This window comes from Schistocerca gregaria, chromosome 5 (assembly GCF_023897955.1).
Source record: "Schistocerca gregaria isolate iqSchGreg1 chromosome 5, iqSchGreg1.2, whole genome shotgun sequence".
Taxonomy (NCBI): Eukaryota; Metazoa; Arthropoda; class Insecta; order Orthoptera; family Acrididae; genus Schistocerca; species Schistocerca gregaria.
This window is the reverse complement of record NC_064924.1, coordinates 179198431-179342609: the sequence shown is the minus strand read 5'-3', so window position 1 is coordinate 179342609 and position 144179 is coordinate 179198431.

Here is a 144179-nt window from a genome sequence, read left to right as displayed (position 1 = left end):
AATTGCCTGGAGCGATTTAGGGGAATCACGGAAAATTTAAATCTGGATGGCCAGACGCGGGTTTCAACTGTCGTCCTCCAGAATGCAAGTCCAGTGTGCTAGCCACTACGCCACCTCGCTCGGTGAAGCTATTCATATCATGGCATACAAGTCAAAAGTGAATCCCAGCTAATCTCTCATTGCTCTCCTGCTTTCCGTCAGCTGCTGGTCGGATATCCCGTGCTAGGGGTTCTGCAACTGAGTACGAATGCTCGAACAAATATTGGAAGGCGCCAGCTTTAATTGCTGACAATAATTGAGCATGAACTCTCCAGTTAACAAGCTTGATTATCTGTATTGACTTTATGCTATTCCGATTTCAGTGCTCACAAATTCATGGAACATAAAGCAAAGTGGAACAGAACGTGTTTGCTAAAGGTATGAAGGACCCAATGAACTTCTCCCTTATGTAAATGTGGGCATTGATTAGTTCTTCTCAGATAAATTGTATGAAGCCGTAACGATGTGAAAAAGTTTTCTGCTGCACTCGTCCTAAAGCTCTTGCTGATTTCTTCACGTTTTTCGTGTTACATGTGCTACAACCAAAATGAGTTGTGTCGTCAAGTTGAAACGTTCCTGGGGCCTTCTAGGACCCACTTTTCTGTCATATCTCCTGCACGATGTCGATTTGTAACCAACTTGCAACATATGTACTTGTACATATTTCCATCGAAACCATTTTAGGATTCATATTACATTGTCTTAGCCAGCGCGCCTGTGATAAGCTGATTTGTGGTTCTACAGCCATAACCGCCATGCCCACTTAATGTGCGACTGAGCATCGGAAAGAACCTTTCATATACGACAAATAAGACTGCCAAGAAATTATCTATTTTGTTCAAATTGTTCAAATGGCTCTGAGCACTATGTGACTTAACATCTGAGGTCATCAGTCCCCTAGAACTTAGAACTACTTAAACCTAACTAACCTAGTGACATCACACACATCCATGCGAAAGACAGGATTCGAACCAGCGACTGTAGCGGTCGCGCGATTCCAGACTGAAGCGCCTAGAACCGCTCGGCCACACCGGCCGGCCATCTATTTTGTAGAAATAGTGATGGCAATTGATATGTTTGGTATGGTATCAGTTTGTTAGTGATTACTTTCATCTTCACCATAAATTATCACCACACACTTCCCATTTTTGAGCAGTGGCGCAAAACGTATTTGATGCATTTGTGGTGTTATGGCAGCAGCTTGTGTGATGTGGTTTCTGAGCTCCAGCAATGTAGTAATGCATCGGGTGAACACATGTCCTTTGGTAACTCAGGGGCCTGCGCGTCCAACCCATTTCCCAGGGAACTGTGAATTCAGGAAAGTGCGAACATCTGCGACATAATGACATGAGATCGCATCTTGCTGAAAGGAAACAGTATCGCGACGTCCATCCTGGATAAAATGTGGCAACAGAAAATTTGTGAGAATGTCTAGGTACACTGCTCCATTTAGGTTTCTTCAGCAAAGAAAAACGGCCTGTAAACCTTTCCACTCGCGATACCCATCCAAACATTAACTTTGAGAGAGTCTCGCTTGACTTCAACATGTTCCACTGGTGGTGTGTTAGCCCAGATAACGCAGTTATGCCTATTAGCCTCTCCACGATTGTGGAGGATCGGTTCCTCGCTGAATAAGACGTGACTCAGGATGCTGCGCTCTTAACGTGCAACAAGCAGGTCGATATGCATGATTAGACACTCTGCAAAACTTTTTAATGTAGATGGTGGTGTAAATCGCTACACCTTGCATACCGTCGAACCCAGAATGTTCAGTTCCACAGACAGACTCCGCGCCGACTTCGGAGTCCTTTCAATGGCTGTCCTGATGACTTCAGTCCTTTCATTGGACGTCAACGGTCGTCCTCGCCCGGGCCTCCTTGTCATCGGTCCAGTGCGCCTGAACTTGTTCATCAGTGTGCGGATTGTTTTATCAGTGGGACCATTGTGACGGAATTTGTGGTGAAATCTCATTTGAATGTCATCGTACGACAACCTCTGTAGCCTCCACGTCACAATAGCCACCTTCTCTTCTACGGTAAACATCAGGCACATTCACCGTGAAACGGGGAGCCACATGTTCATTTGTTAGCATGAGATCGATGCATGGTATCAGGCAAGAAAGTACACACAAAACGTCTCGAATGTACCAGCAATGATCTACCATATACAACCTGCTCACAAAGTATGTATTTTACAAAATATATACTTAATTTCTAGACACCCTGTATATTAACAACCGATAAATGTGTCTCAGTATATCTTCATTGGACCAATGGAAACCGTTATAAGTTGTAAGCTCTCATTTTCTTCTGGTGGATTCGTGGTCCCATATAATTTTAACTTCTTTCAGATAAGGACAAGGTTCAAATGGCTCTGAGCACTATGGGACTGAACTTCTGAGGTCATCAGTCCCCTAGAACTTAGAACTACTTAAACCTAACTAACCTAAGGACATCACACACATCCATGCCCGAGGCAGGATTCGAACGTGCAACCGAAGCGGTCGCGCGGTTCCAGACTGTAGCGCCTAGAACCGCTCGGCCACCCCAGGCGGCTAAGGACAAGGAGAAAAGGTGATACCTTATGCGAGTTTGAATCCATTGGTGCCTACACAATGTCTGTCCCTATTTTTTCCGCCTATCTGCGAAAATCGCGTCAGTTTCACTCTCATACATTTTCAGAAACAAAAACGAGTGAGTGTTGCGGTAGATGCTACCGACAATTACCACTGGATAGCGCTGTCGTCCCAGTATGAAACGTCCCATTAGAAAAAATTATAAATGACAGTGCTGGAGAACTTCCACGTTATTTGATACAAAGACAGCTGCGTAAAACTGAACGTACTCAGAGATTTCTCTCTTTACTTATTCTGATCATCACTAAACTGACACCCAATACTTTTTTTAGCGCAACGCAATCTGACTTTCAATAATCCCTGCAAAAGAATCGCCCTGACTAACAATAACCTATAACTTTCATGAATCACTTACCTCACAAAAATCTTCGTTACTCGAACTACTGCAACACAGCTAGCGCCAATACTGCCAGCTAAATAAAAGATTCTAACTAGTGAAGGCACTAACTACTGACAGGCATAGTTAGCAAATGAAAGATTTTGACAGAGAACAAACAATGTATTTACCTTAATAGCTTTCAAAAGTCATAATATATATAAAATTTTGTGACATCCAATTAAACAAATTTCCTTTTTCTGACGGACTCACGTCCAGATTGTCCGCTCATAACTCGGGCATCTCTCTCCCTACCAACCACCACTGCTGGCGGCTCACCTCCAACTGCACAACGCTACGCGCTGTTCACATCCAACTGCCCAACACTACACAAGCGAATATTCCAACAATGAGTCCAAGCAGCCACAGACTGCACACAGCGCAGCCAGCGATTTTAATACAGAGCTCTACGTGGCGTCACCAACATAAAAACCTAAACAGCCTACTTACCCCAGATCACGCTGCATTCGCCAACTGTGCTGGGAACGACGCTCACGCCCACATCCACGACCGCGTTCACGTCCACTTGTGTGTGAGGACGCCATCAGTCCAGTGGCGTAGCGGACACGGACTCATACAGTAGAAGCTCTACCGGCACTGTGCCCGTCTGACTTCTGAGATGGCTGAAGATAATTATAGACTTGTAACATTATGATATGTGGTTCAAATGGTTCAAATGGCTCTGACCACTATGGGCCTTAACATCTATGGCCATCAGTCCCCTAGAACTTAGAACTATTTAAACCTAACTAACCTAAGGACATCACACAACACCCAGCCATCACGAGGCAGAGAAAATCCCTGACACCGCCGGGAATCGAACCCGGGAACTTGATGTCTGTTTAGTGTTATTATTTGTGTAATATGTAAATGTGTATGAGTGCCTAGAAGGGTTCTTTGAGGGTCTCCTTCGAGCTTTTAAAAAGCGAATTTGGGATTCTTCGTCTAATGAATGTATAAACTTTAAATGACTTTCGCTGAATGATGTGACAGAGTGACTGTTGCCTTAAGTGTTGCCCAATGTGAGTGTTGAGAGTACAGCGGGAAGCGTTGGTGATAACCCGAAGTACTTAATTTTGTTGGCTTCTCACACTTTTCAACCGAGTGTCGGCTGTCTTGGACGATATGGCCGGAAGTATAACGGTATACCAGATAATTCTGCGTCCTCTGATAGTCAGTCGCTCTTAAGCAGCAGGTGCAGTTGATAAAATAGGCCCCAACCTTTGTCTGCCCTGGTTAAGCGCGATTTTCAAGTCGATCTGTCCGTGACTCAATATTTGACTGAGAGGGCCGTGTACGAGGTCTATAGAACCATAGGCTCAACATGCCGTGCAAGCTGTGCCAGGAGAAAATTTTTTGGTAACTTGCAAAAATAGCAGTTTAGTGGAGTTTTCAAATTAACAACCTATAACGCAGTATTTAATTTGTGCTATTTAACTGTATTAAATTTTACTATACAATTTACAAGTTAGTGAACTGATAAGATTTAAAAAAATGAAAAGAATTGTGAGCATTAAGGTATTTATAGCGACTTATTAACATAACTATAAACACCTATTTCTTTTTTAAAAAAAGGGGAACTAAAACTGGAAAATCACGCCCATGCAAAAATAGTGCTTCAATTTTCTGATTGCTGTAACTATAAGCAAATTTGTTTGTTAGGCAAACGCAAGTTAGCAAAAGAAATGTATCAAGCAAGAAAAATTTACTTACATATAATTTAAATTCATGAAGCTAATTAGTTAATTACATGTTTCATAAATCATTTGAACGATTCTCTGATGGAAATGATGAAGAACGATCAGTTTACATGACAGGCATATATGTAGTTGTCTTGAAATATTGTCTTCAAATTTTAACTTAAATGATCAATTTAAAATTCTGGAAGGTCTTTTAAATCATTTATAATCATTTTTCAAGCAGTCCTTCATGATAACGCAACAGACTGAAAACTCCTCCCTCGGACATGGGTGTGTGTGTTTGTCCTTAGGATAAGTTAGGTTAAGTAATGTGTAAGCTTAGGGACTGATGACCTTAGCAGTTAAGTCCCTTAAGATTTCACACACATTTGAACATTTTTGAACAGAGTCAACAACACGAATACTCATGGATTGATGAAAGGAATTAAAGTCCCGTCAACAAAAACGTCATTAGAGCGGAACACGGGTCGGATTGTTGCAAGAATGGTGAAGGAAATCAGCCGTGGTCTATCGAAGGAACCACCCCGGAATTTGCCTGGAGCGATTGTGGATATTGCTATCCATGTTGACACGCGATCCGAAACAGATCGCAAAGAAAACTAAGTTCCATTTCAGTTTGAATACACAGCAAGTACGAGAATTACGCCGCATTACCATGACATCGAAAAAGAAACCCGTCCCGCAGGAATGTAACGAAATAAGTGTGCAAAGCATTGATTAAGCCACTCAACAAGTATGAAGCAGAATGGCGAAAAAATCTACAATTATCTACATTTGAACAGAACAAGATTCACCCCCAGAGTGCCTACCGCTTCGCATCGCACCACGAACCAACAGAAAATTCGCTACATGCATCGTGCCAATATGTGAGAGCCTGCCAGAGAATGGCAACGTATTTAAGACTATGGGCCTCTTTGAAGAAGATAAAGGAGTAACAAGTTGCGATTCAACGCGATCAGCAGACACGTTTCGATATGACATTCAGTGCAGGACGAAGTCAAAATGCTGTCTTGTAACATGGACGTTAGAGATTTTTCTTTTTTTTTTTTTTTTTTTGAGCAACTTCAGTTCCGAAAATGACATTTTTCATTTCTGATGGTAAATGTAAGAGACAGCGACCTCGATATCAGAAAAGCAAGTTGCGACGTTTTGCGAGTCCTGGTTCGTTTCAAACTGTGAAATTTTCATGAGCAATATTTTTAAAAGTCTTAGCTATTTTACCAACTGAAGTACGAAAGGTTTGAGCAGGTGCCGCTGCGAACTTGACGGGAGGGGCCGCGAGGTCTGAGAGGGGAATGTTGAGGTGCTGAACATCAGCTGCCCACTGAAAAATATAGCCGAATAAGACGAAACAAAACAACTACTTTTACGTTCTTCACGGTTACATGCATTAAAACTAAGGATTTTTTTTTAAATTTCGAATTTTTGTGATGCGTTATCCAGAAAGTGAGTTTCCCTTTAGTATGGCAGACAAGTAACTTTTATGGAACGCTTTATTACGCTGGAAAGCGACACAGATACGTGACAGTATCTTTAACATTGTCACGACGTCTCTGCAAACAACAGTCGGAATGTTCCACCAGTTTTTCAGTTTCTCGACGATAGAAAACCTCTCCAGAGTAGCGGAGGGATTCGAGAACCACTGTGAGAACGTCGTCAGCATCAGTTCCTCAGTCGCCTCGAAAATGTCGTCTGTGGTCGACATCGATGGTCTTCTTTGTCCAAATAGCATCACTCACGCCTCTGCGGCCTTGTCCAAATTGTTGGCATCATTTCACTACGGCTGATGCGACACTGCGTTTGTTCCACATACCGCCAGAATTTCACGGCGACTTCAAATTTGGTGGACGTTCCCAGGGCCACTCCATTCCATTCGCAAAGTCTGATCCACCTGTTAGGCTGCTTTCTCAGTGCCACCGGCAACAGTCGATCGATGACGTCGGCGGACAGCGTGCTCATAGTGCGTCTGATCTCTCCTTGGGAGGGTCGAAGAAGGTTACTTTAGGTTACAGTCTATTTTGTGTATGAAGTAGGTTACATTTTAATCTCTTAGGGTGGGGTGGATACCACGATGCCTCTGTGTTCCGATACGAGTGCTGCATAGCTGCTTCTGCTATTAATAAGATTTCGTATGCATGTGAATGAGGTTTCCTGTCTCGTAAAGAACATGGCGATTACTGTACACCCTGTCCTCGGTTATTGGAATAGCCAACCAAGTTTTATACGAATATATGAGATCACGGGAGAAACGTTCTGTTTCTCGAGATAATTCGTGGTGACCTTGAAAAGCAAGTTATAAACACTCTGTTCCGCTTTATTTGTTTAAAGTTGTGCAGATGTACATCAGTTAACATCCAGTGACTGTGATTTAGCACACGAGTGAAAGCCAACCATAAAGTGTAGCATAAGATATTCTGAAAACCTACAGCACTTAAAAGTGTATATACATACCGTACACCACATTTGTAAACCACTTTATATTAACAGAATCATTACGCCACTGGCATAAAACGCCTGTAAGCGGTAATAATAATTATAGAAAACTAATGATAACCTACCACAAAAAAAGATCCAGTACAGTAGCTATAAGCAAATAAGATACGCCACTATTTTCAATTGAACACTTTATTTTTTGATTTAAAATCTATGCTTAAAATTTCCAGGAAAGATTTTGTCTATTTATATACATAACAGAGGTGTAGTGGCGTATTTGTAACAAAAAATGGTACATATATCACCACACGGGAAAGCAGGATCTCCTCCCGAACAGGCCATGAAAGCCCAACGGTACCGACCAGCCGCCGTGTCATCCTCAGCACGTAGGCGCCACTGGGTGCGGATATAGAGAGGCATGTGGTCAGCACACCGCTCTCCCGGCCGTATGTCAGTTGGCGAGACCGGAGCCGGTAGTTCTCAATCAGGTAGCTCCTCGGTTTGCCTGACAAGGACTGAGTACACCCCGCTTGCCAACAGCGCTCGGCAGACCGGAAGGTCACCCTTAGAAATGCTAAGCCATCCCAACAGCGCTTAACTTCGGTGATCTGACGGGAACCGGTGTTATTACTGCGGCAAGGCCGTTGGCGGAAAGCAGGATAATAAACATATATAACGATCATGTTTGACACAGGTCAGATTTCCAACAAGAATGTCGATATCGGACTCTCAGTAAGGAATGTGCCCTCCTCGGGCACTAACGCACATTTTGCACGTGTTATTCATGTTACCTGCCAAACTGTTCATGAGTCCTTGGGGGATATCGTTCCATTCCTCTCTCAAGGCTGTTTTCAATTTTTCAGCAGTTCGGCAAGGACATGCTCGAGAAGCTCGTCTGCCGAGAGAACCCCAGGCATATTCTATACCATTTACGTCCGGGGAGTACGCAAGCCATTCCATACGTTCAATAAATTCTATTTCCAGTGTGTCTGAGGCCTAAGCAGGCCTTCGCGGGCAGGCATTGCCGTCCGTGAACAGAAATTCTGGAGTTACCGGACTCCTAAACAGACGGACACGATCCAGAATAATCTCTCTGCAATACCGTTGTGGTGCAGCGGTAACTCACGCAAAGATACGCAGCAGTGTTCGGTCATTATGCACAATGCCTGCCCACACCATAACGCCTAAACCATACCTATGATGTTGATGAATATTTTGTGGTGTGTAACGTGTTCCCTTCTCTATACACACCAACTGGTGGCTAGAACCACTTTCACAGTGAAGTGGGATTCGTCGGAGAACATCACTCTGGACCACTGTTGCTGACCGTAACCAGCTTGCTCCCTACAGCAAAGAATTCTTTCTGGCGATGGCGTAGTTCAAGTAGGATCCATTCCACAGGCTTCCGAGCATACAAATCAGCCTGATTTAATCGTCGCGAAATGGTCTGACAGAGACACATGTACCGCTAGCCGGTGCAAAGTTTGCAGTGATAAGTCTGGGAGTGAGACGTCTGTTCCTTTTCGCCACTAGGGCTACGTATCGATCTTCTTGCAGTGTGGCGGTCCGTCTACGACCACGACATTTTTCGTATAGACTTTCACCTTCAGTGGCCCTTTTTAATCGCTAGATGATACTTTTGGGCACACGGGTTAATGTGCCACACGAGTGACCCTTTGACTCGCTTCGAGCTGCCCAACTGCTCGTACACGATCGTGAGCAATCAAATGATGCCTGGCAGACATGTCGCCTTACCACACGGAATGTCACACTAATCGGTTCCACAACAACCGTCAACACACACCTTACTCCGTGAACTGTAGACCTCAAGCAGAGCATTCGTGCAAAGGTTCGGCGTAGTGAACACGTCCCGCCCTGTACCTTTCCTTTTACTACCAATCGTTGCGCGTTCCGTAGCAATTGTCGGTTGTTCCGTAGAAAGTGGCAGACGTTCCTTAGCAAGTGTCAGTTGTTCATTAGCAATTGTGAAGTAACGTGAAACATATTTGGTTTACACCTCGAAGGAAAAAAATGACCTCTTAAAACATATAACGGAGTAATACGGTCCACGGTAGGCAGGTCCAGTGGGGCCTAAAGACCGGCTCACGTTCTTCTTTTTTTCATTTCTCTCGCTGTTTCTTTCTGGGGTCATCTCAATGTGAAGTACACAGCGTTCCTGTTTATACGCTTGAAGAACTGGAGCAGTAAATTGTAGAGCCCTATCAAGGTTTAAGAGATGATCCTGGGGTGTTTGAAAGAATTCGTAACTTATGGCATGGAGTATAGCATGTAAATGCGAGGACCACACGTGGAACACCTACTTTAACAGGTACCAATGTTCAGCAAACCGTAACGTGTAACATGCTGAAAAAATATCGTATTTCTTTCTACGGTAGGCGATGGGCGCAATTTGAACCCAATTAAATGGGAAGTAATTGAAAAGGTTACATTCTAAATACATTTGTAGTTACAAGGGTAATACACTGTAGTGCGGGATTTAGGTGTCCGGCTGGGAGTTGTGCACAAATAAGGCTCAGTTTAACAATAATTTAACGCAACGAAAAATTTTAAGTAACAAAATGGAAACCATTTAATGTAAAACAATGTTATTCTTTGTAGCCCAAAAGACTTAAGTAGGGCAGAGCATAAAAAGATGAAATATTTGTAATAAAAACAGTCAGGTTAAAGTACACAGCGGTCAGAACCAGTCTGAAAAGCTTGTAAGGGTGTTTCAGGTTACGTTGGCTCAGCTATAATTCTTTAAAAAAATGGATTAATTCCTCCTCTTGCGAGTTAATTAGAATTGAGGTTAGACAGTTACACACATGACAATCCATTCATATAAAGCAAAAAAAAAATCTTGGTACCCATGAGTGAATCGTTAGTATACACACAAGAAATGAATACAGTATCCACTGACAATATTTGACTCGCTATTGCAGTAAAAAACAAATTTTTGAGAAATCAATTCAAAATACATCCGTAGAATCACTTACAACAACAGATTGACAGTCGTTGCAAAATTCAGTAAATGTGCATGTATTTGCTTCATCGCAACTGCAGTTTGCACTGACCAATCACACCTGCTCTCTCACACAACGCACACTTTCCCAAGCTACGCGTCTCACAAACAAAGACAAGGCATTACTCAGCACTCGTGAGCTTCCGTTCAGAAAGTAATCTAGTAATCTACAAGTGCCCACTCTTAGTGGCCACTCACCCATAACACTGTGCGTCGCCTCAAACACAAGGCCAGCAGGATGCCAGCACTATCTATAAAAGCACTGGAGTTGTACTCCTTAGGATCCGCTGAAGCCATTCCCTAGCCTCTACTGCAATGTTGTGCGGCCTACAAGGAAAGACAGCAGCCGTTGAGCCACCTTGTCGTCCGCACGGCAAACCCGCCCGTGTTGACCATCGTCTCGTCCGGTACCGTCCCGTACACCAGCTGCTTGAGGCTCTACGTCTAGGCAACATCCACAACTTTCTTCAGGGACTAACCGCCGCTCTGTCCATCCACCCCTCCAGCCGCGCAGCGGTCTTACGTGTCTGCTACGGTCGCCCTCAGGCGGCGCCACTGCCACACACACCAATGACTACGATCTCTGACGCCTTGGAAAATGGCTGTACTGTTCGATACGGCATAACTACACTCCTGGAAATTGAAATAAGAACACCGTGAATTCATTGTCCCAGGAAGGGGAAACTTTATTGACACATTCCTGGGGTCAGATACACCACATGATCACACTGACAGAACCACAGGCACATAGACACAGGCAACAGAGCATGCACAATGTCGGCACTAGTACAGTGTATATCCACGTTTCGCAGCAATGCAGGCTGCTATTCTCCCATGGAGACGATCGTAGAGATGCTGGATGTAGTCCTGTGGAACGGCTTGCCATGCCATTTCCACCTGGCGCCTCAGTTGGACCAGCGTTCGTGATGGACGTGCAGACCGCGTGAGACGACGCTTCATACAGTCCCAAACATGCTCAATGGGGGACAGATCCGGAGATCTTGCTGGCCAGGGTAGTTGACTTACACCTTCTAGACCACGTTGGGTGGGACGGGATACATGCGGACGTGCATTGTCCTGTTGGAACAGCAAGTTCCCTTGCCGGTCTAGGAATGGTAGAACGATGGGTTCGATGACGGTTTGGATGTACCGTGCACTATTCAGTGTCCCCTCGACGATCACCAGAGGTGTACGGCCAGTGTAGGAGATCGCTCCCCACACCATGATGCCGGGTGTTGGCCCTGTGTGCCTCGGTCGTATGCAGTCCTGGTTGTGGCGCTCACCTGCACGGCGCCAAACACGCATACGACCATCATTGGCACCAAAGCAGAAGCGACTCTCATCGCTGAAGACGACACGTCTCCATTCGTCCCTCCATTCACGCCTGTCGCGACACCACTGGAGGCGGGCTGCACGATGTTGGGGCGTGAGCGGAAGACGGCCTAACGGTGTGCGGGACCGTAGCCCAGCTTCATGGAGACGGTTGCGAATGGTCCTCGCCGATAACCCAGGATCAACAGTGTCCCTAATTTGCTGGGAAGTGGCGGTGCGGTCCCCTACGGCACTGCGTAGGATCCTACGGTCTTGTCGTGCATCCGTGCGTCGCTGCGGTCCGGTCCCAGGTCGACGGGCACGTGCACCTTCCGCCGACCACTGGCGACAACATCGATGTACTGTGGAGACCTCACGCCCCACGTGTTGAGCAATTCGGCGGTACGTCCACCCGGCCTCCCGCATGCCCACTATACGCCCTCGCTCAAAGTCCGTCAACTGCACATACGGTTCACGTCCACGCTGTCGCGGCATGCTACCAGTGTTAAAGACTGCAATGGAGCTCCGTATGCCACGGAAAACTGGCTGACACTGACGGCGGCGGTGCACAAATGCTGCGCAGCTAGCGCCATTCGACGGCCAACACCTCGGTTCCTGGTGTGTCCGCTGTGCCGTGCGTGTGATCATTGCTTGTACAGCCCTCTCGCAGTGTCCGGAGCAAGTATGGTGGGTCTGACACACCGGTGTCAATGTGTTCTTTTTTCCATTTCCAGGAGTGTACATACTGAAGTAGATGGCTGCCCGTAACCACACATCTGCAATTATCTCGCAAACTGCTCGGCTGTGTACACGTGTTTACTGGAACATTTTTGCGTGTCTTACCACATACATCCATGTTAGCTTTCGCTGTTAATTAGGGTGCACCGTATACATCGCGAACGCTAACGGCGCTAGCATTTTCTGAGTTATGTCCGTCGTTACCGCTAGGACTGACTATTTCGTCCGTTAAGAACTACCAATAGTTACCGTGATTACACTTGTGGTAGGCCTGTTAACCCTCTATGAGCATACAGAAAAGACTGAGAAACAAAAACAAATCTTCCTGTCCTTGCATATCGCCACAGCATGTGCGAGAAGTGACGCAGGGGCGCTACATAAAATCTTAAACTGTACAGCTGGATGTGAAGTTAAAATCTGAAATAAGCAGCTGTAGCAGCTCCTTGGTGATAGGTGCAGGTTCAGAATTCGCTTCTTGTGGTGGGGTTCGCGTTATAGTTTGCTACTGATTGACCATTCCCCACCCACATAAAACTTGCCGTCAACCCACATTTAACAATCGACGTATGCCTATGATGGTTAAAGAATAATGAAGCGTATAAAGCATTTCAATACGAATAGTAATTTTGTACACCAGTGCTTATTACACTGATTTGATGTAACTTCCAAATTTTGCAGTTCAGCGAAATAGTGTAAGAAAATAATTCCTCCGAAAATTTGAGGGTTACATGTGTCTTCCAGGTGATCTGAAGATTGTAATAGCAACGAACTCCCACACATCTAACAGCGTTTTAACTTACATAACATATAATCCAAGGGTGCATTCATGTTTATCAGTACTTCCCTTGGCACTATGAACGCCAACACAGGCCTACAGACTACGGCTGTAGGAGAATTGTAATTTTTTCAGTCGTTTCCGCCTTCGTCAGAGAAGTCAGTTTCTCTGTTACTTTTTATTAGTGGGTTAGTCTTTCTCCCTTGCTTGCTCAATTTCCTGTCCTTCGCCGGGTGGAGCTTCAAACTGCGGTGGGTTTGCTATGAGAAGCAGGTACGATTAGCTTTGTAAGTGTCTTTACATGGCAGGAATGTTTCCGATGGGCGGACGCAAGCCCGTCCGCGTGAGGAGGGAACTAAAAAGTATCCTGTGCTAAACATAGCTTGTAATTCTCTAGGTATGCCTTGCCACTTTCGAGACGCTTGTTTTAAAGCGATTCTACGAAATTTATAAACTGATACTGTAAGTAGGCTGTTTAGGTTTTTTTATTGGTAACGCCGCCGCCACGTAGCGCTCTGTATGAAAATCACTGGCTGTGCCGTGTGCAGTCTGTGGCTGGTTGGCATTTTTGTAATACTCGCCATTGTAGTGTTGGGCAGCGGCAGCTGGATGCTAACAGCGCGTAGCGTTGCGCAGTTGGAGGTGAGCCGCCAGCAGTGGTGGACGTGGGGAGAGAGATGGCGGAGTTTTGTAATTTGTAAGACTGGATGTCATGAACTACCATATATATTTTGACTATTAAGGTAAATACACTGTTTGTTCTCTATTAAAATCTTTCATTTGCTAAACTATGCCTATCAGTAGTTAGTGACTTCCGTAGTTTGAATCTTTTATTTAGCTGGCAGTAGTGGCGCTCGCTGTATTGCAGTAGTTCGAGTAACGAAGATTTTTGTGAGGTAAGTGATTTGTGAAACGTATAGGTTAATGATAGTCAGGGCCATTCTTTTGTAGGGATTTTTGAATGTCAGATTGCGTTGCGCTAAAAAATATTGTGTGTCAGCTTAAGCACAGTCGTGTATAATTTTTCTAAGGGGACGTTTCAATACAACTAAAAATATAAAGACTTTCACTAATTCTTATTGGGCGTTGTGGTGTGGGGGAGGTAGTAACGATGCTCTTCCCCCACCTGGGATCCGCGACTGCGTCACATCGTTTTGTGGTGACTACAGTACACGAAAAATTCCGTAGCGGAAGATAAGTGTTTGCAATCTCTTGAGCAGAAAACCGCGCAGTTCTGGCGACAAATGCATTAGTATTTGGGCACTTCGCCGTCGTTAGATGAGAAGAGGAGACGCACATGGGCAGCGTGTTGGTGCGGCCACTTTTCCCAGGATTACGCAATCAATAGCGCAGGCCGCGGCGGGTTGCAGGGGCGGCCACCCTTCCCTGCCAGAGCAGCCCGCGTTAAACGGCCCCGAGGCCTCCCTCAGTGCAGTACAACGCAGAACAGCCCACAGCGGTGAGCCACGGACGCTGGAAAATCAGGAGGCGGGCCTGTTTGTGCTGACCGTCCACCGACAAGTCACTGCGGCCATCTTCTGTGGTTTGTTATACTGACAGCCCCGTACCATTGTCCCCAATGTTGTGCAATATCGACTGCGGCAACCCCATCACGTGCTCTTCATTTCCGGCGCCATTTCCCCTTGGGGTTGTACAGAGGCCTCCGCCCACACGTCGCAGTTCTCTCAGCAGCGCCGCATTTACGTACAGGCTATCTACGAGCAGCTTTTAAGATGTAATTCGCGCATGTCGTCCCTCGCTAAGACCGTTCCGCAAAAAGGGGGGCTCGGTGTCAGGCGAGCTTTGATGTTCTGGGTCTCGCGTAGACGCAGTACTGCTGCGGTAGCCTGAAGGCTGTGATCGCAGTGGGGCTCCGATATCGGTGGATTCTGCCGACGGCCGACATCGGTCGGAGACGACTGATCTTTTCAAATCAGTACGCCATTACTTGCGCGTTCACACTACAGCCGACCTCATCTCTCCAACGCACAGGCTTAGACGACAATCGGCGAAATTCAAATCTGATTTCTTCGGTCAAATCGACCGACGTTCTCGCACACGAATATGGAGCTTGAGAAACTGGTAAGTTCAGCCCAAGAAAGAGTGAGTTTGTGGCATCATGAGGATGCAAATATCATAATCGGGTTATAGTTAGGAATCTATGGACTGAAATCGCTGGTTTATTTTTTATTTAGCATCATGAGAATTGCAGTAACAATTGTACTACAATTCTCATGATGCTAAATGTAAATAAACAATGTACTGTCTTACCTACACAGTACTAAAAAAATGGAACAACTTTATAATTAATGTAACAGTATTCGCTCTAGACCTCACAAACTCAATGTCGCTCTGTAATAGTGTAAAAGGCGTTTCAGTTGCATAAGTGATTATATGATCTTTTTCCAAACATGTGACATCTTTATAATGTTACGATACATCATAGCATCTTTGGCACTCATATGTTTGTAAGCACTTTGCATGTATCAAAGCATGTGGTGCGTGTCAGAAATCCATTATGTGACAAATCTAAAGTGTTCAGTGAGAAAAATTTACGTGCGCAACGATAAGAATGCAGTGGGAATGTATTCACATCTGTTGGACGAAAACTGTGAAAACAAACACTCCAAACCGACATTTTACGACAATTAATCTGAAAAAAAGGCATCACATGTTATAACGAAAGCATGAAAACCGTCTGAAGGTGAATGGTAATGATTCGAAACAGGTAACGGTATCTTTTGAATAAAGGAAATGAAAGTAAATTTGTGGCTGGTTGCTGTCTCAACACCATCAACATTTGTCTTCAAATAACAGCCACTATCTCCAACCATGTAATCATATTACAGCATTCCTCTTCGCTGTTCACTTTGTAGACGATTTTCTCGAAGCGCCTGATCCACTCGCTGAAAAAGATCGTCGGCTACCACTTGCTTCCTTCCTTCTCTGGCCGCCTCCATCATAAACATCTGTACATCCTGCTTCGGAGTTCCTGCACCGTTACCGCATTTTCCCGGCACGCATGGCAGTTACGTTATGTGGTGTGCATGAAATCGGGCGGAACCATGAAGAAATCTAATGAAAGCACGCACTTCACACTTGGCAGGAAACTTTTGTTCTAGGAATCCTTACGTGCTCACTTTGCACTCAGAATTGCAGAGTGTGACGTTACTCGATCGACGGGCATAATAGAAACACTGTATTACATATCTGCGCAAAGCTTCATCGGATTTTCATTGTGGTTTTAATTTCGCGACCGATCGGATCTTTAAAAAAAATAGTCGTACATCAGCAGCAAAATGAGCCTACGCCCCATCGTTCAAGTACCACATTCGCAAACCAACAGCCATATGTGAAATTTGCGCCCAGTTAGTTGGGTTCTTAATCGAGAATATTACATTTCAAATAATTTTGTACTAACACTTCATGCGGGGAACGACTGAAAAAATCTTTTTGGCAAGTGTTACATTACCCTTTCTTTTACATATTGGCAATAAAGGTAGAGGGCACTGGATATCTAGTATGACGTAGTGTAACGCTTATCATTATAATTTTTTGAATTTGATGCCTCTAGACAAAATTGTATTTTATTATAATTACTATATGAATTTTATGTACAGATTTCTTACCTTAACCCAATATTTTACATATGACAATAAATAGAGGGCGTTGGATATCTAGTGTGACGTAAGCCGAGGTTATCTGTGTGGATCTGTAAACAGCGGCCTCAATTGGATTTATGCTTGTACATGCCTGAGTCACATTAGAATTTGTGTCGTTATAATTACGTGCAGTGCATATCACTACTTATAACGATATGCAGATGTGAAATTGTAATTGTGTACATCTGTGACATGGCGTTTGATCAGCGTGCTGGTTTCTTGTATTATTTGTATATAAAGCACTGTTGATAGCTGCACGGTCCGGTGGACTCTAGATGTGCAATGCAGTAAAAAAAAGGCTGATGACATTACCATAGATGCTGACCTTCTTTCTGTCCCGGATTACATCTCTGTATTGGGACACAATCATTCCCATGCAATCTAACATGATGAAAAACTAAGTAAATATACAAATGTTCGCGGATGACACTATTGTAGAAAGGCAAGTTGTAACATCATAAATATGTTATCAAAACGAAGTAAGACAGGCAGATGACCAATGCTCGCTTGCTGTAGCGACTGGCGGTTGACTCACAGCGTAACTAAAAGCAAAGCATACGGCGTTAATGGGTGGCAAGGCCCATTACAGTATTGATCACTGGAAATACTAACAATCGTAAAATATCAAGTACAAAATGTCTAGAGGATCAAAAGTGAACGATCGCTAGAAGATAGTAACAGGAAAATTGAATATCAGACAGAAATTCGTGGAAGAGTTGTTAGAGAATTGTTTTCCACCGACGATGTGGTTGCTTATGAAACCGTAGCTCGGCCGATTGCAACTCCAGTGGCTGTAGAGAGGTGGTGTGTATCGCGGAGTTGCTTCAGTGTTGAAATCCCGGGAGCGCACGTTCCAGGAAGAGTCGGTCAACATATTACTTCCTCCCACGTGCAGTGGTGGAATTACCACTACTGTAAAAATCAGAGGAATTCCAGTTGATACGGGAAATATCGGAGTCATTATTCCTGCGCACCATTGGCGAACTGAATGGGAATGTGGGGAGCGGAGAGAGATGAGTGATAGTCTCCTCCGCCACTCACTGGAGAGCCACTTGTAAAATGTACGTATAAATGGAGATGGGAACTGGCCGAACTTGCTTCCCGTCATCAGTCTCTTCCACGAAGTATCTTTACAAATGAGTTAATAACTACTGTTACAATTCCACGGCTTCCTGGAATTGAATGCGTGTTTCGAGTAAATAATATCCACCCACTCACTATATTGTCGGAAGGTATATTTTGCGGAACTCTGTTGGTAGCCTACGTATGTCACCTCTATTTCAGCGACAGGCTCCGGAAGTAGAGATAACAACAGGAATACATGATTCCTGAATACGTAACAGCTAAAGACAATTCGTCATACACAGTAACACCAGAATTGTGTCAAGATCAATTACTGGAACAGGGAAACCTTCAATTCTGAAATAGGCATTCTGTAATAAAATTTCACAATCTTTGTTGGTGCTCTTTTTCCCGTATGCGTAGTGTTCGTTCCGGTTGCAGTCAGCATTTTCTATTTAAATATCTATAATGGAGCGAAACACGAGAATCTAAAATACGTTTATGTTTATTTATATTATATTATCTAATGTTAAAGTAGTATGCACATAAAACAAAAATTTCGTATGTGCCACTTTCTTTATAATCTGTGAAAATGATAGTACCTTTAGTTTGTTGACTTTTTGTTAAGTTTATTCGTCACACAGCGCATCAGTTTCTATTGATGAACAAAGTTATTCCTTGACAGTGGTTGAGACTGTGGCGTCGGTGGCAGTGAAACACCCCGACACAGAAGAAACGACACTGCTCGCATGACTACGTAACTGTTTGTTGTGCCACGTTTATGCGCGACTGCCTTTAACATGGAACCATGGGTGGACTCTTCTTTAGATCATGAACGTCGACAAAAGTTTGCTAAAATCGATGTTATACTGGAACTGATTTCGCCAGTTTATGACGTAACCTGGCAGACCAGGACATCATACAAAATAAGAAGATACACTTTTGTGTGCTCCTATTATGTATTATGCCTAGGATTGCTAAATCTAGCATGCTTGTTGTAGCTTTATAAAGATTGTAGCAGTTTATTGTTCGTTTATCTAAAATTCTCCTTAGAATTGTGGCTGTAAGCAATATAAGTTTAAATAATAGGCAACCAATGTTGTACAATCGCAATCAAGTCATGAGATGTTCAATTGACTCTTTTATTAGAACATGTTACGAGTTTCGGGAAGACACCAATCTTCAGACATCACAAACTTCAGCTCCTTTCTAACCAACCAGGTGTACAGCCTTGACAACTCAAAGAAAGTGTCCAATAACATATGACCATAACTGGTTGCCAATTATTAACATAAAAATGATGGCAGGCCTCAGAAGAGATTTAATGTCCTGTATATCATATGAGTTTAATCAGAAACGAACAGCCCAGTGATGGTGGAAGAACAGTTAAGTGTAAGCTCTACGCCAGAAAATTTCCTGTACCACGTCAGACACCAAAGAATCAAAGCTTTTACTACAAATACCTTCAATAAGTGGGTTGTTGAGTTGTTTGTGGGAAGAGACCAAACTGCGAGGTCATCGGTCCCTTCAATAAGTGGTGGAGTCTTTAAAGTAGGCTTCGTTCTTTCAACAGCTCAATAAATTTTTGGGTTTCGTAATAGGGGAGACTGCGCTACTAACGAGCAGATCGATTTTGATGAAATTCCACAAAGCGTGTAGACACAATTCAGGGTTGGAAGAAAAAATCCACGGCCAAATATTGAGACGAGAAACTGGGGAGCGACGATCTGGTCTGTTATTCGCCTACTGCTGCAACAAGGATCTATGAAAAGTGGTTGAAGGACTTTGAAGTCACAAATAGACGACAGAAGGTGTTGGACACCTACACGTCATCATAGAACCAGGAGGTCGGAGGCTTGCGCTCTCTGTAAAGCAGGATAGGCGACGATCTGTGGCCGATCTGGTGACTGAGTGCAATGCTGGTGCGGGCGCAAGTGCTTCGGAACACATCGTTCAGAGCATATCGTAGATAACAATGGAGATACTATCGAAGACAGTGCCGCCAAAGCAGAGTTATTAAACACAGTCTTCCGAAATGCCTTCACAAAAGAATACGAAGCAAACATTCCAGAATTCGAATCGGGAACAGCTGCCAACATGAGTAACGTAGAAGTAAATATCCTCGGAGTAGTGAAACTGCTTAAATCACTTAATAAAAGCAAGTCTTCTGGACCTGACTGTATACCAGTTAGGTCCCTTTCAGAGTATGCTGATGCATTAGCTTCATACGTAACAATCATTTACAACCGTTCGCTCGACGAAAGACCCGTACCCAAAGACTGGAAAGTTGCACAGGTCACACCAATACTCAAGAAAGGTAGAAGGAGTAATCCACTAAATTACAGTCTAATATCGTTAATGTCGATAAGCAGCAGGATTTTAGAACATACGAGGGTCAGTCAAAAAGTAATGCCTCCTATTTTTTTTTTTCTACATTTAATTGTCAGGAAATTTAAATGCAATTACATAGGTTGAAAACCACAACATTGAGGATCATTTTGTCAGTTTTCAATGTAATCTCCGCCCATCTCTACAGTTTTGGTCCATCTTTGAACAAGGGCATGTATCCCAGCACGGTAAAAATCACAGCTCTGCTTCCTAAGCCATTGACGCACGGATGTTTTGACGGCCTCCTCATCTTCAAAATGAATCCCACGATGAGCTTCTTTTAGTGGCCCGAACAGATGGAAGTCTGATGGTGCCAGGTCAGGGCTGTATGGGGGATGAGGCAAAACTTCCCATCCAATTTTGACAATCTCGTCAGAGGTGTGACGACTGGTGTGCAAAAGAAGAACATCTGCCATTGATTTTGTTGGGCGAACTCGCTGAAGACGTGCTTTAAGTTTTTTGAGGGTTGTGACGTATTGAACAGAATTTATTGTGCATCCCTGCTCCAAAAAATCAACCAGAATCACACCCTCTGTATCCCAGAAAACTGTTGCCATAACTTTCCCTGCCGATCGCACAGTTTTGAATTTTTTCTTCCTCGGCGAGCTTGTGTGACGCCACTCCATTGACTGCCTCTTTGATTCGGGTTCAAAAAAATGCACCCATGTTTCGTCCCCGGTCACAATTTTTTTCAGAAACTCATCTCCCTCCAAACGGAAGCGCTGCGAGTGTTGGGAGGCTATTGTTTTCCTTGCCTCTTTATTCTGATCGGTTAACATTCTTGGAACCCACCGTGCACAAACTTTTGAGTACCCCAATTGTTTAATAATCGTGATCACACTGCCTTTACTAAGAGAAATAATGCGACACACTTCATCTGCAGTCACCCGACGGTCACCACGAATGATGTCATCAACTTGCTGAATGTTGTGTGGAGTCACTGCACTCACCGGCCTGCCGCTCCGCTTTTCGTCAGTCAACGGTGTTTGCCCTTCATCTTCCTTACAACGACGAACCCATCGTCTAACAGTGCTGACATCCACTGTCACAACACCATACACCTTCTTCAGTCTTTCATGAATGCGTATGGGCGTTTCACCTTCTGCATTCAAGAATTCAATCACACAACACTGTCTCAAACGAACATCGATGTCGGCCATCTTACAAACTTCTGCTGTGCTGCCACCTGTTGAGACAGAAAGTTACTACTGCAGCGGATTGCAGAAGAAGGTTTGAGGAATGGTTCCAAATTCAAATTTTTCACTTAACTTAATTTTTTTAAGTAGAAAAAAAAATGGGAGGCATTACTTTTTGACCGACCCTCGTATATTGTGTTCCAACATTGTGAATTACCTCAAAGAAAACGGTCTAGTGACACACAGTCAACATGAGTTTAGAAAACATCATTCCTCTGAAACACAACTAGCTCTTTATTCACATGAAGTGTTGAGTGCTATTGACAAGGGATTTCAGATCGATTCGGTATTTCTGGATTTCCAGAAGGCTTTTGACACTGTACCACACAAGAGGCTCGTAGTGAAATTGCGTGCTTATGGAATATCGTCTCAGTTATGTGACTGGATTTGTGATTTCCTGTCAGAGAGGTCACAGTTCGTAGTAATTGACGGAAAGTCATCGAGTAAAACAGAAGTGATTTCTGGCGTTCCCCAAGGTAGTGTTACAGGCCCTTTGCTGTTCCTTATATAAACGATTTGGGAGACAATCTGAGCAGCCGTCTTATGTTGTTTGCAGATAACGCTGTCGTTTATCGACTAATAAAGTCATCAGAAGATCAAAACAAACCGCAAAACGATTTAGAAGAAATATCGGAATGATGCGAAAAGTGGCAGTTGAACTTAAATAACGAAAAGTGTGAGGTCATCCACATGAGTGCTAAATGGAAATCGTTAAACGTCGGTTACACGATAAATCAGTCTAATCTAAAAGCTATAAATTCAACTAAATACCTAGGTATTACAATTACGAACAACTTAGATTAGAAGGAACACACAGAAAATGTTGTGGGGAAGGCTAACCAAAGACTGCGTTTTATTGGCAGGACACTTAGAAAATGTAGCAAACCTACTAAGGAGACTGCCTACATTACGCTTGTCCGTCCTCTTTTAGAATACTGCTGCGCGGTGTGGGATCCTTACCACTTAGTATTGACGGAGTACATCGAAAAAGCTGAAAGAGAGTCAGCACGTTTTGTATTATCGCGAAATATGGGAGAAATGATACAGAATTTGGGCTGGAAATCATTAAAAGAAAGGCGTTTTTCGTTGCGACGGAACCTTCTCACGAAATTCAAATTACCAACTTTTTCCTCCGAATGCGAAAATATTTTGTTGACACCGACCTACATAGGGGGGAACGATTAGCACGATAAAATGAGGGAAATCACAGCTCGTATGGAAAGTTATAGGTATTCATTCTGTCTGCGAGCTATATGAGTTGGAATAATAGAGAATTGTGAAGGTGGTCTGATGAACCCTCTGCCAGGCACTTAAATGTGATTTGCAGAGTATCTACATGATGTAGATGTAGAACATGGCGCACAGCAACACACGATACATATATTGACCCTATGACATGGGCACAGGATCATCGATATCGGAACCGGAAGCAATAGAAACGTGTGGCATGCGCGGATGAATCGCGTTTCTTGTTACACACGATATATGGTATTGCCTGGATACGCCGTCATCCAGAGAACGGCTGTTCTAAACAGGCATCGCGCCACGGGTGCAATCCGGTGTGAGTACTATTATTCTATAGGTCATACTCTCTTGGGCATCCTCGGGACCTGTGGTAGTAATCGAAGGCAACGTGACACCTGTGTACTATGTGAATTATTGCGGACTTCCCGCATCCCTTCGCGGTCGATGTCTTCTACGAAACTGATGGCGTATCCTGCAACAAGACCGCAGCTGGAACGCTAAGGGACGCCAGCTCCGCGCTCACAGCCCATCGGACCATAACTTACGGGAAATCTGTGACATCTGCTGTCACAAATCTCCAGAAACCTACCAAGGACTTGTCGAATCCGGCCACGCCTAACCGCTGTTGTGTCGCTTTCCAAAGGTGGACCATGCTAAACAGAAGATCATAATGTTTTGGTTCATCAGTGTATATACTTTTAGTAATTGGAGCACTTTCGTATGTTTTGTGTTGAGTAATATACTGGAGAGCCAAAGAAACTGGTTCACCTCCCTAATATCGTGTAGGGCCCCCTCTAGCACCTAGAAGTACTGCAACACGACGTAGCACGGACTCGACTAATATCTGAAGTAGTGCTGGAGGAAACTGACACTATGAATCCTGCAGGGCCGTTCATAAAACCGTAACTGTACGAGGAGGTGGAGGTCTCTTCTGAACAGGATCCCATGTCTACGGAGTTTGGTGGCCAGCGCAAGTGTTTAAACTCAGAAGAGTGTTCCTGGAGCCACTCTGTAGCAATTCTGGACGTGTGGGATATCCCATTGTCCTTTTGGATTTGCCCAAGTCCGTCTGAAGGCACAATGGTCATGAATGACAGGATGGTTACGTATGTTTCATCTGTCAGAGTCGTTTCTAGACGTACTAGGGGTTCCATATCACACCAGCTGCACACGCCCAACACCATTACAGATCCTCCACCAGCTTGAACAGTCCCCTGCCGACATGCAGGTTCTTGAATTCATGATGTTGTCTCCATACCCGTACACGTCCATCCACTCGATACAACTTGAAACGAGACTCGTCCGACCAGACATCATGTTTCCAGTGATCAACAGCCCAATGTCGGTGTTGATGGGTCCAGGCGAGGCGTAAAACTTTGTGTCATGCTGTCATCAAGGGTACACGAGCAGGCATTCGGCTCCGAAAGTCCATATCGATGATGTTTCGTTGAATTGTACGCAGGTTAACAGTTGCTGATGGCCCAGCACTGAAATCTGCAGCAATATGCGGAAGGGTTGCACTGCCCTGTCACGTTGAACGATTCTCTACAGTCGTCGTTGGTCACGTTCCTGAAGGATCTTTTTCCGGACGCAGCGATGTCGGAGATTTGATGTTTTACCGGATTTCTGATATTCACGGTACACTCGTGAAATGGTCATACGGGAATATTCCCACTTCATTGCCACTGTGTCCCATCGTTCGTGGGCCGACTACAACACCACGTTCAAACTCACTTAAATCGTGATTTGCTGCCATTGTAGGAACTGTAACCGATTTAGCAACTGCGTTAGACACTTGCTGTCCTAGATAGGCGTTGCTGAGCGCAGCGCCATACTCTGCCTGTTGACATATCTTTGTATTTGAGTACGAATGCCTACACCAATTTCTTTGGCGCTTCAGTGTATGTTTCGCATTAGCCGTAAAACCTGACTCATATTTCTTGTACGCTCTAGATACAGAAACGACTAATATTACTAGTTGACTAACGGGACTTCTCATCAGCATCTGGCGAAGGATTAGTAATAGATGTAGATGTAATTCAGTTTATATTTTAAATTGAGGCTTGTACCATCTGCCTTTCTGTTACTGGCTTGCTAAAGCTTCTCTCTGGTTCGTAGTTCAACAGAGTCGTAAAAGATACAGTCTTCTCCGTGTTATCTTATCATTTGGAGACTTTATATCATTGGCGTTCGCTCTTTTAGTGTCTGTAACATGGTAGTAACAATAGGAAATGGGCTTGTTACGAGCGCTGCATTAGAATGATGCACGAAGGCTGAAAAGGATACATTACAGCAAATGGCTTCGGTATCTTACATTGAGACCCATTTTGGAGTGTAAGTAGGTATACAGTTGTATTTTGATTGAGCTGTGATGACTTGACCTTCCTTTTTCTCTCCGGAACTTGTTATTGTGATAGTGATCGTTACCTTCAGGCGCAGAAGTAAAAGGGTTGCACTTCCGTGTGTCTGGTATTTTAGACATGTGCACATGTGATTCTCTAGATAGGCTTGGCCCCACTTTGAATTTATCTATCCGTTTATTTTAAATTGGTAACGAGTGGATGGGCAAAGTATCTATTAGGAACATTAAGTATGTCGATTGTGAGCAGTTGGGAATGTGGGTCTCACGGGAAGCGTGCAAGGGATACGTCCCTGCAGTCGCGCTATTCATCTGTGTCCTCGGTGGCTCAGCTGGTCTGCCATCTAAGCAGGAGATCCCGGGTTCGAGTCCCGGTCGGGGCACGCATTTTCGTCTGTCCCCTTCAAGGTATGTCAACAACACCTGGCGGCAGCTGAAGGTTTCAATCAATTATCATTTATCCAACTAATATATTCCTCTCGTTGAAATTAAAACTGTCGTAAACCCGGAGACTGGTTTTAAGACCACGGTACTTTACTCAGCTCCATCACTTTGGATATGGAATATCTTTGTCTTCCTCCGACGTGTGAACTGACTTATTCTCACAGTTAAATGGTAGATGCTGTACAACGTGAAATTTAAACCAGGGCGAAATTTTGTATTTCACGTATAGAAAGCTTTAACAGAAGAGGTAGATATGATACGTGTCAGAATGAAATTCTAGCGTTTTGTGATCGAAATACAAGCCTCTGAATTTACAGTCTCATTGTCACCCAATATTTCTCTCCTTTTCTAGCTGTAAAGTGATGTACCGATTACAAAATTAAATTTTCTTTAAAATAAGAGTTGTGGCATATGGAACCTTTCGAAACTTATCTCTATGCATGCTCACTAGTCATCTACATCTAACAGTTACATTTAAGACATAACAATCACCCTGTCCAAATAGTGAACCGTAACAAAGGAGCTCGAACTGAGACAGTTAAAATTGCCTCGATATCTGCCAGCCTACAATACTTGACAACTTCGCGTGTGTTGCTGACTTTGACTGCAGAACTGACTGGTTTTTCGTATCAACTACTAGGAGAAGGTCTTTCATTTTTGTCCTTTTGTACAGGACGTAGTGAGAATGAGGAACATTTATTATTATATAGCACTTAAAATGGACAGAGTATATTTCAGGGCTACATTATAATTACAAGGATGCATGCACATGAAGGATATCATTTACAAGCAGTAGATCAGTTGCAGGGCCTTTGAATCGGATCCTTCTCTGAGAAAAAATTGCTAGTATGTGGCATGTATGAAACAGATGTACATCACTACACGCCCTTGAGGGGAAGAATAAAAATTCTGTCTGTTAGTGTTCAGTTTGGTACGGAGAGCAGCATTTTCCCCCCACGTACCAGGGAAAATTTCGAGGAGAATTAGCAGCGAACCTGTGTGGGACGATGTACAAAACTCCTACTCGCAGTCTCATGAAAATTCATGAAACAAAACGGAACTGTTGTGAAGCGTTTAAATATAAAATTTAAGAAAAATCGCGACCGTGTTTTTCCCTCCCCAAAAAGGATGCAGGGAGCGACCAGCAGTGTTTCGTGAAACATGTAACAGCTGGAATAAATTGACGGCGAGCTGTGTAATATTCAGCGACAGGAGCAGATCATTAATAAAGTACTTGCAGCAGAGGGACGTGTAGTATAACGCGATGAATGGGAAAGTTAACACGAGCGGCGGACCGCCGTGACACCGCCGTCCGGAGCATAAAACTCGGCGCGCGGTGTGAAGGATCGCTCTGTGTGAATTATTGACCGCAAGTATTTACTGATCAGCAGCTGTATTTGTGCCCAGATGATCGGGCTCCTGCTGCCGTATTCAGGGTGTTACACAAGTCCCATACCGGACTGTAAGGGGACACACTACTGGCCATTAAAATTGCTACAGCACTAAGACGACGTGCAACAGACGCGAAATTTAACCGGCAGGAAGAAGGTGCTATGATATGCAAATGATTAGCTTTTCAGAACATTCACACAAGGTTGGCGCCGGTGGCGACACCTACAACGTGCTGACATGAGGAAAGTTTCAAACCGATTTCTCATACGCAAACAGCAGTTTACGGGCGTTGCCTGGTGAAACGTTGTTGTGATGCCTCGTGTAAGGGGGAGAAATGCGTACCATCACGTTTCCGACTTTGATAAAGGTGGGTTTGTAGCCTATCGCGATTGCGGTTTATCGTATCGCGACATTGCTGTTCGCGTTTGTCAAGATCGAATGACTGTTAGCAGAATACGGAATCGGTGGGTTCAGGAGGGTAATATGGAACGCCGTGCTGGATCCCAACGGCCTCGTGTCACTAGCATACGAGATGACAGGGATCTTATCTGCATGACTGTAACGGATCGTGCAGCCACGTCTCGATCCCTGAGTCAACAGATGGGGACGTTTGCAAGACAACAACCATCTGCAGGAACAGTTCGACGACATTTTCAGCAGCATGGACTATCAGCTCGGAGACCATGGCTGCGGTTACCCTTGACGCTACGTCACAGACAGGAGCACCTGCGATGGTCTACTCAACGACGAATCTGGGTGCACGAATGGCAAAACGTCATTTTTTTGGATGAATCCAGGTTCTATTTACAGCATCATGATGGTCGCATCTGTGTTTGGCGACATCGCGATGAACGCACATTGGAAGCGTGTATTCGTCATGGGCATACTGGCGTATCACCCGGCGTGATGGTATGGGGTGCCATTGGTTACACGTCTCGGTCACCACTTGTTTGCATTGACGGAACTTTGAACAGTGGACGTTACATTTCAGATGTGTTACGACTAATGACTCTACCCTTCATTCGATCCCTGCGAAACCCTACATTTGAGCAGGATAATGCACGACCGCATGTTGCAGGTCCCGTACGGGCCTTTTTGGATAGAGAAAATGTTCGACTGTTGCCCTGGCCAGCACATTCTCCAGATCTCTCACCAACTGAAAACGTCTGGTCAATGGTGGTCGAGCAACTGGCTCGTCACAATACGCCAGTCACTACTCTTGATGAACTGTGGTATCGTGTTGAAGCTGCATGGGCTGTTGTACCTGTACACGCTATCCAAGCTCTGTTTGACTCTATGCCCAGGCGTATCAAGGCCGTTAATACGGGCAGAGGTGGTTGTTCTGGGTATAGATTCCTCAGCATCTATGCACCCAAATTGCACGAAAATGTAATCACATGTCAGTTCCAGTATAATATATTTGTCCAATGAATACCCGTTTATCATCTGAATTTCTTCTTGGTGTAGCAATTTTAATGGCCAGTAGTGTAGTATATAAAGGAACCCATGTCCGTAAATGTACTATTTGAGCGGATCAATTCCAGATCTCTCGCTTCACAGGACGCACACAAGCTGAGAAGAATTTGCCATCGTCAGACCTTATTCAAACATGAAACCACTTCCATTTTCGTCCGCCTGCGAGAAACGGTTAGGTTTATTGAAAATTAAACGAGCTAGAGGCTGTGAAATGAAAATCGATGAAGGGGTCACACTGCTATCACCTACGGAAGGTGATGTCGTCCCGATAAGAAAGCTGAGGCCCCAAACTCCTCGCTAGAAGAACATGGACGCACATCCATGTCACAACTGAACGAGAACGTGCACGCGTTGACTATCTACCGTACACCGTCGTGCTGAAAACAGAGAACTGAAGGCTTCCAAAAAAGCAAAGGGGTGTAGTGCATTTCTTGTCAGCGGAAGGAATGCAGGAAACAGAAATTCATCAAAGAATGGCACATATGGGTCCATTGCAAGGGTCAAGGCATGGCACAAGATTTTCAAGGAAGGACGAGTATCGTTGGCAGATGATCCACTGTCTGGAAAGCCAAACCACATTACCAGTACCATTGTCCAGCAGGTGGATGTCCTCATTATTAAAGACCGGTGATTTACGTTATTGCTCCAGAGATCGGATTGAACGTCGGAATATGAACGGACATTCAGTGCACACCGTGTAAGTTACACTTCAATTTTTTTTTGATTTCTTTGCTTTTTGTTGGCACTAAAATAGCGGAAAATGGTTTTTCATACCTGGTAGTCATGCTGATTGGAACCGATACTGCTAAAAATTCTTCGATAAATGCTAGCTTTCGACTTGTCGTCAAAAGAATGCCAGTTTTGTTTAACCTAAATCTGCTTTTAGGGTACTGTCTTCGCAGAGTCAAGGAATTTTACATTGGCTCGAATTTCGCTACCTGAAAACATTCCTTCAATCGCTGAAAAACTTCTTCCAGATCTAAAAAACTGTCACCAAAAGAATTTACAGGGTGGGGCAAATAAAAGTGGCCCAGAGAACAGAGCTCCAGGGTTTAAAAAAACACAGCAGAGGAAAGAATATATAGTATTAAATTGACGATGGCATCTGTTGAAAATGCCCACCATTCGGCTCTTGGCTCTTTTGGGCGCTGGTCAGCGGATCGAAGCTGGACTTCTGGAATTGCTGCAGCCTCATCTGATATGTTCTGCGGCAGTTCTTGAAGACTCTGAGGGTTGTTACGGTACACCTAGCTTGAGGGCCCCGCACCCAAAGTAATAGCACACTGACTGATCAGGTGACGTGGTTGGTTAGCTAGGGCCGTGACCAGACTGACCTCTGCTAACAACTGTGTTAAGCGTGAAGATTGTGTAAATGTGCTCAAAGGTTCGGGTGACTGTATGGATAGTTGCTTTATCCTGTTGGAATTAATTGTAGTCTCTTCTTTCTCCGCCAATGCTACCACAAATGATATCCACTCGTACGGGCCACTTTTATTTGATCTACCCTATATTATTGACGACAATGACGATTGCTAATACTGGATGGACTAAAAATACTAAAATAAAAGAGCAAATAACGCGGAGTCTTCTTAGTCAAAACTTTTACAAAGCGAAGTTTTACACGTGTCTCGAACTGGAAGTTTAAAATCAGTGAGCATTACCAGTTTTGATTTACGGCAGTGAGACACTGATTTTTAACGTTAAAACCATTGAAATATTTAGAATTTTTTGTTTTTGAGGGGATCCACAGCCTCCAAATGCTTAATAAAAGAAAACATGGTCCTTATCAGCCTGTAATGTAGACAATCTTTAATCAAAACATGCGATTAGCTAATTTCCACTTTTCATTTTCAAGCACATGTTAAATATTACGTATTACGTCAAATTACTTTTCATCACACGTAAAAAAAAATAGGCGTTATATTTCATCCTTGCCTTTCGAATGGAGTCACATTAATGTGATAACTTCAAACACCATATTTAGAACTTGGATGGAATATAACGTCTATTTTTTACGAGCAGTGAAAAATAATTTGACAATTACGACACGTAATACGTAATATTAGAAGTGTGCTTGAGTCGTCGAAATTAGCTAATCGCACTATCCATACAAAGACTGTCTACATTACTGCCTACTACTGACCATGTTTCGTTTTATCGAAAAATTTAGGGTAACTAAGTGATTAATGGAGAGAAGCATGTTGCGTATTGCCAGAAGATATAGGAAAACAAGCAAAAGATAAGGGGCAGACTGGAGAAGTAGATATAATTATGGCTGCAATGAAAGTAAAGTAGAGGTGAGGAGTGATATGTGGGCAGGCGGATGTATGATAAATACCTAAAGAAGTTTGTGGCGTGCACGAAACTGATGAGGTCGTAGGTAAGAATTACACAGAATTAGCTGTCCTGTCTGCCTTATCAGTAATTAAAAGTAATATTAGGTGCAAATCTTCTGCCCGCTAATCGCGGCAGCATCGGAAGGCGACCCTATAGCAGGTGTTCCCTCCAGACGATGTTACATAATATGAAACAGGGGCAAGGTAACAAACACATAGATAATCAGCAAATCGATGGAATGCTTATACATCGACTGTTTAATAACACGTTTGAACGCGAGGTAACCTTGTCACAGCAAGGGACGAGAGCAATCGGTAATTCCAGATTACTCGTCGGATAGCCACTGCTCCTCAGGAATTGAAAGTTACAGTAGAAAAACAACCAAGCAGGGGGTAAATGACCGTCGAGTTCCTAGACAGTTCTAATCAGCGAAATGAGGGAAGCCATTTTAAGTAACATGTAGGAGATACTGTTGCTGACCACTGACAGAGGGCAGTAAGCTTGGCAACTCTTCCTCTGTCAGCATTGATGGGTGGTGTACAGCAAACTCCCAAAGCAAACTGCACGCGCAAGTACTTACGCCAATCTAGGTAAGCGTGTGCATATTTTCGCTACTCGAGCGGATTTCTACTGATGTGATTTTGGACATGAGTGATTCCAAAGTAATGGAAGCCAGTTAATGTTAACTAAAGATGGCGACGACTTCTTGCACTAACGATTTAACAACACCGTCCCTAACCTGCGTCCGCATGGGCTCCATTTGAAACCAGCAACCTAGTGGCCTGGGCTCGGAGAGAAGGTGGCCATGGCTTCATTGTCTCGAAGCAAACGCGGTGGAGTAGCTACTCTGGGGGAAAATGTTCCTGTAACCAACTTTACTAGAAGGCTGACCAGTCCAGTGGCTTTTTACATGAGAGATGGGGGAAAACTCGGTGGTGGTAAGGTTACTCATTCTGCAATGATGTCAAGAGGGTGATTTCTGCGAGAAAACAGTCTCATTCGGTGGTGATTGGTCTGCGTCGCCTATTTGAGCGCAACAGCTGTCTTGTGACTTTCTAAAACTATTTGTTCGGCTGATATTAAAATTAATTCGCACCCATCATCAGATGGTTCTGCGTCTAGGCGACACGTTGGTGGGTCCAGAAGGTAGAGAAAAACGATATTATAATAGAAATTTGCCTTTATATTTTTCCTACTCTTGTGGCTGTGCCCTCTTGTAATGTTCGAATGTTCAAATGTGTGTGAAATCTTATGGGACTTAACTGCTAAGGTCATCAGTCCCTAAGCTAACACACTACTTAACCTAAATTATCCTAAGGACAAACACACACACCCATGACCGAGGGAGGACTCGAACCTCCGCCGGGACCAGCCGCACAGTCCATGACTGCATCGCCTTTGACCGCTCGGATAATCCCACTCGGCTCTTGTAATGTTTTGCAGTTCCTGGCTGGATGGTTCAAATGGCTCTGAGCACTATGGGACTTAATATCTGTGGTCATCAGTCCCCTAGAACTTAGAACTACTTAAACCTAATTAGGACATCACACATCCATGCCTGAGGCAGGATTCGAATCTGCGAGCGTAGCTGTCACGCGGTTCCAGACTGAAGCGCCTAGAACCGCACGGCCACACAGGCCGGCCTGGCTGGATGAGAAGAGGGTGGTATGACATGTGGGTGGCCGATTTCCTCTCACTACGACACAAAACACACACGTAGATAAAATACACTTTATTACAGGAACCACTTGAATACTTCAGTGATGTCCAGTCTGAAGTTCTGTGGTTAAAAGCAATCAAATAACGTGTATAACTCCTGAATCTTGCCCGTGTGGATGTTGCTGTTGTCTTCAGGCCAGAGACCTACCGGTAACAAATCTAGCAGCTCTCCCCTGGATTGCTTTGATGTTTACCTTTAATCCGATCTGGTGGGGATCCCAAACACTCGAGCAGACCGAAGAAGGGGTCGCGCAAGTGTTCTACGAGTGGATATCGTTTGCAGATGAGCTACAATTTCCTAAAACACCCCCAGTAAACCGACGTCCACTATCACCTTCCCTACTGCCGTAATTGCGTGCTCTCTCTATTTCATATAGTTTTGCAAAGTCACGCTTATATATTTAAAAGACGTGGCTGTCTTAAGCAGCACACCACTAATGCTGTATTCGGACATTACGGAATTGTTTTCCATACTCGCCCGCATTAGCTTACATTTTCCGATGTTTAGAGCAAGCTGCCATCACACCAAACAGAAATTCTGTTATCCGCTAAACTTCCACAGTTACTCAACGACGATACTTTCCGTACTCTATAGTGTTATTTCTGACCCTACCCGACAAATAATTTGTGTACATAGTAAACAAAAGTAGTCCTGTCACACTTTCCAGGGGCACTGCTAATGGTATTGCCGGCCGAGGTGGCCGAGCTGTTCTAGGCGCTACAGTCTGGAACCGCGTAACCGCTCCGGTCGCCGTTTCGAATCCTGCCTCGGGCATGGTTGTGTGTGATGTCCTTAGGTTAGTTAGGTTTAACTAGTTCTAAGTTCTAGGGGACTAATGACCTCACAAGTTGAGTCCCATAGTGCTCAGAGCCATTTGAACCATTTGAATCCTAATGATATCCTTGTTTCTGATAAACACTCGCCGTCTAGGGCGACGTAGTACGTGCCATTGCTTATTTCATTGCTTATGCATGATGGTAAAGATGTGATTTCTATGCCTGTCGATGACAGTTTAAGGCTGAAACTGGAAGCAAAACAGTGTTTCATCCTAGTAACTATCGTTGATTTCAACGTGGGTTTCTTCAGTTTCCTAATACATTTTATCGCCAAACAATTGTTATACTTCTTTAAGACTTAAGAGCTATTTTTCGCACCTGTTTACACGACCAACCAGATTAAAAGAACTAGCATGAGCAACACATTTAACTCAAAGCTGTAGCCTTTCTGAAATACTGAGGTGAAAACAGGTAAGGGAAATCAGGAAAAAACACTGTAAATGCTGTCATACCAATACATATTTCGTCTAATTTTGTTTTCACTCTGCAACGTGGGAATATACCAACTGTATACTTCAAAAGCGTGCTATGAAACTCGTGTTAATATTTTTTCCAGAGATTAGCTATACAATTTGCTTCCTCTTAAGAAGCGCTGTACAGTTTCTGCAAAAGCATTACTGTGTTATTGGAAAATATACGATGATGAAGCGTAGAAGGATTTGTTTATTTATTACTAGATTTTCTGATTTCTTTATTATTAAGATTCTATCAGACTTAATCTACCATAGAAACCAATTAACGTAAAATTGTACATGATCTTATTTGTATTATATCTTCTATGTTTATTTGGCACGACACTACGTATTATACAACAGATTTAATTTATTTCACTTATTATTTGTTTTCAGGTGAGTACCGAGTGCCTTTTTTATTCCTTTTCATCACTGATTGGGTGAGTAAAGTTCTGCACTTCACTGATGATAATTACTGCGTAGTTTATTGATGATTGTATTTTGGTATGTCAGCGAAATGTCTTTCCATTACGCTTTCAATGTTTTGCACGAAATGTAAAAAATATTGTTGCAGGTATGCTCCTAGACTTCAAATATAGTTCCATATGGTTTCTGAAATACACTCAAAGACAAACAATGACGTACCCTAAAGGAATTATCTGACTGTAACGTGAATCGGTAGACGTGATGTATATGTACAGAAAAACAAATGATTACAATTTCAGAAAAAAATGAATGGCTTAATCACAGGAGAGGGTTTGGTTTATTTCGGACCAGTGGCCATTTGTACAGCCATCTGAACGTCTGCCTCATTGTAGCTATGTTACAGTATATTAACCGAAGTTTGAACGACGAACCAGAGCTGATGCCCAGGTAAATTGTGCGAATCAATTAATACCTTTTGCAAAATATGTTAACTGGACAGAAATTACTGTTCAGCTAATGGCATCATTTGTATGTGCACCAATGAGATTTCAGATGCAAATACATGCAAAAAAACGTGGTTTTTTGGAGGTTTCTGAAGAGCGCTATTACTATACTTCAAACTTGTACGTATCGATTCAAACTTTGCGCTACGGTAGATAAAAGGATAGACTTAAAGTGCTTTTTTTATCCGGTAATCCGTATCCGTAGTCGAGATACTATGGTTTAAGGATGAGCTACGCGTAGCACGTAAAATTCATTCTTAGGTGAATTCAAAACGCGAAAATGCTTTAAAGTGGTTGGAATACATAAAAAATTCGTTCTTCCGATAAAATTAAAAACTCGCTTTCAAAAATCTAACTCCATTCGGATTTGCGTGCAAAAAAAAAACGTTTTCTGTGAGTTTTTTACGCGGAGATAGACAAAAGTATGTAATTAATGGTCGTCCTGTTGTTCTGTGACAGCTTTATCCGTTGCTACGATATAAACAACATTGTTCGAAAGACGATAAAAAAAACATCTAACGTGTCTGTCGTCTCAAAAATCTATATTGGTGGCGAAGCTATGACGGCATAATGTAAAAATTATGATAGGGTAAAAGTTAGGGTCCAGAATGGAGAATGGTACTGCACAGCAGGAAAAAAGGCGAACATGCATTGGGAAAAGTTAGGGATGTAAAAGAAGCGTTCCACATTTTCGACTTATCTGCCAGCTTAGAGACATTGAAATCAAAACGTCTAGAGATACTACCTGTCTTTTACCAATTAACCCCCCCCCCCCCCCATTCCCCACTTCCCCAGCGCAGTGAGCTCCTTTTCCTCCTAACCTTTGGCACACCGGCATCTTTCAGTGCATAGGATGAAGTTCCTAATCCTGTGCCCAAAATCCAGAAGATCAGCCAGTCATAGTAATTAGCGTATAATACACTACTGGCCATTAAAATTGCTACACCAAGAAGAAATGCAGATGATAAACGGGTATTCATTGGACAAATATATTATACTAGAACCGAAATGTGATTACATTTCACGCAATTTTGGTGCATATATCCAGAGACATCAGTACCCAGAACAACCACTTCTGGCCGTAAAAACGGCCTTGATACGCCTGGGCATTGAGTCAAACAGAGCTTGGATGGCGTGTACAGGTACAGCTGCCCATGCAGCTTCAACGCGATACCACAGTTCATCAAGAGTAGTGACTGGCGTATTGCGACGAGCCAGCTGCTCGGCCACCATTGACCAGACGTTTTCAGTTGGTGAGAGATCTGCAGAATGTGCTGGCCAGGGCAGCAGTCGAACATTTTCTGTATCGAGAAAAACCTGTACAGGCCCTGCAACATGCGGTCGTGCATTATCCTGCTGAAATGTAGGGTTTCGCAGGGATTGAAGGAAGGTTAGAGCCACGGGTCGTAACACACCTCAAATGTAACGTGTACTGTTCAAAGTGCAGTCAATGCGAACAAGAGGTGACCGAGACGTGTAACCAATAGCACCCCATACCATCACGCCGGGTGATTCGCCTTTATGGCGGTGACGAATACACGCTTCCAATGTGCACTAAGCGTGATGTCGCCAAACACGAATGCGACCATCATGATGCTGTAAACGGAACCTGGATTCATACGAGAAAGCGACGTTTTGCCATTCGTACACGCAGATCCGTCGTTGAGTACACCATCGCAGGCGCTCCTGTCTGTGATGCAGCATCAAGAGTAACCGCAGCCATGGTCTCCGAGCTGATAGTCCATGCTGCTGCAAACGTCGTCGAACTGTTCGTGCAGGAGATGGGTGTTGTCTTGCAAACGTCCCCGCCTGTTGACTCAGGGATCGAGACGTGACTCCACGATCCGTTACAGCCATGCGGATAAGATGCCTGTCATCTTGACTGCTAGCGATACGAGGACGTTGGGATCCATCACGGCGTTCCATATTACCCTCCTGAACCTACGGATTCCATATTCTGCTAACAGTCATTGGATCTCGACCAACGCAGGCAGCAATGTTGCCATACGATAAACCGCAATCGCGATAGGCTACAATTCGACGTCTACCAAAGTCGGAAACGTGATGGTACACATTTCTCCTCCTTACACGAGGCATCACAACAACGTTTCACCAGGCAACGCCGGTCAACTGCTGTTTGTGTTTGAGAAATCGGTTGGAAACTTTCCTCATGTCAGCACCTTGTAGGTGTCGCCACCGGTCCCAACCTGGTGTGAATGCTCTGAAAAGCTAATCATTTGCATATCACAGCATGTTCTTCCTGTCGGTTAAATTTCGCGTCTTTAGCACGTCATCTTCGTGGTGTACCAATGTTATTGACCAGTAGTGTATGATATGGCTAAAGAGAAATAGTTTTCCTGCCGGTATAAAATTTCTTAGGGTGGATTTGCTCCTGGGGGATGATATATCATGTATCGTGTTACTTTGCTTGACAGAATGCGTATTATTACAGGGCATGGGTGCTAGCAGTAACTAGTAGAAATGCACGAACATGTCAAGATGTTTTGATTTGAGTATGTTTGAGGGTGATGGGTAACTGAAAAAGCAGTTTCCTTGTTTTACATTCTTACGTCTTCCCAGGACATATTCACCTTTTTGGTGCGATGACATGAGCATTTTTCATTCTGGTAAGAATGTAACTGTGAAGACGAGTGCAGCAGCAGACGGGATAAATGCGTCCTAGTCACGGCCCCCTTGCCGCCAGCCGTACAGTGAAGTGACCCGCTGGAGGCGCGGCAGAGAACAGCGGGGCCCGGGACCGGCAGGAGCACGGCGAGTGCGCCAAGCGCGAGCTAGCTGGCCCGGCGCGCCGCGGGGATAACCGCAGCCCGACCCCACGGCCACAGTTGCTTCCTTCCCCCCTGGCCGGGCCGCAAGGGGAGCCGAAATTGAATTCACACCGCGAATATACGATAGCGGCGCGGTGCGTCGCCACGCCGCCGCCTCTTCCCAATCGCTGCCGCGGCGGCCAGCGCGTACTCACGTACACACGCTCGCGTTCTGCCGCTGCCCGTCGTGGTGCTCCTACGAAGCAAATTATTCTACTCTGGCGCACGTCATCCCAGTTTTAAACGGTTCACGATGAACACAATGAAGACTCGGGATTGCACCCGCATAACGTCGTCTTCTTGCCACGATACTTCGGGTGACAACCATTCAGCTATCTGCAGATGAGTGTTTTGCACTGGAGACTGGAGATTGCATTTTTTTTCTTTAGGTTGAGGTACAATGTCACCGGTGGACCTCGGTCGTACTGTCTTAATATAAGGTTAAGTTTGTTCTATCCTATCTTTACAATAACACCATTGGAGAGCACGTTGGAGGCGGTGGTACTTCTACATCTACATATACATCCATACTCCGCAAGCCACTCTGGACCTCTGCAGTTATGTGCAGCAGCAACATTGCAAGATCATCCGTAACTCATGATATAGACAATTTTTCTCCAATTATTTATGGAGTGCGCTTCAGGACCGGCCACGCAGCTGGATCATCAGGGGTAGGGAGAAGCTAGAATAGAAGGACGATGGTAGAACGATGCACGATTCAACGTGGGATATGCCTTAGTCAGTACGAGAAGTCATACCTGCATGATTAAACTGTGCCAGAGTTTCCTCTTGATCCTTTGCATTGTGTTGCCGTATGTGCCCCCTTTTTATTTTCGTCTTACGTGTTACAGGTTCATTGGCTATTTTTGTTTCCTCGCTCGTGGTATGGATGCCACCATTCGATTTCATTTCATGGCTTCCTTACCCACACGCTTCACTCCTTTAATCTGCTGCCACAATATATGTTACGTTCTGTCGGTCTCCTCCATACGTTTACCCCCAATATGATACAACAAGTGCTCTTCTCAGTTTCAGTCTCCTATGATTAAAAAAAAAAAAAAGAAATCAGAGGAAGAAACATGTTTTTCATTTGATGAAGAGGACAGAATTTTTTTATTTTTAGAAAACACTTTATTTAAAGGCTACGAAGCCGGGCCGAGGAGGCACACATTGGGAAAAACGTAGTCAGGAGATCCCAGGCTCGATTCCGGTCCGGCACATATTTTCATTGCCGGAAAAAAGCTCCCTAATCGGTATATCGCTGGATCGAGTCCCGTTCATGGTTTTTTTAAATTTAAATGTAGTGTTATTTCATACATATTACAATTTAAAGGCTATAGGATAAAAAGACACTTGTATATGCATGAGCTATTATTGAATTTCAGTGCTATTTCGTTATTTTGCTAACTTTAATTATCACAACAAATACTATATTTATAATCAGCGACAACAAAGCATTCAGTTTTCCTGAAAATGTATGCCTTTAGTGATTTCTTACATCTGCAATCGGGTAAGGTACCGCGAACTGCTTAGCACTTGGACACTTCGGTGTACAGGCACAGGTTTCACGGACTAGGGACAGCCTTGGGAAGCACAAATCAGTCATTGATAAATGAAGCTGGAAATAACTTTATTCAGTAATACAATGAGTAACAATATGGGAAAATACGAAGGTAATCAACGATTAATCGTCAGATGTGCTTCCGACATTACAGGTTGCAGGATGATATTTTTTGTACAGACACGGAAAACAAAAATTAAATCGGCGTCTACTACATCAAATGAACGGAAATTACCTGGTTCAAATGGTTCAAGTGGCTCTGAGCACTATGGGACTTAACTTATGAGGTCATCAGTCCCCTAGAACGTAGAACTACTTAAGCCTAACTAACCTAAGGACATCACACACGTCCATGCCCGAGGCAGGATTCGAACCTGCGACCGTAGCGGTCGCGCGGTTCCAGACTGTAGCGCCTAGAACCGCAAGGCCACTCTGGCCGTCAAATTTTCCTGCATGTAGTCTTCAGAGTTTATAAGGAAACCGAAGCTCGTTAGAATTCTTTTGGTGATCATTGGTGTCGTAAATTGGCGATGTATGATGGAATGTAATTAATAGCATCTTCACGAGTAGCAGTTTCTCGTAAATTGTTAGTCAGATAAGTTTGAAGCTGCTTGATAAAGTTTTTACCTCTCCCTTAGAAATAAAAGTGAAATTCAAAAACATTTCATGCAAATGCACGTGTCTTTTCATCATATTACCTTTCGTATGTAATATGTACAAAATTATATGAATATTTCCAGAATGAGATTTTCACTCTGCAGCGGAGTGTGCGCTGATATGAAACTTCCTGGGAGATTAAAACTGTGTGCCCGACCGAGACTCGAACTCGGGACCTTTGCCTTTCGCGGGCAAGTGCTCTACCATCTGAGCTACCGAAGCACGACTCACGTCTGGTACTAACAGCTTTACTTCTGCCAGTATCTCGTCTCCTACCTTCCATACTTCACAGAAGCTCTCCTGCGAACCTTGCAGAACTAGCACTCCTGAAAGAAAGGATATTGCGGAGACATGGCTTAGCCATAGCCTGGATGATGTTTCTAGAATGAGATTTTCACTCTGCAGCGGAGTGTGCGCTGATATGAAACTTCCTGGCAGATTGAAACTGTGTGTCCGACCGAGACTCGAACTCGGGACCTTTACCTTTCGTGGGCTGAATATTGCTGAAGAAAATATATTAATAAAGATGAGTGAGCCATAATAATAATAATAATAATAATAATAATAATAATAATAATAATAATAATAACAAAAGCTGAGTGAAGGGCTCAACGATTAGCTTGGACACAACAAGCAAAATAAAACGAAGAAAAGGAAGTTAAGGCGACGGCTCTCGTGAAACGAGAAATCCGGGTTCGTGTCGCGGCCCGGCACAAATTTTCAATTGTCGCCATTGTATAATTTTAATGACCTCATACGGCTGACGTGCGTATTGCTCTTTCATTAAACTGAAAAATAGATATCAGCAAATTTTAACAATCCAATGATGCACAATACAAGGAAACAGGTCACAGCGATTACTTAATACAGCTACGTCAGTCAATAATTATAATACAGTTGCAAAGTAATTACGTAACATATATTAGGAATGGTAATTACGAGGTCATAGGTCTATCATATATCATGAATAACATCGTTATATAAGACGTATTGCCGGCCGAAGTGGCCGAGCGGTTCTAGGCGCGTCAGTCTGGAACCACGCTACCGCTACGGTCGCAGGTTCGAATCATGCCTCGGGCATGGATGTGTGTGATGTCCTTAGGATAGTTAGGTTTAAGTTGTTCTACGTTCTAGGGGACTGATGACCTGATATGTTAAGTCCCATAGTGCTCAGAGCCATTTGAACCTATGCCGTATTGTTGTTGAACATGCTAAAGAGCTGAAACTGTCAAGCTGGTGGTTTTTGTCAAATGTTGTTAATGAAATTACAAGCGAGCTGTATTAAACTTGCTAGAATGTACGTAATCATAATGCGCAAGACGTTCTTCGATTGTAGTATCTATCCAGAAACGTGAGTTACGCTCTCTCTGTCTCTGCGTCCTGTACGTACCGACCAAATACTGCCATCCAAAGACTTCTTTTGCTTGGTGATTAGTAAGTCCCCTTTCAGACAGTAGATAGCGCACCCAGAGGCCACGAACCGCTTCCTGTAGTCAGTCTTCGGCAGATAGAGCCCAAGTCCCAGTCACTGCAGCAGGTAAAACCGTAAATGTGGTATGGCATTTTTGGCTGGTAAATCCCAGAAGATGGGCTCAGCCGCCTGTCGGAACAGGTGTTCTTCTTCCGCCCACAATCGCTCTTTTCATTGTGGATACGTGGGAGTGTAGCCATATGTCCATTTGTGGAGTGTTGGTGAATGTAATCGTTGCCTAAACAGTGTAGTGTTATGTTTCTGTTGTGTGAAGACGATGAGAGAAGGAAGAAGAAATTTCACACCCGGTGCCAGCACATAGCTTACTTCTCTCGAATGGCCTGCTGATGTGGCCGCGCTGCTGCTACGATCACAGGTTCGAATCCTGCTTTGGGAATGGATGTGTGTGATGTCGTTAGGTTTAAGTAGTTCTAAGTCTAGGGGACTGACGACTTCAGATGTTAAGTCCCATAGTGCTCAGAGCCATTAGATTTGAACCTCTCGAAAGGCTCCAAGGGGACAGTCGATCTTAACGCCCCCATCTGACTGACGGACCGCCGTCAACAGTGGCACATTCCCTCACTTCATGACACAATTCACAATCAGTTCTAAGTAGAATTTTGTCAGAGAACTAAAATGGAAATGCCGTGTGGCTAGGGCCTCCCGTCGGATAGGCTGTTCGCCTGGTGAATGTCTTTCGGGTTGACGCCACTTCGGCGACTTGCGTGTCGATGGGGATGATATGATGATGATAAGGACAAGAAAAAACCCAGTCTCTGAGCAGAGAAAATCTCCGACCCAGCCGGGAATCGAACCCGGGCCGTTAGGTATGATATTCCGTCGCGCAGATCACTTTTTTTTTAAGGATGCAGTAATCTTTATTGAACAAACTAACAGTACACACAAACACACACACACACACACACACACACACACACACACACACACACACACACACACACACACAACAGTTCTTCAAGGTACAATTTAAACAAATACAAATGATTGCTAGTTTAACAAAAACATGAGAAAAGCATTAAATACAAAAAATATAACACATTCTGTCTTCTTCCTTGTTTTATGCATGAGAACGTGGATAAGGGTGTTGCATCATGTGACGCGTAGGCATGGCACACATCAATTTTCAGGGATTTTGCATCACGTGACGCGTAGGCATGGAACTCCTCAACTTTGAGGGGGGTCAAGGAAGACGCTGCGGATATAACCGGCAAAGTTTGTCGGTAAAATGGTTTTCGGGTGAGGGTGTTATGTGGGGTCACAACTTTGTACCAGAAGTCGAGGACTGTATGTGGACCACTCTGAAAGAGGTATTCTAAAGCCTGTTCTTGAAACCAGATGAATGTATGCTGCTTAGCAAGAGGGCTGTGAAATGTCTGGGGCAACAACAAGAAATCTGGGGTTACCGTCGTTGGCGGGGCACGGAGGTAAAAGCCCACGATTCGTTGGATGAGGAGCCAAACGTTTCGTCTTAGTGGGAAGGTAAGACGGTGCTCGTCGGTGGCTTCTAGTGGACGGTCAGGGCAGAGTGGGGAGGTGGCCAGTCCTATGCGATAAAGTCGACTATTAGTCGGGAAATTGCCATAGACTAAAACATACAAGAGTGCAGAGACAGACGACGGTAAAAAGGGTGCATGCACACACCCCCAAACCGTTCGCCAGTTAATGTCGGGGTGCTGTAGCACCATGGGGTCGCAAGGTTTGGACAGCATAAACAAACGATAATAGTCTTTTGTACGGGGAGAATGGGTGACTGGAAGATCGGCCCGAACGTAGCTGAGTTCTGTGAAAGAATTGGCGACATGGTACAATAATGGAGAAATAGGTGCCACATTGATCGGTGGATCGAGAGAAGCTGGTCGGAGGATATCTAAGAGACTGTGTGTTAAGGACAGGGCCGGCTCCCACCACTCAGCTACCAGAGGCGGACGTCAGAGCACTGACCCAGGAAATGTAACTCCTTCGTTTGGCTTCAGACTATTATGTTAGTTGGGTCGCTTACTTACTTACACATCACCAATAATTTCAAAATTGTGTCGATGCTTCTAAGCCCCAAACGCATAACAGGTTTTATTAGCATAATGTGGTATAGCTGTGACTGCGTAATTTATTTTCTAATTTGTAATTATTATTTTTGTTATCCTATTTAGCGTGTTATCAGTACATTTGTCGTAATGACAATAATACGTTCTCTTAGAACAAAACTCAAGTTTATTGCAGTTGATGGGACAAGAACAAAGGGAACACCACTATTTCTTTCGTATCAAGCGACTTCGGAACACTTACAAACTTTAACGTTAGCTTTCGATATAAAAAGTGCTTATTGGAACATTTGTTGCCATCATAGCCAGTAGGTTTAAAGCCTCGCAACTAATACAAGATATACATAAATGGTTAATAGGGGTATAGCCTAAGAAGAGCAGCAAAGTAATGTGTAGCATCAGTGTGGTTAACCAGATATTGTGCACTACCGTTACAATGTTTCGCATGTACATGAACATTCCAGCTGGGATGTGAGTGAGTCACCACCTACATTAAAGGCGTAGCAAAAGTGAATGCCTCATAAGAGTCGTATAGGGATGCAAGCACTTTTTTGCAGAGTACTCTGTCTCGGGTACAGCGTTGCGATTAAGGATGTAATTTAACTTCTTGCGTAACTGGTAAGCGCGACTGCTCTTATAGTTGACTATTTCTGCAGATGACCCATTGTTATTGCAAACGACGCAGAGTGGCAAGTAAACGACATAAACTGATGGAAAAAATATCGAAATACCAAAAAATAATTAATTTAGAGCAATGAAATTTCGAGAATACGTCTGTCCAGATAACATACACTACTGGCGATTAAAATTGCTACGCCAAGAACAAATGCAGATGATAAACGGGTATTCATTGGACAAACATATTATACAAGAACTGACATGTGAGTACATTTTCAAACAATTTGGGCGCATAGATCCTGAGAAATAAGTACCCAGAACAACCACCTCTGGCCGCAATAACGGCCTTGATACGCCTGTGCAATGAGACAAACAAAGGTTGGATGGCGTGTACAGGTACAGCTGCCCATGCAGCTTCAACACGATACCACAGTTCATCAACAGTAGTGACTGGCGTATTGTGACGAGCCAGTTGCTCGGCCACCATTGACCAGACGTTTCGTCGTTTAGCACACCATCGCAGGCGTTCCTGTCTGTGATGCAGCATCAAGAGTAACCGCAGCCATTGTCTCCGAGCTGATAGTCCATGCTGCTGCAAACGTCGTCGAACTGTTCGTGCAGATGGTTGTTGTCTTGCAAACGTCCCCATCTGTTGACTCAGGGATCGAGACGTGTCTGCACGATCCGTTACAGCCATGCAAATAAGATGCCTGTCATCTCGACTGCTAGTGATACGAGACCGTTGGGATCCAGCACGGCGTTCCATATTACCCGCCTGAACCCACCGATTCCATATTCTGCTAACACTCATTGGATCTCGACCAACGCGAGTAGCAATGTCGCGATACGATAAGCCGCAATCGCGATAGGCTACAATCCGATCTTTATCAAAGTCGGGAAAGTAATGGTGCGCATTTCTCCTCCTTACACGAGGCATCACAACAACGTTTGACTCGGGAACGCGAAGCTCTGCTTCTTTTTCTTAGTTAAACTCTGCCATTTCCTACGATATAATACTTCGTTTCGACTCTTGGGACGCACCAGGAATATTCCTTTGAAGCCATTTTGACTATTTTTTGACCGTGGTTGTCTAAACGAATTTATAAACTTTTTTTTTTAAGTTACCGCTACCACTCACAAAATGTGTCAACTATTGTATTACTTATTTATTTAGCGACATGTTTCAAGGGTTCAACTCATCTTCAGGCTAAATGTCATTACAAAATCAACTTTAGAATAAGGTGATACTGATATTACATAGTCTTTTTGCAAATGCTGTGGTCATCCTGTGGAAGAAGAGAAAACTTAGTAAGAGGCGTTGTCATTTCGGATGCTGGACTGATGTTTGCACGAAAATGTTGTGTAGCGATCACTCACTTTGTTCTTCTGGCTTGGGAGTCTCGCTATGATGTGTTGCGGTGTATCCATTTCCGTGGCTCTCTTGGTCACTCTTCACAAATTTTCACTAATACTGCAGTAACTTGGAAACACGATCACAAACAGTTCTGTAGTGTAGTGGACAAGATGGCGGTCGAAATACAGCTGGTTTCGATTTGACTATCAATTTGTAGATCTATGTGGTGTCAGATGTTTACATGTCGTCTGCACGTCTTGTTATCGTATGACAGATGTAGGTTGACGAAATACATTAGAAATTGAGCACCTGTTACAATACAGCTGTCCGTGTATAACAGTAATGACATATAATCGTCAAATATGCTTGCGCTCGCCTTTTCTCTCATCTTAAGCTAAACTGTCCAAAGGGCTTACGTTAGAGGCTCTTGATATTTGAAAGATATATAACTATCGAAGTATTCAGCCTACCGACATCTCAAGGATTTCACAGTGATTTGAAATAGAACTGGCCATTGCATGAATAAGGCCTTATATTTGCATAATTCTGACATTGTGTTTGTATCAGGATCATCAGCTAAATATATTTTTATTTTATTAACTAAGTTTTCGTCAGAGTTGCAAAGTTCGTAACTAGATACAAGGAACATATCAGCCCAAACAACAAGACTGCGTTTGATTACCATTTTCAAAGCACAAACATACAGCAGGTGTTATTGACAAAAGCATTAAAATTTTACACTTGGCACCTAAAGGAATGAAGTTAGATATACTCCAAGAATGGGAGATATACAAAAGGAAGCCGGCCGCGGTGGTCTCGCGGTTCTAGGCGCTCAGTCCTGAACCGCGCGACTGCTACGGTCGCAGGTTCGAATCCTGCCTCGGGCATGGATGTGTGTGATGTCCTTTGGTTAGTTAGGTTTAAGTAGTTCTGAGTTCTAGGGGACTGATGACCTAAGATGTTAAGTCCCATAGTGCTCAGAGCCATTTGAACCATTTGAACCATACAAAAGGAAGATAAAAAACTGGACAAATTGATGAACAAACAGTCCGAATTTAAATGTTATAATTCTTTTACTCTTTTTAAAAATGAGTCATGATCTAGTAAAGCAATTAGCGTACGACATAACAATAATTTATAAAACAATGCGATAATATCTGTATCCTTAACGAATACAGCATCTATGTGTTTAGTTGAAACATTATGACCTCTGAGAGTCAGAGCATATGAACACACAATAATCAGCTGAAGGCACCCGTAAAATGTTTGTCTGAACAACAGCTATCGAATTTTGAATGTACCAGGACAACCGTAATGCAGTCAAGTAAGTAACATTTGTTATATCGATCTGATGTAAAAACGGATGTATTATTCACCGCAAAACATTACAAATTCAGGTACGTCACAAAAATATTATTACAATGCTGTAATCTGTGCACACAAAATGTTTGACATCGTTGTATTTCTTTTTTCGTTAATAACATTGTATCTTCTTATATAGGTAATGGTTTGAGAATAAACCGAAAGTTTGAGTAGCCACTAATAAAAATATTGTCTGCAACTGTGATAGAAACATTAATAAATTACAAAGGCCTTACATTATTTATTTTTTCGTTAATCGGCATTAATTAAGCCATTACATAAGAGGCAGTACCATCAATATAAAAACTTATAGCTTGAAAAATAAATGCATACCAGTAATGAAGACACATACGAATTCAGTAGAAACATTGTATAGACATAAACGACTTACTGGTATGCATGTGTCATTTGGTTCTTCACCTCTGATACGGGTGACTGGAAGATGCATAGTGTTATGATAGAAATCGATAGCCTATAGTAAAAGTAAAGAAGTACAGCTGTGTATTACACGACGAAATTTTTGACATGAATGATGTTCAGTTTCTCTAGCTGGCTAAATATAGGATTATAAAAATGTTTATCGCCGCAGCGGCCGAATCAACCACTCCAGGGAGAGCACCACTGACTAGCACCGTTTAGCGCTCACGGACACGGAAGTGTCACAAAGGCTGTAATACAGTATGTGCGGATGCTTATTGAAATACTAGCACACTGGTTGGGACCACGTGTGTTGTGGCCACGGAAGACGCCGTAACCGGGCTCCCCTTTCCAGCTGCTGCACGTGACTTCACAGACAGCCGAGCCGCGAGCGACGACATAATCGTAAGGGCACCTCGCTCGACCTGGCTGCCCCCTTTATTTATTATCAACAGATTAGGGCTACTGCTGTAGACCTGTGCTCCATTACTCGGACCCACCACGGATTCCTTTTTTAAAATTTTTTCACCCACAGAGTGAAAATAAAAAAAAAAAAATCCTCCAGCAGGACGGGAAACTCGGGCTTATATATTTTATTCCCCCTCCCCCTCTAGCAACGGCGTCACGGTTGGGGGCCAGCAGTGTCGGCGACGGGTGGGGGCGGAGAGGGGGAGGGGCGGCAGGGGAACTTGCACAGGAATGCGGACCCCAGACTCGGCCAGCGCTCTTTTTCTCTTCTTTGCCCGTGTTTTTATATCTTTTCTCTCCTTTCCTTTTTCCCGCCCTTTTTTCCTCCTCCCCTGCTACAGGCGTGTTATTTATAATAGCGGAGTGCGTCAGATCGTAAAGCAAACGGTGACGTCAGCGCCGAGTCTAGCCGGCCGCCACGGCTCTTTGTTGGCGCTCGCCCCGGTCGTTAGCAGGTGCGTCCGTCGAGGACAGGACGAGTGAACGCCACGCGGCTAGCGGGCAGCCGCACCCAGCTACGCACTCGCCTCTTCCCGCCTCTCAATGAACGGCCGCAAGTCTGACAGCTCGGGAGACAATCATTCTGTACCCGCGAAGTGGGTAGGTGACCGCCGGGACAGGAAACCTAGCGAGTTCATTAGAGATGCGACACAAGCTCAGCTCATCTGGGCACAACTTCTGAACTGCGGACAGAGCACTCAAAGGTATTTGTCATTTCCACCTATGGGATAGAAGAAGCACTGGCAGACCAAACAGAAGATCGAGCCAACGAAGTGCAGAATTAAAGCCACAGCAGACCACAATGTTTACTGTTTCATTCAAGAAGATGAATAAAACGATGACATAATCTACACTACTCGCTACACCAGGAAGATGAGGTGCTACAGACGCGAAATTTAACGGACAGGAAGAAGACGCTGTGATATGCAAATGATTAGCTTTTCGGATCATTTACACAAGGTTGGCGCCGATGGCGACACCTACAACTTGTTGACACGAGGAAAGTTTTCAACCGATTTCTCATACACAAACAGCAGTTGACCGGCGTTACCTGATGAAACTTTGTTGTGATGCCACGTGTAAGGAGGAGAAATGCGTACCTTCACGTTTCCGACTTTGATAAAGGTCGCATTGTAACCTATCGCGATTGGTCGAGATCCAATGACTGTTAGCAGAACATGGAATCGGTGGGTTCAGGAGGGTTATACGGAACGCCGTTCTGGATCCCAACGGCCTCTTATCACTGGCAGTAGAGATGACATGCATCATATCCTCATGGCTGTAACGGATCGTGCAGCAATGTCTCGATCCCTGCGTCAACATATGGTGACGTTTGCAAAGCAACAACCATCTGTACGAACAGTTCGACTACGTTTGCAGCAGCATGGACTATCAGTTCGGAGACCATGGCTGCGGTTACTCTTGACGCTGCATCACAGACAGGAGCACCTGCGATGGTGTACTCAATGACGAACCTGGGTGCACGAATGGCAAAACGTCATTTTTTTCGGATGAATCCAGGTTCTGTTTACAGCATCATGATGGTCACATCCGTGTTTGGCGACATCGCAGTGAACGCACATTGGAAGCGTGTATTCGTCATCGCCATACTGGCGTATCACCCGGGCGTGCCATTGGTTACACGTCTCGGTCACTTCTTGTTCGCATTGACGGCGCTTTCAACAGTGGACGTTTCATTTCAGTTGTGTTACGACCCGTGGCTCTACCCTTCATTCGATCCCTGCGAAACCCTACATTTCAGACTACATTTCAGCAGGATAATGCACGGGCCTTTCTGGATTCAGAAAATGTTCGACTGCTGCCCTGGCCAGCCCATTCTCCAGATCTCTCACCAATTGAAAACGTCTGGTCAATGGTAGCCGAGCAACTGGCTCGTCACAATACTCCAGTCACTACTCTTGATGAACTGCATGGGCAGGTGTACCTGTACACGCCATCCAAGCTCTGCTTGACTCAATGCCCAGTCGTATCATGGCCGTTTTACGGCCAGAAGTGATTGTTCAGGGTACTGATTCCTTAGCATCTATGCACCTACATTACATGAAAATGTAATCACATGTCAGTTCTAGTATAATATATGTGTCCAATGAATACCCGTTCATCATCTGCATTTGTTCTTGGTGTAGCCATTTTGTTGGCCAGTAGTGTACGTTTTTCTATGTCCATCCTTGTGATCGATGGTCCGTGGGACTTCGGCTGTTCACTTACGTGGTAAAATGAAACCTATTCGTTTGATGTTATTTTGTTACAAGGAAACCAGCTCCAGTAACTCAGTACACCATCTTCACTTCTTAGCTGACGCTGTGGGTGTGAACTCTGATCGTATATACGATCCCACCGGTGGCCATGCATCTACGAACTGACCACCGTAGCATACTGCAACAGCGATGTTGTGCCTACAAGTACGACAGTAGACACAGCATCGCTGTTACAGTATCCTACGGAAGCCAAGTCGTAGATGTTAGCCACTGATGGGATCGTGCACACGATCAGAGTTCATACTCATGGCGTCAGCTAAGGCCTGACAATAGTGTATTGAGTTACATAGTTGCAGACACAAAATCGCTGTCACAGTATGCTACGGTAGCCAGTTCGTAGATATTGGCCACACATGGAAAACCTCAGTTTGGTGGATTACGCATGGATTCGACCCTAGTGACATGTCTCACAACAACTGCGCAACTTTTACGTGTTGAACACTTGAACATCGCAACTTGCCCAAAACAGCCCTTGTCCCAAGTACTCGAACTCCGCAAACAACACATCTCTTACCGGTGTTGTTGTAGGAGTGTAGCAATGTTAAGCCAATGATATGTAAATTGAAAGTGGAGAGGGAGAGAAAGGAAAGGAAAGCTGTCAGCTGCACCGGGATTTTACGCGCAATTAGCAACGACGAGTGAAAATGTGTGTCGGAGCATGATTCGAACCCGGAATATCCTGCTTAATAGGCAGGTGCGTTAGCCACTGCGCCATACGAGACATATCGCAACTGCGTGGACCTACTCAGTACGGCCGATCCACTCTCCCATAGAGCATATCTACCAGCAGTCCCTGTCCATTTCCTCCATGTCCGCTATTCTTAGAGTCCCGCCGGAGTTCTAACATATTTGTGCATCTGCAATAACGAATGTGGGTCCATGCCCAGCGAGGCTAATCAATTATATGAATGCGTGGTCATGTCCGGAAGAGCAGACACAGCGGATTCATGCAATTAAGCCAATGAGTTACGACGGTCCCCGAAAAATAAAATTTATCGAAACAGAATATGATGTAAGAGTGTCAGTCGTCAGTACAAGCTCCATTCTCTTTTGCTGTTTTACCACAAATGGAACGTTCTTCTGTAACGAGAGTGACGGAGCTAGGAAGACAGCTGTGCCAAGATTCATGCTGTCTTATTGTTTGCCAGGAGGATTTCGCTACTGTCGCGTTTTGCTGACTCGTAAGCAACTCATGTGCTTGCCGAGTAGCAGACCAGACATGAAACAGAAATGGAGATCTCTTATCAGACAGAACTCGTAGGAATGTAGCGTCAGCCGTACTGCAAGGAAATCTCATATGTCACCACGTGATTTCTGTAATTTACAATGTCCAATGGAACGCAAGATTACAGTATTGTTCTACAGTTCATTCACAGAGCTGTCCACTACAAGCAAGCATTAATGTCGTAATAGCTCCTCTACATTCATAACGTCACATTTGGTGAACTCGTTTCTAAACGAAGGGTCGTAATTCCACTTCGTCATTATCTCAAATGAAATCGACGAACTGAGACACAAATACGTCAACAGAAAACAACAATATTATATACTAGAATGCGTCTGTATTAAACTAATGATGAGTCCAAAAATGTTTGTTGCTATTGACAAAGTAGACAAATAGTAAAAATAATGACAGGTAGCGGTTTATTTTGTACAGCTGAAAAGTCATAGAGTTTGACCGTTCTGTTATGGCAAAATTTAGTGAAGTGTTCCTGGTGAAAGCTTCTGTACGTTCACATGTTCTGTCAGTTCTCGAAAGTGTGCTTTAGAATTTGAAAACAAGTCATGGACTATTACAAAAACAATTTACAGCTGAGTTTGGACAATGGTTGCACTTCGACCATTTGGTATAGTTGAGGTATTTTCTGGCTTTAGGTGAGAACATTTGAGGCTCTCACCTGGAAACGAGGTAAACTGCGGATTTTGTATGTTTATTGCAGTCTTTTAACGTACTCGAATATGGAGCCATTTGCTCTAAAATCGGTAGCATGCAAATCTGACATCAGCATGTATAGCTAAGTGGAAAAGGGATAGGGAAAGAGGCGGATAAAAATACGTTACATTTTTCCACCCTTTATTTTTTATAATAATTTCTCTTTTTTTGACATTATTTCTCTCCCATCTCAGTGACGAGTCTTTTAACGTAATTTATATTGGCTTTGAGGTTGCATCTATGACTCTTCAAATTAACTTATAAATAAAACATGTAGCTTACTGTTTATAATAATATTTATTTAATCTACTGCGTGTTTCATAGATTTGACTCCCTTAGCCGGCCGCGGTGGCCGAGCTGTTCAAGGCGCTTCAGTCAGGAACCGCGCGACTGTTACGGTCGCAGGTTCGAATCCTGCCACGGGCATGGATGTGTGTGATATCCTTAAGGTAGTTAGGTTTAAGTAGTTCTAAGTTCTAGGGGACTGATGATCTTAGATATTAAGTCCCATAGTGCTCAGAGCCATTTGAACCATTTGACTCCCTTATCTTCAGGTCGACAGTCGTGATGACATCACTAAAAGTAGATTACGTACATTTTTAGCGTTTTATTTGTGAGTAGCTGAGGGAGTGTTACGTAATACTACGTATTACAAAACGCTATAACAAACGGAGAGCAGGCTTGAAATCGAGGTTGTACACTACTTACAAGTAAGCTTACTTGTAGTTTATTTATTACTCAGGTAACAAAATTATACCCAGATCATATTAATCAAATGAATTTCACGTGCTACTGAATTATTACAGCGGTTAACACGGCCAAAACGTTTATTTGTTAGTGTGGGACAGTAAATATTAGTTGCACGATTTGGTTGAGGTATTAAGCAACTCAGACGCAACCACCATCCAATCGACATCTCCTGCTCGTCAGTATTGTAAATACGAATGTCTCCTAAAATACAGGGAGTGAAACGTTTGAAAAGAATCCGGATTTAAATAATACGTTTTGGTAACTAAACATTGTGTACCTGAGCATTGCTTGACATGATATCGTGGAAACCACTCAATATTTTAACGAGGCATTTTCCAGGACACCATACGACGCAGCGACCAAGAACTTCCCAGGCAACTATTACGTCGCCGGCCGGTGTGGCCGAGCGGTTCTAGGCGCTTCAGTCTGGAACCGCGTGACCGCGACGGTCGCAGGTTCAAATCCTGCCTCGGGCATGGATGTGTGTGATGTCCTTATGTTAGTTAGGTTTAAGTAGTTCTAAGTTCTGGGGGACTGATGACCTCAGATGTTAAATCCCGTAGTTCTCAAAAAAAAAAAAAAAACTTACCTATTACGTCGGGAAAGCCTCAAACAGTACATATTGAGTCTATACTTTACTTAACTGTAGTTTACTCTATCCGTTACAGATGATCAAGCGACGTCACATTAGGGCTCTGCATCTGCTTCTGTCTTCTGCTGTCTCTCTCCAGTTGACCATGACTTCCAGCTGTAGGATGTCTTGTCTTACTCTATCCATACATCCATCTCTTCCTCTGTCTTCCTGCTGGTCCGTTGTCAGATAGGACACAATCAGTTGGAATTTTGGGCCGTCTTGGTCTTCCCATTCTTATTGCGTGTCCAGATCGTTGGGGTCTTTCGGTTTTCATCACTCCAACGATGTTAGGCTCCTTGTACAGTTCTTCTAGTTCTGTATTGTGGCACCGTCTCCATTTTCCGGTACTTGAGCCACAGACTGGTCCATATATTTTCCTCAGGACCTTTATTTCAAATTTAAGCAGTCAGACAAAGTCTTGGTTCCGTGTGCTCCAGGTTTGCGACCCACAGTGTATTGCTGGCGTTATTAATAGATTGTATAGTCTTAGTTTTAGTTGTTGTGATATTTTTCTACATTCTAATACCGGATTTAGATATTAATAACATCTGTTTCGTGCCTCCAGCCTTGTCTTAGTCTCTGCTTCAAATGATGTCGCCTCAGTAAAAATCGACCCAAGTTATTTGAAGTCTTTCACATTTTTATATTTGGTACAATTCAAGGTCATATCTTGGAAGTTGTGGAGGTTTCTTCCTACGGTTATGTGCTCAGCCTTTTCGGTACTAGTTTGTAGCCCGAAGTTCGATGCCACTGAGTACAGCCCTGAATACTTCTTGTCAGTGCTTTTTATGTGTATGCATTAAGAATGTGTCATCTGCATAGGCCAGATTGGTAATATTTTCATTGCTGATTTGAATACCCCGATACTGAAGTCCTGCATTACCTTTTCGAGTGCCAGACTGAAAAGAATAGGCAATATTCCATCTCCTTATCTTAATCCTGTTTTCACTGGGAATCTTTCTGTCATTTTATTGCCGATCTTAATCTTAGTGTTTGTATCATTTAAGCATAACTCTACAAGTCTCCATAATTTCTCCGGTACGCAAAATTTGGTCATGGTTTTATTCAGACTCGGTCTATGAATACTATCATAAGCCTGCTTTAAGTCTACGAAGAAGAGAGGTATTTCGCGGCCGTGTTCCCAAATTTTTTCAGAGAACTGTTTTAAGACAAAAATCTGGTTAGTGGTTGGTTGTCCTGTTTGGAAACCTTCTTGGTACTCTCCACTTACATCGAGTGCTTGGCGTTTGATTCGTTCTAATAGACAATTGTAGAAGATCTTGTAGTAGATGTTGATTAGTGCTATGCCCCTAAAATTGTCACGTACTGGATTATCTGTCACTTTGTGTGTAGGGCATACTACAGCTAACTTATATTCCTCCGGTATTGCCTTTTTTGCCCAGATTAACTCAATTACTTTGTGGAATTTGAGACCAAAGGATTTCGTCTCCACCTTTGAGAAGTTCAGCAGGCTCTCAAGGACTATCGCCTTTCTAAACGTTTTTAGTCTTTTTTTTCTTATCTGTTTGATGGGGTGGAGGATTTTTCTGGATGCACCATTAATGGCTCAATATGTAGTCAGTCTCATATGAAATTTAAGGAATCATTTAAATGTTGGTGTTGTCGTCTTCAGTCCGAAAACCGATTTGATGAGCTCTCCATGAGACTCTACCAATTGATCCCTTCTTCTGGTCAAGTTTCTCCACAAATCGCTTGTCTCCCCAGTTCTATTTAGTACTTTCTCGTTATTTACGTGATCGACCCATCTAATCTTCATTCTTCTGTAGCACCACATTTCAAACTCCTTTGTTCTATTTTTATCTTAACTGTTTACCGTCCTTGTTTCACTTACAAATATGGCTACACTCTAAATAAATACCTTCAGAAAAAACTTCCTAACACTTAAATCTATATTCGATGTTAACAAAGTTTTCTTCTTCAGAAATGATTTTCTTGCCGTTGGCAGTCTGCATTTCATATCGCCTCTACTTCTGACATCGTCAGTTATTTTGTTGCTGAAATAGCAAAACTCATCTGCTACTTTAAATGTCTCTTTTATAATCTGATCCCCTTAGACTCACCTGATTGAATTTGACTACATTCCACTATCCTTGTTTGGCTTTTGTTGACGTTAATCTTATATCCTTCTTCCAAGGCACTGTTCATTCCGCTCAGCTGCTGTTCCCAGTCCTTTGCTGTCTTTGACAGAAATACAATGTCATCGGCAAACCTCAAAGTTTGTATTCTTCTCCTTAAAATTTAATTCTTACTCTAATTTTTTTTTTTTTTTGGTTTCCTGTACTGCTTATTCAGTGCACATATAAAACAACATCGGGGATAGTCTACAACTCTGTCTCATTCCATTTTCAACCACTGCCTACCCTTCACGTCCCTCTACTCTTACAACTGCCATCTGATTTCTGTACAAGTTGTAAATTTCAAAGGGACATTGTCAAAACCTTTCTCTAAGTCTACAAATGCTGTAAATGTAGTTTTGCCTTTCCTTAACTTATCTTCTAAGATAAGTCGTAGGGTCATTTGTAAATCTGTGGTAAGGTATTATGGGACCAAACTGCTGAGGTCATCGGTCTCTAAGCGTACACACTACTTAATCTAGCTTAAACTAACTTACACTATGGACAACACACACACCCATGCCCGAGGGAGGACTCGAACCTCCGACGTGGGAAGCCGCGCGGACCGTGACAAGGCGGCTCAGACTGCGCGGCAGTCGTAGGGTCAGTGTTTCTACATTTCTCCGAAATCCAAACAGATCTTCCCCGAGGTCGGCTTCTACAAACGTGCGAGCAGCTGCTTTCTTTGGAATTGGAATCGCTATGTTCTTATTGAGGTCTGCGGGTACTACGCCTGTCTTATACATCTTACACATCAGATGGAAGAGTTTTGTCATGGCAGGCTCTCCCAATGCTATCAGTAGTCCTGACGGAATATCGTCTACTCCGGGGCTTTGTTTCGGCTTAGATCTTTCAGAGTTTCTCGCAGTATCATATCTCTCATCACATCTTCATTTACTTCCGCTTCCCTTTCTATAATATTGTTCCCAAGTTCACCTCCCTGGTATGGACTCTGACTCTGTATATACGACTTCCGCCTTCAACTTTCCCTTCTTTGTTTCAACAAGCTTCGTTAACCATATGATATTCATACACTTGCTTCTCATTTCCCCAAAGGCCTATTTAATTTTCCTGTAGGCTGTATCTATCTTTCCCGTAGTGAAATATGCATCTAAATCCTTACATCTGTCCTCTACTCATTCCTTCTTACCTATTTTGAACTTCCTGTCACTCTTATTTTTTAAACGTTTGTATTCACTTTCATCTGCTTCATTTGCTGCTTCTTTAAATTTTCTCCTTTCATCATTTAAATTCAATATCCGTCCTGTCATCCAAAGATTTCTGCTAGGCCTTGCTTTTTACGTGTTTGATCCTCTGCTGCCTTCACTATTTCATCTTTTAAAGTTATCATTCGTTCTCCACTGTACTTCTTTCACCTGTTCTAGTCAGCCGTTGCCACAGCTCCCTCTGAAACTCTCAACAACCTACTACCTTATCCATTCCCATCTATTTAATTTCCTATCTTTCTGCATTTTTTTTTCAATTTTAATCTAAAGTTCATAATATAAATTGTGGTCAGAGTCCACATATGGCCCCTGGAAATATCTTAGAATTTAAAATCTGGTTCCTAAATCTCTGTCCAACTATTGTGTAATCAATCTGAAACCTTCCGGTGTCTCCAGGTCCCTTTCGCGTATACAACCTTCTTTCAAGGGGCTTAAACCAAGTGTTAGCTATGTTTAAATTATGCTCTGTGCAAACTTTTACCAGGCGGCTCCCTCTTTCGTTACTTTCCCCCATTCCACATTATCTTCCTTTTCCTACTATCGAATTCCTGACTCCCATCAAATGGTTCAAATGGCTCTGACCACTATGGGACTTAACATCTATGGTCATCAGTCCCCTAGAACTTAGAACTACTTAAACCTAACTAACCTAAGGACATCACACAACACCCAGTCATCACGAGGCAGAGAAAATCCCTGACCCCGCCGGGAATCGAACCCGGGACCAGACTCCCATCACAATTACATTTTCGTCACCTTTAACTATCTGAATAACTTCTTTTATCTCATCATCCATGTCTTCTATCTGTTCATCATCTGAAGAGCTCGTTGACGTGTAAACTTGTACTACTGTGGTAGGCTTGGGCTTCGTGTCTGTCTTGGCTACGATAATGCGTTTACTATGCTGTTCATAGTAGCTTATCCGCATTCCTGTTTTCTTAATTATTATTAAACCGACTTCTGCGTTACTCCTATTTGACTTCGTATTTGTAGCTTCGTGTCTGCGTTGGCTACGATAATGCGTTTACTATGCTGTTCATAGTAGCTTATCCGCATTCCTGTTTTCTTAATCATTACTAAACCGACTTCTGCGTTACTCCTATTTGACTTTGTATTTATAACCCGGTATTCTCCTCACAAGGAGTCCTATTCCTCCTGCCACCAAACCTCACTAACTCCCGCTTTATCTCACTTCAACCTATCCATTCCCTTATCAAATTCTCTAACGTACCTGCCAGATTAAGGTTTCTAACATCCCACGCTCCGATCCGTAGAATGCTAGTTTTGTTATTTCTGATGACGATATCCTTCTGCATAGTTCCCGCCCGGAAATCGGGATGGGGGTCTACTTTACCTCCTCAATATTTTACTCAAGGAGACGTCATTATCATTTAACCAAACAGTAGAGCTGCATGTACTCGGGAAAAATTTACAGTTGTATTTTCCCGTTGCTTTCAGCCTTTCGCAGTACCATTATAGCAAGGCCGTTTTGGTTGACGTTACAAGGCCAAATCACTCAATCATTCAGACTGTTGCCTCTGCAATTACTGAAAAGGCTGCTGCCCCTCTTCAGGAATCACGCGTTTGTCTGGCCTCTGAACAGATACCACTCCGTTGAGGTTGTACCTACTGTCGGTAAGGCTGTCTGTATCACGGAGGTACGCAAGAGATGCCACCAACGGAAAGGTCCAAGGTCCAAGGGGGGGGGGGGGGGGGGGAGGGGGTGTCATTTACATACGGTACTAAAAATAAATTGTGATGTGTTTATCGTTCATTTGTCTTACTTTTTCCATCGCCGACGTTTTTCAGTTCCTGAAGTTTTAAAATTTTCATTTGTGTTGTTGTAGGCTTTATAATCTAGCGTGGTCGCGCTGTATTTATAACAGAGGTTGACGTAGTAAATGATGAAATAGTAAGATGTTCATCCTCGCGATCTAAACAGATCAACAAGGAGACTAAGATGGTGTCATCACACTACGATTGAAATCCTACAGCGAGAAGCAGGGTTCCGTTTATGGCCGCTGAGGGCTCGTAGGAAGGCCGAATGGGAGAACGAAGCTATGAGAACGTTGGATTGTGCTGGCGGCGCCACTGGAACCAGCCGATTGCTTCTGCGTTTGTAAGCACAGATGCAATTAAGGCTGACGGTGAGTAAACTTGTCGTCGCTTTGGGGTGACGCTACTGCCGAAGCCGAGAGGAAAAACGAAATCACTGCGTCTGGCTACGAGCGGGCAGCGTGTGTGACTCTTTGATCTCCCCTTCGATTGTTACTGGGCCGGGACGTCGCTTCTGAGAATCCGTACTCACACTTTTGGAAAGCGATCCTTTGTGTCAGACTAAATGTTTTTTTCCCCTTCTTTTGTGTTTACAGATTCCCCTGCTAGTTTTATTTCTTCTCTGCTGTAAATCCATCAGAGACGTAAACACGTGCGTGTGGACCGGCGCTTAGGAGGCAGCTGTTCGCGCCGCGGAACGATCGTCCGTCAAAATCCGGCGACGTTTGCCTCGCGGAGGAGACGCAGGGAGACAAAGGCAGGCGGGCTTCAGAATGACACGAATTTGCACAAGTATTCTGCGAACTTTAGGAGGAAGAACATGCTCGGGCTTAATTAAATTTGTTCGCCGGATGATCGTCTATTCAGAAACTGGGTAATTCGGATTTTATGAGCCGCATGTCCTTACTCTGTTATTTGAGGCCCGCGCAACAGGAATGAAATTTCATAATTCCGGCGCGCTCGCCGGCACCGGGTCGAAATGTATTCGAACAAAGTTCCAACAGTAAAAACTCGGAAGTAATAAAACAGGACTCGCAATTTTTTTTGCAGGAGTTTGTCTTAGATGTTCCCGGGTTGGCACGACGTAATCCGACGGCACACAAATTTCGCAAAAGCAAAAGGTGCATCAGTCGGCGCTGCCACGTAGGAGCCAGGTGTTACGCTGGTAACGGTAAATGGCTTCTGGAGGAATGTGGCTGCGACTGCGCCGAGATTTGTTCTAGTTCTTCTTGTCATAACAAAAGAAAGGGGTACTTTTCATTTTCTTCTGTATTACTAGTCCGTTCATTTTGTAACTGGAGTAGAGGGTTACTATCCACAGTTACTCGTACAGCTGTCCTCCATATAAATATGTTTTTCGACCTTCTTAGCCGGCCGGTGTGGCCGTGCGGTTCTAGGCGCTTCAGTCTGGAACCGCGCGAGCGCTACGGTCGAAGGTTCGAATCCTGCCTCGGGCATGGATGTTTGTGATGTCCTTAGGTTAGTTAGGTTTAAGTGGTTCTAAGTTCTAGGGGACTGATGACCTTAGAAGTTAAGTCCCATAGTGCTCAGAGCCACTTGAACCAATTTTTACCCTTCTTCTTCATCTTCTGCTACTACTACTATTACTACTACTATTGCATCCACGTTACAGTCTACTTTTTTCTGTGCTGGCATCAGTTTCCTCTTCACAGCGTACTAGGGGCAGTCATAAAGTTATAATTACAACCTCGAAAAAGTAAAGTTACATAATTATTTATTTATCTTATTTTTTATTTAATGCTTAATTAGCCTGACGAGATTAGGGCTTTAAGACCCTCTCTTACTTCCCACCAGTGACGACACATAGAAAAAAAATTAAATAACATTCACAGTAATAATAATTTGCATTATTAGTAAAAATAATGATTGGCAGTAACAGTGATAATAGCGTTACCCATAATTATGATAAAATAATGCAGCAACGACGTCAGTCAGTAGGCCGCTGACTAAGACCGCACCACGCCAGGAGCGGCCTCTACAAGAAGAGAATGTACTGCTAGCCCCGGCCACACAGTACTAGGCTCAGCCTATCAGAGAGCGCTACGATAGTAGTTATTAGTGATCCATATTCATTGCTTGTACAGAAACCCTCCAGGTTAGCCGAGCGCGCTAACGCGCTGCTTCCTGGACTCGGGTAGGCGCGCCGGCCCCGGATGGAATCCGCCCGGCGGATTAACGACGAGGGCCGGTGTGCCGGACAGCCTCGTTGTGGTTTTAGGCGGTTTTCCACATCCCATTAGGTGAATACTGGGCTGGTTCCCACGTCCTGCCTCAGCTACTCGGCTCGCAGACATAAGAACACTTTCGCACTATTCCATGGAATACACTAGTCGCAGACAGTTGGGGTACACTAATTCCTTCCTAGGGGGTACGGGGTGGCGGCAGGAAGGCCATCTGGTCACCCCTTCAACTAACATTGCCACCTCCGATTAACCATGCCGACCCTGCCTATCCGCAGGGAAAACGGCCGAAGCAACCGAAAGAAAGAATTCATTGCTTGTGTGGACATTGTCTATAGCGAAATACATTGATTGTTTGCATGTTGCCCATCGCTAGCAACACCGCTGTAAATGCAAAGTTAAGTATTGTCCATCTTCTATATTGCAATAAAAATTATTAATGTGATTTGTTTCAATTGCTGTATAGCATTCCGAGAACGCAGCATCCTTTAGGCACCCTATACGAGACGATTGGGCAGGCCCCCACAATACTACGTTGAGAACGAGTATTTCCGCTGTGTTGTTTAGAAGTTGTGTAAGAGTTGAAGATAAGCAGGAAGGAGTGCAATGACTGACAAGAGGATACGACAAACACAGGGTACAATAATCTCTACACTTATCGGCATGCTGCCATGATAATCGTTCGTAGGCAGGAGTGATATGGCCGAAATAGCGTACTCACACATCTACCGCACTTACGTATTCGTCGCCAGTTCCAGCTGGCGTGAGCTCTCACGAGAAAGTACTTCGATAATAGGATCACCATAGTCAAGGATGGGGAGTCTTAGTGACTCTGCGAGTGTCGTTTTAAGCTTGAAAGGAAATACTTTTTTATATCTCTGTGGTGAATGAAGTGTTGCTGTCACTTTTTTTTACAGGCTGCAATTGCATGCTGAGTCCACTCTAGGTGATAGTCAAAAATTGTCGCCATATTCTTTGCTAAAAAGGTTATTTCTTCGTTGTTTATGGTTAAGTGTGGTAGAGATTCTCTGAACTGAGGAGTAATAAGTCTTTTGTGAGCGACTAAGGTTGTTTGCGCTTTAGATGGGTTAAGTTTCAAACCTATGTTATGCGCCCATTTGTGATAAAGCAAGTAATCAGCATTTACGTTGTGGATGGCTGTGCTCAGGTTTGTTAGGCTAGCACTTTGGTATTACTGAAGTTCGTCAGAGTATAAATAATATTTGTCACGACTGATAATAGTCGACTCATCATTAAAATATAATGAGAAAATTAATGGGCCTAATACTGATCCTTGTAGGACCCCTGATATTAAATTCTTCCATTTCGTCATCACACACTGTTAGTGGGATGCAAGGTACGAACGGAACCATTATACAGCACTTGAAGAAAAGTTTTGACTTCTGAGCTTAGCAAGTACAATACCAAAATCGACAGTATCGGAAGCCTTTTTGAAATCCAAAAAGCACAAAATAGTCGGCGTTATTATTTTTTTTACAAAAATTGGGACCGCATCAGACACTATCCTGACAACCTCCGACTTGCTTTCCTGGTTCCTGATACGGATACACGAATTGATGTTCTTGTAATGACATTTTATGGAAAAAAATTAAATCGTCAGCAGATGTTATTTGATAGCGTATTTGAGTTCGTCAGTCACTTTTATAAGAGCCATCATAGTGCTACGATTTTTCCTAGAACCAGATTGATATTCAGCCAGGTTAGTTGATGTTAAGTAATTGATAAGTTGATTGAGAACTATGTGATTTAAAGCCTTAGATAATCTTGTAAAATGAAAATGGGCCTGCAATCAGAAGGTTCTATGGCAGATTCGTTTTGGGTAGAGGTTTTCTGTGTCCTTTTTTTCCAGGCCATTGCGAAAATGCTGTGGGTCAAAGGATGGTTAAAAATATCCGTTATAATGGACAGTAATGTATCGAAGAGGAAATCAGTAATTTGTGACGTAAAATTGTTTTTTAATTTAATTTTTTTTTGTTTTCAGGTATAGGCTTGCATTCTGATACGCATTGAAAACCAGCGCTACAATATCGTAGCACACCACTAGAGAAGCCAAAAGAAAACAGCACAATCTGTCTTCAGGTTTTCTATAGGCTGTGTCAACAAACAGCAAAATAAATTATGCAGCTTTATTTTTCGAGGTGATAGTTATAGCTTTATGAAACAGTGCTTAGTACTACTGGTTCAGGAAAAGAGCCACCTATTTCGACCTTGGTCGTAATGTGCTAATATCTAGTATAGCACCCAACTCTTTTCTCGTTGCTAATTCTCATCTACTATTTTTCAACCCAATACTACTATAACATTACAGGGCCGTATAACATCACAGTTCGGGATTGATCTATGAGGTCTTGAATATCTTATTTGTATCTGTCAGTTGGTGTGGAGAAATTGAGACTTGGGGGATTTCTTTATACAGTTTTGCTATGCAGAACTGTTATTTAGCTACGTGCGATTTGAGATCTGTTATGTGTTATTTTCCGATAATAAATCATATTTTTTCTGGTTACCGTTAAAATATAGAGACAATAAATGTTAGAGATCATTTGGAATAATATTTTAATAACTATGTAGATGACGTGACGTCATTCATTTACTCTTAGAAAAAAATTGTGTTAATTGTGCGTTTATGGAGGTCAGCGTCGGGATCAGTGATTACGATTCCAGAAATAATTGATTGGACGAAGTTCTATTGCAGACAATCGTGGAGGGCGAATTGTGACCTTGAAATTCATTGTAGATGTATGCAGGTCAATTTCGTGACAGGCTAGTAAGCGTCTTGAGTGTGACGTGGTATCAAGACTGCTTTGTTTGCTTTATACTCGCGAAAATGCAATTTACGCGAATCCTTAATTATCGCTAAAGGGTAGAATATTTGATGAGTCATTATGGAGGACGTAAGTTTGGATAGGAAGATCATTTTCAAAATCCAGTATAAATGCTGTTGATGGAAGTAGCCTAGCAGCCGAAAAGCTCTCTACGTGATCAGCAGGAACAGTGTACTATTTTTGATGCACACGTTTACACTCTACAGCGAGGTGTGGATGATTTTTGGGCGTGAAATAAACATTTGAAAGCATTTGATTAAATAAAAAGGAAAAATGTAAAGAAGTTTATTCGCATATTTTGTGATTTCATGAACAGTGATATTTTCTTATAGTGGTGTAGGGCAATACGTATTATTAATATGGTGACAGACTGATCGTAAGTGCTCTCGTTACAAGTCGTGTTTTGGGCCTGATTAAGAGTAGCTGGTTCTTAAAGTCTCCAAGGTTAAGTGAAGAACAATATCACACTTAAATAACGCTGCATCGAAACCCACTATCTTTATACTATATTAAGCTAGCTATCTCGGAATCGGGTAATTCCGTGGCCTTGTAGTTGTGTGTTGTCGACAACAAATAGGTGAACACAAACATAAACATTTCTCATGCTCTGACATCGACGAGGGAAAGAAGAGACGACAACGACGACATACACGTATACATATACAAACGGTATACGTGGCGCCTTACAATACAACAACACAACGGACATTACAGTATACTACTACCGATGTTTAACTGACACTTTTTCTCTTACTTGGCGTGTCGCAGCACAAGTTCCCTACCCCTGCCTGGCACAGTCTGGCCGTTTACGCTGTGTGGGTTTAGTTCGCTTCGCTGTCAGCCTTTACAGCGGAGATGAGAGGGAGAAAATCTCCTTTGTTGGAGGAGGTTAAGTTACATAAGATAGGTAACTTTCTTGGAGTTTTCAGAAATGGTTTGTTGAGGTGGTAAGTTATTACTCTTTCCTTAATCAATTTATTGGTCTAACAAACACTTTTACTTAGTGAGGTGTCGGACTAAAAAGCCTTATCAGAATGTCAGATGCTTTCAGTAATTACTAGAAAGGATCTCTGGTAGAGGCGAGTGCTTGACTGTAACTCGATCTGATAACTAGCGGCCACTTGGGCTAACTAATCAGTCATTAACACCATAACTACTTTAGCAGTACTCACAGGCAACTTTGCCTACCGTACTAGGACAAATACCAAGTAGTAACTTGTTCTTGCTATTCACTGAAATCCCGCTACTTTAACTCTTTGAGATAGAGACAGACAATCTCTGTTTGGCATTATTCCCGTGAATATTGTACAACACCACCTAGCTTGTAGTGACTGTGTGTTTAGCAGAGTCTCTCACCCACTTCCCGTAGTTCAAGTGTTTACCTCTCCAACAGCTGATGGTGTGGAACATTCCCCTATACCCTACCCTCGATATGTGATCTTCTTAATGTCTGGTTATCCATCTAAATCGTAGTCGATATTCTTCCAATTCGCACGGTGGAAAGTTTTCTGCTATTCCGTTGACCTTGATTCTACAGAAGTATGGAGGTCCGCACAGTAATTGCTAACGTAGAGGGCTGCATGATACCAGTCTGCGGACTGAAAACATAAGTACATACTCAGAATGTTACTGTCTCCACTTGTGCCGTTTTAGTGCTGCGAAATGTTGTGTGATTCATTTGGTGCCTATGAGAACCTCGGCGAAACCCAGTTTGCATTTTTCTGCTAATGTGGCGGAGCAAGCGTGTTGTCTGTCACAGAATGGATTACATTGACACCTGTAAGAGGATTTTCTTCATAGAGATTGTCATACATACCTTCTGAGAGGTAGACGCTCATGTCTCAAAGTAGTAATGTACAAACTAGACCCACAGTTAATGCGTAACTGGTAGTATTTCTAATGTCAGCCAGGACGGTGCAACGAACTGCTTTTTACTGTACACGTTGCTGGTTTAATTATAACTTTATACCACCACTCGCAACTGGAAACTTTGAAAATAACTTAGTATGAACGAGTTCGCGGTGGCAGATAGCATCCTTTTTTTTCCTCTTTAATCCCACGTGGAGAAATCTGATTCGCTAGTGGTAGCCCGAGACTTCCATTACAGTATTTGATGGCCACCGCTAAGCGACGTATCTATTCCAGGTCTCATTTCACCGTTGAAAGACAAATATCCTTTGTCCGCCGGTGTAATGTTCCGCAGTAGTGAGCTTTGCCCTGTGATTATTTTTTTATAGCCCATCAAAGGACCGTTGAGAGTTAAGGTCGGGTCCTTAGTTCTGTGGTATCTTATCATTACGTTGTTTCACGGGAATTCTTTGATATCCATTTTATGACAACACGTATGATGTTTTAATTTTCTTGTTCTGCAAGTGAAATGTGCTGCAGTAGAAGCGGAGCTCGGAAGATTCTCTTTCGCTGCAGACAGATACTTAAATTATGAGAAACTGCGGAAGCTAAGAGATTACTGCAGACACCAGGGTCCTATACGGCTAATGTTAAATTTCAGAAGTTTATTGCTCATCCTCTCTCACAGTATCAAAAATATAGGTTTCAATTATTCACCATTAGCTAATTAGCAATGAGGCGTTTTACAGTAACACAAGAGCCTTTTTATTCCAAGTACTTTAATGATTAATTTGAAGATATAAATGTGTAGGAATTTAATTTATGGTGAATGCATATTTACACTTGTAGGTCATTAGCTTCGACTAGGTAATGGAAAGCAAACAAAAATTCAGTGAAAGAAATCGAGTAGAGTTTGAGAAAACAGGGATTTTGACGTTAAAAATGCACAAACTGAGAAAAACTGGCCTAAAATAAAAATAAAACTATTCATAAAATAAAACTATACTTAACCTGAACATTTGTTTAAGCACTGTGTTGTTTTACTCATTATGATTTTTATGGAGGTTGTGCGCCCTTTGTTAAACAATACGGAACTGACTTACCCAATCAACGGTAGGGGGAGGGGGGAAGGGGCTTCCGTTTGACGAGGACTTTGGGCCGCGTTGTTACCCTCAATTTTTCGAGTATACAAATGATCACAAGAAGAGAGAAAGAAACCATTAGCGACAGAGTAAGCTCCCTAACAGACTGAGAACTGAATCTCCGACTTTTAGATTTGTAGTTTCACATTTATTCACTTAGCTGCCAAGCCAAATCACATTTATTGCAGCATAATGTTAGTAAAGAACACTCTGCTTAATACTGTGTCATCTTTGCTATTACCGTTGTTAAGCAACATTTATCCTCTCTTTTTATGTTGCCTCTGTTTTCATAAGTTATACCGAACATACTCCCGTTGTGTTCATGTTTCCATTTCATATTCTTCTTTGACAGTGTGTTGTTCAGGGCTATTTCCATTATTAAATGACAATAACGTAAAACCTTCATTGTAGTGTCTTTACGCAAATAAATACTCTACGGTTTTTTACTAATTAACCACTGACCGCGTTTCCTGTAGGTTATTCAACGATGGAATGCTGTAACGTATTATTGCTATGTACTATTATTATTGTTATTAATGTTATTATTATTACAACAGTCACTCGACTTATCTGTTGATCTTCCTGTAGTGAACTACTCCTTTCAACACGTGTGTGGAGCGAAGTGGTGTAGCAGTTAAGCCATAGGATACACATTTGGGAGCTGCAGGGTGAAATTATATACCCCGCAATCTTCACTGAGGTTTTTCGCGGTTTCTCAAAATCACTCCTGTCGAATGCTGGGATTTTTCCTATGAATTGGTCACGGTAGATTTCCTTTTCTATCCTTACACAACTGAGTAAGCGTACGGAAAGCAATACACAAGACGTTTACGATGGTTGTTTACGACGTAGAACACTGGTGCAGAGGAAGTCGATACAAACAATTTGATTGCAGTCTGTCAAGTCGAGAAACTACCTCATAATGACCTACAGCGCATGCGCGTAGCACCAGATTTTCAGTGTTCTTTTGCTGTCTTCGTGGAAACTGTTAGTTCCAGAAACAAATGAATAGGACCCTTCTCGTATGAAATTTAACGTAGTTTAATTTCTTTCTGGGACACGTTTTTCATTACAGGTCGCGTTTTTCGAACTATTTAACAAAAACGCACAAACGCGCCCTCATCTCCACCTTCACCCTCCGCCGATCAGGATTTTTATTATGTTGTTATTGACACTCCCTCCTACCATGGTAAATTTTTTCACTACGCAAGGTATTTCCCATATTCAATCTATTTTGGTTTTCATTGACTCGGCTATTACTATGCCATAGGTTTGATCGTGTACATACAAATTGTAAAACTGAATTTTTTATGTAAATTTAACCTCACAATTTCGTGAATTTCAGCAGCATAAAATTAACAATCATATCGTTTTATTTTATTTTTTAAATTTTTTTTTGTCTGGCCTTCATACTACGAAACTACTCAGCTTGGAAGGATTCAGTTTAGATGGAATCTTATACGTAATTAGTTGAGGCATAACGTTTACAAAAGTCATTTTTCTTTCATAATTAATAATGGTAACGAGATAACCGACTTGGCTGGCTGCGTAAAAACCCTGTCAACGAAGAGCGAAACAGGTCAAATGCGGCAAATAATTCGTGTAGCCGCAAAATTTTGTACTTTCCGAGAATATTACTATTGGCAACAAGCAATGGGTATTAACAGAAAATAATAATAGTGGAATCTCGATTCTATATTTTGAGATAAGGCCTAAGTGTCACAAAAAGAGATACGATGGCGAAAGTTAACATTATGCAATAGCCGAAGGTTGAAGGAATTATTGTGTTTACAGAATCAAATGGTGCAACCACGTGCAAAGGATGTCCAACGAGGGAGTACTTAAAAGTATATGTCATTTCGATACACGGGGTAGAAGAAGCACTGCCAAACCAAACAGAAGATCGAGCCAGCGAAATGCAGAAATAAAGCCACTGTTTCATTCAAGAATATGAATAGAAAGATGACATACTCTAATAAATTCTAGTAAAATTTGCTCTTAACTGCCCTTGCCTTCTGGCGATTTTTTTTTCTTTTGATTCCTCGTCTATAACTCTTCAAATCGTGCAATGTCTGTCCTCTGCATTTTCAACCTTCACCTGTAACACCACAATTCTATCCGGTTTTTCCACGGAGCAGGTTTACTATCTTTCAGTTTTGTGGTCCATGCGCACAGTTTCAGAAACATCTTTCAAAATTTTACGTCTATGCTCGACGCCCGATCTGTAGTAAGCGGACGACTAGAGTGTTGATAGTGAGAGAACTTGGCCTCAAGGTCCTGTAATGCGAAATGATTCTTCCGTGGTGTAAAGCTGTAACTGCGTGTACCCTTTCTCGTGAAGACAAATGAGGAATTTAAAATCCGAGATCATTTTATGACAAGTTTTCGAAGAGAACCCAAATCGGTCATATGAAACTGTAAGTAGGCTGTTTGGTTTTTATATTGGTAACGCCACGTAGCGCTCTGTATGAAAATCACTGGCCGTGCTGTGTGCCGTCTGTGGCTGGTTCGCATTGTTGTAATTTGCTATTGTAGTGTTGGGCAGTTGGCTCTTAACAGCGCATCGCGTTGCGCAGTTGGAGGTGAGCCGCCAGCAGTGGTAGATGTGGGGAGAGAGATGGCGGGGTTTTGAAAGCGGATGATCTGGACGTGTGTCCATAACAGACAGTAAATTTGTAAGACTGGATGTCATGAACTTATATATATATATATATATATATATATATATATATATATATATATATATATAGTGCCTTCAGTAGTTTGAATCTTTTATTTAGCTGGTAGTATTGGCGCTCGCTGTATTGCAGTAGTTCGAGTAACGAAGATTTTTGTGAGGTAAGTGATTCGTGAAAGGTATAGGTTATTGTTAGTCAGGGCCATTCTTTTGTAGGGATTATTGAAAGTCGGATTGCGTTACGCTGAAAATATTGTTTGTCAGTTTAAGCACAGTCATTTATAATTTTTCTAAGGGGACGTTTCAAAACAAAATATAAAAGCATACCCTGGAAAAAATTACATCAAACTTTTATCGTCATTAATGTTTCCACCTAAGAAACAAAGTTATTATCCTGCACAACCAGATTGATTTCAAAACGAAATTACATATTTTGGCCGCTACCGGCCTTTCTCGGACCTTAAAACACATACCGTAGCTGAATCCCACCACTGCGACAAACCACATCGCCTGTGTGTCACGGTATCTGAGGATGACCAACGACGTCAGAAACAGGTAATTTCGTTTTGAAGTTGGTGTAACTGTGTCAGATAATAAATTATTTTCGAAGCAAATAATCAATGGGTTTCTTCAATTGACTGAAATGTTGTTTCTACTTATAATTTTCAGACACAACTACCAGAGGTAGTTTCATCAATGACGATAAAAGATGAAGTCAGGCATGAAGGCATATTGATGTAGCCCAATGGCTAGGTTTCTGTTCTCGATAAGCAAGAGTTCTGGGCACAATTTCCGGCATGATACTGATCTGAGTTTTCACTACATACGCGTATTAAATATTCTTCACGGCTGGGCTTGCAGCTCGCATAAGGTGATAATATGACATCTTTATACTTTTACAAAATTAGTTGCAAATAACTTATTTCTTGTTGTTTTTACACAGGTTCACAACAAGCTTGTTTCGGCATTTGTGCCATTTTCAAGTGTTCCTGTTGAAACCACATTTACAAAGCATTTTATTCTCTGTCTACGTACAGTAGTATGAGAATTTTTTTCTGGTACTATACTTAGTCTAGATGGATTGACGTCCATAAAACGTATCGGAACGTAATTTCTTTTATTTACTATGTTGTTAATATAGGTCACATATTTCTCTTTTATAGAAAATTCATGTTATTTTTTGACATTTGTCAAATGACAGATCTTTCCAGTGATGCATTACGTTTATAAGTAAATTAGATCTTAGGTAGTCAGAGGTATTTTCTAGCAGAGATATTTTGCATTATATAGATCTTAATGTTATCTACAGAATTTTCTTTATCGTGTTCTGTTCGTCCCTTCTGTTTTTCTAAGGTTTTAATAAAGTTTTCCAGTTTATTTTTGAGTCTAAGCTCCATTTGTTCGTTTACAATGTCTTTCGGATATCTGTTTGTGTATAAATTTCTAGTTCTTCCAAAATGTTCATGGTTTGACATTTTCAAAGCGTTTTCGATTTTATTCACTCTATGTTTTTTATTTCTTAAGTGTAGGTAAAAAACTTCGATGCTTTAGCAATCTCTCATGTTTTCTTCAACTCTTATACTAATCCTGGTGTATACAAAATTTTCTGTGACGACGGCAATAGCTTTTGCATTGGATACACAGGACTACGTTTTAATATTAACTATTTGCAGCTACTTTTGTAAAAGTATAAAGAATATGCATATTATTATAGATTCAGCTCATCTGAACGGTTTCCTCTGATATCATTTCATGTCATTGTATCTTCATCACATTTCACCCCCATTATCTATCAGCTGGAAATCTGACATTTGAAGGGCGTGTTAAAGAACTTCCCTGTCTCCACAGTGGAGAGGCTGCAGGTGGTTGGTCAGCATTGTAGAGACGCTTGGATTTGACCATCGATTTTCATACTGATTTTGTTGGGGAAGAAGAGTTAAACTCCATATTAGGCTGTGCTGAATCGAATTACAAGCACTTTGTAAGAAACCTAGGTGCCTGTATGACTAGCAACAGAGATTCGAGTTCGCCGACCGTCCCTAAGGTCCCGAGGCGTCTTTTCCGCTAAGCGCCGTGCCAGCGTCGCGACGGCGGCGTCTGCCTGGTGTCTGGTCGCCGCCTAAGGGGTGACGGCGTGGGAGGGAGGGTAAGGGGACAGGGGGCGACTTGGGTGGGGGGAGGGGGTTATGGAAGGCGCCCAGCCGCGCAGGAATGCGCCGTCTTCCCACTCCACGGGCTGGAGCTGCACGAACACGAACGCGTCCGTGACGCTACTACAAGAACGTTGTTGTTGTTGTTTGCACTGAGGTACGCAGCTCAACGAGTAGTTTAGGATGCATGATAAATAATGGCTCTTATTTAGAATGCTTGTTCTGAAGAGCAAGAATAGAAATTATTGTTGGGAAAGACGCGAAAGTAAAATGATTGGAAAATTTAATAATAATATCCATCTTCTGCGTTACTAATAGCACAATGACTTCGCCAGTATACTTTTCAAAGTCAAAGCTTGACCACTAATTCTTCAGTGGGGCGTGAATTTCACCGATTTCTTTTTCTTATAACGTCTCAAAGAAATACGTAGCTTCCACACATTGTTTACATATTGTGATGGCATACACAAAAGAAACAAACAAAATTCGAGAATACGACTTACGCAACAGCTCTGGTGATGAACCTGTGCCCCCGAAGTGTACATTCGTGTAGTAAAAACGCTAGTGACAAGGCAGCGGACTCGTGTTATATCTGAGGTTCCCATTCTAAAACTACTTTTATCCATAGTTTGCACTTGTGGACGTGAATGTACTCAATATACAGGAAGTTAATAACACAATGCATTTCGGATCCTTTGTATCCAACATCGGCCAATTTCGAAACTTAACGTCTTAACATCCTCAAAACGCACGTTTCGCATTACGTTTCTCAAGAGCAGAAGTAAGTAACGTATTAAAACGAGTAGCATCTGATGATGGATCCACATGGGCCGAAATGCACTATGTGATCAAAAATATCCAGACACCTGGCTGAAAATGACTTTCAGGTTCGTGGAGCCATCCGTTGGTAATTCTGGAATTCAATATGGTGCTGACGCACCCTTAGCCTTGATGACAGCTTTCACTCTCGCAGACAGACGTTCAATCAGATGCCGGAATGACAGCCTATTCTTCACGGAGTGCTGCACTGAGGAGAGGTACCGATGTCGGTCGGTGAGCCCTGGCACAAAGTCGGCGTTCAAAAACATCCCAAACGTATTCGATATGATTCAAGTGAAGACTCTGTGCAGGCTAGTCCATTACAGGGATGTTATTGTCGTCCAACCACTCCCGTGCATTATGAACAGGTGCTCGATCGTTTTGAAAGATGCAGTTGCCATCCCCGTATTGCTCTTCAACAGTGGGCGCCAAGAAGGTGTTTGAAACATCAGTGTAGGCCTGTGACGTGATAGAGCCACGCGGCGTGCAAGTCCCCTCCATGAAAAACACGACCACCACCTCCGAATTTTACTGTTGGCACTACACACGCTGCCAGATTATGTTCACCGGGCATTCGCCATACGCACACCCTGCCATCGGATCGCCACATTCCGGACCGTCATTCGTCAATCCACACAACGTTTTCTCACTTTTCAGTAGTCCAATGTTTACGCTCCTTACACTAAGCGAGGCGCCGTTTGGCATTTACCGGCGTGATGCGTGGCTTATGAGCAACCGCTCGACCATGAAATCCACGTTTTCTCAGCTCCCTCCTAACTGGCATGGTATATGCAGCGGATCCTGATGCAGTTTGGAATTCCTGTGTGATGGTCTGGATAGATATCTGTGTATTCTGCCTATTACACATTACGACCCTCTTCCAACTGTAGGCAGTCTCTGTCAGTCAACAGACGAGGTTGGCCTGTTCGCTTTTGTGCTATACGTGTCCCTTCACGTTTCCACTTCACTATCACATCGGTAACAGTGCAACAAGGGATGTTTAGAAGTGTGGAAGTCTCGCGTACAGACGTATCACACAAGTGACACCCAATCAGCTGACCACGTTCGAAGTCCGTGTGTTCTACGGAGCTCCCCGTTCTATTCTCTCACGACGTCTGTTGACTACTGAGGTCGCAGATATGGAGTACCTGGTAGTAGGTGGCAGCACAATGCACTTAATATGAAAAATGTATGTTTTGGGGGTGTCCGGATACTTTTATTACATAGTGTATATCGTGATATTTAAAATAAAATACACCAAATGTTCTGTTACTGAAGGCGCTATTGTTCGCAATTATTTCTGTTTACAGCTGTAAAGTACCCTGTAGAAATACCCATTTCGATATAATGATAATTTTACAACGGCGCTGTATTTCCTGATACAGGGTGCGACATATGTTTAGGGCCGAAATCACACGGATCTTAGGTTATTCTAAGGTTAGCACTCACCAACCCACCCACCCACCCACACCCACCCACACCCACACACACACACCCACACACACACACACACACACACACACACACACACACACATATATATATATATATATATATATATATATATATATATATATATAAGGAAATAAATACTTAGTTTTTTTATAGACGTACAGGAATCACACATTGTGGCAACAACCTACGCTCACAATAACTCCCATTGAGTACAAAAATTTTAAAGAATGGGTTAATGAAAACAGACAAACGTTAAGATTGTGGTTTTAATGCTCCTGGTGTTCTGCAAAATCTGCCCACACTTGAGTATAACGCACGGAACGTTGACACAACCATGTGAAACTGTCAGAACAGTCCTTGTTTTTGATGTTGTTCAACTCGTGTGTAACTTTTGAACCCTCTTCGGTATTGGCGATTCTTCAGAGACCCACTCTGCCCTTTGTCATTTTCTTGTAAGCTGGCATTGATAGCACCAAGTCTCGCCACCCTCGATAGTTTTTTTAAGGAAATAACTGCGTGTAGCGGCAGGCGTTTACGTGTCGTTGCCGGCCGGTGTGGCCGAGCGATTCTAGGCGCTACAGTCTGGAACCACGCGGCTACTGCTGTCACAGGTTCGAATCCTGCCTCGAGCATGGATGTGTGTGACGTCTTTAGGTTAGTTAGGTTTAAGAAGTTCTAAGTCTCGGGAACTGATGACCTCAGATGTTAAGTCCCATAGTGCTTAGAGCCATTTGAACCATGTTGAGTGTGTCGTTGTTTCTGTTCGGGAATAAAAGTGTGCGGGTTAAACTTTGCACATTCTTCAAAATGTTCTGGAGAACGCCTTGAACACTTGATTTAGAGATGTTACTCCATTGCAAGTTGTGGCATAAGAACGCTGACACACGATCGTCGAACGTGCACTGCTTAACACTGCTTGCACATAACTGACTGGTCGAATGCTTACGTTTTGTTTCCGGGTGTTACTTCAAGTACCACCGAGTTACCATGCTGACGTCATTTATACTCCAGGAGTAAAGTCTTGAACATTTTCTTGGACGTACGATGTCTTTTATGAGACGACCGAATTTTAAATCATTTGATCCCTTTCAGTGCACTGGTTGTATATAATAATGATGTAGTAACTGCTCCACTAACACTCCGCTTCCGTGGAATCAGAAATGTTCGGAATTCGGTCTAAATAAGTTGCTGACTAGAGCGAACGAAAATGAGCTTAGAATGGACTCCAGGAAGTCCGACTGCTCTTTAATGCCTTTAAGATTACCAACTATGTCTCAGATGCTGAGAAGTGAAGTGGATATGATGCTGGAAACTGTTTACATAAATTTGTTTTATTCCATTTCTAAAATTTTGTTCTTTAACGTATCGTAGGAGATATACAAGGTGTGAACAATAACTGTTTCCAACATAACACAGTGATGTAGGGCAAGCCGAGTAGAACCATCTGATACAGGTTACCTGTGGCCTGTGAAGCTGGGGATCTACCTTACGCAGGCCTACAAAAGCCACCTAAGTTGCAGCGCGTGCACGCTGCACGAGATTTTGGTACATCCAATCGTCCTACTTCGCCACCCGACTCTGTGGTGCACTTGCAAATTATAAAATTTGCATTTGTGTTTGTTTTACTTAAAAATAACAGTTCAATCATTTTATTTCTCTGGTCTTCTTTCTATGAGACTTCTGTGCTTGGAAGGATTAAGTTTAGATCGAATTGGAAACGTAGTTAGTTTTTGCATACAGTCGTTTTTCTTTTATTACGCTCACAGGAAGGCTTAATTAAGAATGTTAATGAAATCCGGTGGCGTATGAGGCAAAAAGTGTATTCAACATCTCGTGAGACTCATTTTAATTCAGGTGATTTTCGGAGGCCAGTTCGAGATTGTTTACTAGCTCGATAGGACACAAGTGCCCTAAATCAAATTGTTCACTTCGATTTCCCCAACACCAATGTTGTACGTTATAAACAGAGACAGTTTACACTACTTAAACATGGCCATTGATAAATATTATTTGTGAAACTTTTGATGGCTGCAAACGATGTCTTTTCTCGGTTATTGTCCATAAATAGATGTTTATAACTGAATGAGAACGCGTGAACGAAAGGAATGGCAACTCGGTGCTGCACTAGGAACAGTGAAACTGCAACGATGATTGATTGACCACTCGAGAAAGAAAGAGACCGACCGAAGGAGACTGAGACGAGGACAAGGAACGGTGGGACTAGAGAGCACTGACCCTCCGTAAAAGAACGAGGTCACTCGAAGAAGACCGACCGAAAGAGACTGAGATGACAAGGAGACCAGCCGAAGTGAACGATGAATGCAGTACCTTAGAAGTCATTCCTCGGTCCTTCCGCTCATTTTATTGAATTGTTCCTTCGGACCCGTTCTTTCGTGAACGAACCGCCACTAAAGATGACTGTGTTTTGTTTTTAAAGTAGCGCCACCAACGTCTATTCTACAGGCAGTTATTTGTTACGAAACATAACCAGTACACAAACGTGTGTCTCTCACGTTTTGCTGATTCAAGACCTCATGTCGTTTGAAATACTCATCACCGACCATTGATTTCTCACTTCAAAACAGCCGAGTGTCCTGTACCGTCTTTAGTTTTGACTCTAATGTTTTATGACACATTGAGTACTATTGCCAGTGTTCTCGGGGCATCAGGAGTCTTATTAAACGTGTGAATAATGCGGTAAGGAAGATCACTCACGCTATTCAATGTGCAAGTACAAATAAAACATGTGAATTCGTACAAGACTACGTCACTTTTCTAGAGGGCATATCAGCCTCTCCTTCGTGAACGAAAGGTCGCAACGATCATGATGAATAAATCACATTACACCTTATCCTTCATATCGGAATTTGTGTATCGCGCAGTTATTGTGAGCGGATTACAAAATGGACATCTGTCGGGAACCAACGCTGTGTTCCAACTGATGATGAATTACTTAGGTTAATCTGTCTTAGCACGACGGTAATGGTCAAACGGCTCACATGGAAGTCACCTCCCCAGCCAAAACTATTTACCGAGCACACACAGTGATTAGCAGATTGGACTTGGACCCGCATCGGGGAACAGCGGGTTTGATATTCCCGTTCAGCCATACTGATTTAGATTTCCTATAATTTTCCTAAATTGATTTCCTTTTCCGTCCTTCTCCAATCAGAACAACATCTGCAGTGACCTTGTTGCTGAGGGAACGTTCACTCTACTTTTCCTTTTCCAAACAAACCTCACTTCTTAGCCTGACACTCGCACGTAGCCCTCTTAGATCTCTACTATATTCTAAGGACTATTATCTAGAAATAGGAGCCTTTTGAATGTCACGTTTATAAAGATTTTCATTCTGCTCTTGATCCCAGAATCTCGCACACTATATGCACATGAGCCTTGCTCTGTCCTTCCTTTCATTACCATGGATTTCATCCACTGCTGATACGAAGCACTAAAACTTTAGTGACCTACAACTGACCTAAATCCTCGGGAGAGTATAAAGAAGTGGCAAAAGTCTTAGGGTGCCTCCTAATATCTTGTCGGACCTCCTTCCCGGTGTAGTGCAGCAGCTCGACATGGCAGGGACTCAAGAAGTCGTTAGAAGTCCCCTGCAGGAATACTGGGCCACAATGCCTCTATACCCGTCCATAACTGCGAAACTGTTGCTGGTGTAGGATTTTGTGAACGAACTGACCTCTCGATTATGTCCCATAAATGTCCGTTGGGATTCATGTAAGGCTATCTGGATGGCCAAACCATTTGCTTGAACTGGCCAGAATGTTCTTCAAACCAGTCGCGAATAGTTTTCGACAAGCGATATGGCGCATTTTTGAAAGTCTCTTCGTGTTTGGCTCACTGACATACAAAAAAATTCCATCGCCTTTTGGGAACATGAAGTCTATGAATGGCTGGATGTAGCCGAACATAACCATTTCCAGTCAATGATCGGTCCTCTTCGACAATAGGACCCAGTCCACTACATGTAAACACAGCCCAGACAATGATGGAGTTACCACTAGCTTGCACAGTACCTTGTTGACGACTTGGGTCAATGGCTTTGTGGGGTCTGAATCACACCATCAGCTCTTACCATCTGAAATCGTGAGTCGTCTGACCAGGCCACTTTTTTCCAGCCGTCTAGGGTCCAACTGATATGCTCACGAGACCAGGAGATAGCTGCAGGCGATGTCGTGCTGTTAGGAAAGGAACCCGCGCTAGTCCTCTGCTGCCATAGGCCATTAACTCCAAGTTTCGCCGCACTGTCCTAACGGATACGTTCGTCGTACGTCCCACGTTGATTCCTGCTGTTACTTCACGCCGTTTGCTTGTCTGTTAGCACTGACAGCTGCACGCAAACGGTGCTGCTCTCGGTCGTTCTCAGCCACTGCGTCGCCTGTGGTGAGAGGTAATGCCTGAAATTTGTTATTCTCGGCACTCTCTTGACGGGGTGAATTTCAGAATATTGAATGCGCTAACTGTTTTCGAAATAGAATGGCCCATGTGTCTAGCTCCGACACCATTCCACGTTCAAAGTCTGTTAACCCAGTCGTGCGGTAATAATCATATCAGAAAGATTTTCGCTTGAACCACCTGAGTGCAAATGACAGTTCCGCCAATGCACGGCTCTTTTAGCTTCTTGTACGCGATACTACCGCCATCTTTGTATGTGCATATCGCTATCCCATGGCTTGTCACCTCAGTGTACGATCCAAGTGTAGCCAGAGGAACAGGTGGCAGACTGCACACAGCCCGTGGAGATGTTAGCACTGCACCTGTCATATACAATCGAATGAGCCAGTCGATTTATGCGCAGGTGACTCGTACTTTAGTACCCGAAGCAGGCGCTGCGGTACGGCTCGTTCGTCGTAGTGTCAGCGTAGTTCATTCCACTGCCGACAGATGGAGCCCGACTCGCTACGGCGTGGGCCTCAACAGGGCAGGCTATTTAGAGACGCATAGCAAAGTCCTGCCATTATTATTGCCAGTCTAGTTAGGCTACAGGACAGTATAGGCTTGTTTGTACATTTTTTTTGACAGGTGTTTTTAACTCTTTACTCTAACAGGAAGTTCCGATCATTTTTCATATTACTAGAATGCATGACACGTGGTACAGTGTCGACCTCATAAGAGCCACCAGGCGCGTTTTCTTTTGTGTTTTGGCAGATTTGTGATTTTTCGTTTTTGCAGTGTGTAGCTGGATTCAGCACAAACAAATACAGTTCATTATGTCTTCCATTCGCACTGAAAATAAAACAATTTTTAAATCACTAATTAACCTAGCACGATGTTCGTTCTAACGATATGTATTAACAGGGACAGCCATACACGAAGAAAAACTCCACGAGCGACAGCACAGACATGTCCTGCGCTGTCTGCTACCTCCGCCAACAGCACTGCTCGTTCGCTGCTGGCGTGTTTCACTGTATCCTTTAATACAGCGATTCCCAACGTGTGGTCCGCAGACCCCTTAGGGGTCCGCCGGCTCTTTCTAGGGGGTGCGTGGCCACCTTTCACCAAATCGTGTAAGATAATGAGTAAAATTATTGAATAAAAATGTGAAAATCTAATTCATCACTTTTTTTTTCTTTTCGTGTGAGAAACATGTGTACTTTTACTTCAAGTCGTATCACCAAGCAGTCTTTGCGGTTCCTAAGTGAGAACGTATACGCAGTTTAGTGCCGGAGAATGCGGCTTCTCTGATCGACTGTTTAGCAACAATACGGGGTCGTTTGTGCCCCGCCTCACGGCACTGAAACCTTTTACGCATGCGCAGATCGAGCTTTGTCGACCAATCACAGCGCTCGCTGGCACGTATGTGGCCCCAGGCATCATTAAATGTTAAACTTGCTTTGTCAGTGAACTAACTATTTCAGAAGTTGATTTTTGACCAGTTTATTAATTCTAACATGGATCGGTGGCGGAAGTCAGGATCATTGAAGAAGAGTGCAGTTTCTCCATCGCCTTCACAACAAGGGAAATTTCCAGTTGAAATGAATGAGTTGATTGCTCTTGGAGGAAGACAGCTCCATCGTGTGAAATTTCAATTACCAAGTAATTTTAATTAGGCCGTTGAACAAACGGAGTAAATCCACTAGTGTCTGGATACAGTGGGAATTCAAATTGGGTCGTTAATTTCGTTTTCATTCATCTCTAAACCAAAGAGTATTGATATTTCGGGGGGGGGGGGGGGGGGAGGGCATTGGGAACATGGCACTTGCGTTAAGAAGCTTTCAGTTCCCATGGGTTTCGCTCTGAAATTTAAAGTTACTGTACTCCTGACTGACTAGGGGTCCGCCATGCATTTTCGACTGTAGAAGGGATCAGCCAGCTGAAAAGGTTGGGAAGCCCTGCTTTAATACATACCGATAGAATGAACATCGCCCTAGACTGATTTGGAACCGCTACGTCGAATGAGCACGTAAAATCCCGCTTTAGAAGTACTTTTGCTTGTAACGGGAAACAAACCGAATGTTTCCGTCGGCACCGTGTGTCGCGTGGAAGACGTAATGAGCAGTATTTGTCTGTGTTGACTTCAGCTACACTTTGTAAAAATGAAATGCAAATATCTGCCGAAACACAAAAATGAGCTTGACTATTCTCAGGAGGGGCACTTTGTATGTCGTATCGATCGCATCGCCTTTGCTCTTGTATAAACATAAACAAATACAATTACAGATACACTTTTATGTGTATTGTTCGTGATGTATAGCCACAGAATTAAATTAAAAGTAGGTTCTCTCCCCCAGTTCCGAGTAAGGCGTTCTGAAGGTTTATCTTCGATGTAAGGCAAATGGTAGACGTGAATACCCTCCAAAATATTCCCATTTGTGACTTCTCTCATCTGTCAGCAGCTTACCTGCTATTTGACTCGGAAGACCTTGATTCTGCAGTGGATCAGAACCCGAACAGTCTGCTGTACCGTTTAGGGGTTAGTAATTGAAAGAATAAAAAGAAATCAAAAGGTTGTTAATATGTACAGTACTGACAGTTGCGCTAACGAGTTTATCACGCTGCACTTTCCTCCGGCTGCAAAAGAAAAATCTCCATATCTGCGTTCCCTTCGAAGGTGAGAAAGGAACAAGGTTTTCGATCTCAGCTTTATTGCTTGTTGCAACTGTATTTATCTGCAAACTGTTAACTTACGCAGTTGATGTTCAATGACCTAAAAATGCTGATCAGTCTTCCCAGCTACATGTCTAGAACAACTGTCCACAAATTAATGGGAAGCAGGATCGTTCTTAGCTCCAAAATGCTCCCATTTCTTAACTCATCCGAAAATGCATGCAGCCATACCGATCTTCATATTCGCTGTGTTTTCAGCCACGCAACCTTTTAACAACTGTTAGGAGTGTAGTCAGCATGTTTTCTGGTGAGAGTTGTGTAACTACCGTAGGCTACTGTAGACTATCAGAAGTAAGCACAGACTACGGTAATTTTCCTTGTAGCATTGATCATTTAAGATATATACCAACTTTATTTGCACGATAGGTGTGTCGCATACCTCTCGGGCTCTACCTCATAACAATCGGTTTCTTTGGTTCAAATGGCTCTAAGCATTATGGGATGCAACTGATGTGGTCATCAGTCCCCTAGAATTTAGAACTACTTAAACCTAACTAACCTAAGGACATCACACACATCCATGCCCGAGGCAGGATTCGAACCTGCGACCGTAGCAGTCGCACGGTTCCGAACTGCGCGCCTAGAACCGCGAGACCACCGCTGCCGGCAATCGGTTTCTTTACGTGTGCGATCAGTGTCTTACTAGATTCCCATAAATGTCTGAAGCGGTGAACCATCTAAAAACTGAGTGTGGATATATAAAGAGCCGGGTCATCAGCGGAATATTCTTGTTCTATATACTTATCCTCCCGTCTATTACTTAAATGTAAACGATATTTATAGCTAAATTCAAATCGTCAGTGTTTAATTCAGGTTTTCTTCCAAAACTGTTGATTTGTAACCAACAGAGGGATGTTATATAAAAATAAAGAAAACAATACAGATTTATCATATAAGGGCAGGAAAATGCAATTTCCTTAAAGAAATTTAAAAAAAAAAACACGAAAAAATATATCAAACATCGCCTCAGTATTTCGTCAAGCTTGTGTAAAATATGTTTCTGTTTTTTCATGAAGAACTTGCACACATATCAGTAACCTCAGGGAACTCTTGCCTTTGATCGTGATGAACGTGTTACTGACTATAAAGTAATAACAATAATTATGTAGATATATTTTTATGTTTGTGCATGTAAGTTGTACTTACATAAAAAGTAACTGCTTTGGTTACATAAAAGTGCAGAAGTTACGCGGTCAACTGATTTTTATTACTTGTAAAGTGCAGCTTATAGCATGTAAGGATATAGAACACAATGAACTGCCACTGTAGGACAAAAAAACCAAACAAAAAGGAGTTGTCGGCTCCCAGTTTCTTTCTTGCACATTCATTTATGTTTCTTCACTACAAATGCTGCCAATACTACCGGTAATGCTACCATTTACTACGCCATTTATGTACTGTACCAAAAGTACCGAAACGCAGTTTTGGTAGGGCGCAACTCTGCTCCACCTTCAAGTGGACCCTCCCAGCATTCCACTGTTTCATTTACCTCAGCCAGCGTCAGTAGTATCGTTGGTGTGTGTCGTTTCGTGTTGACGTGAGCTTTCAAGTTTAGTTCCTTTGTTCGTTTGTTTCGTTTTTGTCGTTGTTAAAATGCTAACCATTGAAGAACGCGTGTTTTTAGCCGAACAAGTGTTCAAAGCTGGCGGTTAATACACAGTTTCAGTTCGTCAAACATTTAATTCAGTTTTCCCGGAAACAACACTCCCACATCATGATCCTGTGCGAGATTTGATTAAGAAATTTCGAAGTACGGGTTCAGTGACAGATGCACCGGAAGTGGTCATCCTAGCGTTTTGTCTGAGGACAAACTACTCGATATTTCCGATAAAATGTCCATGAGTCCGAACAAGTCAGTAGGAAAACTCGCCCAGGAAATCGATGTTAGTGTCGGAGCGGCCCACGCAGCTGTAAGGAAAAAGTTAGAACTTTTCCCATACAAAGTGACAGTCCTGCAAGAACTGAAAAATACTGATCATGGCAAGAGACTGCATTATTGTCAAGGGTTCAAAAATTTGGTTCAACAAAATGGAAAGGATATTCTTAATGAAATGTTTTTCACTAATGAGGCGCGGTTTCATTCATCCTGGCACATGAACTCACAAAATTCTCTTATGTGGAGTACTGGAAATCCATTGTGTATTCATGAGGAGCCACTTCATTCTGTGAAAACGGTAGTTTGGATTACAATTTCTAGACGTCGGATTGTGGGTCCCATATTTTTCAACGAAGCAATAAACGCACAACAATACTGCAGTAATATTCTGCACGAATTCATAGGAGAACTTGTGTTAAGTGAAATACTGAACGGTTATTTTAAACAAGATGGTGCAACCGCGCATACAGTTCGCGTTTCAAAGTCACTGCTTGCTGATGTTTATGGTGGTCGCATAATTTCACAGGGACTTTGTCCTCCACGATCGCCTGACCTAACAAATGGTTCAAATGGCTCTGAGCACTATGGGACTTAACGCCAGAGGTCATCAGTCCCCTAGAATTTAGAACTACTTAAACCTAATTAACCTAAGGACATCACACACATCCATGCCCCAGGCAGGATTGGAAACTGCGACCGTAGCGGTCGCGCGGTTCCAGACTGAAGCGCCTAGCACCGTTCGGCCACACCGGCCGGCTGACCTGACACCACCTGACTTTTTCTTCTGGGGTTCAGCGAAAGCAACTATCTATAAAAACCGTCGAAAAGCCATCGATGAATTGAAAACTGCAATATCCACAAAAAAATTGCTCCAAGCACTAAGGGACTTAACATCTGAGATCATCAGTCCACTAGACTGAGAACTACTTAAACCTAACTAACCTAAGAACATCACACACATCCATGCCCGAGGCAGGATCCGAACCTGCGACCGTATCGGTGGTGCGGTTCCGGACTGGAGCGCCTAGCACCGCGCGGCCACAGCGGCCGGTCAAATGTCCTCCACGGCTGGGAGGTAACGTCAAATCACATCCTGGGAGGTAACGTCAAATCACATCCTGGGAGGTAACGTCAAATCACATCAGTCGATCCGACGTAACCACCCCACCCCACCGTGACTACCCTTTTGCACCCCTATGTAGCAAACGAGTTTTAAAACGGCTGTAGTACGAAAACGGTACGTTTCCAGACATGGATTCCTAATCAAAATATTATGTATTCGCTCCTGTTGTCGTTGTTTGTAACGCGAATTTCCCAATAACCTGTATAACAGGCAAATAAACTGGCATGAGCTGCCCATTTATTCGAAACAGGACGAAGTATTGGCGATGTAGAGAAATAAAGCTCTGCAGGTGAAAGATAAAAATCGCGAAGTGGATATTCCAGTCACAGTAGGAATTTTCAGACATATTATTGCATAACAAAAGTACAAAGCAACTGCAAAGATATTTAGGGAATACACCACAGTTCTAAAAATGTTTAAAAATTTTTTTAAAATTCAAACCATTCTTACCTCACCTTTATGCTTTCTAAAATCATCTTGTCACTATTTTATAAAACAATTTCTTGCAAACGTTTATTACTTTACTTAGTTTATGATTGATATGATTACTCTGATTTGTAATGCAAGGACCATTATAATTACCGTTTTGGTTTCCATGAAGTAGTTCACATGGCCCTAAGCATTATGGGATTTAACATCTGAGGTCATCAGTCCCCTAGACTTGGAACTACTTAAACCTAACTAGTCTGAGGATGCCCGAGGCTGGATTCGAACCTGCTACCGTAGCAGCAGCGCGGTTCCGGACTGATTTGCCTAGAACCGCTCGGCCACAGCGGCCGGCTGCAATATCCACTTTCACTGCTTCTTTTACAAAAGAAATGTTACAGCTTGTGTTTGGAAACACGATTAGAAGAATTGAATTGTGTATTCAATAACGTGGGGGGGGGGGGGGGGGGACACATTCAATATTTAGTGTGATACGGCGGCATACGGCACGCGCGGCTAACAATCATACGGCAATGCAGAGAGACTTTTTGAGCACCCCTATATGACACATTGACGGTCTGATGGTAGAAGCAGAAATTAATCCCAGAACTGGAGCGCCATCTGAAGGCGACCGACCGATCGGAACTGGGAAGCACCTGGCGTGATGTGGGCCTTGACCGTGGCTTCCTCTCGTGGTACTGCTTTGTTCCATCTGGCTACGTTCACAGCAGTCACCGTCTCTTTACGACCACTTTGTTACGCCATGTTACTTGGCTGCGAGGGGTGCATCGTTCCTTCTAGGTATGTTAGACATTCCGCGGTGATACACGACCTAGTTGGGCAACTTCAATCACGGTGCGTCCATGTGTACGTGCAAACACGATGGCTCCTTTCTGCCGTTCTGTTTCGTAACCACCACGATCTATCCGATTTCTCGAAAGTGACTGGTACATACATAGCTTTTCACTGCTATGACTTGCATCAGCGGTGGGTCGAATGACCGTTTTCGTACCAACTGCACACCACCTACAGCGCTGCGAACCGATCCGTGCGCTCAGTTAAGGAAAGATAGCAACGTACAACCCTTGTGGCCGCATACAGGCCAATCGGGACCGGCCGACCGCCATGTCATCCTCAAGCAATGGCGTCGTCTGTAAATGGTATAAAGGCGCGTGAGTTCAGCACACCGCTCTCTTGGCCGTTGTCAGATTAACTGATCTCTCATTCAAGTTCAGGGCGACCAGTATAAACCTCAACTACATCAGTGGGTCATAATTTCCCTCCGAAAGCTCGTAGCGTTGCGTCGACTTGGCCAGGGAACAGGAATTTTATGAGGCATTTGTCACAGAGCTGCGAAAAAATCGGCATTGAGAGCATACAGAGTGAACATGATGTATGCCTTGCAAGAAACAGATCACAAGAAAAGAACACGTTACAGTCGATAGTTTCACGGTTTTCTTATTCAACTTCCAGCCGTTCCTCTATAGCCTGATGTACAGGTGAGGCATGATTCCATGTGTGAGGTTACATCACAGCACAAAACAGCAGATATTTGGCCTGTGTAAACCCCACGAAACACCACTGCATTATGAAAAGTTTGGAGCGTGATGCATGGTGTCAGCTGCCAGGATTGTTGGCTCATTTTCCTTGATGTGACTACAGTTTACAGGGGCATCTTCAACACATCTGTGGAGCACCTGGACGACATTGAACTTAACGGAAGGCTGTTTCCAACAAGACGGAATAACGTGCGACACGTCTAACGCTTCTACTCAACTTGGAACCAGTTTCTTCGGTTACAGAGTAATCTCAAAGAATTTGTGCCCCTTCTCACCCCCGATCACGTGACCTACTCCCCCTCCCCATGAATTTTTCTTGTGACGGTATCTTAAAAGCCCCGAGTGCAGCAGAATAGACCACGGAGAACCGCAGAACTCGGTGAGGCTATTACACACGAAATAGGCGACATTGGCGAGGGTAGACTGCACAGAACATCGCGGGATATAGTGAAATGAGTACAGGAAGCTGTTCATTGCTGCTAGTGGAGGTCACTTTCAACATTCGCTATGATGAATTGTGTATTGTCATCTCCCAAAGTCGCACACGTAACAGCATGGCTCCTCACATGTCATCACTTGGCACAGTGGTCCACGTTTCAGTCGTCTCATCAACAAAAGAATCCCTGACCTTACGGGGGGCTGAACTCGTGTTCTCTGAAAGGTTCCAGTCCTCCCATCAAGAAACAATCCCTGGCCGTGCAGGGCGCCGACACGGGTCCTCCGTACAGTAACCACCGAGCCTGCACAGCGCTACAGAAGCGGGCGTTCTCTTAAGGGGATGACAAATATTTTGCCTGCGATCTTGCCTTCGTTGTCTGAAAAAGAGTTTTCCAATGTGGTGTACGCTGTTAAACGTAAGCTTAAGTGCGGACGTATGAGAAAATACTTGTTTATATTGAAGCTAATGTAACTTTAATTGTTTAAGGGATAATTTAACCAAATTTTCTACCTATTGTCATTCTGTTATTAGCTACAATCTCAACTTTTTCAGTTTTTTTGTGAAATAATTTCATCATGAAGTCGTTGGATATTTTTAGAATAAGTTACATTACGTAATGAGGAACATTTTCTGAGTGGTTTGAATCACTTTCAAAATGTCGAATGTTATTCTTAGTAATTATATAAACAAATCTGTGCACCAATTTCTTATTATCAGTCTTAGAGCTCTCGCAACAATTTTTTAAATTTATATGTATAGAACATAGCAATATTTTATTTGACAAGCACTTAAATAAATCTGACAGTAGTGCACTTTGAAAAATTTTGTACCGCAGGAAGTTGGTGTATAGCGTGGGCAAAGTCTGTTGCAGTTTTGCCTTTTGATCTGCAATGATTCAGCAGAAAATGTTCCATATACAACGAAACAAAAAAGTTGCGGGATATGGAGAAAAAATATTAAATCTTTTTCTTTATTTTTTTTTTATTTACGCGTCAAGCTCCGTAGAACCAAATTGAGGAGCAAATCTACAAGGTCACAGAACGTGTCAGTACATGAAATTACGACATAAAAATAATAACAGATAAAAATAAAATGTTTATGTCCCAAAAAAGTCAAGCCATATGTTTCAGTAAACAATATAACATAAAAATCAGCTTAATTTTCCATGGAACTCCTCAAAGGATAAAAGGAGTGACCCATGAGGAAACTCTTCAGTTTCGATTTGAAAGCGCGTGGATTACTGCTAAGGCTTTTGAATTCTAGTGGTAGCTTATTGAAAATGCACCAGTATACTGCACACCTTTCTGCACAAGAGTTAAGGAAGTCCGACCCAAATGCAGCTTTGATTTCTGCAGAGTATTAACTGAGTGAAAGCTGCTTATTCTTGGGAATTAGCTAATATTGTTAACAAGGAATGACAGTAAGGAATATATATATATATTGAGACGCCAATGTCAAAATACCCAGACTCGTGTAAAGGGGTTGACAAGAGGTTCGTGAAGTTACACCTCTTATTGTCCGAACAGGCCGTTTCTGAGCCAAAAATATCCTTTTAGAATGGGAAGAGTTAACCTAAAATATAATACCATACGACATAGGCGAATGAAAATAAGCAAAGTAGACCAATTTTCGTGTCGAACGATCACTCACTTCAGATACCGTTCAAATAGTAAAAATGGCAGCATTAAGTCTTTTAACAACATTCTGAACGTGGGATTTCCACGACAGTTTACTGTCTGAACACCTAGAAATTTGAACTGTTGAGTTTCACTAATCATATGCCCATTCTGTGAAATTAAAACGTCAGGTTTTGTTGACTTGTGTGTTAGAAACTGTAAAAACTGAGTGTTACTGTGATTTAGTGTTTCTTAGCATTCATGCCAGAAGCTAGTACCTTAATGTTGGCCATGATCAGAAATTTGATCTTTTTGGTATTTACGTCGGTCTGATCGTTCTAGTATGCCCTTTCGGAAATATAGCAATACGATAGCAGAACTAGCAATACGATTATCACCAAACTCCCCAATAGGTTTTCAGTGAAGCAACCTACTCCAAATCCTAGTCTTATAAGGGTTGTCATTCTTACAGTGTTACTATCACTGACTTACCAACAATTAACACCATACGAGCACATTTTAACAACAGTAGGTGAGCAAAACGTTGACTTAGAAGCTCTTCTAAATGATGTTATTATTGCTGTGTACAACTTCGTACGTAACAGGAAGGAGAGGTGAGTTACAGAGTGGTGCAATAACTTTCGTCATAGAAAAGCCTAATAGGAGCAGAAATAATTAATGGGCGAATAACATAGCAAACACAAGCTCTGCTTGTCTTGTATTTCTCCAAACGTGTGAAGACTCATTACAAATGATGCGGCAAGAGACATCCAGCTTTGCAATGTTATGAGGAAGAGGGTCTTATCACAACATCATAAACAGCGGCGTTTGCAGCGAAGTCCAAGCGCGACTTGAGTGAGTGCCACCGGCCATCCTACATCTCGGCAGCAGAGAGCACTCGTGGTACCGAGCCGCTGGAGGCGTGGCTCAGCGGGTGTGCTCCATTGGGTCCGTCGGATCCAGCATAATCGCTGTCGGCGTCACATGGATACTTGCAATTCCACTGCTGTGACGCCCTTGGGGCTTTCATTCGGGTTTTGTGTTCCACCATGTGTACATTTCTTTACAAATCGTAACTAATCGCAACGTAAATGGGCTCACAGCCGTCTATACTCTACGGGTGTCTCCTCTGATGGCAGTAAATAATAAAATATCATAAACAAAGACGAAGTCGTGTAGAAAAAATGGCGTGGCATTGCGCGTTGCGTGAAACAAGATGGCTTTTACATCATGTGTAGAACGAATTACATTCTGAAAACTGCAGACAATATTTTTGTGGCGCATAGCGTCCACTACAGTGGACAGCTGTTAACGGCCGCTTCTTTGCCAGTTTCACTCAGTCCTGAGGCTCCAAATCCACACAGTTCACTGCAGTCGGCACTCCCTACTGGTGTTGTGTCCTGCATGCATTTGCAGCCTCATGACTGATTGAAAACGCCAGAAAATTGACCATTATTAGTTGTCCACTGCAGTAAAATTCATGCACCACTGGGTTAACATCCTACAGGACCATCTGCTGGCAAAAAATGGTTGAAACGTCTCTGTGAAGTCGTTTCATAAGACGCTTGTCAAATTCGGTAAAACCTATTCATTTTACTACCTGGTTTTAGCTCAATTCATGAATTCTTCCAGAAAGACTGAGCACTCAAATAAGGCCTATTGATTATTATATGTGTGTTTTAATGCGGGTTTCGGTGTTTTTTTTTGTGGGAATCGCTGAATTGGTCATCGTCTGCTGGGAGCAGACGATGTTGTTTCTCGACCAAAGGAGAGCACAGGATGACCAAATTGGGTTTCCAGTACCTGAACAGAGAGGTTTACCTATCTTAGTCGAGGGCTGTGTCGAAGGCTGTTTTTGTGTGTGAGGTTGGTGACGGAGAGCTACCCCCTCTGGTAACTTCCGCTGCACGAGGAGCTAGGTAATCTCGAAAGAGAAAGGGGCTCTCTTCGGTAACGCTTGGTGCGTACGGATCGCAGCTCTTAAGGGGGGTTTCAGGTGATAAAGCAGGTTGAGTTAGGACTTCGTTATGTTTAACTGTTCAAATACTTAAGAACTTCAGCTTAACTGAAGCGTGTGAAGCGAGTATGATTTTTAATTCTTACTTAACTAGTGAGTTAGGTGTAGTTAGGATATGCAACCAAATATTTAGTTGCAATAAATTATTTACGCGAAAGGTAAATTCTTTGGTGTCGATCTTTCCCTCTTACTCTGATTTCCATTCCTGAATTAATCAAGTTGCTTCAGGCACGACACGGAGTGCTACTTATCTGGCTGCTTAAAGAAATTTGCGTACTTGTAATTAAATTATTAAAAAAATGGTTGAAATGGCTCTGAGCACTATGGGACTTAATATCTGAGGTCATCAGTCGCCTAGAACTTAGAACTACTTAAAGCTAACTAACCTAAGGACATCAGACACATCCATGCTCGAGGCAGGATTCGAACTTGCGACCGTTGCGGTCGCGCGGTTCCAGACTGTAGCGCCTAGAAACGCTCGTCCACCGAGGCCGGCTTAAATTATTAAAGTAGTTAAACTAATAATTTTCCAGCTCCGTTTTTTCTAAATGGTTAGGAACGGCTTGGGCTGGTGGCGACTCTGCATTTCTGAATTTTTATCATTATTTGTGTGAGAGAAGCAGCTAGAAATGCGAGATAACGTATACAGGGTGTTACAAAAAGGTACGGCCAAACTTTCAGGAAACATTCCTCACACATAAATAAAGAAAAGATGTTATGTGAACATGTGTCCGTAAACGCATAATTTCCATGTTAGAGCTCATTTTAGTTTCGTCAGTATGTACTGTACTTCCTCGATTCACCGCCATGATTTCATACGGGATACTCTACCTGTGCTGCTAGAACATGTGCCTTTACAAGTACGACACAACATGTGGTGCATGCACGATGGAGCTCCTGCACATTTCAGTCGAAGTGTTCGTACGCTTCTCAACAACAGATTCGGTGACCGATGGATTGGCAGAGGCGGACCAATACCATGGCATCCACGCTCTCATGACCTCAACCGTCTTGACTTTCATTTATGGGGCATTTGAAACCTCTTGGCTACGCAACCCCGGTACCAAATGTAGAGACTCTTCGTGCTCGTATTGTGGACGGCTGTGATACAATACGCCATTCTCCAGGGCTGCATCAGCGCATCAGGGATTCCATGCACGGAGGGTGGATGCACATTTTGAACATTTTGTGGTGTCACTGCCAGACACCACACTTGCTAGGTGGTAGCCTTTAAATCGGCCGCGGTCCGGTAGTATACGTCGGACCCGCGTGTCGCCACTATCAGTGATTGCAGACCGAGCGCCGCACACGGCAGGGCTAGAGAGACTTCCTAGGACTCGCCCCAGTTGTACAGCCGACTTTGCTAGCGATGGTTCAAAAATACGCTCTCATTTGCCGAGACGATTGTTATCATAGCCTTCAGCTACGTTATTTGCTACGACCTAGCAAGGCACCATTATCTGTTACTATTGATTCTGTGAATCATGTAATGTCAGGAGTGACGTTCGTCATTAATGTATTGAAGTTAAGTATTCTACCAGCTACGTCCGTTTTTCCCAATTCTAATCCCCTTGTCATGATCCAGACCTCACGCCAGCCTGCGTGAGCTAAAACGCGTGCATTTCGTCCTCGTTTAGTTACACAGTGTTGGCTCTCCTGCCAACCACAACACAATTCCTGTAACAAAGTGTTTGAAGTCACGCTGGTACGTTCTGTTGCTGTGTGTTTCCATTCCATGATTAATATGATTTGAAGAGAAGTAATAAAATGAGTTCTAACATGGAAAGTAAGCGTTTCCGGACACATGTCCACATAACATATTTTCTTTCTTTGTTTGTGAGGAATGTTTCCTGAAAGTTCGGCCGTAACTTTTTGTAACACCCTGTATGGCTCGATGAGCAACGTACTAAACATAGTAATACGTTAGAAGGTTTCAAAATTTTGGCCAGTTTTACATACGTCGTTAGAGAAAACGTGATAGCGATATTCCTTTGCAACTTTGATGGTACTATTCCGAGTAGGCTAATAGATGGTAACTGCGCTTCGCTCGCGTTGGGTGAATCATAAGCGGCTGACCGTCCGGCCGGAACTATGCGTACGGAGGTCCCGGCTGGAGAGCCGTGCTTATTGGCCAGTAAGACGTGCAGCCCGACTTGGCTAACTATGCGCAGTCGGTGAATAGGGCGCGGCGCGCACCTGAATATTAGCGGGGCCCGCGGAATGCGGGCTCCTTTGTGGCGCTGACCGGCGCCCAGACCGCGGGCCCAAGACGAGGGCCTGGCTGTCTGTCCACGGCGGCCGCCGCCGCCGCAGCCGCCACGGCCGGCGCACCTCACATAGTTAGCCCCGGCCGCCGTTATTACGGGATCCGTCGCCTCAATAGCTGCCGGACGCCCCTATTGATTTCTGATGACGACACGCCAAACACGGGCCCCATTCAGCGCTGTCCTCACACATTCCGCTCCTGGCCGCCACCTCCAATAAGCTCCTGAGATTTGGGAGTATCTCTCACATCACTGTGACGAAAAAGTCGTACGTTTCATACCCACATTTGCACAGAGGGTCATTACAAAAATTCTGTTACTGTGCATGTGCGACCGCTGTGGCGGCGTGATCGTGCTGAAATTCGTGCCCGTTATGAGTGGAGGCCTTGGACATGACGGTCGTATGTGTGCCTGCAGCTTCACATGGCTACGTCGTGAGTAATTCAGTTTTGAAATGTAAGCTGGAACCGAGTCAGCTCGGATTACACGTAGTGGCCAACGTTCCTAGCTCAAAATTGAATTCCCCAGTGGATATTTACAACGCTTTGAGAGAGGTGTTTGGGAATAGTGTAGGACAGTATCACGGTGGTCTTCTCGTTTCCGTGGAGGTCGGTGGGCAACGAGGACAATCCTAGAAGTGGAAGGCTATCAGCTGCAACAGACGATGCGTATAACACGAAAGGAGTGCTCCAGGGGACGTCTGTAACAGGCGCGTACTACAAGCTGTTTCTGTACAAAGTTATGGAGTGGCTGAGCGGTTCTAATTGCTATAGTCTGGAACCGCGCGACCGCTACGGTCGCAGGTTCGAATCCTGCCTCGGGCATGGATTTGTGTGATGTCCTTAAGTTAGTTAGGTTTAAGTAGTTCTAGGTTCTAGGCGACTGATGACCTCCGATTTTAAGTGCCTTAGTGCTCAGAGCCATTTGAACCATTTTGTACAAAGTTTCCTCAAGAAAATTCGTGAAAGAAGGTCAGACACGCTTACAACGGCTGTCCTCATTTTGCACGACGACGCGACATTGCATATTGCCTTATCAGTGAGAGAAACGCTCGACAAATATGGATGCGAAAGACTTATCCACCCATCACGCAGACCTGATATGAGCCCACCATACTTTGATTTGTTTCCCAAATTGAAGGAACAATTCCGTAGAAAACGTTTCTATACAATTCATGAAGCTTCCAGCGAAGTAACCCGAGTAATCACACAGCTCAACTATGAAGGTGCCCTATCTGGAATAGGCTGTGGTGGCCGAGCGGTTCTAGGCGCTTCAATCCAGGACCGCTGCTACGGTCGCAGGTTCGAATCCTGCCTCGGCCATGGATATGTTTGATGTCTTAGGTTAGTTAGGTTTAAGTAATTCTAAGGTCTAAGGGATTCATGATCTCAGCTGTTAAGTCCCATAGTACTCAGAACCATTTGAACCAACCTGCCAGGAATACAGAAGTTATCAAAACGTTGGGAAGCTACCATTAGCAAGAATGGAGATTGTATTGAAGCACCGTAAAGGAATTTATAAAATAAATTATTTCCTTCAGTTCTGTATAACAGTGTGCAGAGCTTTTGAAATGATTCTCATATATACTCCACAAACTACTGTACAGAGCAAGGTGGAGGGTGCATCGTACCAGTATTGTCAATTTCCTTTCGTGTGAGCGACGGAAAAGTGAGTATCTATATATTTAGTATCAAAAACAGTCTTGATCACAAATTGCCGCACGGGATTAGCCGAGCGGTCTCAGGCGCTGCAGTCGTGGACTGTGCAGCTAGTCCCGGCTGAGGTTCGAGTCCTCTCTCGGGCATGGGTGTGTGTGTGTGTGTGTGTGTGTGTGTGTTTGTCCTTAAAATAATTTAGGTTAAGTACTGTGTTAGCTTACGGACTGATGACCTTAGCAGTTAAGTCCCATAAGATTCGACGCACATTTTAACATTTTTGTTTACAAATTATTTATTCTGGTGGCAGGTTTCACCACAACTGTGGTCATCTTCAGACCAATAAATAAGAAACCGGTCACCGTAATAGATAATTTGTGATCAAGACTGTTTTTGATAGCAAATATTTGTAATAACATTGATCACTGCATACTCCCATAATGTATTCAAGAGTATCTATATGGCTCAGTATGCCCCTAATCTCTTCTATACGTTCTCTAAAGTTACCGAAAAAGATTTAGCGGGAACTACGTTATCTTTCTTCCCAGTTGGCACTCTCTAGAATATCTGGTCTGTTTGTCTAACAAACGTACTGATACGCCTGATACGTCGGAAACGGCACTTGTCATCCTTTATGAAACACCCTGAACTTTGTAAGTCGACTACTCCTTTTTAAATATAATCTGAGTACGTAACTTCCGTGGATCCAGTATCAATGCTATGTAAATACTCTCCTGGTATACAAGATTTTGACTGGTACATCAATGTTAACGCGATCTGACTTCTTTTTATGAGATATTCGCGGATAGGAAAGATTTACAATGATAAATGTAACACGCTTTCGGGCAATACATTACATCCCTAACACGATATGAAAGTATATAACATCATAGGGAGCATACGTGCAATGGAGATATAGGCCTAACGAGTGTAAACAAACAGCTGTTGACAAGAAACATTAATCACATTATTCATTCATTCCCCGTCGGGACAGGCTTATGAAGGCCTTGAGGTACCGACCGACCGCCGTATTATCCCGAAGCGTCACTGGATGCTCATATAGAGAGGCTTATGGTCAGTACACCGCTCTGCCGACTGTTGGCAGCTTTCGTGACCGGAGTCGCAACTTCTCAGTCTAGTCTCACAAGGACTGAGTGCACCTCACCTGCCAACATCCCCCGACAGTCACAGACGGTGACGGATCCAAGTGCCAGCCATGCTCGACAGCGCGTAACTTCGGGGTTCTGACGGAAACTGGTGTTACCACTGCGGCGAGACCGTTGGCTAATCACGTTAGTAATTCTCAACTTACTCAGGATCAACACGTGTCTCGCACTTCTTTGCAGCTTTCCTATGTCTTAATCTTTCTGTAAGATGCATGTGCCGTTGGTAGCTTGTATAAACAACGATTCCACTGAAGGCAGAACGTAAGCAGTTGAGTATGCCCGCATTAGTCATGATTTTAGACAAAGAGTAAAGGAGACCATGGGAGCTGACCAAGAGAGCGTGATAAATTATGAATGGTTCTGGATGAGAAACAGAGAAATCGGAATAAGGGTGGATATCTAAAGAAAAGAACACAATTGGTCAGCTATGAATTTAGTCCCGTGGAATACAGTGCACAAAAATCGCCAAAATCAGGACGAAAGAGCGTTATGTACTTTGTAATCCTGATAGTGGTACTAAATAAGTGGGATATTAACGTGAGGAATTATCTGTACTCACGAATGAGTTAACGAAAGGCCGATATTCGTTTTTGAACGTTCAACAAAGTTACAAGGTCGTAACAACAGATTTAGCCTCAGTTACAAAGATAGCACATATCTAAAGCTGAGGAGGCAACGTTCTGACCATAAATTCTTGTAGGCTGCAGCGTGGAAGTGGCCAACTACAAGAAGCATTAGACGACGTTTTAGAATTTAAACCAATAGGATCATGAATGTGCAGAACGTCCCATGTGATGCGACCACGTTTAGCGATCTGGGAAGCACAAGTGTTTTAGTCTGCCAATTCACACGAGGACGCTATCTCAGATTGTATCCGCTGTGGCACAGGATTGGTCAGAGACCTACCGCCTCCACAGTATAGCGTGTAATTATGTTTCCACTGTACAGAGAAAGACTTTAGCATCCCCAGCAGAGGAAACTCGTGCCATCACTTGTGTCAAGATGAATGGAATGGAAGACTTTTTCTAATGAACGGCTTCCAATTTTACCCGATGGCATAATATAATTAGCCGAAAACCTTGAACTGTGGTGCTTTGTTTTTAAATACGGTATGAGCATCACTGACAACTGTGTACGAGAAATTTAAAATTTAACATCTGGCGTATAGTAATTGTCTCTCTTAGCGTGAGAATGGAGTATATGCTTATTCTCACCGATGCCGAAGCGACTTCGTCTTTCGGAGAGTGTAACAGAGATTTCGCAAGATTTAATCTGCATACAGATAGGAGGTTTTGTTATTCTTATATTTCATCGTTCGCCCCTTACGCCCCCGGTAGATGAGTGGTCGCCGGCACGGTAGTTTAGCGTGTTCGGTCAGAGGGGTAACTGCCCTCAGTAATAAAAAAAACTGAGTTAATGGATCTACGACGAACTGAAACGGATGTCTAGTGACATACGCCCCGAGCAGATGCAACGAACCAAATCGCGCAAGTCGCCGAAGTGGCGTCAAATCGAAAGACTTGCACTCCGCCCCGATAGCTGAGTGGTCAGAGCGACGGCTTGCCACGCCAAGAGGCCCGGGTTCGATTCCCGCTGAGGGACTGGGTGCTGTTTTGTCCTCATTATCATTTCATTATCATTAGTGAAAGGCAACGGGAAACCACCACTGGAATCACTTCCCAAGACGCTCATGCGGTGGACCTCTCTGACGAGGCTCCTCTATGACAAGACCTGCCGTAAGGCCGAACACAAAGTTTATATTTGATCGTGCAGTTACTTTTCGAACACCCCGTACTGATTGTATTACGACATGCAGGACACGAAACCTTTTCTTTCCGTAACAGCAGTATGGATAATATCGCCTTTCAATCTAACAAATGATAACAGGCTTTTCTATAGACACAGTCGGCATATATAGATTTCGCACACATGTTCTCGTTTAGCGCTTCCCTTCACTGTGCGCCTGGGACGCCCCCGTGTTAGCGGCTTTACGTCAGTATTCTGCAGAGACACGGGACTGCGTACCAGCCACCGGAGCGGCACAACAGGCTTCGCCAGCAGCAGCCGCCGTGAAATATCGGAACCGAAGTCCACACACAAGCACAATTCATTTCGAAAAGCCCGTGCTAGCCTCGTTCTCTCTCCTTTTTTCTTTTTATTATTTTTTTTTTTGTTTGCCTTCCTTTTGTCCCCTCATCTCATTCTTGCGCCCGGCCGCACGCAGGCCGCGAGCTAAACGCTCCGTTTGCTCTGCGGGCGGCGGCGCGTAGGTGTAAACTGCTCCAACAGCTGACAAACAGCTGAATAATGGGGGTCAAGTTGGCAGCTAGCAGTAAATCAATATGGCGGGCCCGGCGCGGTGCGACGACAGCTCTCTCCCCCCCCCCCCCCCCCCCCTCCCAACTTAGGCCGTTATATATACTTGCGGAGCGCGGCTCTACTAGCCGGCTATCGATATAAAAAGAATTGTGTCGGCAGGCGGGCTAATTCTGCCGGCGGGGGCGGAGAAAAGCGCTCCCCTGCCGCCGCCCCGTGCCCCCGGGAGACGCCAGCCACCCCCTGTTTCGATCACGCTGTGAGGCCTACGACGCCCCTGCTAGCAAGCGGGCCGTCGCCGGAGTTCTTTCTCTACACTGTCTCAAAATAAGGAAATCGTTCAAACTTAATTTTTTCTTTTTTATACTTGTTGATTGGTTCTTGTATTGACATGATATTTCCAATTTCGACGTACATAATACTTTGCTTTACACATTCCGATCATAGGTGCCCCAAATGTTACTACTGTGGCATTCTGTTCAGCGCCAAGTTAGCTACACCTGGTTGCTGTTGCAGATATCTCAGTATATACGAGGGGCATTCTGTAAGCAATGCAACGCATTTTCTTTTTCTGGAAGGCTGTTGTTGTCGTTGTGTTTCCGTTGTTTCGGGGGGAAGTATCTGTCGAAGTAGCATTGCAGAAGGGAAACAGGATATATACAGAATATGTGGAGATATTTAATATGGATGAGAGGCGGAGAGGATTGAGGGGGTAAACTGGTAAAGGATTAGAATATGCGAAGGTAAGTGGACGCAGTAAACAATAGAGGGTACAGTGTGTCGAACGGACTGATAGAATAGCAGAATATAAAAACTTTTACAGGCTGGTGTTGTACCCTTCGGAGGGAACAAGAGGGAAACTACTTACATTAAAGCGCGTCATCTCTTTAAACAGGGTGTTACAAAAAGGTACGGTCAAACTTTCAGGAAACATTCCTCACACACAAAGAAAGAAAATATGTTATGTGGACATGTGTCCGGAAACGCTTACTTTCCATGTTTGAGCTCATTTTATTACTTCTCTTCAAATTACATTATTCATGGAATGGAAACACACAGCAACAGAACGTACCAGCGTGACTTCAAACACTTTGTTACAGGAAATGTTCATAGTGTCCACCGTTAGCGAGGATACATTCATCCACCCTCCGTCGTATGAATCCCTGATGCGCTGATGCAGCCCTGGAGAATGGCGTATTGTATCATAGCCGTCCACAATACGAGCATGAAGAGTCTCTACATTTGGTACCGGGGTTGCGTAGACAAGAGCTTTCAAATGCTACCATAAATGAAAGTCAAGAGGGTTGAGGTCAGGAGAGCGTGGAGGTCATGGAATTGGTCCGCCTCTACCAATCCATCGGTCACCGAATCTGTTGTTGAGAAGCGTACGAACACTTCGACTGAAATGTGTAGGAGCCCCAACGTGCATGAGCTACATGTTGTGTCGTACTTGTAAAGGCACATGTTCAAGCAGCACAGGTAGAGTATCCCGTATGAAATCATGATAACGTTCTTCATTGAGCGTAAGTGGAAGAAACTAAAATGAGCTCTAACATGGAAATTAAACGTTTCCGGACACATGTCCACATAACATCTTTTCTTTATTTGTGCGTGAGGAATTTTTCCTGAAAGTTTGGCCGTACCTTTTTGTAACACCCTGTATATTAAGCGAACATGTCGTAGACTGTGATGTGTGTTGCTGTCTGGGATCTCAACGCGGTTTGTACGACCTGGGACTGGACCGTGACGTGGCTGGGTGTGCTCCAGGCGAGACAATGGCACGTCATCGCGGCGCAAGCGGTGCTGGCTGTTGGCGCTGTTAAGTTATTGGCCAACAGATGGCGCCATGGTTCAAAATAACTTCAACTCGCAGTCACTCTCCGAAATAACAGTGATGTAACTGGCGGTGAATAGGCGGTTGGATATATTATTCCATAGGCGAACAACAGCTCGATGCGGACGTGAGTCAGCGATAATTATTGTCGTAATTAGGAGCAACCGTTGGCCTGGCAGTGAAGGATCTGACGGGACGAAGATGTAATTGTTTCTGAATGTGCTGTATGTGAAGATGGATAGGACAAGTCCTGTTTCGTTTTCATGCTTCAAAGCAACGAAAATTTGGACACATCGGGAAGTTTTTCTTGCCACACACACGTGTTCGTAGTCCTACGGAATCACTAAACCGTGAAATTTAACAATTCCTGAGTGCTTGAAACAAAAATGGGAAAGTTCAGTGTGATCGGTAATGTAGAACGGATGTGCTTCTACATCCGAGACTTCTTCGCTTATTTTGTTCGTGCATTAATTTCAGTTTCAAATGTTAGCGTTTTCAGGCTTGTACATCTAACCAGACGTCCTTAGTGTCTCAACCCTACAATCTGCTGCTACATGAAGTGTAAAAAATCTGTGCAATATACAAAACTTAAATCAGGAAAAGCTGACGGACTTAAATTAGGAAATGAGTCACTAAAAGTATTTAATTGGTTTTTCTATTTCGGAAAGAAAAACTTTTCTTAAAAAGAGAAATTTAACATCGAGTATAAATTTAAATGTTAGGAAGTCTATATTTTACTGGAGCGTAGCTTTACGCAGAGGTGAAACTTGGATAGCAAACAGTTCAGACAAGAAGAGAATAGATTCTTTTGTAATGTGTTGTTACGAAGGATGCTTAAGACGGAATGGGTGTCTAGGTTAATTAATGAAGAGACACCGAATCGATCTGAGGGGAAAAGAACTTTATGGCAGAACTTGGATGGAAGATAGAATAAGTTGACAAGGTGTATGTCGACGTATAAAGGAACAGTCAAGTGGAAAGCGGGGGATAAAAATTGCAAAGGCAGACATAGGCACAAACTGGTTCAAATGAATATAGGTTGCAGTAGTTATTCGAAGATGAAGAGGCTTGCGTAGGATAGAGTAGGATGCAGGGCTACATTGAACCATCATTCAGACTGAAGACAATATCAGCATCATGAACACGACATCATCATCAAACACGACAACAACAACAACAACAACTATAATAATGAAGATATGGGATTTAATTTTCTACTACATGGGGACACTTCGTTAAATAAGTTCTTGATGAATGTAACACGCTTAACAGAAATGTATGGCAGCAAAACAGAATAAATTAGATGTGGAGAAGGTGACTAGTCAGAGGAAGAGCGAGAAATTACAGCGTAAGTTTAGCAGATGAGAAGGAAGAATGAAAATAGAAATAGAAAAGGACGAGAAAAAATGGATAGTGTTGACACTGTGACAGAGTCGCTGATTCGCTGTTGGCCGAAAGGAAAACCGTTGAGATGTCCCAAGAGAGAAACTACGAGGATGCCGACAGATAAAGCTCTTTTGAATACAGATTGGTTTTGGACAAGACGTAGGTTGTATGTTGTAGCTTGACAAAAAAAAAATGGTTAAAATGGCTCTGAACACTATGGGACTTAACATCTGTGGTCATCAGTCCCCTAGAACTTAGAACTACTTAAACCTAACTAGTCTAAGGACATCACACACATCCATGCCCGAGGCAGGATTCGAACCTGCGACCGTAGCAGTCGCGCGGGCTTGTTAACAGTTGTGGTGCCGAAATGGAGAGGCAGACAGAGATAGAGTTAGTGTTAAGCAAAGTTATAGCCAAAAATCGTGCGATAGCATCCACCCTAAATCAGCAACGGAAGTACTGACGTGGTCAAAAATCCGAATGTTAATCACATACGTTAGACAGGTAAAATTCAAATGGCTCTAAGCACTATGGGACTTAACATCTGAGGTCATCAATCCCCTATACTTAGGACTACTTAAACCTAACTAACCTAAGGACACCAGACACATGCATGCCCGAGTCAGGATTCGAGCCTGCGACCGTAGCAGCAGCGCGGTTCCGGACTTCAGCGCCTAGAACCGCTCGGTCACAGCGGCCGGCTATACAGGTAATCACGGCTACTTCTAGTCGTCTGGAGTTTCATTTGTGTCGCGTTGGGCTACATCACAGTAGTAAATATGTGACAGGAGTAAAGATCGACTAATTTTTCATTAATGTGAGGTGGAAATACTTTTCTAATTTTTTGGGCTATATGCATACAAGAGAGAAGTTTCCTGCATGCCGCAACAGTTTGTTTTTCCCAATTTAGATGTTGATCCAAGATTGTGCTGAGATCTTCGGCTGCTTTTTTATAGGGTAACTGAATATGACAATGTTCGTTGAACGAATTTCAGTGTGATATGCGGTTGACAACCGTCCCATATAGTAAGCGATTTCCCACATTTGACGTATAAAAAAATCTTCCCGTATGCACCGCATGCGAGACGCTAGAATTTCGCTTTTTATGTATTTCACCTATTCGTGAAATTCATTTCTTGGAATCACATGAATGTTAGGCTTATATGTCGCTGATAAATATACTAAAGTGCCAATTTGTACCACACGAGAAACATGAAACTTCTTGGCAGGTTAAAACTGTGTGTCGGGGCAGCGCTCGAATCAGCGGCGTTTGCCTTTTGCGAGCAAGTGCAAGTAAGCTATTCGGGCAAGGTTCACGACCCACCCTCACAGCTTTACATCCGCCAGTATCTCTTCTCGTGTCCTCCAGACTCCATAAAAGTGCTCCTGCGTATATTGTGAGACTAGAACTTCAGTCTTATAAAATGTTCGTACGAAACACGGTACAGTAAGTCTCAATAGGCCTACTTATTTCTTATTGCACAATGCATTAAAGTTGACCTTTTCTTATTTAATCGGTAGCCTAAGTCAGTTTCCAAACTCACTTAAATAATGTAATCTGTCTATTACTAAGCACTCGATTGAAGTTTTCGAAGTTGCGGCTTAAATGAACGATGGCACTTGCTTGAGCGGCCCAATACTGACCGTACCTCCGATCTGACGACAGTTACGCGTAGGTAAGTGGACATCAGCTGCTTGTTGTTCGAATACGATTAACATCAAAGTAATAAGAACTAATTCACCTCAGAAGCGAGTTACATAGCTATATATTTATCCAGAAAGACGAGATAAGTGATACCCATGGCTACCAAGCGTCAATAACAATTCGTCCTACGCGAAACGCGTAAGTTGAAACTTAGAGTTACATTGTCATGGATTTTTTTAATTGTTAAGAATGACAAGAAGCAACTGAAAGAGAAGGTAAATACGGTTTTGTCAGAGACTGGCCTCAGGAGGGAATGATATATGTCAATGGTCAATCTTTAATATGTTGAATGTTTCATAAGTACTGCATGTTTCAATTAGCTGTACAAATGTATTATTAATTCTCTACTCGTTCCGATCACACCGACCCTATTCACAGGAATGTCAGCCCTCGTATTGTCACTTTAATGATAGTTCTGTTGTAATCGTAGAGAAGTCCGTTTTGTACTGGTATGAAAATCGTGACTGTTATACAATTTATGACTCTGATGCTTTTCATTTTTACCAATGGACAGTTGAACCTCATAGCCATCTATTACACAGCTTTTTTTCTTCCTGTGAAGATGGTTGCTACGGAAACCGGTAGGAAGTAAACAATAAATTTGTACAGCTGTTGGAAAATATATGCAATTCTTTAAATTCCCTACAGCAGAATCGTGTCGTCTCATTTATAAGTATTTAAAAAAGTTCTGTAGTATTTATATTTTGCACTGAACTGATTAAGGTAAGTTTTCTGGTGCATTGTGCACATCTGTTGACAGCTATTGACGTAGAAACATGGAGTTATCATTGATGTCCCCTACTGGGGTCTTGATGTTAATTTATCTTATTTTTATCTTATCGGTCATGTTCCATAAGACCAAATCGAGGAGCAAATCTCCATGATTATGGAACGTGCCAGTACGTGAAATTATGAGAGAAAGAATACGTAAAATGAAACGTATATGAGTCCTATGCAGGAGACATGCCATAAGTTTAAATACACATAATCAATAACGTAATACTGACATTAGCTTAATTTTTTAATTTTTCCACTAGTCCCCGACAGGGCAGAACGAGTCAGCCGTGAGGAAATTGATCAGTTTAGACCGAAAAGCGCTTGGATTACTAGTAACATCTTTGAATTCTTGTGACAGCTTATTGAAAATAGATGCAACAGAATACTGCACGTCTTTCTGCACAAGAGTCAAGGAGGCGCGTTCCAAATGTAAACTGGATTTCGTCCTAGTATTAACTGAGTGGAAGATGGTAACTCTTAGCAATAAGCTCGTATAGTTATTAACAAACGACATTAAAGAAAATATGTATTGAGTTCACGGATTCGCACCACGTATTGCTCGAACCGCCTATTTCTGAACCAAAAATACCGCCTAGTCTCGGCGGAGGTTCGAGTTCTCCCTCGGGCATGGGTGTGTGTGTGTGTTTGTGCTTAGAATAATTTAGGTTAAGTAGTGTGTAAGATTAGGGACTGATGACCTCAAGATCCGATACGATTTCACACACATTTGAACATTTTTTTTTTCAGTGGGCACGTCACCATCGGTATTTGACCGTCGATCAATAGAAGTGCTATTCCGGTGAATCATATTTTTGCTACACTGTCCTCGGTCGTCTCTACAAACGCCGTCATCGAAGTGTACGGCAGCTCGAAAAGAGCAGGCTGGTGGGAGCAGTATTATGCTACGAGAGACGTTCTCCTGTGCTTGCACTGAACCGGTGGTAGTAACCGAAGACACGTTGACAGCTGCGAATCACCTGCATCCCTTCTGCTTACCGAGCGGTTCTAGGCTCTTCAGTCTGAAACCACGCTCTTTGCTACTGTCGCAGATTCGAATCCTGCCTCGGCCATGGATGTGTGTGATGTCCTTAGGTTAGTTAGGTTTAAGTAGTTCTAAGTCTAGGGGACTGATGACCTCAGATGTAGAGCCACTTGGAGCATTTGAACCTTCATGCTTGACGTCTTCGCCGACGGCGATGTCATCTTTCATCAGTATAATTATCCGTGTCTCGGAGTCATAACCGTGCTACAGTGGTTTGAGGAGCATTATAGTGAACTCACATTGATATCTCGGCGCGTCGAAATCCACCTGATGTAAATCCTATGGAACCCATTTGGGTCGCGTACACAAAACAGCGGCCCATTACTTACGCGAATTACATGACCTGTGCGTAGACATCGAATGCGACGTACCTCCACAAACCTACAAACAAACTGTCGGATCCCTGATACGCAAACTCTTTGATGTATTTCGTTCGGAAGACGGACAAAGAAACTATTAAGCAGGTGGTTGTGTTGGGTTGATTTGGGGGAAGAGGCCAAACAGCGTGGTCATAGGTCTTCTCGGATTAGGGAGCGATAGGGAAAGAAGTCAGCCGTGCCCTGTCAAAGGAACCATCCCGGCATTTGCCTGCAGCGATTTAGGGAAATCGCGGTAAACCTAAATCAGGATGGCCGGACGCGGGTTTGAACCGTCGTCCCCCCGAATGCGAGTCCCGTGTTAAGCAGGCGGTCATAATATCTTGCCAGTTAGTGTATGTTTTGAACTGCATTATTTGGTACTATGTCCATATTGCACACAACATCTTTCACTGACATGCTTGTGTCATCAGTTATAAGAAATATTTTAGCAACACCATTAATATTACAAGGCATATCATTTGGTATGTCGGCAGACGTAGTGTGATATGGGGATTACTTGTGAGTACTTAGCACAGCACCTCAGAAGAAACCAAAATTTGTGAGAAACTGAGCGCAGGGACACAAAACGACGGCTCCTCTTGGGTGCACTAGCCTTATTTACCGGCGGTAGCCGCCCTCGGCGGTGTGTTTACAAGAGCAGCCGGCAGCTCGTCGCTGTTTACACGCAGGGGGAGTTGGCCGGGTTCCGGTGGAGAGGCAGCCGCGCGGCGAGCCGAGGGCCCTCGATGGCCCATCGATTGGCCGCCGGAGGCTCCGGCGACTTCTTTTAAAATTCAAGTGCGTTAATCTGGCCGCGCTGCCAGTTGGCGGCCCGGGCGCCTTATCGCCCACTGGAGCCGCGCAGCCGGCGCGCTCTCTGCCGCTTTAGCCCCGCACCCTGCCGCCACTTTAAGTCGGCATTCAGACGCGAACAGCTCGCGCGTTCGAGCGTAGGAAGGAGGCTATTCACGAGGTTTCATGTGCTAGTTCCGTTTATGATTCGATGTTGGCCACTAGAACTGCAGTACCAGGGAGGAATGCAAATAACGAAGTCTTACTTATTGTGTGTTCGTTTTGACTATACGGTGTACTAGGTTGCATTTCAAGGTGCTTTGGTTCAAAAATGGTTCAAATGGCTCTAAGCACTATGGGACTTAACATCTGAGGTCATCAGTCTCCTAGACAGTACTACTTAAACCTACCGATAGTCTGTCGGTAAACTGAAGAGCGAGCGCGCGAGTCCCCACTCTGCCTACCCTGCTGCGTCACAGGGCGCCTCTACAGGCTGTTCCACAACGTAGTGCACTCCCTGCCTCGGCGCGCGATTTAAATCTGTGACGACGCCGTGTACAGATACGTCCCGTCTGCGTTTATTTTTAGACAAATGCGCTAAGAGTATAAGGAAAACAAAAGACGATAGCTTCTTCGAAACAAAACATTATAGAGTAAATAATATTAACACAAGAACGGAAGTCAGGATTCTACTACAAACACAGAACCGAATGCCTATTTATATGAATGTATGTTCCTCTATTCGTAAGACGAACCAGATATAGTGCAATCACTCTGTAGAATTTAAGGCTTGTTCTTACTTTGTGTTTCTACTAAAAGGTAGAAATTTTCTTTGAAGGGCTGCATTAAAACTTAACAATCCTTGCAACACGAAGAGTGTTTAAAAATTAATCAGAAATTTATAATTGCGTGTATTGTATTAGTTCGATTCGCACTGCTTTTTTGTCATTGTCTTCGTAAACATGTGTGAAAAGTATTTCCAGGTAAATCCCATTTCACGCAAAGTCTTGTGTAAAACATCTTTCTTCAGCGAAAATGTATTTTTTGTTTCATGCCAGTGAGTAATTTCCGTAATGTGGGCATTATTTTTTGGTTTATGTAAAAGTCCTCCATCGTTTGTCGAATGACCGATTTTGTGAAACTGTCAATAACGATGGGTTTCCTACCTAAATTATTAGTTTTTCTTCGCGGCGATTCCAGTAAACCATGCGCCTTGTTTTCGCGCTCCTTCCTTGTGCGTCCTATTTTGCCGAGGCTGAAGTTTGCATAAACTGCAGCCCTTCGATTGGGACTGGTAATATTAGCCAACAGCTCTTTTTATGTAGCCTCCTTAACACAAGCTGTAATAACATTAGAGACGATCGAACGCTCGTTCTGCGCAAATATCTCCTTCGTATTCTGCACATTTTCTTGCAATGCAGGGCGATTATCCATCACTTCCGGATACTGATGTATATCAGTGAGTAATCAAAGTCAACTGACTGAGATTGGCAACTAAGATCCCACAAACAGAAACGACGTTTATCACTGCACGCCGAACTACACCCCTAGATAGGTAACGGGCAACTGATTTTGGGTTGCCCTGTAGGCCAGTGGCAGGGTTCTACCGGGAAAGGCCACTTCCCTCACCAAAAGCGCTGCTCACTCTTCAGTTTACAGACTGTAACCTAAGGACATCACACACATTCATGCCACAGGCAGGATTCCAACCTGCGACCGTAGCGGCAGGACTGAAGCGCCTATAACCGCTAGGACACAGCGGCCGGCTAATGTGGTTTGGGAGTTGAGTTGTAAAACTACCGCACACTGTCCTGGACAATCGTAAGCAAGCGTAGACTGCGGCAGTTTTCCTCATACCTTTGGTCAGTCAGGTGTGTTGCATAACTGTCGGGCGTTACCTCCTAACGATCGCTTTCTTTGCGTATGCGATCAGTGTCTTACTAGAGTCTCCTAAAAAACAGTAGCGATGAACCGTCTAGAAACTGCGTGAGAATAGATAAGCGCCTGGGTAACATACGGAACATTTTTCTTCCACACAGTTATCTTTCTGTCTGTTACTTAAGTGTAATCAGTATTTACAGGAAAATTGAAATTATAAATATTTAATTCGGGTTTTAACGAGAACTGTTGCGTTGTAACGCGAAACAGAGGTATGCTGCAGCAAAAATAACTAAAACGCAATTTTCTCAACAAAAAGTTAAAATAGAGGAAACCCGCAAAACGAAACGGTAGCACACATCACTTTAGTGCTTTGTAGAACTTACATATAAAACATGTTTCTGTTATTCATAAACAACTTTCGTATTTACCAGTAATAACAGGAAACTCTTGCCTTTGATCAATATATATATATATATATATATATATATATATATATATATATAAACTTGCATCAAAAGTAATTCCTTTGCTTACAGAAAAGCGAAGAAGTTGCGCGATAAACTAATTTTTATTGCTTATAAAATGCTAATTATATTCTGTAAGGCTATAAAATGCACAATGGACTAACACTGTATGACGTGCGGTTCTAATCATGTGCAAAAATTAACAAACAAATAAAAAAACAAGGAGAAGTTGTCGGCACCCAGTTTTTTTCTTACGTATTCATTTATGTTTCTTTAATCCTACCATTTACTACGTCATTTATGTAGTGTAGCAAAACAACTGAACGATAGCTTTGGTAGAGCGCAGCTCTATTTGGGAATATACAGACTGCGAAATTCAGTACAAAAGTCTAGCAGGTAGAATTCATGACACAATTTTTGCCGATTCGTGAATGTATAGGGTTTGGAGATGCAAGTGGATTTGTCAATAATTGAGAGACTGATTACTGTACGGCTGAAGTAGCTTGGACATTAGAGGAATACACAGCTTGCCAAAACAATATTTGGATGGAAATGTTCAGGGGAAAAGACCAATAGGGCGACACAGAAAAGAACGCCTGGATCAGATTAGGAAAATCCGAAGCCTACAAGAGAAAACTGTGAAACGATATCGAGACAAAAAGTTTATCGAGGTAGATCAAAGTGGAGGCAAATTGTTCATAAACACTCAATGGAAGGATACGAAGAAGAAGGGTGCGAAATTTATTCGCAGAGCTAGTGCTCCTGGCAGCAAGGACGGCTTTAACCCCAGTGGGTATCACGTCAAAGATCTTGGATGACAAATACTACATTGGCATAGTTAGCAAATGAAAGATTTTGATGGAGAACAAACAATGTATTTACCTTAATAGTGTTCAAAAGTCATATATTTCATGATATCCAGTTTTACAAATTTACTGTCTCTGTCCAGATCATCCGCTCTCAAAACTCCGCCATCTCACTCCCCACATCTACCACTGCTGGGGGCTCAGCTCCAACTGCGCAACGCTAGGCGCTGTTAACAGCCAACTGCCCAACACTACTATAGCCAACAACAATGCAAACCAGCCACAGACTGCTCACAGCACAACCAGTGATTTTCATACAGAGCGCTACGTGTTACCAATAAAAAAACCTATATAGCCTACTTACAAGCCCAACAACATGCCGAATGGACCGCTCAGGATCGGCAGCACGTTCTCTTCACCGATAAGTGTCGGATATGGCTTCAACCAGACAATCGTCGGAGACGAGTTTGGAGGCAACCCGGTCAGGCTCAACTCTTAGACACACTGTCCAACGAGTGCAATAAGGTGGAGGTTTCCTTCTGTTTTGGGGTGGCATTATGTGGGGTCGACGTACGCAGCTGGTGGTCATGGAAGGCGCCGTAATGGCTGTACGATACGTGCAACCTTATCGGCAGACATTGGCGAGGTATTCGTCTTCATGGACGACAATTCGCGCACCCACATGCACATCTAGTGAATGACTTTCTTCAGGATAACAACATCGTTCGACTAGAGTAGCTAGCACATTCTCTAGTCATGAACCCTATCGAACATGCCTGGGATAGATTGATGAGGGCTGTTCGACGTGACCCACCAATCTCTCTGAAGCATCTAAGCCGAATCGTCGTTGAGGAGTGGTACAATCTGGACCAACAATGTGTTGATGAACTCGTGGATAGTTTGCCACAACGAATACAGGCATGCATCAATGCAAGAGGACGTGCTACTGGGTATTAAAGGTACCGGTGTGTGCAGCGATCTGAAGGTCTCGCTGTATGGTGGTACAACATGCAATGTATGGTTTTCATGAGCAATAAGAAGGATGGAAATGAAGTTTATTTTGATCTCTGTTCCTATTTTCTGTACAGGTTCCGGAACTCTTGGAGCTGAGGTGATGCAAAACATTTTTTGATGTGTGTATTAATCCTACAAAAAAAAAAAAAATGAACAGTACTTTTCTGAGCAAAATTTTATGTAGTTAAATTTTGTACTGCGATAATTTTTCGAAATTTCCTTGAAAAATTTCCCATTAATTTTTTTTAGGGCTAATAGGTGGTGCATAGTGAGGGACAAAATACGAAAAATTGCCATGTGGTTTTTGAAGGTGTTGCAGGTTGCATAAAACCCGCGAGCAGGGTCACCTGAATTACCCTGAATCTGTTCTCTCGGGAGCTAGTCGCGTGGGGCACTGAGATGCAGTAAGGCGTTTAGTACGACCCTCCTGAACCAATCGATTCCATATTGGCACTACGATCGTGGTTTCCCAGCCAACACGAGCAGCTGTCATAGTTGATGTTGTGGTTGGCAGGAGAGCCAACACCGTGTTAGTGGAGGAGGCCGAAAGACAGGCGATTTAGCTCACGCAGGCTGGCGTGTGGTCTGGAACAGGACAAGGAAATTAGAATTTAGAAAAACGGACGTAGCTGGTGGAATATTTAACTTTAATTCATTAATGATTAACGTCGGTTTTGACAGTTCATGATTCAATATCAATAGAAACTGACAATGGCGCCTTGCTAGGTCGTAGCAAATGACGTAGCTGAAGGCTACGCTAACTATCGTCTCGGCAAATGAGAGCGTATTTTGTCTGTGAACCATCGCTAGCAAGGTCGGCTGTACAACTGGGGCGAGTGCTAGGAAGTCTCTATAGACCTGCCGTGTGGCGGCGCTCGGTCTGCAATCACTGATAGTGGCGACACGCGGGTCCGACGTATACTGCCGAACCGCGGCCGATTTAAAGGCTACCACCTAGCAAGTGTAGTGTCTGGCGGTGACTCTACAGTCGAGACATAACACCATCCTCTCACAAAAAAAAAAAACAGTGAAATGTATTTCTGAATGACAAGCCTGTTGCTTAAATTTTCCTTGTATACGGGTTGTAGGTGGCGCTGGAAGTAATGTGATGTTTCTCAGTTTCCTTATTTTCGTTTTTTGGAAACCAGTGCGTGTAAAAACACTAGCAGAGTGGCGGTTGCTCTGTGAAACGCTCTGCGGCGCTAGTCACGAGGGAGATGCTCGCGCACAGCGCCCCCTGAAAATGCTACGACAGAGCGACGGAAACGCTGAAGGGCAGACAGGCAGGGGGCGCGCCGACAGTCAAACAACGGGAGCGGCCGGCGTGGCGCTCCTGGCGCGGAGTGTGTCACCGGCGGCGCCGCGCCGGGGGGCGGGGCAAAACCTGCCAGGTAATTCTGTGTGTTCTCAAAATATTGCCTTAATTGATTTCTGAACGTAATTAAACTGGCCGGCCGCGACAATGGCGGCTGGGAGGCGGCAGGTGGCGCTGCACAAACACGGCCGACAATCACGGCGGCGCAGCCCGGCCCGGACCCTCACCGCGCAGGTGTGAGCAACCTTGCGCCCGGCTACCAATACCGGGGAAGTCGCCCTAATCGTTTCCTATCCGCCTCGCGAGTGCGCGACGAAAACTGCGTCAACTCCTACGAGGCAGCGCTGAAGGTCAAACTTTACTTCTTCTGCTTGATTACAACCTTATTGAGAATCGGCACAACATATACTACTACATGAGGCCCATAGCTTATACGGGACCTAAAACATTCTGAAAAGCTTGTAAGGGTGTTTCAGGGGAGGTTGAGCTGAGAACCCACTGTCAAGAAAAAATTCAATGCATTTCCGAGTTATATATCCTTCTAGTTTGCCAGACAAAGGTAATGTATTGCGAATAAATAGAAACAAGGATCCTTTATTGTATGATTATATGATAGCAGAACAAACACTGGTAGCAGTTACTACTGTAAAATACCTGGGAGTCTGCGTGCGGAACGATTTGAAGTGGAATGATCATATAAAATTAATTGTTGGCAAGGCGGGTGCCAGGTTGAGATTCATTGGGAGAGTCCTTAGAAAATGTAGTCCATCAACAAAGGAGGTGGCTTACAAAACACCCGTCCGACCTACACTTGAGTATTGCTCATCAGTGTGGGATCCGTACCAGGTGGGGTTGACAGAGGAGATAGAGAAGATACAAAGAAGAGCAGCGTATTTCGTCACAGGGTTATTTCGTAAGCGTTATAGCGTTACGGAGATGTGTAGCAAACTCAAGTGGCACACTCTGCAAGAGAGGCGTTCTGGATCGCAGAGTAGCTTGCTGTCCACATTTCGAGAGGGTGCGTTTCTGCATGAGGTATCGAATATATTGCTTCCCCCTACTTATACGTCTCAAGGAGATAACGAATATAAAATTAGAGAGATTCGAGCGCGCACAGAGGCTTTCCAGGAGCCGTTCTTCCCGCGAACCATAAGCGACTGGAACAGGAAAGGAAGGTAAAGTGCCCTCCGCCACACACCGTTGGGTGGCTTGCCGAGTATAAATGTAGATGTAGATGTAGTCAGGTCTTTGTGTGCGCAAATTTAAGCAGCCTCCCATAGATAGTGTTGCCAAACGTTTTCTTGGTTCGGTTTCCTCAAACAGAACAAATGTAACTTTTGTTCAAAATGGTTCAAATGGCTCTGAGCACTATGGGACTGAACTTCTGAGGTCATCAGTCCCCTAGAACTTAGAACTACTTAAACGTAACTAAGGACATTACACACATCCATGCCCGAGGCAGGATTCGAACCTGTTACCGTAGCTGTTTCGCGGTTCCAGACTGTAGCGCCTAGAACCGCACGGCCACTCCGGCCGGCTGTGACAGGGGGAAAAGGTAGTCCCTGGACTACAGGATATTGAGGTGGTTGTGTCTAGACTGTAACCACAGTTTAAAATTAATCGCTATTGAGACCAACGTAATCGCAGTACGAGTTCCAGTCAGAAGGTAAACATGTCCATAGGCGAAAGTTGAAGGCACACAGTGCGTGACCACGTGTTGCCATAATGAAACTCTCGCAAACTCTTAAAATGATTATAGTTACGGAAAGGCATTGACATCTACGTCCAGATTCCGGTAAGCGTCTTTAATGGTTGAGAGAAAACTTGTGTTATCTTTTTCATTGCAACTCATTTAGTCCACGTGGCATATGTTACAGGAATCTCAGATGCTTTCATGAGCTAAGAAAAAGAGCGCACGATGGTGCCACTTAGTCCCTTCATTTTTTACTTTAGCGTAGAGACTTTCATTGATCTAAACACGTAAATGCGTATAATCTACAGTGCTGACAGTTGCTGATACTTTTTGCAACTGTTTAACAATAGCTAGAAAACGTATGCAGTAACCGACGCTCCTGACCTGAGAACTTGTAGTGGTGAGAATTGTGGCAGCGATAATCAATCTTTCGCGTTTTACGACAATAGAGAAATGTTCGGGTAGGAGTGTCTTTACTAATTTAGCTGTTTAGTGATATCCATCGCATACGTTCTTCGTGTAATACTGCTGCTTTATCAAGTTTCACAGATAGAAATTTAGAAGCATATTTGACCTTAAATGACATTATTGAAATCATATCTGCATAAAGTGATGTTTAGTGGCCCGATGATGGTCTTGTAGAACGAACCTGGTGGCGCAATAAAGAGCTTCACTGAACAGATCTCAGGTTGGGTCCCAACATGACAGCAGTTACAGCTTGGAGCTCCGCCTATCGAAATATTTTAGTAATAGGAAACATACCGTACTCTGAAATTTATTCGGCATCTCTCACATAATGTAACTAACATTTGCAAATATTTCAACAAAACATTTGTAATTATTCTCGGCCATAATGGCTCATTTGTGAACCGTGACTGTGTATTTGTATTTTTACAGCCAATAAATTGTCACTCCAACAAAAACATATACCAAGTAACAGTGACAAATGGGAACAGTCTAGTATTAAAAAATCAACTTCCAAAGACGTAATAAGTTCTGTATTGCTGGCAGGAGCAGAAATTGAAAAGTGGCTTTTAATGTAAGCCTTGTAGCTTCTTATCTACAGGGTGTTCCCAAATTCCCGATACAGACTTCTTGGACTTATAGAGGGGAGTGAGTAGTTGAAATTTTGAACTGGAACCCAAGTCCGGAAAAGTACCGTTTGCGTGCTATAGCCATACGAAAATATGTTGGTAACACGACCACCTTTATAAATAATCGATGAGGAGTGATCCATTACTTCACTTGTTTTACAGTTCCACTCATTAATAGCCAAAGAGATTGTCGCGTTCTCGTCGACGGCTGCTCTTCAGTGTGGTGCAGTACGGTCTCTTCCAATTCGGATGTGCGGCGTCTCCTTGGAGCACCACAGTCACGTCTGCTGACGATGAAGGTACCCTCTCTCGAAACCGTTGTGTAATTTTGGCAAAAATGGTATGCGATGGAGTCTGGTGTGGGGAACAATCTTAATAAAGGCGACGAGCAGCTCTTCCATTACCGTGAGCTTCGCCGTTCAGAAGTATCATATCGATGTATTCCGCGAACTTCTATTCAGTGTTCCTGTAACACACATAAACATTTTAATAAGGCTCGAAGCAGGTCAGGGAGGTAACGTAGAACGACATCAGCCGATCCAAAAATGGTTCAAATGGCTCTAAGCACTATGGGACTTAACATCTGAGGCCATCAGTCCCCTGCACTTGGAACTACTTAAACCGAACTAACCTAAGGACATCACACACATCCAAGCCCGAGGCAGGATTCGAACCTGCGACCGTAGCAGTAGCGGAGTTCCGGACTGAAGCGCCTAGAACCGCTCGGTCACATCGGCCGGCTCAGCCAGTCAGACGTAACCATTCCCCCCCCCCCCCCCCCCACACACACACACACCACCACGACTACCCTTTTGCACCCCTATGCAGCAAACGTGTTTTAAAACGGCTGTAGCACGGAAATGGTACGTTTCCAGACATGGATTCCCATTCAAAATATTATGTATTCTACAAGTGCCTTAAGTTTGTAACGGGAATTTCCCAACAACCTGTATAACAGGCAAATAAACTGGCATGAGCTGCCCATTTGTTCGAAACTGGACGAAGTGTTAGGGATGTAGAGAAACAAAGCTCAGTGCAGATGAAAGATAAAGGTAACGAATTGGATATTCCAGACACCGTAAGAATTTTCAAATATGTTATTTGTAAGTAGGCTGTTTCGGTTTTATGTTGGTAACACCACGTAGCGCTCTGTATGAAAATCACTGACTGTGCTGTGTGAAGTCTGTGGCTGGTCTGCATTGTTGCAATATTGCTATTGTAGTGTTGGGCAGTTAGATGTGAACAGCGCGTAGCGTTGAGCAGTTGGAGGTGAGCCGCCAGCAGTGGTGGATGTGGGGAGAGAGATGGCGGAGTTTTGGGAGCGAATGATCTGGACGTGTGTCCATCAGAGAGAGTAAATTTGGAAGATTGGATGTCATGAACCGATATATATATATTATGACTTTTGAACGCTATTATGGTAAATACATTATTTGTTGTCTATCAAAATCTTTCATTTGCTAAGTATGCCTATCAGTAGTTAGTGCCTTCAGTAGTTAGAATCTTTTATTTAGCTGGTAGTATTGGCGCTCGCTGTATTGCAGTACTTCGAGTAACGAAGATTTTTGTGAGGTGAATGATTCATGAAAGGTATAGGGTATTGTCAGTCAGGGCCATTCTTTTGTACGGATTATTGAAAGTCAGATTGCGTTGCACTAAAAATATTGTGTGTCAGTTTAGTGTTGATCAGAATAAGTAAAGAGAGAAATGTCTGAGTACGTTCAGTTTTGCTCATCTGTTTGAAAATCAAATAACGTAGAGGTTTTCCAGTACTGCCATTTATAAATTTTTCAAAGGGGACGTTTCATATGGATATTCCAGACACCGTAAGAATTTTCAAACATGTTATTGCATAACGAAAGCACAAGTACCTGCAAAGGCATTTAGGGAATACACCACATTTCTAAAAGTGTTTCAGAAAATTTGTTTTAAAAATGCAAAACATTGCTTACCTCATCTTTTTGCTGCCTAAAATCACCTTGTCTCTATTTTATAAAGCTATTTCTTACAAACATTTAATACTTTACTTGGTTTATAATTTAGATGGTTAATTATAACTGTAATGCAAGGACCATTATAATTTGCGTTGGTATATACGTAGCACAAAAATTCTTTTGTTAAATACAAATATATAATACACTCATGATCAGAAAAAAACACCTTGAACGACCACAGACAGGACGTTCATATTTTTTCTAGGACATGTAGCTTAGTACGTTCTGCAGCAATGATTTGCCTTTCAGTCACCTCGGTTCAGCATGTGTCCTATTGTCTAGTAGGCGCAGAATCTGCCATGGGCCCTGATAACTTGTTCCATGCGTGACAGCATCGATGCATGTAAGACGCCATTGGCGTCCTGTGGTACAGCCATCCATGCTGCATTCAACTGGTTCCGAATTTCATCTGGGGTGGTTCTCATTGGGTCACGGTACTGTACCCATTGTTTCACCATATGCCGCACATTTTCGATTGGCGACAAGTCTGATGATCTGGCGATCCAGGGCAATAAGCTGCCATCCTGTGACACCAAGAAGGCACGTGTTCATGCAGCTTTCATGCAGCAATATGTGATCGTGCATTGTCTTGCTGAAAAATGTCATTTGGTGTGTTGTGCAGAAAGAGTATGGCTACGGGTCTCAGGATGTCATTCACGTGGGTCACACTGATCACAGGGCCTTGGACACGCACCAACTGTGATTTGTGGTTGTACTCAATAGCCTCCCGCATTATAAGACCGAGAGTTAACACTGTATGTCTCGTGCGAATGCAGTCACTGTGACGCCCCTCCCCCTTTCTGCATTTAACCAAAATGCGGCCATCATTTTCAAACAAACAGAACCTGCATTTGTCCGAAAACACTATCTGATGGAGTTCCGTAGTCCGTTGCTGTCTAGCAAGTTTCTGCACATTTGTCAAATGTGGACGACACGGACGTAATCCAAGCCCTGATAAACGGCGACGGACTGTCACCCCTGATAGTGAACAATGTGTTACATTGTTCTACTGTTGCGCCAGAGCCGAGGAGGACGCAAATCTATCCTAAAATACCATTCGGATGAGGTGTTGATCTTCTCGGGTGATGCTCTGGGTAGTGCAACCTGATCCATCTCGTCGTCTTCTACGGCTTTCCGTGAACCATTCTGCACGCACCCGTTGCACTGCCTAAACACTTCGTCCCACACGAGTAGCAATTTCCCGGATGGTTGCGTTACAGTCTCTCATACCTATAATGTGTCCTGTTTCAAACTCGCTAATTTGAGGGTACATTTCACGCATACATCTGCGGGGCATCCTCCATGTTTGCTCAAGTCATACTGGGCCATTACCTTCGGTTTATAGCGACAACCAGAGCCGCATGCGCATTTTGCTGTACTGGGGCCGGTCGGTGTGGCCGAGCGGTCCTAGGCACTTCCGTCTGGAACCGTGCGACCGCTACGGTGGGAGGTTCGAACCCTGCCTTGGGCATGGATGTGTGTGATGGCCTTAGGTTAGTTAGGCTTAAGTAGTTCTTAGTTCTAGGGGACTGATGTGCTCCGATGTTAAGTCCCATAGTGCTTAGAGCCATTTGAACCATTTGAACTGTATTGGGAGATGCTGTTGCACCGCTATATCGATGTTGACACCTGAACCTGCTGACCGACATGGTTCAAATGATAATCATCTCTGCAGAACGTACTAATGTACATGTTCGGTGATTACGAACCTCCTATCTCTAGTCATTCAAGCTGTTCTGCTTTTTCTGAACTTGAGTGAAGCACAGTGTTTTGTTTTAAATCGTGTTATATTATATCACGATGATGATGAAGTCCCATACTCCGTAACAGAGCGTAGGGGACGATGCGGGAGACCCGCACCGCCGTACCAGGCAAGGTTCTAGTGGAGGTGGTTTGCCATTGCCTCCCTCCAACGGTGATGGGGGTGATTGATGATGATGAAGACGAAACAACAACACCCAGTCATCTCGAGGCAGGTGAAAATCCCCGACCCCGTGCTCGGGAAGCGAGAACGCGACCGCGATACCACGAGCTGCGAACACATTATATCATAGTGTTCTTACTTTGTTTTAAATCGTGTTACATTATATCATACTGTTATTGATGTATCCTGCTTATGGGGCATTTATTAACTAGACCAAGTCAAAGAAGCTCATTTCGAACCCTAATGATGTAGCTTTCTTTAAAATAGGTATGCGTTGAGCAAAAACAGAGAGACAGTTACTTGTTAAACAGTAATAAAATAAATTTAATATTTATGATGCTACGATACTCGCTAAACTTCACTTTCGAGATGAATGAAAAGGGTTTTCAGTCTCCGCTGTCACCTCCAAGAAGTTGTACTTTTTTCCGAGAGAGAATTATGTTTAGGGATTGTGAACGCAGCAGGAACCGAGGCTGCAGCTTACGAAGAGACGAATGTTTCCAAGAAGTAATGGTTTCGCTCTTAACGACCGACCACTTGCATCACAGAGGCGATACGAGTAGCGCATTAGTGTTCCTGTTCTGCCCGTCCGCGTTTCTTGTTCCCGAGTCCGCTCCTTATTTGTGCGAGGGAGCTTATCGCAGCGCGAGTAGAGTGTGACACGGCTTTTCCAGGAAGTCGACTGTGTGAAACATTCGTGCCGTGGCAACTGTCCATTTGTAAATAGCCCAGACCCTGTTGACGAGCTGTTTAAGCAGTTTTGCGCTCGCGGAGAGCCAACTACACATTGTGGAGAGTCGACATATTGTCGAACAGTAATGATAGGACAAACTAATCCCGCACCGATGACAGCGCCAAGGGACGACAGTCACTTAAGTGTGGTCTGAGTCGGGAAAGTATTTATTCAGTTATTAAGCAGGAATAATTTTGGTCAACTTTATAAGCACCACGTTATCAAAATGCCTGATGAAGGCTAGAATTCCTTGATAGCTCTTTCAATAAGGCAACGATAGTTTCACTTCCGCTCCGTATCCAAGTGAGCTAATAAAATACACACACACACACACAGCACAAAAAAAGATATATCACACCAAAAAACACTCATACACACACACACACACAAATGCATACACGAACAGACCACATATACTTCAATAGTTACACTCATAAGTTTGGCAATAACATTCGATCTTTGGCAAAAACATTTGACAGTCGGCAACAGAAACCAAAACATTGCATTACAAAAAGCGTTCAGTGCATAGTGCTGTGGAATGTGGAAAAAGCCGCAAATTGGCGTTCATAAGAAGAAGAAGAACAACAACAAAAATGCAACAGGAGCGTAATATGTAAGAAATTGTCCACGCAACCTGTAAGTACAGTTCAAAACATTACAACCTAATAGGAAATACCAACCACCAGAACTCTTTATAACCTATAGGCATCTAAACATTCTTGGTGGTGTCTGATTGTACTATATCGTGTCTCCCTACCACTTTCGCGCAACGACGCTCTGAGCGTGTTTTTTAGGGTACTAGTTTGAACCTGGGACCTGTTGCTCTGGTAAGGAGACGCCAGACCGCACATGACATGTAGAATTCAGAAGAGTTCAGTGAGACTAGCGATGATATAACCAAATACTAAATGATCTCAGCGTCAGCTCCACTGCACTCCCTGTAAAAGAATCTTAATTCTAACTAAATATAGTGGAAAGTGTTCAAGGCTTTCCTATTTTTAGTTAGCTGGTAAAATAACGTCGAAAAAGCAGTTAAGTTTACCATTGGAAATTTATTCTAATCACAAAACATCGTTTATAAATTGCACTATTGATAAAAGGAAATGTTTTAATACAGGATGGTAAAAACCAACAGCGTTCAACAAAAATGTGAACGACTATTCCCTAAATGGATTTCCAAGTTCTACAATCGATCGAAGGATGACCTATGCCATATCACATCTATAATCTAGGTTTAAATTAAGTTTCACAAAAGAGAACACTATCAAAATGGTCTACAGTGACCCTCAATTATCTTTAATTACTTATCTAACTTGTCGTAAATTACAGTGGCTGAAGTGGCTTCTCAATAACTATATAACAGAAAAATCATCGCGTTTCAGATTTTTACTTCAAGTGGCAAATGTGAACACCATGAGCTTTAATTGACGATCGACTCTAGTATTACGCAAAAAGGGGGTGTAAAAGATGAGACTTCTGCAGTTCTGAGTGAAGCTTTATGCGCTGTTATGTGGCATCGCGTGTGTTCATTACCTTGTTGGTGTTCGTCAGGGGGCGGCGGCCGGCGCAGCAGCCATCCAGCTCTCCGTCTCGGAACTCACTCTTCTCCTTACTTCTCCTTACTACTATTTACCGAAGTTGGTTTAAAAAAAAACTATCTGGCTGTGTTTTCATCTGACCAATCAGGGTCTCAATGTTAACCTTAAGCTCCGTCTACAAAAATTCTGTCTATCCAATGAGAAACGTTATACTTTTCGTGGTGGGGCAATGTTTTTAAAGTTTGCAACGTAACAGAGACGCTAAAAAGTCTCACGCTAAAACCTGCAGCTGGTGTGGTCCTTTTAGCGTTATCGTGAGTTCTATACTGTTCTTCTGGAGGGCTCTATCTTTTAACATGGGCTGGAGGATTGTCCTAATGTAACAGACACGCGAAAAAGTCTCACGCTAAAACTTGCGGGTGGTGGTGGCCCTTTTTGTGTTATCGTAAGATCTATACTGCTTTTCTGGAGGGCTCTAGCTTTTAACATGGGCTGGGGGTTGTCCTTGACATACCTGAGACGCGAAAAAGCCTCACGCTAAAACGTGCGGGTTGTATAGTTGTACAGGTAGGCTCGCGGCGTGGGTGCCCAGCCCCTCCCTTTTCTAGCTTAACACGGTTCTGCTCTCGGCTTCTGTCCTCGTTTCTCCCCTCGGAACTGCGTCTGCCTCACGGTGGGAAGGTACGACATGCATTTAGGCATTCTTGTGTTAGTCTGTGGTATTCCATTTGCTCACTCGTTACTCGTATTACTTTGGTTAATTTAATGTCACGATTTATTCCGAGCTATGTGACATACTACTGGATTTGCTTATCATGTCAGGGTTTTCATGTAAGGTGTTGGATTTGCCTGTCACCTTACAGGCACAATGACAAAAATGTAAATAAAATAGCTAACATATGTACATATTCCAGGCCACTGATGATGCCTTGCAGAAAATAAAGGCGAAACGCGTATGGCACTAAAATTGTGTTTTATTCAGTTGCTGTCAGACGGTCCATAAGTAAAAATTATCTATTCACCGTAATATTACACGCAACTGAGGAAGACAGGACTATAAAAGTTGAAGATGAAACTCTAAGTTTATGTCTTTCCGCCCTCCTGGTCCGTCGTTATTTCTCTGGTTAAACTGTAACGGTGCCACTGGATTAAATAACTATTTTTTTTAAATACACGCATTGTTACGGTGAATGCTTGAATGCTGTGCACACTGTAGTCGACATGTTCCGTACGCATCGGATGGTAAGGGCTTCATTGTCTCCTCTTAAAAGCTATTGGCTGTCAATGAATCCAGAATTATTTCCAGTCAGTGGTACGTACTGCAGAAGCAGCTGTTATTACGCATCAGTATTGATTTCCATAAAAAAAAGCTTGTATACTGCTGAAACTGAAATCAGGTATTCTTTGTATTACGTGTAATCTCTATGGATAAATATTGTCTTCCTCAAAAAAATTGCTTCAAATTAAGCAAAAAGTTCTTCTGGTGCTCTGTGCGAAAAGTATATTTATGACTCATTATCTCGCCTTGGGGAACAAGAAAGCATAAATTGCACTGTACCTGTTTCGGTGTCTATTTCACTTAACGTCAATATCTACAGAATTATAGATTAGACAGTGAAAACATTTTAGAAGTCGATTTCAGGAATTACCTTTGGCAAGATCATTTTGGGCACACACTTAGCAGAGGATTACATTACTCACTTATTAATTAAATTTACTTGTGCTAAACTCGTAAACATTAAATGAGTCACGGTTATAGGAGAGCATAGACCGGGCGAGTGGTTCAAATTTCCATCCGATCATCAAAATGTAGCTATTCGGTGGTTCCCCTAAGCCGCTAAAGACAAATCCCACGTTGGTTCCTGTATGATTCCCTTCTCCAATCTGAGCTCGTGCTTCGTCTCTAATGAGCTTGGTGCCGACGGGACGTTAAACTTTAACCTTCCTTCCTTTCTTCGTTAATGCAGAGACTATGTTAAGTTCAAAAAATGGCTCTGAGCACTATGGGACTCAACTGCTGTGGTCATCAGTCCCCTAGAACTTAGAACTACTTAAACCTAACTAACCTAAGGACATCACACACACCCATGCCCGAGGCAGGATTCGAACCTGCGATCGTAGCAGCAGGGCGGCTCCGGACTGGAGCGCCTAGAACCGCACGACCACCGCGGCCGGCAATATGTTAAGTGAATGTACCATAGTCGATTTTTCACCTTCCTAATTCGAATGTGAATCATGTTATCTCTCATTCTGTATTTGGTACTAGAAATAGCGGACGGATGCGTAGATCGTATCCTTTGAAACCAGTATAGCTCCATTACCTTAGGTAGTCTATACTGCAGTACCGAATGGAATCTGGGAATAATTTGACAGAAGATAAATTAAAACAGTTGTCTGTGCCATTCACTTTTATTTTCTTTAATCGTGGCTTTCGGGGGCTTCCATCGTCATCTTCAGATGAATGAGTGGATTTAAATTACAATTTGTTTGTCTGGGTGTAGCCAGTTCTCTGTTTTGAACTTGATTTCGCTACAAATAAGGTATAATTTGTTAGTTGACGTCGTAGCATGGCACGGAGGTTGTAAATTTTACACAATTGTATAGTAATTTAAGAAGTGTTCCAACGAAAACAAGCCTGAGGCTCTAACAAATATACATTTTCATCGTTGAATGGCCCACAGACAAAGAAGAATAACACAAACGGTGTAGAGAATGTGCAGGTGTAGAATTACTGTATCTTGTAAGTCAAAGAGAATGACCAGCTTACACACCAAATCAAAGATACAAATAACAGTAAATACTCTTTACGACCCACCCGCTTAAAGATAGCGTTATTACGAAGAAAAAACATATAAGCATACATCTCAGCATATTTATTTGTAAATGAATCGATTCGGTGATTTGAGAGTTTATTTTTTAATGATTTAGATCACTAAGGAACAGATGGCTGCAAAGTATCATCTAGTATGCTTAAGAAATTTCTAAAAAAGTCATTGACACTGTCTCAACTTTGTCATTAAGTATGTTGTGCCCATGTTTCCCGTTGTGAATGAAGATTTCCAGTTCTTAGGAGAGGTTCATTTGGTGGGCTTTGTTTATTTTATGAAGTATCGTAGGTTATCATCTATGTTGCTGAAAGCATGTCATATGACTTTAATGTGAGGCAGATTTATTGCGAATGTTGTACCTAAATTTATATGTTCCTTAAATGTGGATCCGAAACTTGGCCCACTCTGTTTGCTATACAGTGATGGGCCAGAACATTATAACCACCGATATAATATCGAAACAGCCCCGTCCAGACGAATAGCAACGTCGCCTGGCGAGGAATGACTGCCAGTCAGACACACGCACGGTGCATTTAGTATCAGAGCGTGCTGTCCGTGTGCAGAACGGGGAATGCACGTGGTATGTCTGAGTATGACCGAGAGCAGACGGTGATGGCCTGGAGGCTCGCACACGAGCCTTTCGGAAACTGCACGACTTGTTCGAGGAGTGCTGTGGTGTCTTCAGCATGTGGCGAAACCAAGGTGAAATGACGCCCATACGTCGTGGGGTTGGTCGGCCACCCCTCATTAGAGACGTAGGACGTCTTTAGCTGGGCAGACTGGTACAACAGGTGAGTCGGTCAACTGTGTAGGAACTAACTTCAGACTTTAATGCAGGGAAGAGTAAAAGTGTGAACACACAGTGCACCGAACGCTCCTAGCCTTGGGACATGGCAGCCGACGACCCATACATGTGCCAATGTAAACACCAAGAAATCGGCAACTACGAGTGAAATGGGTAAGCGAACATCCGCAGTGGCCGTTGGAGCTGTTGCGTGGTCTGATGAACCCCGATACATTATTCATCATGCTGATGGGAGGGAGCGAATCCGTCGCCTTCCAGGGGAGCAGCTCCTTGACACCTGTACTGCATGACGGAGACAATCTGGCGGTGGCTCCCTTACCCCTGCGGAACACACACGTAGGCATCCATGGCTCCAGTGGAGCTCGTGCAAGCAACTATGACGGCCAAAGAGAATCATACACTGGCTGCAGACCACGTCCACCCTTTCATGACCATCATGTTTCCCGACGGCAGTGGCATCTTACAACAAGGTAACGCTCTGTGTCACAAGGGCGGGAGTGTGATGGGGTGGTTCGAGGAACACAATTGCGAGTTCCAACTGATGTGATGGCGCTATAATTCGCCAGATATGAAGCCGATCGCACACGTCTGTGGCTTCAGAGCTCATCGCTCCCGATCCCAGGAATTTGTGGGAATTAGATGACTTGTTGGTGCAGATGTGGTGCATATTCCCTCCAGCTGCCTATCATGGCCTCATTGCCTCCATGCCAAGACGCGTCCTCGCTGTTATCAGTGCCAAAGGTGGACATACCGGCTGTTAGGTAAGTAGACAATATCTTCTGGGTGATAAGTGTATATTGTACAGGGTTCTCATTGCACTTTATCCTGTAGACGTCAGAGCTGGAATTTTGTTGCTGTTATTGAAACAATGATATTTGTAACTTTGTCTTGGAGTGTAAGCTGGTAATTCTGTTTGACTTGCAAGGTACAGCTGTTCTACATCTCTACAATCTCTGGAATGTTTATTCGTGTCTGTGTGCGATTTAAAGATGAAAATGTATGTTTATAGCGAGCTTCAAGGTTCTTTTTACTGGAATATCTAGTAAGTAACGATATTAAAATTTATGATGTTAGTGCCTTAATAGTATTAAAAAATAACAAATTATACCTTATTTGTAGCGAAATCGAGTCCAAAACAGACAGTTGGCTACATCCAGACAAACAAATTGTAATGTAAAGCGCTGATCCACTTGAAGAAGATGATGGAAGCTCTCGAAAGAAAACAAAAATGACTGCCAGGTAATTGTTTTATTTTATTTTTATAATTCCATCAGTTTTCTTCCATAATCCTTTGTGAAAACCAATATTTTTCCGCATCAATACAACAGCAGCAGAATAAACTGCATTACTCGAGATGCTGGTGAAGATCACTCCGATATCCAGAATGCAGCGTTGGAAACGAGTTCTTCCGCAGAAGGCCTTTGCTCACAGTGGCTCATAAAATTACACCTCTTCAAGTATGGTAAGTAACAGAAATTGGAAAAGACGCAAAGGAAGGAAGACGTTAGCTGCCTGTAGGTAATTATTTATATCAATGGGGAAATGTGAAAATTTGTTCCTCACAGGGATTCGAACCCAGGTCTCTTTCTTACTAGGCAGATGCGCTGACCATTACGCAGTCCGGACACAATGGTCACCACAACTGCACGGACTGCCCTAGCACGCCTCCTGTCAGACGCAAATTCTCAGTTTATACCACATAGCTCCCCTGCTCGTTAGCCTCATTCCTCACAGCATTTTTTTTTTTTGCTCGGGGCGGACGTCTTGAGATATCCATTTATGTTCGTTGTTGATTGATTGACTCAGTTTTTTTTTTATTACAGAGGGCACGTAACCCTCTGACCGAACACGCTGAGCTACCGTGCCGGCTGCATCTCGCAGCATTACCGTGAGTTCGAGCCAGGTGTGCCTCTGCGCTGAAGGGATCATTGGCAGTCGTTACCTTAATTACGTTCGTTGTTTCTGTTCTTTCGAACTTGCCCTAAAGAAGAACCTCCACATACATAGAACCTGGATAGTTGCTGACTGCATGTGTGTAATGTGGACCGATATGTCCATATATTGCGTCTTTTTAAGTGATGTAAGGCATTGAGTACATCGACAGCCCAGTAGCGCTTTTAACCTGCAGCGTATGGAGAGAGTAGTTCAGGTGGAGGTGGTTCTACGAAATTTTGCTGGAGTGTTTCGTACCATCACTTAGGCCCACTCCTTCAGGTTACCGTGAACTTCAGCCAAAGTTCGTATTTCAGAATTCTCGGTGATGAATATAGCCCTGTGTCCTCGGAGTCTTTCGCGACGGCATTAATGAATAAAAGAATCTCGGTTTTCAAGCAGTATCAATTCTAACAAAATCCTCGAGCTTTCGATGACCATCTCCGCCATCGTCGTCAGGAGCTCACTGATTTCTGAGGCTGCTACAGTTTCTCGCTTATATAGGCATGGACATCAGTAGCAGCCAGTCAGATAGACCCAATGTGGCGCGCGCGCTTAAGTCGACCCGGGCAGTTAGCGGAGCTGTTGCCCGTGACAGCACCGGTGACGTCAGATGGCGCCAGGGGCAGGCGCCACGTTTGGAACTGCCGCCCCCGCGTCGCGCATCTGTCTTTGCTTTCTTTCGATGTCCATCGCCCGCCCCCATGCCCTGCCGAGTGTGTACCTCTGGTATCTGTTGAAATTATTGTTGTTTAAACGAATGTCGGTCGCTTCCTTTACAACGGAGTCCCAGTATGTAGATGCATGAGCCAACACTTTGGTGTTTTCGAACTGTATTTTATGTCCGTTTTCTAGGCAATGATCCGCTATGGCCGACTTGTCAGGCTACCTTTGTTTTATATGGCGTTTGTGCTCAGCACAACGCTCCGCAACCGTGCGAATTCTTTGTCCGATATTCGTGCTGCCACATTCACAGGGTACACCATACACGTCGATTAAATATTTGGGCGTAACATTTCAGATCGATATGAAGTGAGCCAAGCATGTAATGGCAGTTGTGGGGAAGGCGGATAGTCGCCTTCGGTTCGTTTGTAGAATTTTGGGAAGATGTGGTTCATCTGTAAAGGAGACCGCTTATAAAACACTAATACGACCTATCCTTGAGTACTGCTCGAGCGTTTGGGATTCCTATCAGGTCAGATTGAGGGAGGACATAGAAGCAATTCAGAGGCGGGCTGCTAGATTTCTTACTGGTAGGTTTGATCAACACCCGAGTGTTACGGAAATGTTTCAGGAACTCGGATGGGAGTCTCTGGAGGAAAGGAGGCGTTCTTTTCGTGAATCGCTAGGCTGTGGCTAAGCCATGTCTGCACAATATCCTTTCTTCCAGAAGTGCTAGTTGTGCAAGGTTCGCATTTGAGGCTGACTGCAGTACAGTTTTACTTCCGCCAACTTAAATTTCGCGGAAAGACCACAAAGATAAGATAAGAGAGATTAGGGCTCGTACAGAGGCATAAATTTGTGGTACGAGGCACCCTCTGCCACGCACGGTATGGTGGATTGCGGAGTATGTATGTAGATGTAGATGTAGAATGTCGTCTTTAACAGGGCGCAGCATATCTCGTCTCTTGAGGGCGGGACGGAACACTGGTCTTAGCCCATGTTTCTGCAGCAGATGTCCTAACTTGCTGCTAGTTGCTTCACGGTATGGCAGGACGTCGGGCGTAGCTCAGTTGGTTGAGCACTTGCCCGCGAAAGGCAAAGTTCCCGTATCAGCGCACACTCTGCTGCAGAGTGAAAATCTCATTCTGGAAACATCGCCTAGGATGTGGCTAAGTCATGTCTCCATAATATCCTTTCTTCAAGGAGTGCTAGTTCTGATAGGTTCGCAAGAGAGCTTCTGTTTAGTTTGGAAGGTAGGAGACGAGGTACTGGCAGAAGGAAAGCTGTGAGGACGGGGCCAGTGTCGTGCTTGGGTATCTCAGCTGGTTGAGCACTTGCACGCGAAAGGCAAAGGTCTGGCGTTCGAGTCTCGGTCCGGCACACAGTTTTAATCTGCCAGGAAGTTTCATATCAGAGCAGAGTGAAAATCTCATTCTGGAAACATCCCCTAGGCTGTGGCTAAGCCACGTCTCCACAATATCCTTTCTTCCAGAAGTGCTAGTTGTGCAAGGTTCGCAAGAGAGCTTCTGTAAAGTCTGGAAGGTAGGAGAGGAGGCACTGGCAGAAGTAAAGCTGTGAGGACAGGTCGTGAGTCGTGCTTGGGTAGCTCAGTTGGTAGAGCGCTTGCCCGCGAAAGGCAAAGGTCCCGAGTTCGAGTCTCCGTCCGACACACAGTTTTAATCTGCCAGGAAGTTTCATATCAGAGCAGAGTGAAAATCTCATTCTGGAAACATCCCCTAGGCTGTGGCTAAGCCATGTCTCCACAATATCCTTTCTTCCAGAAGTGCTAGTTGTGCAAGGTTCGCAAGAGAGCTTCTGTAAAGTCTGGAAGGTAGGAGAGGAGGTACTGGCAGAAGTAAAGCTGTGAGGATAGGTCGTGAGTCGTGCTTGGATAACTCAGTTGGTAGAGCGCTTGCCCGCGAAAGGCAAAGGTCCCGAGTTCGAGTCTCCGTCCGACACACAGTTTTAATCTGCCAGGAAGTTTCATATCAGAGCAGAGTGAAAATCTCATTCTGGAAACATCCCCTAGGCTGTGGCTAAGCCATGTCTCCACAATATCCTTTCTTCCAGAAGTGCTAGTTGTGCAAGGTTCGCAAGAGAGCTTCTGTAAAGTCTGGAAGGTAGGAGAGGAGGTACTGGCAGAAGTAAAGCTGTGAGGATAGGTCGTGAGTCGTGCTTGGATAACTCAGTTGGTAGAGCGCTTGCCCGCGAAAGGCAAAGGTCCCGAGTTCGAGTCTCCGTCCGACACACAGTTTTAATCTGCCAGGAAGTTTCATATCAGAGCACACTCCGCTGCAGAGTGAAGATCTCATTCTGGATGTGTAGGAATATTTGGCGTAGTGGGCCAAACAGAGCAGCCAAGCACACTAACAATTTGCTATGTCTACAGATTGGAAAGTCCGACTGGTTTCAGCTGGGCACGGAATAAATGAAGAATTTTGTGCTGTGTTTTCGTCGCCGAAATGAGGCGATTACTAAAGCTGGTATGGATGCTAAACGATGTTGGCTTTATGTCCTCTGTGTGTGTGAAGAAGGGATGGGGTGACGTGTTGCTAGTACTTTTTCTGCTGTTCTGTTGTCGGCTCTTCTGCCTTGTGGATTGGAAGCTGGCTACGGTGGCATAGGTTGAGCGAGTGGCCAGTTCCACAAGGATATACTGGACCGTTTACCGCGAATGGAGGCCACACGCGAAACAGCGTTGCCTTAGCGAAGCAATTATCCGCGCCGGGGTCACGTTAGACTGGCGCCGCCCTTTGGCGAAGGAAATTTACTTTAATTATATTGCCGCGTTGATTAAGTTTGAGGCAGGAAATTAAAGGGTTCCAGTCCGCATTCGGACACGGCCCGCAAGCTTTTTGCATCACTCCGGAACACATGGCAAGTTGGGGAGGGGTGCAGGGGAGGGGGAGGGGAGGCGTTGGGACGGTGGTGGGGGGAACTTTCTTCTGCGAACGCAGTGCCGTATGCATCATTACCAGCCGCGGGTTTTAATTTCGAGTGCTGATACTATCTCCGTAATTAAAATTACAGCAGGAACGTGCAGAAACGTTAGGATTTAATTAAAATGCGAGTGCGCGGTGTGGCGCGGCGCGGTGGGGCCCGAGCCTGCGTGCGCCGATCACGAGCACGCGTGTCGGCCGCAGTAAGACGTCCCGCGTGGCGTGATCCAGATGCGTCCGCCGATAGCCGGCCGCCGCGCGACACATAATTGGTCGCAAAACTGGCACAATTACTCCGTTTCCGCGACCGCTACCGGCCTGTGTCACACCCGGCCTGCGAGGCAGCAGAGCGCGCACGCGCGGAACAGTCTGTCCGAGCCGAAATGGTACGCTGATAAAGGGGAAGATTTACTACTTACCGTAATAAAAATTATGCAGTGCGTTTAAAAAATACATGCTCTAACTTTTAAGGGTCAGCAGCTCGTGACAAAACAGAGAGGACTGCCGCAGTGGTTGAGACTCTGATCTCTGGGATGGTGGTTCAAATCCTCATCAAGACTAAAGTATTCCCGATTTTCTCTAAACTGCATAAAGACAATGGCGATCTCCTTCCTCATTCTTTTCCGATCCGAACTTGTGTTCCGCCTCTAATTAACTCCTCTCAGGTCGGATATCAAACCCTTATCTCCCTTACTACCTTGTGGCAAAACATGGAAATCTGTATGTGTGACTTTAAGTTACTACTAGCTGAGAAACCATGCTTTCACCGGGCTGGAATATATGGCGTTGAAGAAGGCATGAGTACGATTATATACAGGCCAGTCCATTGATAGTGACCAGGCCTAATATCTCACGAAATAGGCATAAAACGAAAAAAATACAAAGAACGAAACTCGTCTTGCTTGAAGGGGGAAACCAGATGGCACTTTTTTTGGCCCGCTAGATGGCGCTGCCATAGGTCAGACGGATATCAACCGGGCGGCCTTACGGGGCAGCTGCGTATACTTGTACGTGTATAAGTTATTTCGAAATATAATTTAATTTCCTAGCATTTTTCTATCCCTCGTTTTCTTTCTTTCAGATCTTCTGATGATTAATTGCTAAGAGGTCGAAACAGGCAATAAAACTTTTATATCCGACCCGAGGCGAAAATATACCATAAATTAACTTCGGACCAACAGCTGTGTCATGCCCATTCTCTACTCGACCAAAAGACACCCGAGTCATAATTATTATCCTGGAACTATTCAGTTAGTTGTGGCCACTTGAATCCCCTCCCGCCGCCCACCTTTCTCTCTCTCTCTCTCTCTCTCTCTCTCTCTCTCTCTCTCTCTCTCTCCCTCTCTCTCCCTCCCTCTCTTACCTGCATAAGATCTATAATGCACTTACTAACAATGATAAACAATATGTTGGAATGTAACGTTAAGTTGCCAAACAGTTAATCGGGAAAATTTTCTTATTCGAATGGAAATGTCCTTTATGGACATAATTATATTTCAGTGCGATTCTGGGGTTTTAATACGCTCCTAATGCTTTTTATTCTTGCTGCAGACTAAGAAGAGCAGGTGTCACATGCCTCATCCGAATAACATGATGTGGAGAGGAGCGACAATTTCTTACGCGAGCAGAACAGAGCGAGCATGTTTTCTTGCTCAAAAGAAAACAGAACATTGGGGCAAGGATTGTTCGGCTTCCACGGCTGAGTGCCACGCGACTCGGACCACTGCGGAGCAAGTGGGATGTTTATCCCTCGCATAGCGTAACGAACGAGAGAACTAGAGAAACTGAAATTGTTTTGCTCTGCTCACGGTGTAGTGTGGAGCTGCACTACAAGCAACAGTTTCCACGTAAATTCAAAACAACGTTGTCTGGGTGTTACCGATTGGTGACTCACATTTTTTCTATACTTTAGGCTTCTAGAGATTGAATGCTACATGCCATAACTATCTACACTCATTTCATAAATTAAGACCGTGGTGCTACACAACGTGGCACTACACAAAACTAGCGCTAATACCATAGGCACATAGGGAACACACACGACACAGATCTTTAAGTCCACGGTATTGGTAATAAGTTGAGAAAACCGTCCCGAAACACTTGTGCTACATAACGCCACTGTTTCCTGCGCATTTACCTCGACATCAATATGAGATATGATCAGCATGCACAAGTACACAGGCCGCACAACGGGTTGTCATACTCTGGATCAGGTGGTCGAGCAGCTTCTGGAGTATAGCCTCCCATTCTTGCGCCAGTGCCTGTCGTAGCTCCTGAAGTGTCGTAGGGGTTTGAAGACGTGTAGGGATACGTCGATCGAGAGCATCCCAGACGTGCTCGATGGGGTTTAGGTCTGGAGAACAGGCCGGCCACTCCATTCGCCTGATATCTTCTGTTTCAACGTATTCCTCCACGTTGGCAGCTCGGTGGGGCCGTTCGTTATCATCCATCAGGAGCGATGTGGGACCCACTGCACCCCTGAAAAGGCAGACATACTGGTGCAAAATTACGTCCCGATACACCTGACCTGTTACAGTTCCTCTGTCTCATGCACGGATGTACGTACACCAATCATAATCCCACCCCTCATCAAACCATGACCTCCATACAGGTCCCTTTCAAGGACATTAAGGGGTTGATATCTGATTCCTGGTTCACGCAATATGAAAACCCGGGGATTATCACTGTTCAGACTATACCTGGACAAGTCCGTAACATAACCTGGGACCACAGTTCAGATGACCATATACTGTGTTCTTGACACCTGGCTTTACGAGCTGTCCTGTGACCAGGGGTCAGCGGGATGCCCCTTGAGAGTCTTCAGGCAAAGAAACCACGTCTCTTCAGTCGTCTGTACACTGTGTGTCTGGAGAAAACTGTACCAGTGTCCGCGGTAAGGTCCCGAGCAAGGCTACCCACAGTACTCGTGGCCGTCTGCGGGCACTGGTGGTGAGATATCGGTCTTCTTGTGGTATTGTACACTGAGGACGTCCCGTACTGTAGCTCCTGGACACGTTTCCTGTCTGCTGGAATCGTTGCCATAATCTTGAGATCACACTTTGCGGCACATGGAGAGCCCGTGCTATGACCTGCAGTGTTTGACCAGCCTCCAATCGCCCTAGTATTCTACCCGTCATAACGTCACCAATATGTGTTCTTTGAGCCATTTTCAACACACAGTCACCATTAGCACATCTGAAAACGTCTGCACACTTACTCGCTGCACCATTCTCTGACATCCACTAACATACACTCCTGGTAATGGAAAAAAGAACGCATTGACACCGGTGTGTCAGACCCACCATACCTGCTCCGGACACTGCGAGACGGCTGTACAAGCAATGATCACACGCACGGCACAGCGGACACACCAGGAACCGCGGTGTTGGCCGTCGAATGGCGCTAGCTGCGCAGCATTTGTGCACCGCCGCCGTCAGTGTCAGCCAGTTTGCCGTGGCATACGGAGCTCCATCGCAGTCTTTAACACTGGTAGCATGCCGCGACAGCATGGACGTGAACCGTATGTGCAGTTGACGGACTTTGAGCGAGGGCGTATAGTGGGCATGCGGGAGGCCGGGTGGACGTACCGCCGAATTGCTCAACACGTGGGGCGTGAGGTCTCCACAGTACATCGATGTTGTCGCCAGTGGTCGGCGGAAGGTGCACGTGCCCGTCGACCTGGGACCGGACCGCAGCGACGCACCGATGCACGCCAAGACCGTAGGATCCTACGCAGTACCGTAGGGGACCGCACCGCCACTTCCCAGCAAATTAGGGACACTGTTGCTCCTGGGGTATCGGCGAGGACCATTCGCAACCGTCTCCATGAAGCTGTGCTACGGTCCCGCACACCGTTAGGCCGTCTTCCGCTCACGCCCCAACATCGTGCAGCCCGCCTCCAGTGGTGTCGCGACAGGCGTGAATGGAGGGACGAATGGAGACGTGTCGTCTTCAGTGATGAGAGTCGCTTCTGCCTTGGTGCCAATGATGGTCGTATGCGTGTTTGGCGCCGTGCAGGTGAGCGCCACAATCAGGACTGCATACGACCGAGGCACACAGGGCCAACACCCGGCATCATTGTGTGGGGAGCGATCTCCTACACTGGCCGTACACCTCTGGTGATCGTCGAGGGGACACTGAATAGTGCATGGTACATCCAAACCGTCATCGAACCCATCGTTCTACCATTCCTAGACCGGCAAGGGAACTTGCTGTTCCAACAGGACAATGCACGTCCGCATGTATCCCGTGCCACCCAACGTGCTCTAGAAGTTGTAAGTCAACTACCCTGGCCAACAAGATCTCCGGATCTGTCTCCCATTGAGCATGTTTGGGACTGGATGATGCGTCGTCTCACGCGGTCCGCACGTCCAGCACGAACGCTGGTCCAACTGAGGCGCCAGGTGGAAATGGCATGGCAAGCCGTTCCACAGGACTACATCCAGCATCTCTACGATCGTCTCCATGGGAGAATAGCAGCCTGCATTGCTGCGAAAGGTGGATATACACTGTACTAGTGCCGACATTGTGCATGCTCTGTTGTCTGTGTCCATGTGCCTGTGGTTCTGTCAGTGTGATCATGTGATGTATCTGACCCCAGAAATGTGTCAATAAAGTTTCCCCTTCCTGGGACAATGAATTCATGGTGTTCTTATTTCAATTTCCAGGAGTGTACTTCTGCGTATGTGGACTGCTGCCAGCGCCACCGTGCGACGAGCGCAGGTCAAATGCACCGCATGGTCATACCTCGAGGTGATTTAAACCCGAAAACTGCCCACCAGAGCGTTGTTTCTCCATGCGTCAGCATTATCCTTAATTTATGAGCATGAGTGTAGTTTATTAATATTCTTCTGTTACCTTTTCTTCCTTCTTTTTGAATAGATCATCTTATGAGGACTTGATGACAAAATGAAGCCGATAATGAATCTATTGCACTATTACAGCTGTCAGAACTCTTCTTTCGCTGCAGAAGTCTTAGTATGTACTTCAAACTCAGCCGCTCACAAGAGTTGAGTCAGTTTTGTTTCTGACTGTAGTAACAATAATAAATTGTTCCTATAGGGAGTCTCAGGTTTTTTGGTTAACATTTGCACTTGACACAAGTACTGAGTGGTGAAAAAATATCAGAAATCCTGTCCTCAGCCCAGTATGGTGGTTCTGTTACAGACCTTTCTGCCAGTTATGCAGATATAGAGGTGAACGAAGACTATTCCATGGCCTTTTGATCACGAAATTTGAAACTGGCTTCGCCATTACTTTGCTTTGTTAATAGAGACAATCAGGCTGACAAATGAATAGGTGGAAGTAAACATGTACCCGCATGACAATTGCCTGTCCGTAGAACAGAGCAGATAGTCGATTTCTTTGAGACAAAATCGTGGAACATGTGTTTGATAAACTAATCACAGTACAGGTGAACAATCGGATAATGAAACAAACGGCCGTGTCACGTATTCAGTATCCAGCAACCAGCCCTTGTCGTCAGGCAATATCGCAGCGACTGTTGTTACGGCCAAATAATGTTATTGTTGCAGTTGGAAATTGACTAATTGTTCCGCTCCCCAAACACCCACTGACAAAGAGCACACAGCACACAGCAATTCGGAACTCTGTAATTATCGGCATTGTGGGAAGGTTAATTGAGAAAGCCACAAGGAAACTGTTGGGCAGTTAAAAGGCGAAAGATAGGCTAAATACCGTCAGCTTCATGGATAACACCAAATAACTTTACACTGTTCAAACTTTCTACTCTTCTTCGAACGTCAGACTTTGCGAATTCTGTGGAAACATGATGTGTAATTTTAGCATAAAATCTCACCTACTTTCGTTATATTCATATGCAATAAATTCCGCCTTTCGCTGTGATAAGAGGGAGAATGACATTTACGGAAGCATGACGTCAGAGTCTTCCCTCACAGCATTCGCGAGTAAAAAAGAGAATAAAGAGATAATACTGATACAAATCATAATACACCATGTATCGTACATCTGATGTGGATATCTTTTGTAGTGTACCCTTTCTGCGAGGCTTTATTAAACTTCTATGTACTGTGACACCCCTTCTACTGGAAGGAAGGAAGAGAGAAATCAAGAGGGATTGAAGATTAACGTCTCCTAAACTTTGATGTCATTAAAGGCAAAGCGTTAGCTGGGGCGAAAAAGAATGGCCTAAGAATTTCATCAAGAAACCATCCCATGATTAACGTGAAGTAAAAAAAAAAAAAAAAAAAAAAAAAAAAAAAAAAAAAAAAAAAAAAACTTGATGGATGATCGAGAATTCGAAGGCGTTTAATGTCTTTGTGACGTTAGTAGCAGGCATCAGAATGAAAGTACTTAAGCTGTGTAATCTGTTTTCACACGACATTGCCACTGCAAATCCATGGTGATGCCTATTTTAGTTTGGGTTGCTATGAGTTTTCACTTTCGAGAAAGTGTAATTACATGAATGACCGTAATCGTTTGAGGATGTTAATATAACTTAACAAAAGAAAAATGAAAAAATTATTACTATTTCTGCGTGGTTTATTTCCAATAGAAGCTTATGCTTTCACGCTGAAATCATAGTATATAAATGAACTCCGTTGCTCGGGATCACCTACATTTGTAAATAACCGCCTGGTTTATTAGTAAAGATGTGTAACTCCATACAGCGTTGTTCGCTACCAGTGTAATGGTATGGCGGAGTAGAGAGACAACAAATTTTATTACACATTTCGGAAAACCTACTATATTGGTTAGTTTGAGTTTTGTATTGTCTTTCTGTCAAAAGCTTTTGCATGATTGATGACGTTTTGGATGCAGAATAAACCAAACGTAGGAGCTCCGGTGTGAAAGTAATTTGATTATTCAGAGGGGCTACAGCAATTTTTATGATTCACACTTTATATTATAGTGGTACTTACATCTTTTGTTTTCCAAAGTATTGCTCAGTTATCTGGACAAATATTACTTTATTTTCTCTGCGCTGAAATAACCTTTACTTGGGTACATTCCAGTGACATTCGTATTTGTTTCCTGGACATGTCTGCAAAAGACAGTAATTGTTTCTGCGCCTTTGTCTGGCACTGCCGTTGTTAGGACCAGTAGGTACTCTTTCATTCTTTTCAGAATATTTTCTAATTCTTCGAGGATGGCGTTGCCTATACTTCCTTTTAATGTGTGTGTTTCTATTACTTTCTGTCTTTTCATCGTTGTCAGCGATCTATACTCCGAAAGTTATAGTACAGATTTTTGTATCGTTTCTCTCTTCGTATATCTTGGCGCTGTTGATATTCACTACTTCGTTCTCCTTCTTGTAATGTGTTATTATCTTGTAATGAATTTACCTTCTGCAAAGTGCATCGTGTTGTGTGTTATTTATATAGCACAAACTCGCCTTTCCTGATGTGCCAATTACTCTTTTTCTGTATACTTTACATATTCCTCCATTATTAGAAGTAATATTTACCAATTACCTTGTCAACTTTCTGTTTTACTCGAATCACTACTTTAGTTTTGTGTTTTACGCCTACAGCCATCTTGTCCTGTGATTGTGGCCTATGTGGCTCCTGTTGCGTATACTTTCTTCTTTATTCTCTCCCATCCGTCACCTTACAGAATAGTTTGTTTTACCGGGTACTGCGTATTCATCGTCTGGTAGTAGGTTTAATTACAGAATCCTAGAAATTTTTTGTCTCGTACCTTTTTTTTTTTAACTTTCGCTACACCTTATTCGAGAAGTTTTTATTCTACATTCATAACTGGATACAGAAACTTTATTCTTTACTAGCCAGGGGATAGATCCAACATCCGATCCTTTGTATGCAAGCGTATCTTCCAAGGTCAGTCAGCACTATGCCAAATACGACACAATCTTCAACACTTATAAAGGCATACTCTGAGCATATAAATTTATTTGAATGCTTATTTCAGTAAAAGGTATGACAAATCCTCAGATCAAAATGATTGATTAGAAGTGAAGCAGCCAGGCACTTCCCAGTAAAAACATTTATTTCGTTGTAAGTTCTGAGTTGAAATTTCAGTTTCAGGTGACATGAATTGTTCATTTTATGACTGAGTTTAGGTGACAGAGACGCGATCATTGAATTTGAGGAAATAACAAAAATAGCACTCCCGAGCCTGTACTTCATGGTATAGTGTAATGCGTGGTACGTCAAAGAGTGAATGATCGTACAATAATGTGGTAGAATATAGTTGTCGTATCAGTTTCTGCGTTCCGAGTTGTAAATACACTACTGGCCATTAAAATTGCTACACCACGAAGACTACGTGCTACAGACCCGAAATTGAACCGACACGAAGAAGATGCTGTATGATACGCAAATGATTAGCTTTTCAGAGCATTCAACAAGGCGACACCTACAACGTGGTGACATGAGGGAAGTTTCCAACCGATTTTTCATACACAAACAGCAGTTGACCGGCGTTGCCTGGTGAAACGTTGTTGTGATGCCTCGGGTAAGGAGGAGAAATGCTTATCACGTTTACGACTTTGATAAAGGTCGGATTGTAGCCTATTACGATTGCGGTTTGTCTTATCGCGACATTGCTGTTCGCGTTGGTCGAGATCCAATGACTGTTAGAAGAATATGGAATCGGTCGGTTCAGGAGGATAATACGGAACGCCGTGCTGGATCCCAACGGCCTCGTCGAGATGACAGGCATCTTATCCGAAGGCTGTAACGAATCGTGCAGCCACGTCTCGTCCCCGAGTCAGCAGATGGGAAAGTCTGCAAGACAACAACCATTTGCACGAACAGTTCGACGACGTTTGCAGCAACATGGACTATCAGCTCGGAGGCCGTGGCTGCGGTTGCCCTTGACGCTGCATCACAGACAGGAGCGCCTGCGATGGTGTACTCAACGACGAACCTGGGTGCACGAATGGCAAAACTTCATTTTTTCGGATGAATCCAGGTTCTGTTTACAGCATCGTGATGGGCGCATCTGTGTTTGGCGCCATCGCGGTGAACTCACATTGGAAGCGTGTATTCGTCATCGCCATACTGGTATATCAACCGGCGTGATGGTATGGGGTGCCATTGGTTACACGTCTCGGTCACCTCTTGTTCTCATTCACTTCATTTTGAAGAGTGGACGTTACATTTCAGATGTAGTGTGGCTCTACGCTTCATTCGATCCCTGCGAAACCCTACATTTCAGCAGCATAATGCACGACCGCATGTTGCATGTCCGCTAGAGGCCTTTCTGGGTACAGAAAATGTTCGACTGCTGCCCTGGCCAGCACATTCTCCAGATCGGTCACCAATTGAAGACGTCTGGTCAATGGTGGCTTAGCAAGTGGCTCTCCACAATACGCCAATCACTACTCTTGTATCTGTGGTATCGTGCTGAAGCTGCATGGGCATCTGTACCTGTACACACCATCCAAGCTCTGTTTGACTCAATGCCCAGACGTATGAAGCCGTTATTACGGTCAGAGGTGGTTCTTCTGGATACTGATTTCTCAGGGTCTATTCCCCTAAATTGCGTGAAAATGTAAGCATATGTCAGTTCTAGTAAAATACATTTGTCCAATGAATACCCGTTTATCATCTGCATTTCTTCTTGGTGTAGCAATTTTAATGGCCAGTAGTGTAGATAACGAATATAACGATCTATATTTCCTTACATATCACAATTAATGTTGAGGTAGACGTTGCGTTACACGTTGGGGCACGTTAGTTGTGGATAATTGGTTGTCGCCTTTGTTTTCACTCACGCAGAAACACATGGAGTACATCTCCTTCAAGCTACAGGCTATTTATTCAAGCAATGTCAAATCTCCAGGGTAAATCCTGTACGGGGGCAAGGAAGAGTGGACGTAGAAGCCCTCCACCCTCCCCTTGAAGAGGAAAAATGTGTTGTCCTCTCAAACCGCCTAGCATCCTAAATTATCATTCTGGTTTAAGCCAGAACATATAGTAGATACTGACTAGCCGCAAGTGTACGCACAGCCATTCGGCGTTCTCCGCTCTACCTGCAATTGGAAATACCAGGTGCCTTTGTGGTCTAGAAGCTTTTAGCGGCTTGTACCTCCAATTCGCGATGTACTTTCTCAAGTTACCATCCAGTATGAAGAACCGCAAAAACGCTACTCTCTAAGGTGAGTACAATATATGTAAAATTAGTAAGCTTGGTGATCAACAAATACAGTTTTTGTGACGTTATGGTGTCACACAGAGCTCCAGTGTTCGAGCTTTCCGCCGCGCCCGGTAGTTAAGAAGAGCAAAGAGTGCGCCCTGGTGGATGACGCGAGGCAGTTTGGGGCTAGGCAAGGAGGAGGTGATTGGAATTCGGTTGTCGCCCAGGAAGGAATAAACGAGCCCTGCACAGTGACTTGAGGAGGACGGAGGACGCGTGCGAATATTGGATGCGAGGATTCGAGTTGTGGACATGTGATGTCAAATGGTCCGTACAAAGGATCGGGCACATTGACGTTGGAGTTACTTAGAGTGAAAAGTATCATTTTCTGCAGACAGTGTGATGCTCGCATGAGATGAAATGTTGTGTCTGCTATAAGCGCTCTGTCTTGGGTATTCAATTTCTATCTGTGTCTGAAAGTTGTATGCTAGGCGCTGAGGGTTTTGTAAATTCAGTGTATACTGCCGACCTTATCTGTTGCGGTAGTTCAAGCGTTCTGAACTTGTACGGCTTTCTTGCTGCTGATGTTGCGCGAAAATAAAAGTGAAACCTGCACGACAAGAAAATAAATGAAAATTGTGTGAGCACGTATTCTCCTCTCAACTCAGTATCATCCACACCCAGTGTCCTTGCTACAGTTTTTGTATGTTTTTGAACTTTATTTCGTAAGAAATTTTATTTAATAATTCTGCTGGAAACCTAAAGTGTAACATTTCACGCGAGAATAAAAGCTTTCTTGAGAGCCTTATAATGTCTTTCACATTGTCTCAGGCTGCATAGGGTGCTGAGTTTGCTATTGATCAACGTTATTGTGCCATTTCAAACCAAACAAACACAGTTCAGTTGGAAACCACTGTCACTTCCAGCTTCTTCGTAGTGATGCCACCGTAAACATCTATACTTCTTCGCTCATTTATTCAAACCAATAATTATGTTAAATTCAGTATTTACTACATTCATCTGCAATTATCCTTTCAGCTGTTACGTCTGTCAGCAGATATCCACAATGAACCGTACTTTCCAGGATAGTGCTGTTGATGACAACATTGTACATCAGAAGGGTCAGTATTCCAAAGCTCCGCTCTTTACAGTTTAGGAAGTTTGGTGTTGTCGTACACTCAGTGATCCGAGTCCAATAATTTGGATGTCATCCAGTATCCTTTAACAGAAATACATCCACAATATCTGGGTGAAAGAGATCTTTGTGGTGAAAACGGTATGTGCGTCCGGAATACCGACTGTTATGTTCCCAGATGTTTGAATAAAATCTTGAAGTAGCTGCCTGTTACTGTTTGTTGCCCTGAATTGCTTGGAAGAATGCTTCGTCGTTACATCATCGACAAGTATCACATTACGCCTAAGGTCACCGAGGGCTTTCAGATCATTTATGAGTATTCGTGGTTCTGTCGATGGATTATAGGCGCCTATCAAGAGTACTACTGTTGTGTGAGTATGTAGTTCTGTCGGCGTAGCCTCTGCTCTGGTTAAGTTTTTTTTTTTTTGGGGGGGGGGTCTATTTCTCTATGTTCAACTCGGTTTTCGATTAGAATTGCAGTACCATCACCAGGGCTCTTTGTTCGAATGTACTTGTAAGTGATGTAGTTTCGAATTCTGAACTGTTGTCGTAGTAGCTGATGAGTTTCAATGATTAAAGCGACGTCCACTATATGCGCTTCCTGGAATTATTAGAGGGGATCGACGCTGTTGTAGAACGCCGTTGGGGCTCCAGTTCATGATGGTGAATAGTTGTGTTCTATTAATCTCCTACACCGAAAAAATTGAACATTGTACATCAGAAGGGTCAGTATTCCAAAGCTACGCTCTTTACAGTTTAGGAAGTTTGGTGTTGTACACTCAGCGGTTGCTTGAAAGACTGATTCTGGAATATCCATTTTTTCCAAGTAATTATTGGACCTTTTCTCTCACATATAAACTTCCATGAAAGAATTGAGATGAATGCTGGGGATATGCATACTCTTAAGTGAAGAACTGCAGCCTTTTACCATTTCAAATTCGCTACAAGCCCCTTACAGCACAGGGCCCGTATAACCAAGACTCAGGTGACTCGGTTTACTAGAATAAGTTCTTAGAAAGGACGGATTTCTTAATTTCTGTCGGGTCTAATGAACACCAGCTATAGACAACAAAAAAGAACGAAGAGAGGTGCGGATGGCTGAAGCTATGAAAGACCTCTTGACTATGAGATATACGTTGATGAAGAAACGACAGAGAAAGTGCAGGGAGATACAGAGAGAGGGGAACAGAGCCTATACGAAGCATAAGCTCTTTCAGTTTGTTTTGCGGCTATAATTTTTAGGGACTGTAATGGGTTCTTGTACAGTGTTAACGTTTTTATGGGTGAATGCGGAACGAAATGACGGAGGAGAGTGTAATAACGAGCACTTCAAGAGACATGTCAGGTGAACGCCTTACCTTATCGCCCGACCAGGCGACAGCAGTGACGCTAACTTTATCTTTCATGCTAGCGAAAAGTTGCCAGTAAAAGTTTCTTTCACCACTGAGTCTGAATACAGCTACTTGGTAATACAAGTCACCAACTAGAATCTCATTTGAATAAAAATCTCTGTAACTGGAATATCTATTTAAATTTGCTATGTCAGGGTGACATATTGGAACTCACGATTACCGGCAAATATATGGCGATCAACTCCAATGAGATCTTTCAGCAATCTTCTTGCCTTCTAAATTCCCCATCTGTAACTGCTTTGGTGATAACGCATGATACCTCTGTAAACGATGTAGATATTCCTGTTTCCTGCGCAATCCATTCTTTAACCAGTTAGATTTTTGCTGTAAGACAAAAGGTATCGGAATCTGAATCATCAAATATTCTGCGCCCTCATTATTCAATAGTGGACGTAACATGAACCAAGATATCTTTCTTGTGCGTGCAGTGTCAGTAGCGTGGCATTGTGTTAAATATTACTCACTTGTTTTGATTCACTTGGCCAAATATCACTCGTGCGAACGAACAAGCTCGAAGGAGTTTTTATGTTCGTATACGGTGTTCCTCTTGTTTGGCAATTTTGTTTCACTTCTTCTGTGTCCAGGAATGGCTAGTATATGATATTGAGTTTATTCTAGAGAAGAGGAAGATAATCACAGGACACAGGCTGCAAGCATTGTCGTCGTGGGGGAGCCCAGAATTTGCTCGCCATATTTTTTCCTTGGTGCGTCAGGCAGACGTTTAATAGTGGAACGTAGTAATGGTATGCTGGGGAATAAATGTGTGGTAATCTGTCCCCTCCATATTGACGGAACAAATCCGACGTTGAGGTGACGTTGCTTCCCAATTGTGTCAATTTCTACGTCCGCAGTGATGAAGCTTTCTTAGATTGGCTCGATTATTGACTGGTTTCAGAGTCACAGCCACAACATCTCGTTTCGTCACCTGTTACTATTTTTGACAAAACTTAATGTTAGCGCATTGTTCTGTCAAGTTAGGTTTGCAAAATGGTCTAACACGTGAAACTGCACATTAGCCCAGTCGTCAGGTGCTTCGGGCCTTATAGAAGTATGTCATACATAGGTTGTTTGTAGCGCATAATCTAAGTACTCGGCCTCGAGAAAATTGTGCTATCTCGGCGGGAGCCGAGAAACGCAAGATTTGTCAATTTTTTCAGCTCCTTGTATATTTTTTTCCTTGCATTCTACGACAAAAAGCACTTTCACTTGTAGCGAATTAAATGTCCTACAATTTGAACTGCTTGAATGTACCTTTACAGCCCCGGTGTGGCCGAGCGGTTCTAAGCGTTTCAGTCTGGAACCGCGCGACCGCTATTGTCGCAGGTTCGAATCCTGCCTCGAGCATGGATGTGTGTGATGTCCTTAGGTTAGTTAGGTTTAAGTAGTTCTAAGTTCTAGGGGACGGATGACCTCAGATGTTGAGTCCCATAGCGCTGAGAGCCATTTGAACCATTTTCTACCTTTACACAGTAAGATACGGAGCCTGAAAGAAACGTCAGAATTCCGAAATTCTCAAAAAACAGCAGGAAGTACAGATTTTAGCATTAAAATTTTAACTGTGCTTCTTTTTCAAGGGTTATAGCTTTCAACATTTAAAATCCATGCCTGCTCTCGATGGGATCTTCACTCACAACTGATACACAACTAAAGAAGAACACAAGTTTTGATCCATACAATATATACTTTACAAAGAATTCGATCGCATTTAGTACAAGATCATTTCTTACAAGCTAAGGAAAAATTTCAAAAATCACAATTACTGCTAATGAAGGAACATGTAATAGAAAACAGAACACACAAAACAAGTAAACACCTTGACATCTTGCTTGCAGATGGCAAGTCAGCAGTTGTGATATAGGTTACGATTTTCCCGTCGTCGTAATCCTCCTGGTTGCTGTCTGGCCTGGGCGAACCCTCGCATGCCTGGCCAGAACAATGTTTGCAAATGACAGAGGTCCAGAGTCCTGTTTTTTTGCAACTTCAGTCCCCTGTGCTATGCCCTTTTGTACAGATGCATGACATTGTTTTCAGAAAGCAGTGCGAACTGTATTTTTATTTGTCGTAAAGGGAATCACCCTGCTCATTTTCTTATTTTAGGGTCCAGTCCAAAAAATGAGCGAATTTTTTCACTACCTAACCATGCCTGTTCTCGAGGTAGGTATGAAAAGAATGGCCGTGCGTGGCGCCTCGAGTAACCGGCAGTCCCACAATTTGGAATTTGGGATTGGCCGCAGATTTACAGAATTTTGGAAACTTCGTCGCAGATTAAGACTATATGCCGTACCGGGACCATCGCCTTACACATTCGAGTGCTCTACCGATTGAACTACCGAAGCACGACCCACGACACGTCCTCACAGCTTTAGTTCCTCCAGTACCTGCTCTCCTATCTTCCAAGTCAGACCACTGAAAGCAGAATTGTTGGTAGCGAATGTCGTCCAGTGTATCTACCTTCACGTCTCCGCCATATAGTGTTGAAACGTATGTGTAGGATACGCTGCATACAGCGGAGCTCTTCAACAGGGTACACATGCCGAGGTACCTAATCAATAGTGTAGGACCCAGCAGTATGTGAAGAAATCTCATTTAAAACGAGGCAGAGGTGAAAGGTCGTGGGGGAAGATAGATCGTATCGACTAACTCACCAGGTCACCTAGACACTGGACTCGCATTCGGGAGGACGACGGTTCAATCCCGCGTCCGGCCATCCTGATTTAGGTTTTCCGTGATTTCCCTAAATCGCTCCAGGCAAATGCCGGGATGGTTCCTTTCAAAGGGCACGGCCGACTTCCTTCCCCGTCCTTCCCTAATCCGATGAGACCGATGACCTCGCTGTCTGGTCTCCTCCCCCAAAACAACCAACCAACCAACCAACCAGATCACCTAAATCTGAGACCCAAGGGATCTGTCTCTTCGGGTTGATTAACATTGACCATTAAAGACACACATTATTAGCCTTTCAAAGACGTTGTACAACTAAAATTGTAAAACGGGAACCTGTCCTATTTGAATCTTTTTGATAATTTGAGAATTTTGCCGTTTCTTTCAAGCTTTGTGTATTCGTATGTGTTTGGTATTGAAATACATTTAAGCAGTGAAAATTGTAGGAAATTTAAAGCTCTAAAAGAGGAGTCTAAGTGATTTTCGACATAGCCTCCAAAGGATAAAGATACAGAGCAGAAACTGCAAAAACTGCAAAATTTTGTGGTTTTTCGGCTCCCTTAGAAGTTAGTGTAGCTTCTCAAAGTCGAAAAA